At 39.3% G+C, this 144179-nt stretch overlaps 2 protein-coding genes across 3 annotated transcripts; one reads left to right on the forward strand and one right to left on the reverse strand.

Moving 5' to 3' along the window:
- Positions 1-2635: 2635 nt before the first annotated feature.
- Positions 2636-119523, reverse strand: JMY (junction mediating and regulatory protein, p53 cofactor). Of its 2 annotated transcripts, none has more exons than XM_044266477.1 (11): positions 118017-119523; positions 80600-80773; positions 63343-63493; positions 53555-53724; positions 38465-38630; positions 37595-37782; positions 35398-35484; positions 26130-26225; positions 23811-24408; positions 22286-22596; positions 2636-4269 (listed from the first exon to the last, which is right to left on the reverse strand). In XM_044266477.1, exons 1-10 carry the CDS (start codon positions 119031-119033, stop codon positions 22289-22291), a joined length of 2955 nt encoding a protein of 984 aa, XP_044122412.1. In that variant the 5' UTR covers positions 119034-119523; the 3' UTR covers positions 2636-4269; positions 22286-22288. The 2 variants fall into 2 exon arrangements, with proteins under 2 accessions (XP_044122412.1, XP_044122404.1); XM_044266469.1 differs by lacking the exon at positions 2636-4269 and adding an exon at positions 12072-17530.
- LOC122918254 (small ubiquitin-related modifier 2-like) lies at positions 72039-72326 on the forward strand. Its single transcript, XM_044266489.1, has 2 exons — positions 72039-72192; positions 72250-72326. The coding sequence occupies exons 1-2, from the start codon at positions 72039-72041 to the stop codon at positions 72324-72326; spliced, it is 231 nt and encodes a 76-aa protein (XP_044122424.1).
- Positions 119524-144179: the final 24656 nt, after the last annotated feature.

Below are 144179 nucleotides of genomic sequence, written 5' to 3' on the forward strand. Positions count from 1 at the left end.
CTTCCAAGTTCTCTTGGCGGCTCATGACTCGCTGAGAAAGTGCAGCTCGAGATCTCTGGCAGTCAAAAGCGAGGTCCTAAACCCAAGCACGTAGCTTGCTGCACTGTTTTAAAAAATGAAAGCTGCGGGGCGCCTGGATGGCTCAGTGGTTTAAGCCGCTGCCTTCGGCTCAGATCATGATCTCAGGGTCCTGGGATCGAGTTCCGCATCGGGCTCTCTGCTCAGCAGGGAGCCTGCTTCCTCCTCTCTCTCTGCCTGCCTCTCTGCCTACTTGTGATCTCTCTCTGTCAAATAAATAAATAAAATCTTTAAAAAAAAAAAAAGAAAGCTGTAAAATGGTTGGATTGTAGCTGAAAGAAAGGCGGCAGAATCTTGATTCTGACCTAATGTGAGGAAATGTGAGGCTCAGACCTCAGCTTGGGAATGAATGAGAGGCATTTATGATTATTGCAGAACTTGGCAGCAATGACAAAAGCCTGTTCCATGGTGGAAATGACCGTGTTAAATTTCCATTCTTATTTGCATTTATAAAAGTAAAATAGTTACTTGGGTAGGAACATTGTCTGTGACTAGGAAATGAGTCTTGGTCATTATTGCCCTTTTATTCTTCATATATTTTCCCTTGACAGCTATTGAAATAGCAGATATTTTATACAGAGAGAACATTCATCACAACAGCAGATTTTTTTTTTGGAAGGTAATTAAATTTATTTTAATTAATTTTTAGATTCTTTTTAGTTAACATATAAAATATTATTTGTTTCAGGGGTACAGGTCTGTGATTCGTCAGCCTTCTATAACACCGAGTGCTCACTACAACACATGCCCTCCCCAGTGCGCGCTTCGCCCAGTCACCCCATCCCCCCACACCCTCCCCTCCAGCAGCCCTCAGTATGTTTCCTAAGATTAAGAGACTTTTAAGGCTTGCCCCTCTCTGGTTTCATCTTGTTTCCTTTTTTCCTCTAAAGATCCTTGAAGTTGAATCAGATTCTTCCACTGAAGCAGTCTGGGTGGGAGGGAGTCCATTAGACCTTTCTGGAAGCTCCACGAGCAGTCCGGCACGGCTCTAGTTGGATACTCCAGTTTGGCAGGCCCAGGCCTGAGCGTCCCCAGCCTTCTCCTCTTGCATCCTACGCGCCAGTGCCTGGACAGCAGCGGGGAACGGGCGGCTGAGAGTCCCGGTGGGATCCTGGCAGTGCCCTTGTCCTTTGGGTCGCTTGCTGTGCTGGGGACATGTTTTGTTCTTCACACAGATTCCCCAGAATAGAAGTGGCAGAATGGCTAGGATGGAAACTGCAGGAAGAAGACTTCAGGTCGCTAGAGAGAATGCCCTTAAGTGGGAGCTGCTGCACCGGCATTCCCGGCCTCCTTGAGGGGCCTCCAGATGACCACACTGTACACTTCCCAGGGCTGTCGACGGCCATGAGGCCTGCCCTGCCCAACGGTATTTGCCGGGCCACCCTGTCTTGCCGGGCAGTCGTGCTGTGTTGTGACTGCAGCAAAAACCTGGTGTGTCTCAGACGTGGTGGGCAGCGTGGATGAGCCACGCCAGGGTCCCACACCTCCCACCGCTGAGCACTGCCCCGGCAGAGACTTGATCTTCGCCAGCTCACGTTGCAGACACCTGCACGTCCACACGGGCCTATCGTCCGCACGAGTAAATCCTGCTAGATGACAAAACAACTTGTTGAGCAGGTGGATAATGAAAGTAACTGACCTTAAATGTGTCCTATGCACATCGCTGTAATAGTGACGCAAGAAATCACTGAAAACACTGTGGGAGAATGGAAGCATTTTCTAGAAAACCCAGTAATGACCAGAATAGATCTATTGCATTTTTTGCATGCATTAAGTAACTATGCAGAATTGAGGTGAGTCCTTGAAGGAATATTCTCTAACTCACTTCCTCTAATCCTTTGATTTGAAATCATTCCCATCATTGAGGCCAAAGGTATTTGGGGCATCTGAACTGGATAATTTACTTTCTCCTCCATTTTCTCTTTACTTATTAGTTAGAAAGGTAGTCTTTTGCTTACCTAAGGGCAGGGGTAGGACTGCTTGTTCAAGTCACTTTTATTTTTTATTTACTATTTTTTAACCTCTTTTTTTTTTTCCTTAAAGTCATCTCCACACCCAGCATAAGGCCCAACACAGGGCTTTAACTCAGGACCCTGAGATCACAACTTGAGCTATGATCGAGAGATACTTAACCAACTGAGCCACCGGGGAGCCCCATTTATTCACTGTTTTTTAAATTAGCGTACCAGCATGCTCTAGTATATCTGTACTTTTCTCTTTTTCTTTTCTTTTTTATAAAGATTTTTATTTGTTTATTTCATAGACAGATCACAAGTAGGCAGAGGCAGGCAGAGAGAGAGAAAGAGGAGGGGGCAGGCTCCCTGCTGAGCAGAGAGCCCGACACGGAACTCGATCCCAGGACCCTGGGATCATAACCTGAGCCGAAGGCAGAGGCTTTAACCCACTGAGCCACCCAGGCACGCCCCGCCTTTCTTTTACTCTCTCTTTCTGACAGGGGGAGGGGTAGAGGGGGAGAGAGAGAGAGAGTCTCAAGCATGCTTCACACCGGGGCTCAAACTCACAACCCTGAGATCATGACCTGAATCAAAACCAAGAGTCAGAAGCCCAACTGACTGAGCCTCCCAGGCACCCCCAGGGTCTCTTACCTTTAAAGATGTTCACCTTTAATCCTCAGAGCTATTGATTTCTTCTTTTCCACTGAGATACTGAAAAAATTGTGTACTCATGAATTAGCTCCACTTCCTAACTTTCCGTTTGCCCTTCAGACTTCTCCACTCCAGCTTCAGCCCCACGGGCTCCACCAGAATTGCTCTCTCTGCGCTCACCAGTACCCTCCACGTCACCCATGCCAGGAGTATTTCGGAGTCCTCATCTGGGATGGCACACTCCTCAGGGGACCATCTGAGAATCCTCTTGTACATGAAAGAAAACCCAGCTCAAATTGTAGTAAACGAAGGAGTAAGTTTCTTGAATTGTTTTTTAAATAATTTGCTCCTCTCTACTTTTCTTCTCCCAGCATCAATCAGATATTAGATTAGCCGAATTAATCCTCTAATTATATTTTCTATTACTCGTCTCCTTAGCCTTTTCTTTGACTCAAAGTGTTCCTAGCCTCTACCGTGTAAACCTTGTATTGGATTTGCAATGTCAGCTGTCATGCTTTTTGTTTCTAAGTGTCATTCGCTGCTCTCAATATTTTTATTGTGATACATTCTTGTTTTATAGATGCAGTACTTCACTTTCTTTTTTCCCATTAGAAGTAAATTTTCTTCCTAATCTCTTGTCTGTTTTCCAAGAATTATCTTCTTTAGTTTTTTGGGTTTGTTTTTTGGTCTTCATTGTGTAGAGACTTCATTGTGATTCTAAGCAGCCTGTTCACATCTTATAGTGAAACCCTGGGGACTCTGGGGACTATGGATGGAAAGAGGCTGGCTGGCTGGTCGCTTTGGGATGCATTGATTGGGTTGGGAGGCCAGCTTTGTCATTTGGTAACTCTCCACTCTTCCCTACATGTGGTACCAACATGGCATGGTCTTTTCTCTACAGCCATTTAGTTTCTCCAGAGAGGGATCTTTCAGAGTCCTCTGAGAGGTGTAGATGCCAGCCCAGGCCCATCTCTGAATCAGGCAGGAAAAAGCAGCCCGGGGTCTTGGGGCTGTGAAGACAGATTGTAACTTAACCCTACAGTGTTCACCATTCCCCTTGGCCTCCTCTTGTACCTGCTCTTAGAGTCCCGTATCTTCTCTGGCTTGTTTATTCCAGAGAATGAATGTCTTGTGTCTTGGAGTGGGAAAGGGTGGGCCAGGGGATCTGTTGTTTCTGTTGGGAGACTTCTCACCACTCTCCTTTGCACCCTTATACCTCATCCCCTCTTTGCAGGGAACACAGTGCCTCCAGAGGCCAGGCCCCTCAGCACTTGGCACACTTGTCAGTACTCGCCGCAGACTCGCAGGTCAGCTCCCCCCACTGTTAAATCATTACTTCCTGTGCATCTTGCAGACACTGACATTTCTTGTCCATAACTTTTTCCTCTTTTGCTCTTTATTCCTTTACCGCCATGATGGGGATTTAGGAGGGAGTAGCAATAAAAGCACGTTTCAATCCATCATATTTAACTGAAAGTTCTTTGTTGGATTCTTTCTATTTTTGGATATTTTGTCTCTTCAGGATTGCATTTCTGCAGAACATCAGAAAATAGAAATCCTGTTTTTCACTTGTGCCCAATTCTTTCTACAAAAAAGTAAACATGAAGGTAAGGTATTTTTTCATTGTTAATATAAATGTTGCCTATTGCATCTTCATTTTGATGTGTGAATGAAATTATGTTCTAATTAATGAAGGAAATACATATGATCATCACTGCCTTTCAGGTTGTCCAGGAGCAATCTATTCTAATCTCTGATGTTCTTGCTTCTAAATTACTCTTGATCTTTGTGGTTCTTTCTGAGAAATTTTAGCATCATCTTTCAGGAGAATAATAATAGCTCACATTTACATATGTGCCAGGCAGTCTTCTATTTCATCCATGTAACAACCATATAAGTAGACATTGTCTCCATTTTACAGATGAACAAATTGAAGCACAGAGAAGTAATTTGTCCAAATTCACACAGCTCTATCAGATATCTCGTCCTTGCTGTTAAACACTATGCCATGCTATGCTGCAACATCTTTTTATTTAATGAACATTTTAAAACTCTTCCCATCAAATTCCTCAAGAAGGAAACTCACAATATTAAAACACCAAGGAGAGTTTCACACATACACAGACACAAAGACATACAGACACACAAAGCAAATTAAAAGGAGCAGAGAACAGTGTAGACCAGAAGTTCGAGATGAGTTGTTTTTTCCACTGGAGCACTAAATTTGCTCTGATTTCCTGGCAACTAATGAAATAAAGTGAAATGTTAGATTATATGGTTCTCATTGTTTTGTAGAGCAAGCATGCAAATTATTTTGCAGAGAAAAGTTTTTGGAACTGAATTCTAAAAGCAATTTCTAGAATTCTAATAAAAGAACTCTACATTAGCGGTTTTATTTTTTAAAGATTTTATTTATCTATTTGAGAGAGAGAAAGTACAAGTGGGAGGCAGAGGCAAAGGGACTTGGAGAGGGACAAGCGGACTCCCTGCTGAACAGAGAGCCCCACGTTGGGCTTGATCCCAGGACCCTGAGATCATGACCTGAGCGTAAGGCAGAGGCTTACCCCACTGAGCCACCCAGGCGTCCCCTATTTTGGCATTAAAAAAAAAAAAACTTTATTGTGAAATTTAACACTCAGAAAAATACATAAATATAAGCCCCACCTAACCACACCCTAGTCAGGAAATAGAAGTTTCAGAGCCTCAGAGAACACAAACATGACCATTAACATCAATTTTATGGCAATCATCACTTGGGTTTTTTTTTTGTTTTTATTTTTGTTTTTTAGTTTTATTACCTAAATACCCTGAACACTATAGTTTAGTTTTGCCCATTTTTAAACTTAATATGACTGGAATCATATATTATTCTTTTTGTCTTTTGTGGCTCAACTTTGTCCCTGAGATTCATGCAAACTGATTTGCATAGCTGTATTCATTTTTCTGTTCTCCAGTACCACATTTGAGGAATATACCACAGTTTGTACATTCATCTGTAGAGAGACATTTGGGTTATTCTGGTTGTTGGTTATGACAGAGAATGTTGCTCTAAGTATCCGTGTGTAGGTCTCCTGACTGAACAGTGCATATTCTAGCCACGTGTCACAGAGTGAGCACAGATCCAACTTTTGTAAATGATGCCTGGCAAGCTTCCAAGAGATTTGTACAACTGGTATACTACCACTAGTACTGTCTGGAAGTTCTTTTCTAAATTCTTGAGAACATGGGAAACGGTCAGTCTTTCAAATGGCTAACCATTCTTGAGCATGCATTGGTATCTTACTTTGGTGTAGTGTTCTCCTTATTGCTATTGAGGTAGACCATCTTTTGTGTGCAGGATCAGCCATTTGAATCTCTTCTATGAACCAACCGCCTACTCAAGGCTCACGCCCAGTTTTCTACTGCATGCTTTTCCTTGACTTCTCAGTTCTTAAACAATGATAGCTTTTATAAATTTAATTTTTACCTATTTGATACTAGTATAGAGAAATTCTGTTGATACTAAAGTACTGGATATTATCAAGCAATTCTTACTAAAGCTCTCTTCGTTCAATAGATATTTTTGGATTTTCTACATACATAACCATAATACCTGCCAAACATGTCATTTTTTCTTTCTTTCCATCCTTCACCTTTTCTTTTTCCTGCCTAACTGCAGTGTTAGTACCTCTGATACAGTGGTGAAAGGAAGTGGTGACAGAGGGAATCCTTGTCTTCACAGTCTCAAGAGGCGGCTCCATTGCCTTGTAGTGTATGAGACTTCTTTGTTTGCCACTAGGCAAGAGAACTATTGGAGGAATTTTTATGAACTTTTCACTGCATCAGGCTGAAAGTGATGCTTGTTACTGCTTCTTCCATTTCATTGGTCAGAACTGGTTATGGAGCTCTTCTAACTACAAGACTGCTCGCAGATTCAGGGGGAAAGCGCTGAATTATCTGATCAGCACGACTCTGATGGAGGATAAGGTGGAAGCTACTCAAGAAAGGGGGAGAAGTCCTCATGAGGAGATAACACCCCAGTGCAAACCTGAAGGACGATGTATTCGTTTCCTAGAACTGCTGTAACAAAGTACTACTGACAAGGGGGCTTCACCAAAAGAAATTTATTGTCTCACAGTCTCTGGATGCTAGAAGTCCAAAATCAAGGTATCAGCGGGATTGGTTCCTTCTGAGGACATTGAAGCATCTGTCCACGCCTCTCTCATCGCCTTGCCGATGACCATCTTTACTGTATGTCTTTCCACATTATCTTCCCTCTATGCACATTTGTGTCTAAATTATCCCACTTATAAAGATACTAGTCATAGTGGATTAGGGCCCACTCTAATGACCTTACTTCACTATTGCTGTCAAGACCCTATCTCCACATTCTGAGGGTTAGGACTTCAACATTAAGAACTTTGAGGACACAGATAAGTTGGTCATACTAAAAAAGAGAGGAAGAACAATTCTAGGAAGAGGACAGTTCACATAGGTCCTAAAAGATTATACATGTGCCTAGAGCTCAGTAAGCCATGGGCTGGTAGGAAGGGTCAAACCACATCCAGCTTTGTAGGCAGACCGTAAGATGACTTGAGATTTCATTCTAAGTGCAATGGAAAGCAACTGGAAGGTTCTGTACAGGAGAGAGATGTGATCTCATCACTTTGTGGGTAGGGAGTAAGTTGAAGAGACAAGTGTGTCATGGAAGGATCAGTTAGGAGGCCAGTACAGTAATCTAGGTGAGAGCTGAAGATTGTCTACTAAAGAGATAAGGGTAGTAAGGGACAGAGAAAGCAAAGGAAGGATCCAGATACAAAGTGGAGCTAGGCTTCATAGGACTTGTCAAAGAACTGGATGTAGATGGTGAAGGGGAGAAAGGCAGCAAGGAGAATCTGGAGGTTCCTAATTGCAGAACAGGATGATTGTGGAAGATGAGCAAATCTGGGTTTGATGGGCTGGGTCCAGGGCACCATTTTGGACATGTTATGTTTGAGATATGCATGCGGCATAGAAATGGAGAGACCATCAGGTAGTTGAATACATATAGCTCTAGAGTTCTGAAAAGAGGAACAGGCCAGAAAAAAAAAAACCCATCTGGGAATCATCGTAACACATCATTTAGAATCCATGGAAGAGTGAGACTAACCAGGAAGAGAGTTATGGAGAAAGTCTAGAAATTTTTAGAAATAGGTATTTATTTCTACATCCATGAAAGCCTAAGTATGAAGTCATCATAGCTTGTAGCAAAGGCATCGCTGGAGTTGGTGAGGTACTGTGTCTAGGTGTTGCCTTCTGATGATTCAACATAATGTCCTACCAGAGCTTAGAGAACATCACAAAAACTTATAGTTGACGTTAGAAAACTTTTCAGCAAGTGCTGGGACCCAGTGAACTTCTGGTTGTACTTTATGATGATCCTTGGAAGTTCTGACAGAAGAGGCAATAGAGTTAACAGTTTCAAAAACTGTGCAATTGACCTGTATACTTGCCAGGTAGGCCACCCTATTTCTGAAAAGAGGTAGGTCACAAATTAGCCTACATGGAAGACCAAATAATTTTAAGCAGATCTGAACTACTAGACACTTGCAATTTTACTTCAAAATCCTACAGGTTTTGGTCTTGAAGCATGAAAAACACGATTCTGGCCGACAACATGTTTAGACGTTGTCGCCAACTGGACTACTTCCACCATGGAAACATAGTATGGCTTTTTTTTTTAAAAATAAAGATTTTTATTTATTTACTTGACAGAGAGAGATCACAAGCAGGCAGAGAGGCAGGCAGAGAGAGAGAGGAGGAAGCAGGCTCCCTGCTGAGCAGAGAGCCAGACTTGGGGCTCGATCCCAGGACCCTGAGATCATGAACCGAGCCGAAGGCAGAGGCTTTAACCCACTGAGCCACTCAGGCGCCCCTCATAGTATGGCTTTTTTAAAATGTAATTTTGTATAAGATGATTTAACAATATGCCCACGTTCGCTACAGTAAGTTTCTTCTTGTCATCTTACTCTTCTCCCAAGTCACTTAATGGTGCTTATTTATTCTTCTGGCTTAAGTGTGCCACATACACAAAATTAAAAAAATTCAGAGTTAAGTTTTATTATTCTAAGTCTTTCCTAAGAAGTTTTAGGAGTAACTATATGATTGATTCCTGCCAGACTCCATCCTTTCCATTAAAAAAGGGTTACAAAAACATAAGGTTTCTTAGTTTGCCAGTCTTTCATCATTGATTACATACACAAAATGTCTATTGATGGAAGGTATTCAAGCACCCTTGAGGATGACTGTTTCTGTCATGACTGTTCCAACAGAAATTGGCCAGTGGGCTTAATTGCTGCTAAGGCTTTTCTTCAAAATCCATATTCATAGACTTGCAATGACTTGATTAAAGCATTTATTTATATATTTACTTATTTTTTATTAAAGCGTTATTTAGTATTACTCTTACATAAAGGGCCTCCAGATCAGGGGGAATTGGCCCATTACTGGGAATGTTGTTGCTCTAGAAGCATCTAAATAGAAATAAGTTGCTGATGGGGTGCCTGGATGGCTCAGTCAGTTGAATGTCTGTCTCTTGATTTCAGCTCAGGTCATGATCTCGGGGTCCTGGGATCAAGCCCTGTGTTGAGCGCTGTGCTCAGTGGGAAGTCGGCTTGAGGATTCTTTCTCCCTCTGCTTCTCCCCCAACTTGTGCAGCTTAGAGACATCACTGGAAGTGAAACAGGTAACTGTAGGCATATTGTGTGGGTATAGATGTTCCTATGACTCCTCTTGCAAAAACTGCGTAGTAGGGAACAAATTTCCTCCATCGACACTGCCTGTGAGCCCTGTGACTAACCATAATTACAGTCTGTAACTGACTTTATTTGAATTTACATCTTGCTGTCTTGGATACTTTGTTTTTAAACTTCTTGAAATTTTTTACTGAGTTTCTCTACCACATCTCAACACAGGAGACTCGGGTCTAGTTATAGCCTAGAACGAGCTCTTTTCAAGACAGTTTAATATTAAAGCTGAGCACTTGGACCTTACAGGGTTAAGAGTGAAGTTGAAGTTGCTGTGGGGAATGATGGAGGGGTTAAGCCAAAGCTGCAAACATGGTAGATGCCGTGGACAATTTAATACCTAAACCCTTTATTTTTTTCTGTGCCTCAAATGATTAGTAACATTTGTAGAATCGTGAAGGTTCCATCAGATTCTATAAATCCTCTTATAACTTTATTCCCCTATTTGCAGTGTTCTAAGGATGTTGACACACAGGGAGGGTCGTGTTTGCCCATATGCTTTCCAAATTAACACTCACTGGATGGAATTTAGATGGTGTTGACAGAAGAGAAGCATTTTAGGCAGATACCTGTGCAGGTGGAAAGGCATGAGATAAGCATATAAAATGGAGATACCAGAGCTAACAGCTTAGAATGGAGACCAGAGCCTGCTCAAAGAAAGCCTTGTATATTGGTGCATGGTGTCCCTAGCCAGTGTGGAGGCAGGAAGTCTAGCAGCATATTGACTGTATTGGAAGCCTGGCCACTGGAATTAGTGACAGGGATGAACATGAGACCAGAAAGATGCTTAATGGCCTGGCGCTATGGAGCCATTCTCAGCAACAGCCAAGAGTGGTTGGAGGGAGGCAAGGAGGGAAAGAAGTAGGAGGGAGCTGTGATTAGAGGACAGAACTTAGGGAGAACGAATGGGTCATCACCCTGTTAGACGTTAAGAAGTTGACAGACTGCCAACTTCAGAGAAATAAGAGAGCACACAATTGATTAACAAGAGGATCTTGTGAATGGGCATGATTACTAGTGGAGAGAGATCTGGAGAAAATGCTAACAGTAAGGAACAAAGTTTCTGATGAGCAACTAAGTTGTAGGGTCTCTGCAGAAAGGGTACGAATATAGTAACTTGGCAGAGGGACAGTGTGTTTCGGAAAGAAGATCAAACTTCACTATCAATAGCTGTCAGAATGTGATGGAATGTTGGTATTTTTAAAAAAAAAATTTTTAAATTATTTATTTATTTGACAGAGATCACAAGTAGTCAGAGAGGCAAGCAGAGAGAGAGGAGGAAGCAGGCTCCCTGCCGAGCAGAGAGCCCGATGCGGGGCTCGATCCCAGGACCCCGGGATCATGACCTGAGCCAAAGGCAGAGGCTTTAACCCACTGAGCCACTCAGGTGCCCCGGAATGTTGGTATTTCTGCATCAAAGAATTCTAAATGTCTCCCAAACAGCTCCCTGTAGCAAATTCAGGTTGAATCCATCCTGGATGAGGTTTTGATCCAGTTTATGGAATTCAGCAAGGCCAGCATGAATGACAGATGGAAAGGACTGAGGAATTCTATCAGGCCTAGAGATCCAGGAGATATTTTTGTTTTTTACCTGACTTAGTAAAGATGGCTAGTCCAACAGAGAGATTATCCAGGGAGGCTATTCTAAGCCAACCACACCCAACTTCATAAGGGATGCACCAGGTACTAGGATTCTTCTCAAGTACTGTGTTGAGAGATGTATTAATGGACCTAAGTTTAATTCAGAGAAGATACTGTGCCAGTTTGGCTAGATCTCCTCTTATTAAATCCATTCTCTATATTCTCGTAGAAAAACTATCCAGTAATCAAAGCCTCTGGCTAGTTTCAGATTTATTTGCAGAGGGAATACATGGAATTAATTTCTCCCTTGGGAGAACTGTCTCACTTCTTAATACAGAATCCTGGAACTGGCAAAGAATCAAATCCCACTGTGTTCAGCCCATCATTTTATAAATTATGGCTTGGGGAAGGAAGGAGGAAGGGAAGGAAGGAAGGAAGGAAGGAATCATTTAATACCAGGCTGTGAACATTCTTACGTAAGAACTAGATAGCCCCAGTAATAAAAAATCAGAAACAAAAATTCTGTTCTCTCAGAGAGCAAAAGTGACTTGAACTGCACAAGGAGAGATGGAACTGGTGGTCCCCTTACTTGGGGACTGAGCCGCACCTGGGATCTGCCCTTAAATGTATGCCTCTTGCATGTTGGGAGCTGTATCAAGTAAGCACTGGATAAGGGTATCGCTGCGTTCCGGTTAAGCTAGTCCCATGCTTAAGTGTAGAGCCAATAATCTCAAATTTAAATAGTCACAGATGGCTTGCTAAAATGAAAGGCATTTAAAGACCTTCCAAATTTTGAAAGTCAACATTGCCAAACTATGTGGATAGCTACACAGACAACATGTATAAGGCTTTTATTAGCATAAATTCGGCAACCGTTAAACTACTTCATTATAAATAGCAGTCAGGCAGAGGCCGAAGTACAGGGGTAGAGAGTCTCTGAAGCCTGTTCATCATGTTAGAGCAAATTCACAACTTGCTGTGCTCCTTCTCTTTGAAATGAAGTGACAATATTTACCACGAGTGCTATTTTAAACAAACAAAATGAAGTTTAACTCAATAAATATCTTTTATTAAAGAAAAAAAGGAATATTGTTAAGCACCAAAACTGCATGTTGTTACATTGCATGTACAAGAAGAGAAGGTGATTGCAGTACTTGCTGTACAAGTACTTACCTCTGAAGTCATGAGTGTAAAAAACATGAAAATACAAAGCAATACAATAATTACAATGCAGAAAAGTTGCACTACAGAGCAAAAGGCAACAGTCAAAACAATTATTGGAGATTTCAGAGTATTGCTATAAATGCCTGCTTAGTTTTTTCTTTGTACTTTTAATACTTTAGAATATTAATGGAGCATATTTAAGTATTGTAAATTTGCAAGAGTTGGCATTTACAATACACTGTGCACACTTCCGTTTAATGTACAGTGGTAAAGCCATCTTTAAAAGCCAAGCACAATGTGCTAGTGTTTTGCTTCTACCATTATAATATTGCACAAAGCTAGTAAATGGTGAATTGGTTTGCCATTGTAGTTTTCATTTAACCAGAAAGGCTAAAAAACATGTCAGTTTCAGTAGCCCTAATGGGCTTTAATCATGCAAATTATCTGTAGCCTTCAATTTTTCACAAACTATATATTGTGGTTTCACACTTGGCAAGACATACAGTACGAGAAACTCAATGAGACAGTGGGGATTCTGTCCAAGTCAAAGAAGTTGAAGTCACTGTCTGGGTGGTATTGTCTATCCCTCTAGGTTCATAACTGAAGAGAAAATGCCATCTTGTGATCATGAAGACTTCTTAAAACCAATATAATTAGTACTGGGAAAAGCTAGAATAACTTGTTACACTCTTGGATCGTTAACCATAGAACATGCAAGTTTAAAAAAAAAAAAAACAAAAACCCAGAACTTCCCTTGTTAAAATTCACCTCTATAACCAACACCCATATCTTTGTGTATACATCTAAAAATCACTTCCCACTGTCTTTCTTTCCTCTCCACCCTTAATTCCCCCAAATTGAGCCACCCTTAGTTATAAATGATTTTTTAAAAAACTAACAAAAAACTTTTCCTTAACTCTCAAAACAAATGACTGCTTTGAGTTTCAATGTGAAATAGCCTTGATGAAGTATTTATTATATGTCAACCTCCGAGGTATTTTCTGTACATGCACCTTACAGTGGCATAATAAAAGTGGGGAAGGGGAGAAACACTTATAAATTTGAATTCAATCAATTAAACCCCTCAAATACCAAGCTGTACATTTATGCTTGTGGGCAAAACAGAACATTTTAGAACGAACATATCTTCCAAATAACCCAATGGGCAAACACACCACATGTGCGCGTGCACACGCACACACAGGACCCCGATTTCTTCTCACCCTTAAAAAAAAAAACCCTCTGTTTACATACATGATAGCTTAGGCAGCAATATAAACTCATTTTGTAGGAAAAACTTTTAAATTAGACTATTTATAGAATAAAAAACACCATTGCTTCAATTTACAAAGCAATTAGGCAGAGATCCCTCTCTATGTGCTTTAACTAAAGAGCACTTTGCAGCAAAGTTCAGAAGTAACTACTGAATTGTTCAGCAGCACTAACTAAACGCAACATGCTTCAACAGTAAGGTGCTTCTTACCTCTTCCATCTGGAATACATCTTGCCTGTCAGTCCTCTAACACTAAGCATAGCTTTTCTCATATGCTAAGTAGAAATGTGAAATAAAATCTGCTTAAAATGCACATTTAACTTTATATTATCATTTAAATTCAGTGCAAGAATTAGGTAAAACTTGTTAAGGTTTCTGCTCTTATTATCAAACGGCTGCAAATTAACAATGCATCTGCCACAGTTTTTAAATGTTTTTACAGCTGTTCAAATACTTTCTTACAAATAGCCTGGAAATAATGTTATGCAATCTGAACTCCCTGATAAGGCCTTTAAGGAACCTCTTACTATAGAACTTGACAGATTGGTATCTGGTATTATTATGTGCGTAATAATTAAATTATAAAGGTTATTAAAAAAAAAAACAGAAAACAAACACCGACCACCCCAAGATCTTATATTTAGTGGAAGAAAAAACTTTCCTTAGGCTAAGACTAAACTGACTTAGGCATTAACTTAAATTTATACACAAATTCAATGAATGCAATTAAAAAATGGAATCTTAAGGAATGTATAAAATTAACTTTTGTTAATTGTACACTGGTCCCATTCCAAACAGAGGATGCTGCCCGTTCATTTTTGTTCCACTGATAGGAGTTTTAATTCTTAGTGCCTTCTATGGCCGAAGTATGCCTCAGAATTTAACACATTTTATGGCAAAGTGGTCATGCCATATGTTACCAAAAACTGCTGTACAGTTCAGCTTTGTAGAAACAAGGATTTTTGCCCCATTTTTACAGAGTAAATCAAAGTGCTGAAAACTCCCTGTGGTTTCACACAATGAGGAAAATCTCATATTCCCACTGTGTTAACTACTACACCTGATCAACATCATTTATAATTGCATCTAAATTTGTTAAAATGAACAACTAGGACAACTAGGGAATGATTGTTCTTAGGCCGCTCATAAACTCAAAACCTATAGACATACATCAGGTAAGGAAGGTAACTGCTCATCTTTTAAAAATCTTCTTTAGCCAGGTGTTTCGTCACAAAGCTACATCATAATACCACCCAGGTCTGAGATTAGGAATAACTTTCCTCTAAGTACTACACTGGTTATATACACAGCACTGTGACTAAGTGGGAGAACAATTTGAAAATGGCATTCAAGTGAGCAGTAACCTTAACCTTAAAATATCCTCAAGTTATCTATTTGTTTTCCTATTTAAAATATATTACGTCGAGGACTAGATTAGTAAACGGACTTCTAAAGGGATTCGGCACAAGCAAGCAGCTGTTTGTGGATTCTTTTGACAGAAAGGATACATTGAGATAAAACTCAAATATTTTAAACCATAGAAATAGTATGTGGGCAAGTTTGGAACTTAAAACATGTGGTCATCTATAAATACCATCCTAATTAAATATATTAAAATTTAATATTAAGGGCAAAGACACTGCTTTTTTTAAGGGCGGGGTGGTGGTGGTGGTGGTAATTTATGCTTACAAAACTGTTGGGTTCCAAAACTGCTTTAAAATTAACATGAGGAAAAAAAAAATTAACTTGAGGATTCAACTGGTAATCTCATCTTGGACAACTGGACTGTAGTTATTTGAAATTTAAACATTGTGAGAACTCCCAAGGTGGATGATCTGCAGTTAACTTGTAATTCTGTGGAGGCAGGAATTTGAATCTTAAGGATGGAAAATAGGTGTAGTAGAGAAAGTTTATTTAGCAGAGAATAAGCAGAGCTGGTTGTTAATGAGGCTTTGCTTTAACATACTCATCATTTCCAAGAGAGACAATTTTCATGAAGTGCCACAGTGGGATGTACACAGAGTTTCTTTCAGATGCACCCCTAAAGGATTCACAAGGGTCTGTACCCACTCCAGAGTACTGGAGTTACCAGAACATGGTTCTGGAAGACAAATTACAGTATCCATTTATAAGTGAGCCTGTCTTCTGATGGAATCCCAGCTGTAACTGGGGAACAAATTCCTAACAGATAAAAGTTCTAGTGCTTTTGCTGTTAATTTAAAATGTTAAGTTCTGTATTTTTCTAAATATCAATGAATGAAAAAACTTATTCATATGCATCCAAAGGCTTAAAATTGATACATGATTTTTTTAAGGTTTGTAAATTTGCTTAAGCATTTTTCTTCACCAAATTATATTAATCAAACCAATCATTGTTTTGGTTGAAAAGCACTCTTCAATGTTTTACTGAAGGAAATGAGGAAAATTCCTCATCCACCTCTCCCACTGTGGGATAAAGACTGAGTCTCTATATTAGATATATATTTTAATCTTCCAAGATATAGGAATAACATAAGAAGAAAACTAATGTATTGTGGAAAAAACTGTGCAAAAGTTCCTACTCTCGTCAATAAACAGAAATTTTTCTCCATAATTATTCTAAAGGAAATACATCTTAAAGTGACAAAGGTGTAAGCATTTTTTTCTCTCTTCTAAAAAACCAATTCATATACATTGGAGGGCTTTTACTCTGGGACTGCTTTCTGGGTCGAGGACAGAGAAATGCCTCAGAAGAAATAAAAGTTCTTTTTGGTACATCAGTCCTTACTTAACTCCCTTCATATAAAGGCCAAAATCTGTCTGATGCAGAATTACACTCTACAGAATACTGTAGACTGGGTCCAACATATCTACCTTCATTCAAGCCCACAACACTCCTGCTGAGAATTCATAATGGCTCCATTCATATAAATGCGTCCTTCAGGACTCCTTATAGCAAAATCAGCACCTAGAACTACATACATAGGTTTTAAAAGGTCTACTGACAAAGGTCCTCTCCCCAAGTTCCACTCAAAACATGTGAAGATAGTGAAATGCCAGCCAAGGAGGCTTTTCTGCCTGTCTACTTTCTGCATATCTGTAGAGTGCACTTCACTGTGGAGCATAAAAAGAAAAACTTAAATGGTGCATGTTAAACAGACGAGATCTGCATCCCTATTACCGAATCCTCATTTCTGATTCTCAATAGGAAAGTCACGTTGAATTACACTAATCAAGCAATCGTTCAAACAAAAGGACTAAAAATAATCTGAATTATCAAGTTACAAAGTATTGCTTTTCATAAACAAAGCTGCACATGAAATTCAAACTATTATAAATTCACAATTATGAAGAGCTATTTAAAAGCATGGAAATTTTTACTTCAAAACCTTACAAAGTGAGTATGTGGTCTTTTAAAAATATGCATGTTTAATGTATCATGTTGTGGTAAACACATTAAGTGTATCTCCATGGTTATGTATCTTTTCAGATGTTGAACATCTTTATGAAAATTCCTTTGGAGATGAGTAATGTGGAAATTTTCAGTGCATTTCCATCTGATTCTTTCCAATTCCTGTCCTATAGCTATCATGATAAACTTCTTTTTCAGAGTGTCGCACTATTTATACAAGCTGATATAGAAGAAGCTCTGTGTTTTCAAGCAGAGGACTATTCAGTGCACTTAAAGATGGATTTCAAAGCAGTCCCAACACAGCTCACAGTAGATCTCTGTCAACCCAGTGTTTTTCCAACTCAGAGCGACCCCTAGCTTGACTGGCCACTACAAGGATGAACATGGGTGGACAGGAGGGGAAGGTGCTTAAAAAACCAGGCATCTCTGGAAGGCCTTTTCTTCATTGCATTGGGAGCACTGCACATCTAAACCTCATGTTACCCACCAAATACTGGACTGACTGCAAAAGTGGTAACTTGCCAATTGTGCTTCCATTTTTTTCATACCACTGAGCCAACACACTTTGCATCTTGTGGAATCCAGTTGGGGAAATCACACATTAAACTTTTGTTTTCCAAAAACAAATCTTTGATCTTTAACTGCAGGTGTTTTTTTCTTTCTGTTGAGTCACCTGTTCACAAATAAAGAAAAATAGTGTATTAAAAAAATATTGACTTATTAAAGACAGTGTGGTCTTTTATTTATTTATTTATTTTTAAAGATTTTATTTATTTATTTGACAGACAGAGATCATAAGCAGGCAGAGAGAGAGGAAGGGAAGCAGGTTCCCTGCTGAGCAGAGAGCCCAATGCGGGGCTCGATAGATCTCAGAGCCCTGGGATCATGACCTGAGCTGAAGGCAGAGGCTTTAACCCACTGAACCAGCCAGGCGCCCCCAGTGTCATCTTTTAAAAATATGCCATGTTAAATGTAACATGTTGTAAACACGTATGTGTTCCTGCACAACATTTGCTGTACCTGACACGATTTTTCTTACATTTGTAAAGGTAGTATATAAGAAACATGTTTTTTTAAAAAATGCATTTGTAAAAGCAATAAAAATAAAAACAAAATAATTAGAATACAACTTTGAACACTTTAAAGGTTGTTAGATTCACTTTTATTCCTTTCACTCTAACACTTTGTCAGAACTATACAATAAAAAGGACCAAATACAGTCTAAAATATCAGCCTCATAAACTGCCAGTATATTAAGCATTAAATGACACTTCAAAAATTCACTAGAAAGTGAGTTTTTGTTATAATGACATTTGGAGGACAGGTTTAGTACCGATCTTCAAAGAGATGTTTTAGCTAAGTTTCAGCATAGTTGTGCTCGAGATCTATGGCTTACACACAGCACAGGAGCACTTACATGAAAAAGTTCCTTGTTAGATAAAAAAGAACACGCACATAAGTCAAGTCCTAGCTTATTTTATTAGAGTTCTGCATTATCTAACACTATAGCTACATGTGGCTTTGGAGCATTTGAAATGTGGTACTATGAGAAAATGAATTTTTAATTTGATTTAAATTAAAATCTGAAGCTGTATAAAATATGTCTCCATTAAATACCATTTTACTGTTCTGCTAGGACATTTCAACTTGAACCACTGAATACTTAGCATCCAATTGAGGTGTGCTACTAGTATAAAGTGTAAAATACAAACTGGATTTTGAAGACTCGTTAAAAAAAAGTAAACTGCACCATTAATTTTTTTATATTGATAGCATGTTGAAATATACTATTTTTGGATCCATTATATAAAATAAAGCATTACTGAAATCAATTTCATGTTTCCTTTTACCTTTTCAATGTGACTATGAGAACTGTTTACATTGTATCTGTGGATTGTATTGTAGTTCTATCAGACAGTGTTATAGTTACTTCTTAAAGGAGGAACCTGCAGAAAACTAATTAGAAACTCAATATAAAGCCTATATAATTGTATTTCCTTATATAGAAATTTCCTTCAAGGACACTATTACCTACAGCTATTGCTGAGATGAATTTTATTTTATTTTTTTGAAAGATTTTATTTATTTGAGAGAGGGAGAGTATGCACAAGCAGGGTAAAGGAGCAGAGGGAAAGGGAGAAGCAGGCTCCCCACCAAGCCCTGGGAGCCTGACGCAGGGCTCAATCCTCAGACCCCAACCTGAGATCATGACCTGGGCCAAAGGCAGAGGCTTCACTAACTGAGCCACCGGGGTGCCCTACTGAGAAGAGTTTTAAAGCAAGCTGTACAAGGCAGAACAGGAGATATTCACTTTTTATTTCAAGAAGTTTTGAGAAATTTTTTTCCCGAAGAGCTAATTAATGATTTAAAAACTTCAAGAAACTGATTTTTAACAGGAAATACGAATTACAGACTTTTAGCCATCTGTAGACGAGCATCGAAAAGTTTAGTCTTTATAAACAATTTGCCAAGACCCCATACAAGGCAGTGAAAATAGCTCCTTTATCATTGCCTGCTCAAATTGGTAGGGACTGCAACTAGAATATGGTTTGCTTCTGGTATAGGATACACAGTTTTTTCCTAAGTAATTTTGCAGATATCTGAGCTCATGTGTTTTCTGAGAGTATTTCACTGTTTCTCTCAACATTATAATACATAAACCAGCCATAAGTAATAATCAATCAGCCAAAAAAAAATATTTGGGGCAATTTTCAAAATGGCATTCATTATGGATATATTCTTAACACTGACTCTAAGGGTAAATTAGTAGCCAAAAGCTAAAAATAACCACCCAAGCACTTGAACATATGAAATGCTGCTGCCATATCTACATGCTGGGCAGGATGAAAACAAATGGAGATGATGGGCTGGTATGAGCAACTGCTGATGGGCCATGTACCCCACCTGGGCTACTGTGGGCAGCAGCTGTAATCCAAAGATGAAAAACTTTTTTTTTTTTTTTCAAAAAAAAATTTTTTTTTAAAAATTTGACTGAGATCACAAATAGGCAGAGAGGCAGGCAGAGAGAGAGAGAGAGAGAGAGAGAAAGGGAAGCAGGCTCCCTGCAGGACACCCTGGGATCATGACCTAAGCCAAAGGCAGAGGCTTTAACCCACTGAGCCAGCCAGGCGCCCCAAAAACACTCATTTCTTAAAGGCCCAACTGTGCAGTTAACTAATCAGTGCCTATAATGGTAGTTTTAGGCATAGGAGCAGCTCACTGAGAAGCTCCAAGCAAGAGATAAGGGGATAGGTAGCACTGTGAAGTGGTAGAAAATCTACAAATACCCAGTTAGACACCCCGAATTCCTAGACATAGTCACACATTGAGTAGATGTGTGACTTCTACAAAGCACAGTGTAGATACTTAGGGCCTCTATAAATAGGGGACAGAGGGATACTAACAGCCCAATACCCACGGCAGGATAGTGGTGCTACTATTGAATGCTGGCTGGAGCACACTAAAAAAGGTAATATACAACCACTTATCGAGGGGAATGCGATTTTTCACGACCTTCTTTGTTAAGTCTACTGATCAGTGCAGACACTGATGGGGAGAGGTAGGGATGGGAGCATAGCAGAAGAACATCTACATTTTCCTAATGGAGCCATGCCCAGAAGGTGCAGGTAAAATTGCTTTTGGTAGTATTTTACTCGACATATCCCAAACAGTATCTTTCAATATGTTAGTAATATTAAAAAACTAATGACATAATTTACCTTTTTTTGTATTAAGTCTTCAAAATCCAGATGTATGCCTGCATGTACATCAGATCTATTCAGTCAGAGTCCATGGGAGTGAAAGCCAAGAATGTGCACTTTTAATAAGCTCCCAGGTAGTTCTTATGATCAGGCATATTTCAGAATCACTTCGATAACAAGTTAAGTTTATTATTCCTTCACCTACTTCCTTTCCAGGACTATGAATCCCCACCCCCCATGGTGAATGTTGTAAAGCCCACAAAAACACAGTCAGTCAAGAGAGCATAAGATACTTAAAAGAATATATGTGCATATTTGCATTACAGTTTGCAGAAGTTACATTTCAGTTAGGACTACTGTTAGGTTCTATCTTTACTGACTCTATATTTAGCATAATTTGTGCCACAGAACTATATAATTAGCTTACTAAAATGTGTTCAAGTCAAAACTCTATTACTTTAAGAGGACCCCAAATGTGTTACCAGTACCACAGGGGTACTCAATAAGACACGCATACACTTACTAGGTATTTACTGTATTAGCTCCAATTTTATCTGCATCATGCAGTAACCAGGATAGGTCTTAAAATGATAAGTCTTCATTTTATACGCTTAGAAAGCTAAATAATCAGACAGTGCAATAATTTTTCTAAACTGATCTTAGAAAATTCCTTTGTAGGCAGCTAAGAAGACATCAAAATTCAATATACATAATTTGTACCTGAAATACTTTAGTCAGAAAAGGCCTTTTATGTATGTATGTACGTATGTATTCATTCATTCATTCATTTTAAAGACTTTTTTATTTATTTGTCAGAGAAAGAGAGAAAGCACGGGCTGGAGAGCGGCAGGCACAGGGAGAAGCAGGCGCTCTGCTGAGCAGGGAGCCTGATGCAGGGCTCAATCCCAGGACGCTGGGATCATGACCTGAGGCGAAGGCAGATGCATAACCGACTGAGCCATCCAGGCATCCTGCCTTCTCTGTTTTTTTTTTTTTTAAGATTTTATTTATTTGTCAGAGAGAGCGAGCAAGCACAGGCAGACAGAGTGGCAGGCAGAGGCAGAGGGAGAAGCAGGCTCCCTGCTGAGCAAGGAGCCTGATGTGGGACTCGATCCCAGGACGCTGGGATCATGACCTGAGCCAAAGGCAGCGGCCCAACCAACTGAGTCACCCAGGTGTCCCACCTGCCTTCTCTGTTTTTAAAACAAGAAGTAAGACTGTCACTTTACTGGAATAAGACTGTCCTCTTTATTTGGGCTATAGCTATACTGTAGAAATTTTAATTTCTTTCTATTTTTAAAGATTTTATTTATTTATCTGAGAGAGTGTGTGAATGAACAAGAGAGCACAAGCAGGGTAAAGAACAGAGGGAGAAGCAGGCTTCCCGCTGAGCAGAGGACCCTCCCTCCTCATCCCCACCAAAAATGTCCTGGGATCATGAACTGGGCCAAAGGCAGACATTTAACTGAGTAAGCCACCCAGGCACCCCTACTTAGAAATTTTTAACAAGCAGGATATAAACACAGCATTTATGTAACAGTATCTTTGAAAAGCATTTTACTGTAGGTTCCCAGAAACTACACAAAACCTGAAGTTCATATATCTATGGTCCATGCTATAACTGAGCTGTATAATAATAAACCTCATGAATAAAATAGAACAGACTTCACCATTTAATATAAAAGCTGTATCACTGAATGCTACAAAAAGAAAATAAGACCATTTACCTGTTAATTTTCCCAATCTGTGCAAGGCAAAGCTTCCTCTTCATCCTCTGACTCAGGGGACGCTTCTTTGATTCTTCTAAGAGCTTCATGGATGCTCCGTGTTAGAGGGTCTGTGTCAGGCAGAAGTGTGAAGGATTCTCTCAGCACTTCCTTCTGTACCTTCTTCAATTTTACCCCTTTCCTGATTTGTGCCAAGATATTATTACTATCATCTTCATCAGGAAAAGGAGGCAGAGTTCGCTGTTCAACCTTTTTCAGATGAAAACTACCACGCTTCAAGGAAGCTAGCACCTCATCCATGGGTGAGCTCACTTAACAAATGAAAGAGAATAATTACAGTTAGGATCATAATTACAGTGCAACTAGAAACCTCTAGACTTTAGGACTGTGCTAGCCAAGGACACTGAAAACAACACAGACCACGAAATGTGGACTAAAGGTTTCCCAGAAACAGATGGGATCCCAACTGTGCTTGTTTAAACAAACAAAGCCACAACACCCAGATTCCAATTCCAAGTTATTATCTCTATTATTCCCATGTAAGAGAAGCAAGCAGATTGGGAGCTGGAAGGTGGCCTTTGGAAATATAATGGGTGAGACTCCCAAAGGATTTCCATAATGCAACAGCTCAATCTAAATTCAGACAACAACTGAGTTACAAATATATTTTTAAAGAACTAAGTTTTGATTCACTACGGTGATTTTTAAATTTTTTTCAAGAGATTTTTAAATTATTATTATTAAATAAACTCTATCCCCCATGTGGGGCTCGAACTCATGCCCCTGAGGATCAAGAGTTGGATGCTTTACTGACTGAGCCAACCAGGTGCCCTGAGTACAGTGACTTCTGTTTTTTCCACTTAGCTGTTTTACATATAAAATTCTACTCCAGTTATGGTAAAAATATTTTAATGTATGATCTCTCAGATTAAAATTTAATATACAAATTATTTTATATAATGTTCTCCCAATGAAAGCCATGGACCAGGATTATAACAGTTTTATTAAGGCATATATGGCATGCAATAAATTATGTATGCTACTCCCCATCCTTCCTTGCTTTTTTATACAAAGAGTATACCAAGGCCCTCAATAAATTTGTAACCAAATGTTACATGGTCCTGCCAACATCATCCTAGTGTGACAGTCCTGCCCAGATAGCTTACATTTTCTGGTGTGAATACCTTACTTGCTATTTCCTAGGTTTAAAATCAGATTTTCTTTCTAACACAGAAGGAGCCACTTACTATGTATTACTAGATAGACCAAATATCACTTCAAAATACATAGGTTTTAGAACATCCCTAAGACCTCAAGAAGGCACACATTTCCATGTCTGTACACATTTGCTGATGCAGACTGGGAGAATTTGTGCCAAGCTGTGACTCTGCAAACCTCTTTAACTATCAAATAATGTCCAAAAAGAAAATGTTTTAAGCTCTGTAGGGTGCTATGAAATATAATGTCCTTTGATTATGTCTTAACTTATTCAACACATGAATATGAACATGTCTGTTTAACTTACCTCTTCTCCTCTGTAAACCTTCAGCAGTCTTTTTCAGCTTCTTCCTGGCACTGACCAGCTGGCTGCTGTCAAAGAGATGTGCTGAGGGTGCACTCGCAGACTTTGGGATCCTCTTCTCATTCCCCTCGGTTCTGGGCAGACCTTTCTCCAGTATCTCTAGGGAGCTGTCCTTAGCAACAGGCAAAGGGGGTGGTGGAGGGGGAGGGGGAGGCGGGGGAGGGGGAGGGGGTGTTGGGGGAAGAGGTGGGGGGAGTGGAGCTGTGGTAATAGAACCTGGTTCGAGGTCAATATTATTCAAAGCTGGAAGAGATACAGTGGGCGGCAGTTCAGAGGTAACACCACTGAGAGGTAATGAAGTGGCTTCAAGTTGTGCTAATGAAGTATCTTCAAGTTGTGAGAGACTTTGGGCTTCTGTTTTCTGTGATGACCCAAGCCTCCCTCTTCCTTCCTCCACCTTTTCACTTTTCTCTTCTGGCTGGAGCGCTCCTGGCAGAGGGTCACACTGGTCTTCACAGGGCACAGGACTGGCTGTGCTTCTTCTTCTGGCATGAGCCAGTCGCAATCTGGTTGATTTAAGTATGACTTGGCCAGGGTACCTCTAAAAAATCAGTAAGTTATAATCAGAAGTTATTATATCAAATTACAGTAAAACAATTTATGAACAAATGGCTATTTTCTCCTGATGCAAAATGTTATTTTGGAGTTTTTGTGATTTTTCAGGGAAAGTGCTTTTAAACAGTTAAACAGAAGACTAGAATACCAAAGCATAATACCTTTCAACAATTATCACTGAGCCCTATTTGCTTAGCAACTCCTTTATCAAGGCCCTATCCCCTCTTACCCACTTAAGAAGCCAACTGTTCAGAATTATTAGAGGATTTGAAGATTTTTAATGACTGAAACTAGTAATTTAAATGGCAAAATAGCAAGATAAAAATATGAAACACAAATGATATTGGTATATAGAAAGCTATGAAACTATTAGCTTCTTACATGTATTTTCACAAGCTTACAGTTCAAAACGTTAATTTTTCATTTTTTAAAAACATTTCCTGGTATTCAAAAAACTCTCAAAACAGTATGAACATTTTTATGATGGAAGAAGAGGGAATACAGTTTTAAGTACTAACATACAGAACTCTTATTCTTTTACTGTAGTAAAACCTAGCATTAATGGATTTGGTGAACAACCTTTACTTAACACAAGGTTTATCCTTGTCAGCACAGATAGGAAGTTAGACTCCTGAGCACTTACATAACTAGAACCATTCAGCTTCAACACAGCTCCAAGGAAATGTTTGGCCGCTGTGTACTAGCATCCAGCATCCTGGGTTAGCCTGGCAAGAGAACTGCCAAACCACATCTCATGTAAGCTGATCCACTCTCTAATTCTGCCAGGGTCATTTCCAGAGATTGTTACCATAGGTTACTGTATGTGCTATTAATAACAAGTTGATGCCTGAAATGGATAGTCAGTTGTAAACTAATTAATTTTATAAAACAACAACAAAAATCCAGGTTTGCCAAAGGCTGTGATGATCCTTTCATACTACTGAAATGATAGGCCAACACCACGAGGTTGCTGTTGCTGTACACAAATGGAAGAAAGGTATGGGGTGCTTGGGTGGCACAGTCACTTAGATGACTGACTCTTGGTTTCAGTTCAGGTCATGATCTCAGGGTTGTGAAATCGAGCCCTGTGTTAGGCTCCACGCTCACTGCTGAACTCTCTCTCCTTCTCCTTCTGCCCCTGCCCCCACTCATTCTCCCTCTCAAATGATAAATCTTTAATACCTACACAAATGAATGGGAGAAAGGTAGTCCTGTAATCACACATCAATTTTAAAAAAATATTTTAATATTTTATTTGTTATTTTGTTTATTTGAGAGAAGAGAGGGGGCGGAGAATCTGGAGTACACTCTGCCAAGCACAGAGATGGACGTGGAGCTCGATCTTTCAGTCCTGAAATCATGACCTGAGAGAAAATCAAGAGTCAGACACTTAACCAACCTACTCACCCAGGAACCCCTGAAGTAATTGTCTTTTTTTGGTTTTGTTCAAATTCAAGTTTGTTAACAAATAGTGTATTATCATTTTTAGGGTAGAATTGTGATTCATCAGTTGCATATAATACTCAGTGCTCATAACAACAAGTGTCCTCCTTATTGTCCATCACCCCATTAATCCATCCCCCAATAATTATATTTTCTAAATTATAAAGGAAAAATTAAGGTTTTTTCTCATTATCTTCCAATAGGAGTATATATATAGCTGTTTAAAAAAAGTGAAAAACAATCAATTGATCATACTTTTATTACCTGTTTAAAAGTTCGAAGTCTATCCAGTGTTCTCTGTCTCTCCTGGCTAACCCAAGCACTTTTTCTTTCTTCTTCATCATGTAATTTTTCTCTTTTCTGATAAAAAATTAATAGTAATTTCATTATGACATGTCCTGTTCATTTTTATTATTAACAGGGAGGGGAGATACCTCTCAATGAATAAAAAAAGTAAAATGGATAACTCAAAGAATGATTCATTAAACAAAGTGTTTCATGGAATGAAACTACCAATTTTTAACAGAAATCATAGTTTTAAAATTCACAGTGATATGCTGACAAAACAATACCATTTCTTTTTTTGCATTTACCCACAATTAAAGATGTTTACTCTGAAAGGTAAAATCAAATCTTCTCTAGACCAAAAAATGTTCCATTTTGAGTTTCTGGCTTAGATAATTTAAGTATAAAATACTTGTAGCTGCTCTATTCTGCAAAATCAAATAGTTACCTTAAAAATAAAACTAAATAAGATCAGCAACCACTGGCCAATAACTTAGATACCAATATAACCAGCAGTTAGGAAAAAAAGTATTTCTTGAATTATACACGAACCATTTGGTTTAATATCACACCTTGAAGCTGGGAGTTATCTGCAGAGAAATTTAGAAGTTTCCCTGTTAATGCTAACTGGTAGTAACTGTGGAAAACAGTTTGTATGTCTGGTATATGGAGACTCCTCAAAAAATTAAAAACAGAATTACCTTATGATCCAGTAATTTCACTACTAGGTGTTTACCTAAAGATTATGGAAACACTAATTGGGAAATATATATGCACCCCTATTTTTATTGCAGCATTATTTACCACAGCCAAATTACGGAAGCAGCCCAAGTGCCCATCCATGGAGAAATGAATAAAGAAGCTTTGGCATATATAAAACAGAATATTGCTCAGCCATAAAAATAATGAAAACTTGCCATGTGCAACAACATGGATGGACCTAGGGAGTATAATGCTAAGTTAAGTAAGCCAGAGAAAAACAGATACTGTATGATTTCACTCACACGTGGAAATTAAGAAACAAATGAGCAAAGGAAAAAAGAGAGAGAGACAAACCAAGGAACAGATTCATAACTATAGAGAACAAACAGATTGTTGCCAGAGTGGATGTGGGTGGGAGGAATGGGTAAAAGAAGTGATGGGAATCAACAATACACTTATCATGATATGTACTGAGTAATGTAAAGAATTGTTAAACGATCACACTGTACACCTCAAACAAACAGAATACTGTTGTTAATGATACTGAAATTAAAAAAAAAATTCCTTATGTTGCTGAATCACCTAAAGGTTATCTAATTAAATCTGATTTTCAAAGAACAAGTATTAAATGAAAAGGCATTTTACGCTTTGCAAATAGGCTATGACTTTATTTCCTGCTTTGTTTTAAAAACTTGGAGGTACCTCCTATAAGATCAGTTAATTCCATGTGAAGAGGACAGTGGTCTCTAGTGTGTCACTAACTTGTCTTACTGCCATTTGTCCTTTTCAAAGTCAATCTTCAATTATTCCCTTACTCTATTATGTCTTTTCTTTCCCACCACCAGCTTTTTCCTGAACCATTTCTACTGACAGTTACTGCTTCATTTGTCTTGGATGATTACACTGAAATCCAAAGGGTGACTTGAATCTTCAGGCTGAAAGTGAAAGGGTTTCAGAAATCATCACCTACAGTCATCACCTGGTAGTTACTAGACTTCCACAACCAACAAGAACTCATAATACTTATGAGTATCTGAACAGAAAACAAGTCTCATGGAGGATGGGTGGAAGAAGGGGAGACCTCAGGCCTCACACTGCAACATTCAAAGCTACAAGAAAGTGTAACAGTCTCTATACAATTTTAATAGAGAGAAAATATGACAGCATAACCTAGACAAATTGTCCCTTAGGAAACAAGCACCCCAAAAACATGCCAGAACACAGAATATATGGTAACCATGAAACCTTCCTGAAATGGCACCTCAATGAAATCTAACTCTAAGATGAAATAAACTCAGGAAGAGGAGTTGTGATAATCTATTTTAGTGGTTTTTTCTTCATAATTTTTTTCTGTATTGCTTTAATCTTTCATAAAATCACATGTCTTTTTATAAACACAGTAAGGTTTTTAAGAATGTAAGAATGGTTGAGAAGCATCTTTGCAAGCCACTAATTTAAAAATTGCTTATAATAAGAATTTTTTTTTAAAGATTTTATTTGTTTATTTGACAGACAGAGATTACAAGTAGACAGAGAGGCAGGCAGAGAGAGAGAGAGAGAGAGAGAGAGAGAGAGAAGCAGGCTCCCTGCTGAGCAGAGAGCCCGATGCGGGACTCGATCCCAGGACCCTGAGATCATGACCTGAGCTGAAGGCAGCGGCCTAACCCACTGAGCCACCCGGGGAGCTTGCTCCCCTCCAACCCCACCGCCTGCCTCTCTGACTACTTGTGATCTCTGTCAAATAAATGAATAAAATCTTTAAAAAAAAATCAAAATTCATACACATATCAAGATACTCAATTATTCAGGAAGAAACTCACCTTGCTTATAGATAAGACAAAATTAGAAAATATTAAGACAAGGAAACTTTTTAAGATCAGAAAATAAAGAAGGATAGCATATTAAAATACCATCTAAGAGAGTAATATGTTAGGGGGAAAGCAGCTGAAGATAAAGAAATTCTATTCTTCCATCAGATGCTTGTCAATTACCTGTCAGCCAGGCCCTATATTAAGCCCTAGAAAAGCAGCAGGGATGTATAAGTGGTGGTGACAAAGAACAGGCATGTTAAATAGACCCAGAGGTTTAGTTGTCAAGTACCAAGGGAGAAATGGACCCTGCTGGAGGTAGAGGTGGTAAAAAAGAGGAAAACTCCCAGAAGAGAGCATAGGCAGCTCTTGGACAACAGCCTTAGCAACGTTTTTTTTAGATAGGTCTCCTCAGGCAAAGGAAACAAAAGCAAAAATCAAATACTGGGACTATACCAATATAAAAAACTTTGGCACAGTGAAGGAAACCATCAATAGAATGAAAAGGCAACCTACTGAATGGAAGATACCTGCAAATGATATGTCCGGTAAGGAGTTAAAATCCAAAACATATAAAGAACTTCTACAACTCAATACCAAAGAAAATAATAATAATAATAATCTGTTTTTAAGTAATAATAATAATCTGCTAAAAATGGGATTTTTTCCAAAGATATGCAAATGGCCAAAAGACTCATGAAAAAACACTCAACATCACTACTCATTGGGGAAATGCAAATCAAAACTACAATGACATATCACCTTACACCTGTCAGAACGGCTAGAACAAAAAAGACAAGAAATAACAATTGTTGGACGCCTGGGTGGCTCAGCTGGTTAAGGGGCTGCCTTCAGCTCAGGTCATAATCCCAGGGTCCTGTGATCGAGTCCCACATCGGGCTCCTTGCTCGGCAGGGAGCCTGCTTCTCCCTCTGCCTGCCTCTCTGTCTGCCTGTGCTCACTCGTTCTCTCTCCCTCTGTCTCTGACAAATAAATAAATAAAATCTTTAAAAAAAAAAAAAAGAAATAACAAGTGTTGGCGAGGATATGGACAAAAGGAAGCCTTGTGCACCGTTGGTGGGAGGGTAAAGTAGTGCAGCCACTGTAGACAACAGTATGGAGGTTCCTCAAAGAAACTAAAAATATAAATATCCTGAGGCACCTGGGTGACTCAGATGGTTAAGCATCAGCCTTGGGCTCAGGTCATGATGTCCAGGTCCTGGGATCGAGCCCCATGTTGGACTCCAGCCCCATGCTGGACTCCCTATTCAGCAGGAAGCCCTCTTTCTCCCTCTCCCCCTGCCTGCTTCTCTGCCTGCTGTGCTCTGTCTCTCATATAATGAAAAAAAATTAAAATATATATATATATCTCCTATGATACAGTAATTCCACTTATGGGTATTTATCCAAAGACTATGATAACAGTAATTTAAAAAGATATATGCACCCCCATGTTTGTTACAGCATTATTCACAATAGCCAAAATATGTAAGTGACCAAAGTGTCCATCGAAAGATAAGTAGATGAAGATGGATATGTACAACTGAATATTACTCAGCCATAAAAAGAATGATTATTTTGCCATCTGCAACAACATGGATGGACCTAGGGGTTATTATGCTAAATGAAGTAAGTCAGACAAATACTGTATGACTTCACTTATATGTGGCATTTAAAAAAAACAAAATGAACGAGCAAACAAAAAAGGCAGAAACAGAGCCATCAGCAACAAAGAACAAACTTGTGGTTTCCAGAGGGGAGGGAGGTGGGCAGGTGGGAAAAGGGCGTGGAGGGCAATGGAAGGTACTGGCTTCCAGTTACAGAATGACTAACTCATGGGGATAAAAGGTACAGCACAGGGAATATAGTCAGTGGTACCGTGACAGTGCTGTGTGGTGACGGGGGTAACTGTACTTGTAGAAAGGACAGCATGATATATGGAACTGTCATATCAGTATGTTGTACACCCAAAACTAACGTTAACTACACTTCAATTTTAAAATATCCTCTGTTAGGGAAAAAAAACCTATTATGAACACCAAACTAGCTAAGAGACTACACCTTAACTGTTCAACACAACAAGGGACTGTAATTATGTGATGCCACAGAGATTTCGGCAATGGCAATCATACAGCAAAAGGAATGTTATCAACTCAATATGCTACATCTTAAATTTACACAATGTTACATCGCAATTTAAAAAAAAAGTGCCGGGGCGCCTGGGGGCTCAGTGGGTTAAGCCTCTGCCTTCGGCTCAGGTCATGATCTCAGGGTCCTGGGATCGAGCCCCACGTTGCGTTCTCTACTCAGTGGGGAGCCTGCTTCCCCCCTCTCTCTCTGCCTGCCTCTCTGCTTACTTGTGATCTCTCTCTGTCAAATAAATAAATAAAATCTTAAAAAAAAAAAACTGCCAAGAAATGATTTTTAAAAAATCATTGTAACCAAAATAATCTTAAAACTTCCAATCAGTTTTCATAAACTACAGCTTAAATTATTCTGCATGTACTTTCTTGAAGTGAAACCCGTCAATTAAGAGAGTGTGGTTAATAAAACAAGAATGCACTTTTTAATGGGAAAACTGACTTGTTTCCCCACCACCATTTCCTTCTCTTACTCAATCTGTCTCTCAGCTTTAAAGAAGAGTAAGTAGCTTTACACTTTCTTTATTCTGTTTCAGAGAGTTTACTATCAAATATTAAAATAAACTTCCGGGGCGCCTGGGTGGTTCAGTTGGTTAAGCGACTGCCTTCAGCTCAGGTCATGATCCCGAGTCCAAGGACGGAGTCCCTCATCAGGCTCCCAGCTCCATGGGGAGTCTGCTTCTCTGACTTTCTCCCTTCTTATGTTCTCTCTCACTCTCTCTCCCTCAAATAAATAAATAAAATAAAATAAACTTCCTTAGTCTTAAATATTTAATTTGCAAGGATTTCCAGAAGAAATTTTTGAGACACTAACGTTAACATCTAGGAATGTGCATTTTAAACCACCCAAGTGGTTTAAATAAAGGTGGCTTAAAACCAACTTTGAAAAACAATGATTTATTTTAATGTAAGCCAACTTGCCATTTACTACAGTTATGCATGTTAAAGATAAGGAGATGGCTAGTGGGCTCATTCTCCCACACTTAGCATTCCACCCAAAGCTCATATTAGACAGAAATTATAAAGCAGATGACATCTATTTTGAGATCCCCTCAAGTATCAGTTTTCTCATTTTTACTCTTCTTTGCCCTAAGAAACTCTTGAAGAAAGGATTTAATACTCATTCTAAAAAAATAATTAGGGGCACTTGAGTGGCTCTGTTAACAGTGTCTGCCAGGATTACTGGGCTTCCTGCTCTATGGTAAACCTGCTTCTCCCATTTCCTCTGCCTGCTGCTCCCCTTGACTATGCTGTCAAACAAAAATCTTAAAAAAAATTAGTTACTACATCTACCAAAGTAGTGGCATTTCACCAAAGCCAAAATCTTCATAAAATAAGTAACAATGTCTAAGCAAGGATCTCAACAGCAATCTGAGAGCACAGGTGTAGATGCTGATAGAAGGAATTCTTCTTCTTTTTTTTTTAACGATTTTATTCATTTATTTGACAGAGAGAGAGAGAGAGAGAGTGAGAGAGGGAACACAAGCAGGGGGAGTTGGAGAGGGAGAAGCAGGATCCCCGTTGAGCAGGGAGCCCAATGCAGATGCTGAAGGACTGTGCCATCCATGCGCCCCTGATAAGAGGAATTTTATTTGCCTGTTCCGCTGGCCCATTATCTACCCTTTACAAGGCAGCTTCTGATCTATGAAAAGCACAATGCAAAATAAAAATGCAAGAATTAATTTTGCTATTTCTAGCTTCATGGAGAATGATGAATCTTACAGTTCAGTTTGGCTACTTTTACATGTTTAAAATCAAGAGTAAGGGGCAACTTTAATATATGCCAAAATGAGCTTAAGAGATTAATGCAGACAAATTTGAGCCATCTGGCCTTTAGGGTGACAAAAATTACATGAGCATATACAGTGACATGGTCCTGTCAGCATTTCTACTATTTAATGAAATTTAGAATCAGTGGTTGAGAAATCTAAGACATGTATGTCTGAAAAGACTGAGAGGATAATACAATGCAGACATGATGAGGTATAGCAATGCTGGGAGTGGATTTCTAAAGCAATTTTTAAAAAGTGACCTAATGAGCTCAGTAAATGATAAAAAGAGAGTAAGTTCCTCAACTACATAAGGAACATCTACCGAAATCCTATAGCTAAGCATGGTAGTTAATGGCTAAGAAACTAGAAGCTCTCTTGTTAAGATCAGGAAAAGACAGAATGTCCCCTCTCACCATTTCTTCTCAGTTCGCCTCATACTGGAAGCTGTAACTAATGGAAAAAGAGGAGTAAGTAAAATGTGTATAGATTGGGATATAAGAAATAAACCTGTCTTCATTTGCAGATGACAAGAGTGTTCTTGTAGAAAACCTGAAAGAACCAACAGAAAAAGAAAACTGGAACTAATGAATGGATTATAGCTTGGCTGCAAGGTTGACATATAAAAGTCAAATGTTTTCTAATGTACCAGCAATGAACATATCAAGTTTAATATTAAAAACTATTTACATTAACACCCCAGAAAAGAAAATTTAGGCACAAATCTAATAAAATATGTATAAGGTCTATATGAGGCCAACTATAAAATTAATAGATTAAATAAAAAGGATCGAAGTAAATATAGAGCTAATTCCCTGTTTATTTTTTATTTTATATATAATTTATTTATTTATTTGACAGAGAGAGATCACAAGTAGGCAGAGAGGCAGGCAGAGAGAGAGAGGAGGAAGCAGGCTCCCTGCTGAGCAGAGAGCCCGATGCGGGACTCAATCCCAGGACCCAGAGATCATGACCTGAGCAGAAGGCAGCGGCTCAGCCCACTGAGCCACCCAGGCGCCCCTAATTCCCTGTTTATAGATAGGAAAACACAATATCAAGGTGCTCCAAATGTGCTCCATTACTCCAAAATTTAACCTATAAACATGATGTAATCCTAGTCAAAATCTCATTTGCATACTTTGTGGTTACTGACTAGCTTTGGAGAGGCAAAAGACCTAGATAGATAAAAATAATAGAACACAGAGTACAAAATAGACCCAAATATATTTAATCAACTGATCTTTAACAAAAGAGCCAAGACAACCCAAAGGAGAAACGACAGGTTTTTTTTTTTCCTTAAAGAAATGGTATTGGAACAATTAGACATTCACATTTAAAAAGAAGTTTAGCTACAGACCCTAAACCCTTCACATACATTAACTCAACACAGATCACAAACTTAAATGTAAAATAAACTATAAAGCTCCCAAAATATAACACAGGAGAAAATATAGATGACCTTGGGTTTGAAGAAAACTTTTTAGAAACAGCACCAAAAGTACAACTCATGAAAGAAAGACGTGGTGAACTGGACTTCAGTAACATTGAAATTAAAAATACTCTGTTCTGCAAGAGATGCTGACAAGAGAATGAAAAGCCGCAAATTTGAAGATATTTGCAAAAACCCTATCTAATAAAGGACTGTTCTCCAGAATAAAGAATTCTTAAAACTCTATAAAAAGAAAACAAACAACCCAACTAAAAAACCAGCAAAAGACCTGTATATAACCTCAGCAAAGAAGGTATAAAGATGACAGGAAAGCATTATGAAAGGATGCTCATTATCATACACCACCAGGGAAATGCAAACTAAACACTCATCAGATACCACCACATTCCTAATTAGAATGGCTAAAATACCAATGCTGTTAGGAATGTGGAGCAATAGAAACCCTTATTCATTGCTTGTAGCAATGCAAAATGCTACAGCCACTCTGGTAAACAATTTCACAGTATCATACAAAATTAAGTCAGTTCTTACCTTATGATCCAGCAATCGTGCGCCTTGGTATTTACCCAAGATATGAAAACTTATGTGCACACAAAAACCTGTATGAATGTTTACAGCAACTTTATTCATAAGTGCCAAAATTTGGGCACAACCAACATGTCTCGTTAGGTAAATCAGAAAATAAACTGTGGTATATCCAGCACTTTTTAAAAAGAAATAAATTATCAAGCCATGAAAATGCATGGAGAGAAAAAAAGAAAGAAAATAACTGGAGGAATCTTAAATACATATTCCTAAGTTATGTCAATCTGAAAAGGCTACATATTGGATGAGTCCAATTGGATATTCTAGAAACGGCAAAGCTGTGGAGAGAGTAAAAAGATCAATGGTTGCCAGGAATGTAAGAGAGGTGGGGATGAATACATAGAACATAGGACATTCTCAGGGTGGTGAAAATGTTCTATATGACATTAAAATGGTGGATTCATGCCACTATGTATTTGTCAATACCAACAGAATACACAGCACCAAGAATGAACTTACACTATGTACTTTGGGTGATAACGATGTATCAGAGTTGATTCACTGAATGTAACAAAGGTACTACACTCTTTGGCTGGTAGGAGAAGCTCTGCATGTATGGAAATATATGGGAACTGTCTACATCATGTACTTAATTTGTCTAAAACTGTTCTAAGTAATAATATATGTATGTATATGCATACATATTAAACTACATACATTCCTATATACATATATATGTAATTAATGCTAACATCCAGTTACTCACATTTTCTTATTCTCTATAAATCTTATTCACTTTGAGACATGTAAATATCAAAGTTTTCTTCTAAGTCTCCACAAGTTCAAACTTACTAGTTGTATTGTGTGATGGGTTCTATATTCATCTTCACTCCGAAGGCGCTGTTGGAACTTTTCATTGTGTTTTGCAATACAAATTTCCTATAAATACATAAAATATGTTTTAATATAAGTGAAACCTGGAAGACTTGGAACACCACACCAGAGTTTATTTTATTGGGTTTAATTTTTAATCTTAACATGCACCTACATGGCAAAGCAAGTAGGCCATGTCTTTTCTCATCTGGAGTACTGAAGCAGCAGAAACCAAATCAGTAGGAACTGAAAAAACTACTAACTTCTCTAAAGATTCTAAGTCTTATTATACTCTTCAAACTAGTCTGAGTTTACAGACTCTTGGCTGAAAGTACATACAACTCGTGGCTGAAAGCCTGTATTCTAAACTCTTATGGGTTAAAGAACATGATTTTGCCTGGAGTATTTAAATAGTATTATGAAGTCTGTATCTTATGGTCAGAGACTGAGTGAAAAGACCTTAAAGATAAAAAGTCAGAATGACAAAGAAAATATAGGAATGCTTATTCTAATCACATGAAAATAAAAACATAAGCGTAAACTAGGAAACACGTGCCTCTTTACAAAATAATGCACTACCATCTGGCAACATTTAATGATACCATGCTATGTCTTCATTTTCCCTCAGTATTCCTACAGAAGACCTCCAGGTAAAAAGATGGCCATTGGTTTCCAACACTCTCAAAACTATACCAAAAGACCACTCTTCTAACCAGATAAAGTGATACAATAAATGGCCTTTTAAGCCAGTAAACTACATTGTAAAGCAACTGTACTGTCTTTTCCATTAACACTGGGTTGACTCTACTACCTAACAAGTACAGATCCTGAAATTAAATTCAGGGCAGTCTCCAGAGGAATAACAAAGGTAGTATTATGTAAGTAACATGCTACAGTGATACAACGACTCAGGTTTCGAAACCACACAGACCTAAGACAGAATCCTACCTTTGTACCATAACTAGCTGCTTTTCCCTGGGTGATTTATTTAACTACCAGGAGCCTTAGTTCCCTTGATTACAAAATGAGAATATAGGTCCCAAGTCCCTTATTTTTCAGATTTAGAAAGGTGGGATGTTGTATACACACTACCCAGTAACTCCAGCAGGATCTGAAATAGCACCTTATAAGAAATACTAACATTGCGTAGTGAAATATATGAACAGTCAAAGTAAGTGGAGATGGACAACCTCCTCTCAGCACAGCTCTGGGTTTGTCAACAACTATGAGAATGCTTTTGATTTCTAGAGCTTTCTTGACTTAGGCAAAAGATTATTCTCATTTGACTAGGCATATCATTAAAGAAGATAAAAAAGCATAAAGAAAAATGTTGTTTCTATTCTTCTTAAAAAGCACAATCACAAAGCATAGACTTCAAGTCCTCATGACCTAGCCAGACACCCAGTCTTTGTTTTTTCAAGAGGAGAGGCAGGACATGATTTACATACAGTCAGAACTACCCTTGGGTATGGAATTCTATTGAGGATACTGGATAAACCAAGCACCCTGTGACTGTGGGCATGCTGACACAGAGAAAAGGATCACAACAATGTTACATGGAGAGGTGTGTTTTTATCTTTTGTATCATACAGTTGATGTCATTATCTTTTTTTTTTTTAGGATATAGTGTTTCTAGTTTCCTCTCTTTCCAGCCATCTTTTGTCATTACTTCTTCCCCCTGCAGACCTACCACTCCAGGTGACAGGCTTGGTAGGATGGGGTTAAGGATGGTAGGGACAAGACCACCGAGGGCCCCTGACTCCATGTGATGTGATGGGTTGCAGCAGAGATGAGGCTGCAGGTTCTTGGGGGATAATCTCCCCTACCTCAGATTTAGATTAATATATATAATTCCTTCAAGACTAAGGTCAGAACCAAGATTTCACTAAAGAACAGCACTGGCCTCCTTAATAATGAGCCAGGAATTGCATTACATGGGCTCCTACAGTCATGCCATTCAGCAGAGTCATGTTCAGGGTGCCACAGGTAAACAGGACATCATCACTGGCTGTTCTAATGTGATTAACAGGGCTGCTCACGGAAAACAACAAAATGTTAATATAATGGCCTGAGTGTTGTGAAGAGGTAACTCTCACTTAGTTTTAAAACATGCAACTATTAGTGACAAACCAGGTTAGAATTATCAGATATGGGTCAAGGATTAAGTAATGCCTACCTTTTTATTTCTGAGGTAGGCTTTCTTGGCTGACACCCGACCACGTCTTGCTTCCAGCTGGCGTGCTTTCTGCTGAAGTTTCTGTAGCTCTTCTCTCTGTAAGTGCATAGACGCTGCCATCTCTTCCTTCTCCAGCATGGCCTCCATGCTTTCATAAGTGTCATAGTAAACCACTTCATCTCTCTTTTCTGTAACAAAACAGCAACAAGGGGTAGTGGCTAAGAGCATAGGCTATGGAGCCAGAGAGAACAATGTTCTAATCCACTTATTGGCTCTGTAACCTCAAGCAATCCTTTTTTGTTGTTGTTGTTGTTCATTAAGACTCAGTTTGATCCTAGTATATCTTTTTTTTTTTCTTTTAGTAAACTCTATACCCAGCAAAAGGCTTGAAGTCATGATCTCTTCAACTTCTTTGTAGAATAGTGATTATTGGGAAATATTACCTTCTAGGGTATGTGTGTGTGTGTGTGTGTGTGTGCAGTGTGCAGGAAGTGCTTAACAGTGTCTGACATGCAGTTAGATGCTCAATAAATCTTAAGTATCATCCCCAGAACTCAAAACTTTTCTGGCTAAAACAACCTAACAAAAGTGAGCATTTTGCATAGGAATAACATAACTACATGGCTAAGTATAAAGACTTGAGTTTAGAAGTTCCTCTAAAAGGTTTTATGTTAGGATTTTTTTAGTCTCAACAGTTTCAAGGACCACAGCTGACATATATATATATATATATATATATATATATATATACATACATGTGTGTGTGTATGTATGTATGTGTGTATATATATATATATATATATATATGTATTTTTTTTCCTCTATGTATTCCATTTTTTTTTTATTTATGTGGTTGAATGCATACCATACCCGATATAAGTCTTTTGATGCTTTCTAGTTGGGCTGTCAATAATAACTCTTCACACTTCAGGATTTCAAACTGTACTTCATACAACTGAAGTTGCAGATCATAATAATCAGCTTCTAACTGATCCAATCGTGCTATGGCTTCTGTACCACCTTGCAAACTCTGCATCTGTGTGAAAATAAAATAAAAATATTTCTAGCTGGTGGGGACAAGAAAAAAAAAATCAAGCTATGATTAGAAATGAATATTAGTAATACGGCATAAATCCATGAATCAACTGTTCCAAGAAAAAAACTTGAAGGCAAGAACTAAGATTTTTTAAAAGATAGAAAGATAGTTAATAATCAAAACATAATACAGTTTTGGAAATAACTAGGCAAGTATAGTAAATTAATTCGTATTACAGCTCATGTTTAGAATCTATTATTCTAATTATTATGATATAAATATTAAAAGTGTCCTTTCCTTTCAAAAGTGGATGTGCTGGGATATTCAGTTTTCTCTTCCAAATACGAATGAGATTATGTATGAATGAATAAGATTAAGCCATACTGGCATAGTTACAACCACAGGATAAAAGTCTGGTTTCCCTACACACTGGAACTATATTGTGCTCCATGGCCACAACCTGGCTAGCCTCTGAAATCTGGTGAGTGGGGAGCAAGGTGAGTGGGTGTGAGGAAAACAGTATGACAGAACTGATTTTCTAGAAATCCCTGCAATCTACTAATAATGGTAACTATTAATATCTTTAAGTAAATGCACTCAGGATCCTATATCCAACTCAGATTTCTAAGCATGTCTTATGAAGTGGTGGTTGGTCTTACATGAGGTTTGCTTGGTTGGTTGATTGGGTTTTGGTCCTGAAAAGACAGGGAGGAAGAGACTTTGCCAGGCATCAGAAGGAAATTACTCTCAGTAAAGTATGCTTCAGATGCTAGTCCCTAACCCCATTATTTCCATGGATTCCTTCTTGGCTCTATGGAGAAAGGTGGCAGTAAGAAGGAGTTGACAGAATGGCTTTTTGGGATTCTGTGAAGTACAAGCATGTGAGAGAGTAAAGCATTCCTCCCAGAACATTTCTTCTAAGAATACAGTTCTACCACTTTGGCAGTTGAAAGGTTCATGCTTAGAAACTCCAGGATATCACTGGCACATGTACCAGTGTGCCCTGGGTGAACTAGCAGCATTGGTGAGGAGGCCCTGGCCTCAACTGGAACCCCAGTAAGTGACCACCAAAGGGGTAGAGGAGGAACAGAGAAAAATGAGAGAAATGTTTTGTGACCTCATGTGAGGGGTCATCTGCGACTTCCCGAATACTGAGGAGATACTTGGCTGGTACTCTTAGGACAGCTGTGGCAGCAAAGATGTTCTTATTGCTGTAAAATATTCCTTTCAGTCTGGTGAGGTTGGTGAAACATGTTAGAACATAGAGTACATTTTAAACAAGAGTCCAGCCTTTCTTGGGGCACCTGTGTGGTTCAGTTGGTTAAACTGCTACCTTCAGTCTTGGGATCAAGCCCTGCATTGGGCTCCTTGCTTAGCGGAGAGCCTGCTTTAATCCTCTCCTCCCCGATCGTGCTCTCTCTCGCAAATAAACCAATAAAATCTTTCAAAAAAAAAAAAAGAATCCAGTCTTTCCTTTACATTCTAGATACAGTCTTACCGAACACAGTCTTACCGAAGAACAGAGTATTTTTTTAAGCACGTAATTTAAAGTTCCTTTTAAAATGCAAAGCAACATAGGGTGCCTGGGTGGCTTGGGGTCCTAAGAGTAAGCCCCAAGGCAGGCTCTCCACTCAGCAGAGATCTGTTTCTCTCTCTCCCCCAAAGTCGTGAGCATGCATATGCGCTCTTTCTCTCTCAAATAAAATCTTTTTAAAAATCCCTGCAAAGCATGGAAAGAACCTAGATGTCCATCAACAGATGAATGGATAAAGAAGATGTGGTATATATACACAATGGAATACTATGCAGCCATCAAAAGAAATGAAATCTTGCCATTTGCGACGACGTGGATGGAACTAGAGGGTATCATGCTTAGTGAAATAATCAGAGAAAGACAACTATCATATGATCTCCCTGATATGAAGAAGTGGAGATGCAATGTGGGGGGGTCTGGGGGGTAGGAAAAGAAAAAACAAAAGAAGGTGGGACTGGGAGGGAGACAAAACATAAAAGACTCAATCTCAAAAAAACAGACCGAGGGTTGCTGGGGGAAGGGGGGACGGGAAAGGGCGGTGGGGATATGGACATTGGGGAAGGTATGTGCTATGAGGAGTGTTGTGAAATGTTTGAACCTGGCGATTCACAGACCTGTACCCCTGGGGATAAAAATACATATGTTTATTTAAAAAAAAAAAATTAAAAAAAAAATTAATTAAAAAAAATCCCTGCAAAGCAACAGTTGGGCTATGATCTAAATGTCCAATGGTATACATTTAAAAGATAATCTGGTTAATTAAATACAATGTTATTTAATAAATGTTATAAAAATATTATAAATATTTAATGAATTTATAAGCCAGAGATTCTATTGCATTAGGAAGTATTTTATGATTAACGAACAATAAATATAGAACCACAAAAGGGTTTCATTATAGTGGCTTATAGAGAAAGCTGACAAAATGAAATCCTGCTATTTTTGTCCTAAGTCATAAAATAGGAATCTACATGTGATTTCTTTCCTCAAACTCCCAGTCTCACTTTAAATTATAAACATCCCTTTGCATAATGTCTTGGGTCTCTTACCCAGCTGTGGAGACTATAATTCCAGAATCCATAATCCTCTGTTATCAGCACCAAACTTTCTGTGAGCACAGCATACAAACAAGTGAAATATGTAATGTTAGAAGCTTTATTCCCTAGGGAACTATAATTAGTTAAGATAAAACCTCAGTATAATTAGTTAAGATAAAAACCTCCTCGTGAGATCAGTTCCAGTGACAATGTTTGGACAGAAACCTGGGCTGTTAGTACCACCTTCACTATCTTTAGCTCTCTCCAGCTGGAAAGAACCATGTATGTGCCATGTTTGTAACACTGTAATAAGGCTTCCCCTTGCACACTCTTAAGTCTGACTCTCTTGTCTACTACTTTGGGTAAGGAAAAAAGTTGGGAGCCCCCTGCTGACATACCTTTACATTGTCGGCCGATATCAAATACCAAACTGAGAAAGGACCGGTTGTTTCCTTACCAGAAGTGACCTCACCCCCAACTTTCTGGTTTACTGAGTTCTATTCAAAACAAGGGAGTCCAGAGGTGGATCTGCCATGGTGAGGTTCAAAAAGGACAAAACCTCATCAAAGGCAGAAGTGCAGACTAAGGATCTGATGAATCCCAACCTCTGAGAAAACAAACAATAGGGCAGCAGTGGGCATCAGGGCAAGTAAAAGGCTTGTAAGGACTTCAGGAGAGAGAACTTTTACAGGATAAGATAAGGAGAAAGGGAGAAGATACAAATCAGGGAAACCTGGAAAAGCAAAACTATCCTCTGAGGTTTATTTAAACTTTAACAGTGATGCAAAATCCTCAGTGAAAGACATGCAGAGATGTGGGAAGGCTATGCTGCACCAAATCTCGTCCCTATATTATCTGTAATTTCCAGACCGATTTTTCTCCTGGTACCTACTTCAGGTGACAGCCACAGAACTAAGGGAATAGGAATCCAGAGTGAAAGGAGTACTATTTCTGGACAATGGAGCAAGTAGGTGCCACAGTTAGGGTACCTTTTTTTATGCCTGAGGACACTGTTTCCCTGGCAAGAAGGAAGCCTAGAAAGTAGGTTAAGCACTCAAAGGAGACAATCGAATGCCAATGAAAACTTTGTTACCTTGAAATTTTACTTAGCTCAACATTTACCTTCTAACAAAACAAACTTTTTTAAGAAAAAGATCTATTTATGATTTGAGAGAGTACACCTGTGCATGCAAGAGGGCAAGAGCACATGCACCAGGGGAGGAGCTGAGGGGAAGAGGGGGGGGTGGGAATGAATCCCAGGCTAACTCCCCATTGAGTGTGAGACTGACTATCGGCTTGGTCCCAAAAACTAAAGATCACAACCCATGCCAAAAACAAAAGTTAGATGCTCAACTGACTCAGTTACCCAGGCGCCCCCTGAAAAAACAAAACTTCTGATATCAAGATATCAAGACCCCAAAACAAACTGCCTTCCCACTGTGACCCAAGTAATACTAGCAACATTGGAGCCTGACCCAATTCCTACAAGAAAGGCCTTTCCACTAGACAAAAGTAGGGAGTAGCATTCTAATAAGTATGGAAAAGGAAACAAAGCACAATGTTTTACAGTAAATCTGGCAAGAAAACTTAAGTACCAATGAATATCCATACATCCACATAAGTATATCATGTACAACTGAACCCACTGATCATTCCCACCAGGCACATTAACAAAAATGGTTTTCTTGTGTACCTATTTTGACTATAGAAAATCATGAAACCAGACATAAAGCAATTTATACAAACTAATGCTCCTGTGCTGCCTTTCACCTTGCTGTGCTAGAAAAACTTTATGACATGTGAGGGGCTATGAAAATAAAGGTTTCAGCATATCTGTGGGCGGAGTCATTCATTCAAGAAATATTCACTGGGCACCTGGTGCTGTCTGAGTTACAGAGTATGGCAGTTAGCAATAAATGAAGTGAAGGGTCAAAGAGTTGTCATGAAAACCATACATAGCACAATAAAAATAACATTAAAGACAAGTTCAGCAAGCTCTTAATCAAGCCTAGTTCTTTTATTATGTGGCAAAGACAGTTCAGAAGAAATGCTATCAGATGAACCTGAGTATACAGTTTGCACCAATAACAGCTACACAAATATGGAGAATACATATAAACAGAAGGAATTATCTGGAATTCCACATTTCAGATCTTAAAAAACTGAAACTAGCCATAATTTCTTTAATGTCAAAACCTAATCTCACAATCCATTTGTAGGAAGGTACGATCTGACCTGTGAATCCCTATTTATTCCATTTAATATAAGAATGTTTCATAATTGGAATATTAACACTTGTCTGAAAGTTATATATCCTAACTTAACTGTCTAAAAAATCTGAAAAAGCTAGAATTCTAAAACAGCTCTGGGGGCACCTGTATGGTTCAGTTGGTTAAACAACTGCCTTTGGCTCAGGTCATGTTCCCAGGGTCCTGCCAACATTCAGAAAGCCTACTTCTCCCTAACACGTGCCCCACTCATGCTTTATCACTATGTCTCTCTCAAATATAGAAAAATCTTTCAAATAAATAAATAAATAAATAGATTTGGCCTCAGGGGTTTCAGATAGTGGCTTACAGGCTTGGAGTATAAAGGATTATGCTTGAAAGTTAAATGAGATAATACATAAATCACTAAATATAGGCCTAAAACATTTAAAACTTTCTGTTTACTTTTTTATAACCAATATCAAAATATATTTAGATGCCTAAAACAGAATTTGATAAGTAATATAAATTAAAACTTTTAGAGTGGATCCCAGCTTTTTGTACTTAGGAGACTCTGAAATTTCTAGCATGCAGATATGGAACAGACCTTAAACATTTTATTAATATATAATTTATTATTTGTTTCAGGGATATAGGTCTGTGATTCATCAGTCTTACACAATTCACAGCACTCACCACAGCACATACCCTCCCCAATGTCCATCACCCAGTTACCCCACCCCTCCCACCCCTTCTCCCCTCCAGCAACCTTTAGTTTGTTTCCTGAGATTAATAGTCTCTTATGGTTTGTCTCCCTCTCTGGTTTCATTTTCTTAAAAAAAAATTTATTTATTTATTTGACAGAGATCACAAGTAGGCAGAGAGGCAGGCAGAGAGAGAGGGGGTAGCAGGCTCCTGGCTAAGCAGAGAGCCCGATGTGGGGCTCGATTCCAGGACCCTGGGACCATGACCTGAGACCAAGGCAGAGGCTTAACCCACTGAGCCACCCAGGCACCCCTCTGGTTTCGTTTTGTTTCATTTCCACCCCTCTTCCCCTATAATCCTCTGTCTTATTTCTCAAATTCCTCATATCAGTGAGATCATAGGATAATTGTCTCTGATTGACTTATTTCACTTACCATAACACCCTCTAGTAGAACACTTTATTAATAAACTAAAAATAAAAGAGCAGCCTGTCTGCCTGGACAAGAACCCCAGCTGCCCTCTGTTCAGACTGTGTCTACCACATCAAAGCTCCTTATGCTGAAACTTTTTGGCAAGGCCCATCTGAGATGCAACTATCTTATGCATGGGAATTAAATTTTCCCATCTTTGTATTCCCTTCCTTGATACTTGCCTAATAATGTCTAGTATTTATTGCGCTCTTACTCTGCACACCAGGCATTATGCTAAATGCTTTATATACATTAGCCAGTGGAAACACAAGTTTCCTAAAAGGCATACACTCATCATATTTTATAGAGAGGTTATCTAATTTACCCAAGGTTACATAAGTTAATGTTTGCAGAATCATGATCTATATTATTCGTTCTAATATAGTAGCCATAAGCTGCACTTGGCTATTTTTTACAGATTAAATTAAGATTCTGTTCCTCCTGTCACATAAATCAAGAGCTCAACAGATACCTGGTTAGTAGGTATACTACAAAAAAGTGCAAATATAAAACATTTCCATTGTCATAGGAACTTCTATTCAATAGCACCATCTAGAGCCTAAGCTTATGTCCCCTAGGGTATACTATAAATGTTCAATATATCCTTGATGACTTATGTAAAACTGACATGGGGTAATATAACCTTAATCATACTTTAACTATATGCTTTCAGAAGAAAGACAAGAAGGGACACCTGGGTGGCTCAGTCAGTTAGGTGTCTGGGATGGAGTTCGGCATCAGACTCCTTGCTCAGTGGGAAGCCTCCTTCTCCTCTTGCCTCTGCCTGCCTCCCACACTGCTTGTGCTCTCTCTCTTTCTCAAATAAATGCAAAAATCAAAAATAAAAAAAAAGGAGAAAGACAAAAATATGGATTGTAAGTAAGTATCCTCAAGATTGTTATATATTCAGCTCAATATTCTAGCTATTTATGTATGTTCATAAAGATGACCTCAAGGAATGAAAGTTTTTTAAAAAGGTGGGGAGTGCCTGGGCAAATCGACTGGTTAAATGTCTGACTCTTGATCTCAGTTCACGGGTCGTGAGTTCAAGCCCGAAGTTGGGCTACACGCTAGGTATGAAGAGTACTTAAAAAAAAAAAAAAAAGGATGGGTAATGGTTAAAATTCTCTGCCAAGACAAGAAAGGACACAGATATATTTTTAGAACCTTCAAGAAGGACTGTCATCCAAAGAGTTACCTGGTTAATTCCCAGTTAACCAGAGAACATGGTTAATCAGAAGATAAGAGCAAACATTAAATGAGACGTGATTATATTTTCTAATTTGTTTCATTCTAGCATCTTAATTTGTTATCTCCTATTTCAATTAATAACTACAAACAAAATCCTCTTACTCCATTAATAATCCTTATTTTAATAACACTTCTAACATATATGCTACTCTAACCATGTGTGATTTTACATATTCTCATCTTGCTCCATGTTTTAAGATTTTTTTTTTTAATTTGACAGAGGGAGAGAGAGATAACAAGCAGGCAGAGCAGCAGGCAAAGAGAAAGAGGGGGAAGCAGGTTCCCTGCCGAGCAGAGAGCCCGATGCGGGGCTTGATCCCAGGACCCTGGGATCATGACCTGAGCCGAAGGCAGAGGTCTAACCCACTGAGCCACCCAGGTGCCCCATCTTGTTCAATGTTTTAAAATATATGACATAATCTGTAAATAATACAGATCTGAAAGTCCAACTGTACTTGCAGAATCAGACTGTGCTATTATTTTTGAATATGGATTGGAGGGGAGGGAGTATACTATTCAAAAAATGGAGTGAAGGAGCTATAACTAGCTAAGCTTACCCTGGGTTCTTTCTAAGGTATTGAGTCAAAAAGACACTGATATTTTCAGGAGTTTGATGGGAAAATTTCAACACCAGTGGCAATCTGGGATCAGCGGTTCAGGTATAAATGATGTGGGAACCTACAAAATTTGTGTGCAGAGCTGTGTGTACATGCATATTTATCTTAGTACAGGGCTTCTACCTTTCAAATTCTTAATGGGGCAGGAGTCTGTGACTTAAAAAGGGTAAAAGACCCAGGAACATTTAAGAAGAAAACATATTAAAAGGAATGGTACATACTCTTAAAGAAATTTAAAGAATTTTTTTTTTAAGCTTTATTTACTTGAGAAAGAGAGTGCATGCGTTCATGTGTGTGTAGTTTGGGAGGGGCAGAGGAAAGGGAGAAAGAATCTTAAGCAGGCAGACTCTGCACTGAGTATGGAGCCTCATGGAGGGCTCAATCTCACGACCCTGAAACCACGACCTGAGCTGAAACCAAGAGTCAGACATTTAACCGACTGTGCTACCCAAGTGCCCCACAGAAGTTAAGAAATTTAAAGGACAAAGAGAATTTAGCTTAGGTAGGTGAAATTTGTCAGAATTCATCTGAAAGTTGTGTTTCAAGTTCATCACTACACTCATGGCAAATATTACTAAATATTTAAAAATTTAAAGTATTTTATATTATCACATCAGAAAGAAGTTTTCTATTAAAAAAAAAAAAACACCTCAAGACATAACATGCTGACTTTTTTAAAGAACAAAGTTTTCCCATAATTTAAATCACAGAGTAGTACTGTGTTATAAAGCCTTCACTGGGAAATCATTTGTTTGGGATGGGCTTAATAATGCATATTTGCTGTTTCTCATGAGTAATGTGGTCACCTTAAATTAATGCTAATAAAACTGGTACAGTACATCACAGATATACATAAAACACAATACGTACATTATATACACTCAAGCATTAACCTGGTAAGAATGACTGACAGGTTTACCAAACCCTTGAATTCAAACACAGCCCACAACGTTAAGCAGCAGACTATTAAGGTAATGGGGTGGTCCCAGGTAAAATGACCCCACAGATTGTCATCCCATACTCTTGGGGCCCATTTTAGCCCAGCCCTTCTTCTACCACCCTAGACCAACTCCAGTAAGAACAATGCTCTTACATTCACAAATAATCAGAATTCTTACCCTCAAGCAGTTCTTTTAGGTACCCTGTAACTCAGTGTCAGCTGGCTAGAACAACAAAGCTAATACATGTGAGGAAGATGAAAATGCTACTCTATTCCACAGGCAATAAAATGCTAGGATTTAAAAACAAAAACCTAACAAGAATGCTAGGATTTTAAGTTCTAAAACTTCTGGAACTTGAGATTCACATACCTAGTCATATAAGGGAGAAAGCTAATCAGGAACACAAGTGGGAACACAAGTGGGACTGAAATCCTTGCCAAGAGATGCCGTATATAGTGTGAAAAAGTTCTAGGACATGACAAGTTACAATTTTACCTTTAACACTAGTAGCAAATGAAACCTAAGGGTAAAATCACAATTTAAATCATCAACAAAAGACTTCTTTCTAGGACTAATTATACCCATAATTGTAAGTTACCTCATACTGTTTTTAACACAAGAGTTGATAAGCATATGCACTTTTAAAATGTCAATAAGGACTAAAAAAATCTTCACATAGTGAAGAAGAGGAGGCAATTTGTTTCCCCTACAGACTGCAGTACACTACTCTCAGATGTAGCCAGTGTTCTAAAAACCAATATGATCAATCCACAGAATGGCAGCAAATACTTTCAAAGCATGTATCCCACACAAGAGTTCTACCTAGTATTTATAAAGAACTCTTTCAACTTAGCAATAATAATAATAAAAAAAAAACACCCAATTTTAAAGTGGGTACAAGATCTGAGTATACATTTCTCCAAAGAAGAGGCCAGTAAGCACAAGGAAAGATACTTAATACCATGAAGGAAATGCAAATCAAAAACCCCAATGAGATAACCACTTCAAACTCACCAGCACGCCATAATTTAAAAGAGACAAATTTTAAGTATTAATGATGAGATGAACGATGTGGAGAAATTTTAACTGCTATACACGGCTTGTGGGAATGTAAATGTACAGCTGCTCAGGAAAGCAGTCTGGTAGTTCCTCAAAAAGTTAAATAGCAGTTTGGCTCTTACATATATACCAAGATAAATGAAAACCCTGGGCATGAATGTTTACAGAAGCATTGTTCATTATACCTCCCAAAGCAGAAGGAGCCCAAATGTTCATCAACTGATGGAGCATGCACAAAATGTGGTATTAATCATAGAATACAGTATCATTCTACAAAAAAACTAACCGAAACACTCATGCATGTTAGGGTCCGTGATCAAAGGAACGAGACTGATACAAAGCGAAGGTCAAGCAAAACTTTATTTCGTGCCAAGCATCAGGAATCAAACTACCGGTCAGAGCTACCTCTTACGAAAAGGCGGTGACGATGAACCCAACAAGGTCACTTCCAAGAAGGCCACTCTGGACGAGGCCGCTCTAGATGACGTTGCTGCTCCGCAGATGAGGCCGCTCCATGATTGGAGCCGTTCCCAAGAAGAGGCCACTCCCAAGACAAGGCCACTGCTCAATGAAGTTGCTCCCCGGACAAGGCCGCTCCCAAGAAGAGGCTGTTCTGGACAAGACCATTTCCTGGATGAGGCCACTCCCAATGACGAAGAAGCAACAATGACAAGGAGGACAACCCAGATGACACAGACTCTGCTCCCCACGATGCTACTCTGACCAGGCTTCCACCCGGAGGAAGCCACCACTGCGGACAAGGCCACTTGTGGTTCAGGGTGGCGAGGCATTTTGCAGCGAGGCTGCTGGTGTCTAGGGGCCGTTGGCATCTCAGGGCTGCTCACGCCTCCAGACCGCTGGCATCTAGGGGCTGCAGGTGTCAGGACCGACTGCTGGCATCTAGGGTCTGTAGGCATCAGGACCACAGGCATCGAGGGACCGCTGACAACTGGACCGCAGATGTCTCAGGACCGCAGGCGTCGAGGGACCGCTGACAACTGGACCGCAGATGTCTCAGGACCACAGGCGTCGAGGGACCGCTGACAACTGGACTGCTGGGCCGCCGCTGGAGGCTGGAGGCTGGAGGCTGGAGGCTGCAGGCGGCGGCTTGGGGCCGGCGGGAGGCTGGAGACTGCAAACACGGTTGTAGCTCTTACAAGAGCTGTTACAGCTCTTCTATTCACCGTTGACTCCCCTGCTCTCCGCCGACTTCACCGCTCTCTGCCGACTTCACCGCTCTCTGCCGACTTCACCGCTCTCCGCAGACTCCATCCCTCCTGCAGCAGCCGCTGCTCTTCTGCAGCAGCCCCCCCCCTTGACAGCCTGGCAGAGTAACCTTTATGGGGGTGGTTAAGCCCCGCCCCTACACAGGTGGCCAATTGAATTCCAATTTTCCCAGTGGATATACATACGGCTTACTGATTGGATGTCTCCACGCAGTCTGCCCCATCCTTACATTCAGGGTCCACAAGCAAGTTCCTCTGGGAGGGGCAGACCCTTACAATGCATGCTATAGCAGGGATGAACTGTGAAAGCACTGTGCTGAGTATAAATGTTAAAAAAACAACAACCATGTATTTTATGATTCTGTTTATATGAAATATCTCCATTTATATGAAATATAGCAGATTTATAAAAGATTAATGGTCAGGTAAGAAAGTTTAGAGAGGAGATGGGGAATCACTGTTAATGGGGTCAGGTTTATTTCCAGGGTGATGAAAATGTTCTGAAGTTGCTTGTGGCGACACGCATAATTGTTAGTATACTGAACAGCACTGAACCTATATACTTTAAATGAGTGAACGGTATGACATTTTAATTGAAGCAGAGTTTAGTGAATTTTTAAAATTGTATAGCTTAAGTATAGTTGGCAATGTTACATAAGTTTCAGGTGTACACAAGTCATGTCTTAATGCGGTTTTAAAAAACCACTCTGGTCTACAAAGTACAATACGGGCTACATTCCAAGACCCCCAGTGGATGCCTAACACCACAGATAGTACTGAAACCTATATATACTGTTTCTCCTATACATACACACCTACGATGAAGTATAATTTACAAATGAGCACAGTATGAGATTAATAGCAACAAAATAAAACAATTACAGCAGTATATTGTAATAAAAGTTATGTGAATGTGGTCTCTCTCTCAAAATATCTTCTTGTACTGTGCTCACTCTTCACCATTCAACTGTGAGGCAAATGGAGGCATTGTGATGCACCATTGGCTACTACTGATCTTCTGGCAATGTATCAGAAGGAGGATCATTTACTTCAGGACTATGGTTGACTGTGGAAAGCAAAACCATGGATAAAAAGGAAGTGTATAATAAATCTAACCAATCAAATTATTTTATTCCAATCTTTCTGAGGTATAACTGCTTTTTAAAAATAACACAAAGTCAGATGCCTCACCAGTTCATTCTCCTTTGTCCAATAAAAAGCCACACTTCTTGCCTCCTCTAACCAGCTGTTTCAAGATGACTGGAGTACTATTTGAACAAAGGCACAACCCATGCATGTACCCTCAGGAGCCCAGGCGTGTGCAGTCTGGATCTGACCATCACCAACTTGCCTTTACTCCGTTCTTAACTACCCAGGAATGCTGTGCAAACCTGAGTAGGTTTTAAAGGAACAATTTCAGATTTCCAAAACATAAATACAGATTAAGCTTTCCCCAACTCCCTACTGCCTTCAATTTAAACCTCTTTTGTTACTGAGTGAAGGGTCTACATTCCTGGTATTTACAGTCATTTTGGAGAAATGCCTTGCTTTCTACTATCAGCAATGAAACAATTAGAAAAGCATGTGAGGAAACTGACTAGATTTAAGAATGACTCTCCAGTCAATTCTCTATGAACTGGTCAGAGTCATTATTTCATAAAAATAAATGTGGTTGTGCTGCTCCTTGATGAAAACATTATAGTAACTCCATACTGCTTTTAGGGTGAAATTCAAACTCCTTGGTAGGAGGTAGAAGGACAGCCCCAAATTTTGCTTAATTTTTCAACTTATCTCTCATGACTCCTGGTCCAGGTAAAAAGGCTGACTCTTCCTCCCTGCCCGCTAGGGCTCCTGGAACATACTGTTCTCTTCACCTAGGACCCTCTGGTCACAGCTGAGTGCTCCTGCATTGGTCCCCTTTATATATAATGATACCTGCTTATCTCACAGCTTATTTCCACACTGTACATGTCTTGCCCCCCCACAAAGAACTCTAAACATTATAGCTACCTCTTATTTAGGCTTCAAAAAGTGTTGGAGGGAAGATGGGGAGACAAGGGGTATTAATCATGTCTTTATCCCCATCACCCATTAAAATTGTTGGCCAAAAAAACCCCCAAAATAAAAAACACTCCACTTAATAAATGTTTGTTGCATAAATAACTGAGTAGGGACATTTGAGTTGGGGAGAATTCCAAAAGGCAAAAAGATACAAATGAAAGGGAAGAGTTGAAGTTTTGAGCCTGGAGTATCTTGAGGAACTGTGGCTTTAACAGAAAGGAAGATTTAAGAAGATCTAGTAAGAGGAAATGAAGTGGTTTGGTTTTAGAAATACTTCACGCATACTGTATCAGCCAAAGAAAATGACTTCATATTGTTTCAAAACTTCCTTAATAAAATAAGGCAATAAACTGCCTTATAATAAATTATCAATTATCTCAAATAAAAATAATGGGAAATAATTCAAAATTTATATAATGATTAAAATATTTTTCATCTCTGAAAAAAAAATTTTTTTTTGGATAGAGAGAGCAGGAGCAAGGGGAGATGAGAAGCAGGCTTCCTGCCAGGCAGGGAGCCCGATGCAGTACTCTATCCCAGGACCCTGGGAATATGACCCAAGCCAAAGGCAGATGCCCAACCAACTGAGCCACCCAGGCACCCTGAAATATGTTTTAATTCTTGGTACAAAACTTAATAGTCATGCCTAAACCATAAAGGGTTACTACATACTATATACAATCTAGAACACCCTCTTAGATTCATCCTTAACACCAGCTTTAATCTTTAGTCACTTTTAAAACTACAGTTGACCCTTGAACAAGATGGGAGATTTGTTGCTTCCCATACTTAGAAAACCATCAGCAAAAGACCAATGTAGATATTTGAGTACTCTTTCGTAAAAAGCAATCTGTTCTGGCCCAACTTAATAATAAAACATAACATGTTTAATAGCATTTAAAAATAATGGCCTGGAGGTAATGCAAACTAGTATCTAATGGTTTTAATATTTTCACCAAGAGCTGGGCATCAATGGTATATTCCATGTTGCACTGGACAGTATGAGTAAGAATACTAAAACCACTGGTGAACAGGATGACCATGAAAAAAAGTAATTAGGTTTTTTTTTTTTTTTAAAGATTTTATTTATTTGAGAGAGAGAGAGACAGTGGGGGGAGGGTGAGGGAGGATCCCATGCAGACTTTATGCTGAACTCAATGTGGGGCTCGATCCCATGACCACGAGACCACCAGTCAAAATCAAGAGCCTGATGATCAACTCACTGAGCTATCCAGACACCCCAAAAGCGATTAATTTTTAAAAAATCATTTTAGATACATTTTAAATATGAGCAATCTTCTCAAGGACTTCTAAAACTATTCCTTTCTGCAGGGGTATTCATGAAGAGGTTTTAGTAGTCAAGAAAACTGGACCTCTGCTGCAAACCTTTCCTGTTTTTTTGTTCCAGCAAGAATAAAATGGGAAGCTCCAAAAGGTAATGGTTTGAATATAATATAATCAATTCTAACAAAATTCTACTGCCTTAAAATTTTTCTATATTTCTCTGGGTGCTGAAATTTTCTTAATAAAGCACTGAACCTTTCAGTACAAAAAAATTTAAAAACAACAAGAAAATTCTAATGTCAACCACCTTTTTGTTTTAATAGTGCACTGCAGCCTACAACCACACTGTGATGCTGTTAAGAGTACCTCATATGTCTAACTCCTCTATTAGGAGGATAACTCCTCTTATCATTTCATGGAGACAATGCAAAATTAACAACTGCCTGCAGTGTCAGAAAAACGCCACTCTTGTACAAAGATAAAAAACAAATCACAAATCTTTTTAAATTTTATGTGTATTTTTTTTTTTTACCTCTTCTTTTAGTGCATGTTTCCTCTGTTCCAAACAGATCTCCTTCGCTCTCATCATCTGCAGAGTCTCCTTAGAAACCGCGTATTGGAGTTTTTCCATACGTTCTGCAGCTGCTGCCCATGATGCTTTACCAAATTTCTTCTGATCTGCTCGCATTCGATCGTACACAGCTATTAATAATAATTTTTAGAGACATTAAGACACAAGACAACTTGATATTAAAAATTTCAAAGTTTTAGATCTCACTGACTGTACACATAAACATATAAATCCTACTCCCTTAAGTTACCTGTTAGCAGTTCTAAAGTATAACTCAACGTATCTTAGAGTCTATTATCTTCAATAAGAATCCTAAATAATTGGGGTGCTTGGGTGGCTCAGTGGGTTAAGCCTCTGCCTTCGGCTCAGGTCATGATCTCAGGGTCCTGGGATGGGGCCCTACATCAGGCTCTCTGCTCAGTAGGGAGCCTGCTTCCTCCTCTCTCTCTGCCTGCCTCTCTGCCTACTTGTGATCTGCCAAATAAATAAATAAAATCTTAAAAAAACAAAAGAATCCTAAATAATCATCCTCAGAAATAACTTGTGAAGATAAGGAACTGAGTTGTCAGATTTTAAAACTTTCCTTTTTATTTATTTATTTTTTGAAGATGTTATTTATTTGACAGAGCACAAGCAGGTAGAGCAGCAAACAGAGGGAGAGGGAGCAGACTTCCCAACAAGCAGAACCCAACGTGGGGCTTAATCCTAAAATCCGGGGATCATGATGGAGGCAAAGGAGGATACTTAACAGACTGAGTCACTCAGACACCCCAGATTCTAAAAACTTTAAAAATGTTCTTACACATGTTTAGTGTTATTAAATTTCAAAGGTTGTTTTTTTTTACTTTTTTAGATTTTATTCGTTCATTTGTCAGAGAGAAAGTGAGAGAGAGAGAGAGATAGCACGCATACATGTGAAAACAAGACAGAGGAATGGCAGGCAGAGGGAGAACACGCTCCCCTGCCTGATGCAGGGCTCCATCCCAGGACTCTGGGATCATGACTGGAGCTGAAGGCAGATGCTTAATCAAATGAGCCACCCAGGCGTCCCTCAAAGGTTTTATACATACTTTATAAAGGTTTATATTTTTTCTGGGTACATTAACTAAAATGAGAATCTTAACTATTCAAGATTATTTGAAATTATTTAAATTCACATGTTAATCTTATTCTGAGTTCCTCCAAAAATACTATAATGATCTGATGAAGGAAAAAATAAATCCTAGGTGTTAGCATGGAGCTTATTCTGAGGTTAGAGTTGGAACAGTATAACCAACACCCAACTTCCTCTCCCACAGCCCCCAAAAAGGAAAAGAAAAAAGTAACTTTTTATTTGCCACAACAGAGCCGTATCTCAAGAGATACTTTTTGAGAATCAAAAAAAATAGTATTTTCTCCAGTTAAAGATTTATCACTGATAGTACAGTCGTGGCTTATCCTGGGTCCTATACAACCACCCTTATGCCTAACCACTTTAACAGGTCAGAGACACATTTATTACAAAAGAGGTAGCGGTCTGTTTAGCACTGAACTAGTCTGGCTCTTTAAGTTACTACACATTCACTAGTAGTATCTTTTATATGTAAGTGGTAATTCTGTACTGCTACTAAGTCCTAACCATCTTTTGCAAGGAAGTATATCTCATTAAATCTCCGTCTCTGAGTTTTATGAAATGTTAATTTTTTTACAGTAATACACTTACATACATAAAAATTAAAACTGTATAGGCAGTCTTTTAAAGAAAAAGAGCAGTTTCTCAGGCTCAGCTCTCTCTAACCCCTTAGTCTCAATGACCGGATATAAACAACTTTTAATTATTTCTGGTGGTTACTTCCATATAGAAATAGGTTTTATAAACCAGTATTTTTCCCTAAAAATTGACTGCTTCTCAATTTAGTCTTTAAAAACTACCTGTTGAGTTCCTATTATAACAGATGAGGAACTGTGCTTAGATTCTCATTCTCCTCTCAATATAGTTAAATCGGTTCTTTTGGTTTCAGATTTTCTGTAGCCTTCAAGTGCTGACATCAAAGGGATTTTTCCAATGCATAGTCTTGCTCTGAATCTCAATTTTAGGCTTTCTAACAAAATCTACTCATTGGCTAAATATCAAATGATTTTGCCATTTTAAATTTCTACCTATCTTTTAAAACTGTATTATACTATTTTTGCAACCATAAGATCAATATAGTAGTATAATGTAGGAAAACAAAAATCGTAGGATTTGGAGTGAAATAATAAATTTCCAAATTCACTTGTAATTGACATGTAACTTTTGGCAAGAAACTTCATTGTTCTGGGGCTCAATTCCCCTGCTTATGAAAAAAGAAAATATAGTATCTAGTCCAGAAGTTTTTGTGGAAAGTACATGAGATAATGACAGTTATTCAAACATTTCTTTCACTTCACATGACACCATCACTCTCTTATTCTCCATTTTAGTGTCAGGAGCAGCTTCCTATCCTAATTCAGTCTCATGTTGTTACCACAGGAGCTAATCGAGATACTTTGTCCTCTAATACCTTGGCTAGAACATATTCTTACATCTCACTGTTATTCTCTTCACTTGAAATTATTTTCCCCAAAAGTTCAGAAATACTAAGAGTAACAGAGAAAACTGTTTGTGAATGTAAAATGCTTGGAATACTCCTAGAACACTATTGGGATATCTCTAAAACAGATTCTTCTCTCCCTCTGCTGGCAGTCATAAAGATTTTTGCTAAGTGGATCTTTCACATTTTCAGAGAAACAACTCTCTAATAATAGTGTATGATAATCTGTATGTGTAAAAAGAAAGCTCTGAAGGCAATGCAGTTCTGGTGTTCACAAAATAAGTTATGTTTATTTTTAAAAAGTTTAACATGATAACATGTATATCTGTCAGAAATGAGCCCATTTAAGGTAGTTTTAAAAGCTAAGGATTAGGGGCGCCTGGGTGGCTCAGTTGTTAAGCCCCTGCCTTCAGCTCGGGTCATTATCCCAGGGTCCTAGGATAGAGCCCCACATCGGGCTCCCTACTCAGTGGGGAGTCTGCTTCTCCTCCTCCCACTCCCCCTGCTTCCGTTCCCTTTCTGTGTCTTTCTCTGCCAAATAAGTAAATAAAATCTTAAAAAAAAAAAAAAAAAAAGCTAAGCAATAATAGGGGCACCTGGGTGGCACAATTAAGCGTCTGCCTCTTGATTTCAGCTCAGGTCGTAATCCCAGGATCTTGACATTGGGCCCCACCTCCAGCTCTGTGCTCAACACAAGGTCTGCTGAATATTCTCTTTCCTTTTCCCCTTGCCCTTCCTACTCACACACTCACTCCCTCCCTCTCTCTCTCAATCCCCCTCTAAAATAAATAAATCTTCAGAATAAAAGCTAACAATAATACATGAAATTAGGTGGACATCTGCCTCTGCAAATGAAAAAAAGTAAAATAAAAGGGCATGTTTTACTCTTCCTCTAAAATGAGAAATTAGAAAGTTACCTTCTGATTGGAAATATAAAGGACAGCTATTACTATCAGCAGCATAAAGCCACAGAGAGTTCATTCTGTTTCCCTGACATGTGAAGAAGGAAACACACTCAGAAAAGGAAAATAAAGGAAAATTAAATGGCCAAGCAAATATATCTCTGTTTGGGTTCAAAAGCTTCCTGCCAGGATAAAGTCAACAGAATTGAGACATAAAGAAGTTTACAGTGACTCTAATGAAGAATTTGGAACCCTATAATGATGCCTGTCATAGACAAAAATGTTTTGCTTAAAATTGGAGAAGTATAAAATAAGAGCAATCATCAAAATTGTATAGAGCCAGAAATACAAATCATATATAAAAAATACATATGGAATCACTGCAATTCTGTAATAAGTCATATATAGGAAAAAAACACGACAGAACCACAAAGCGGTTGCACAGGCAGAAGGATTACAAATTACTAATTACTAATATTCTAAATTTTCTATAGTGCTTACATATTTTCTATAATGCTTACATATTTTAAATTTTATTTATTTGAGAAAGAGAGAAGGGAAGGGGCAGAGAGAGAGGGAATTTTTTTTTTCACTTTAAAAAAATTAACATATAATTTATTATTTGTTTCAGGGATATAGGTCTGTGATTCTTCAGTCTTACACAATTCACAGCACTCACCATTTAGCACATACCCTCCCCAATCACCCAGCCACCCCATCCCTCCCACCCCCTTCACTCCAAGAACCCTCAGTTTGTTTCCTGAGATTAAGAGTCTCTTCTGGTTTGTCTCCCTCTCTGGTTTCATCTTGTTTCATTTTTCTCTCCCTTCCCCTATGATCCTCTGTCTTGTTTCTCAAATTCCTCAGATCAGTGAGATGATATGGTAATTACTTTCTCTGACTGACCTATTTCACTTAGCATAATATCCTCTAGTTTCATCCAGGTCATTGCAAATGCCAAGATTTCAATTTTTGATGGCTGCATAATATTCCACTACATATATATATATACACACACACACACATACATACTACCTCTTCTTTTTTTTTTTTTTAAGATTTTATTTATTTATTTGACAGAGAGAAATCACAAGTAGATGGAGAGGCAGGCAGAGAGAGAGAGAGAGAGGGAAGCAGGCTCCCTGCTGAGCAGAGAGCCCGATGCGGGACTCGATCCCAGGACCCTGAGATCATGACCTGAGCCGAAGGCAGCGGCTTAACCCACTGAGCCACCCAGGCTCTTCTTTATCCATTCATCTGTTGATGGACATCTAGGCTCTTTCCATAGTTTGGCTATTTTGGACACTGCTGCTTTAAAGATTGGGGTGCACATGCCCTTTCAGATCACTGCATTTGTACTGTTAGGGTAAATACCCAGTTGCAATTGCTGGGTCGTAGGGTAGCTGTTTTCAGTTTTCTGAGGGAACTCCATACTGTTTTCTAGAGTGGCTACACCAGGCTGTATTCCCACCAACAGTGTAGGAGGGTTCCCCTTTCTCTGCATTCTTTTTTTTTTTTAAAGATTTTATTTATTTATTTTGACAAAGAGAGAGAGATCACAAACAGGCAGAGAGGCAGGCAGAGGGATTGGGGGGAAGGAGGTCCCCTGCCGAGCAGAGAGCCCAATACGGGTCTTGATCCCGGGACTGTAAGAGCATGACCTGAGCCGAAGGTAGAGGCTCAACCCACTGAGCCACCCAGGAGTACCCCCCCACCACCACGCTTCTCTGCATTCTTGCCAACACCTGTCATTTCCTGACTTGTTAATTTTAGCCATTCTGACTGAGGTGAGGTGGTATCTCACTGTGTATTTCCCCGATGTCAAGTGATGTTGAACACTTTTTCATGTGTCTCTTGGCCGTTTGGATGTCTTCTTTGCAGAAATGTCTGTTCATGTCTTCTGCCCAGGTTGTGATCTTGATTGGAGTCTTTGTTCTTCCAATGTTGAGTTTGTTAAGTTCTTTATAGATTCTGGATACTAGCCCTTTATCTGATATGTCATTTGCAAATATCTTCTCCCAATCTGCCTGTTGCCTTTTGGTTTTGTTGACTGTTCCTTTGCTGTGCAAAAGCTTTTTATCTTGATGAAGTCTATCAGTTCATTTTTGCCCTTGCTTCCCTTGCCTTTTGCGATGCATCTAGGAAGAAGTTGCTGCGGCTGAGGTCAAAGAGATTGCTGCCTGTGTTCTCCTCTAGGATTTTGATGGATTCCTGTCTCACATTGAGGTCTTTCATCCATTTTGAGTCTATTTTTGTGTTTGGTGTAAGGAAATTGTCCAATTTCATTCTTCTGCATGTGGCTGTCCAATCTTCCCAATGCCATCTGTTGAAGAGATTGTCTTTTTTTCCACTGGACATTCTTTCCTGCTTTGTCAAAGATTCATTGACCATAGAGTTGAGGGTCCACTTCTGGGTTCTCTATTCTGTTCCATTATCTATGTGTCTGTTTTTGTGCCAGTACCATACTGTCTTGATGATGACAGCTTTGTAATAGAGTTTGAAGTCTGGAATTGTGATGCTGCCAGTTTTGGTTTTCTTTTTCAACACTCCTCTGGTTATTTGGGGTCTTTTCTAGTTCCACATACATTTTAGGACTATTTGTTCCATTTCTTTGAAAAAAGTTGATAGTATTTTGAAAGGGATTGCATTAAATGTGTAGACTGCTCTAAGTAGCATAGACATTTTCATAATATTTGTTCTTCCAATCCATGAGCATGAAACGTTTTTCCATTTCTTTGTGCCTTCCTCAGTTTCTTTCATGAGTATTCCATAGTTCTCTAAGTACAGATTCTTTGGAGAGCGAGAGAATTTTAATCAGACTCCCCACTGAGCAAGGAGCCCAACATGGGGCTGGATCCCAGGAGCCTGAGATCCTGATCTGAGCCGAAATTAAGAGTCAGAAGCTTAACCAACTGAACAACCCAGGTGCCCCTATAATGGTTATATATTTTTAACCATAATGCAAACTTTCTCTTTTAAACAATAATGTACCTAAAAACACAGAAGGCAGACTCTAAACCAAATTTATGTAAATTATTTCATAAATTTGGTTTACAGTAAGAAAAGACATCTTTAAACTTTAAAATGAACTATTACTAACATTTTTTTTTAAGATTTTATTTATTTATTTGACAGACAGAGATCACAAGTAGACAGAGAGGCAGGCAGAGAGAGGGGAAGGGAAGCAGACCCCCTGCCGAGCAGAGAGCCTGACACGGGGCTGGATCCCAGGACCCTGGGATCATGACCTGAGCTGAAGGCAGAGGCTTTAACCTACTGAGCCACCCAGGTGCCCCTACTACTAACATTTTAATGTACTGTAGTTATCATTTATTTTTAAAATTGTCATTATGCTCTAAGGCGAATACCCGCAAATGCGATTCTTAGTTCATACAGTAAGCACATCTTTAACTTACTAAGAAATTGCACCGCACCTGGGTGGCTCAGTTAGTTAAGCATCTACCTTAGGCTTGGGTCATGATCCCACAGTCCTGGTATTAAGCCCCACGTCAGGGAGTCTGCTTTTCTCTCTCCCTCTGCATGTGCTCTCTTTCACTCTATCTACCTCAAATAAATAAATATTTTAAATATTGCATTCATTTTCCAGAGACTGTACAATTTTACATTACAGCCAGCAATAGAGGAAGGGTTCTTTAGTTATTCTACATCCTTGTCTACCCTTGATATTGTTAGTATTTTTTTTTATTTTAGCCATTCTACCAGGCATGTGTCGCTATCTCATTGTGATTTTAATTTGCATACTAATGACTAATGGCCTTGAACATCTTTTCTGGCGCTAATTTGCAGAGTAAATGGCCATGTGTTGTGAGTTTATTTATTATTCTCTATTCTATCCCATTGATTCACAGTCTATCCCTTCCATTATACCATGTCACAGTGGCTCTATAATTTATAAAGTCAGGTAACATGTCTCTGGTTTTCTATTTTTCTAAACTGTTTTAGGTATTTTAGTTTCTTTGCTTTTCCATGTAAATTGGAATCAGCCTGTTTATGTTTATAGGAAAAAGTCCTGCTTTTTGGCAGGTACTGTGTTGAGTCTATAGATTGCTTTGGAGAGAACAGACATCATTACTGGATGTTGGATGTTCCAATACATGAACACAATATGTCTATCCATTTACTTAGATCTGTGATTTCTTCCTCATGTTATCTAATTGCAAGCACTATGAATCCTGTACATGTTCTGTCAGACTTTTATAAATGGAATTTTTAAAAAAATTTCTATTTCCAACTATTCATTGCCTATATAAATAGGATGCATTTCTGTGTGCTGACCATATTTTCTGTTACCCTGAGAAAGTCACTTGGTAGTCTGAAGTTTTTAAAAATAGATTCCAGGGGCACCTGGGTGGCTCAGTGGTCAAGCGTCTGCCTTCGGCTCAGGTCACGATCCCAGGGTCCTGAGATCGAGCCCTGAGCATCGGGCTCTCCGCTCAGCGGGAAGCCTGCTTCTCCCTCTCCCACTCCCCCTGCTTGTATTCTTTCTCTCACTGTGCTTCTCTCCATCAAATAAATAAACAAAATCTTTTAATAAATAAATAAATAAATACATATTCCATACAATTTTCAACATGAACAGTATTATCTAAAATAGGAACCACTTTATTTCTTCCTTTCCAACTGGAAGCTGATTTCTCTTTCTTGCCTTATTATAACTAAGATTTATTATATTACGCTGAATAAGAAAGAGGGGTCAAGAGTAAACATCCTAGACTTTGTGCCTATTTTGGGGCGAAGCATTCAGTCTTCCACATTAAATGCAATGTTGGCTATAGGGTTTTTGCAGATGTAGTTTATCACACTTAAAGAAGTTCTTTTCTATTCCTAGTTTGCTGGGTGTTTTCATCACACACAGCATGCTGTATTTCGTCAAATGATTTTTCAGCATTTACTGATATGATTAACCATACTTTTTTTTTTTTTAAGAAGACTAAAGCTTCTCAAACTCAGCACTTTAGACCTTCTGAGCCAGAAAATTCTTTGTCATAGACTGGGCTGTCCTATGTAACATAAGATGTTTCACATAATCCATGGCTCTACTAAATGCTAATAACACTCTTAGTAGTTATGACAACCAAAATGTCAGAGACTGACCAGAGACTTTAACCCAGAGACTGTTAAATGTCCTTTTGCATGGCGCAATCATCTTTAGTTAAAAACCACTGCAGTGGGGCGCTCGGGTGGCTTAGTTATTTGAGTGTCTGCCTTCAGCTCAGGTCACAATCACGGGGTCCTGGGACCCCTGCAATGGGTCCCCTGCTCAGCAGGGAGTCTGCTTCTCCTTCTCCCTCTGCACTTCCCCTGCTTGTGCTTTCTTTCTCTCTCAAAATAAATAAAATCTTTAAAAATAAAAAAAGAAAATAAAGCATTTACTACTCCCATGAATATGAAAATCCTCTTGTCAAAGTCTACAATATTGCAGTTCTGATAAGAATTACATTAGTTTGGGAAGAAATGATTTTTCAAAAAGGATGGTAGTACTATCTTAGAGAAGAGTAACTGACTATACACCCAAAAGATTTCTGAATAATAATGAGGGTTAATTAATAAATGTAGGTAATAAATTTTATTATGAAGCTATTATCATTAATCAGAGCATAAGAAAAGGCTTATCATTGGAAAAGAGTCCAGAAAGAAATCCAAGTACATAAAAGAATTTTACTAGGTTTTGACTATTTGGAAGAGTACAGAAACTAACTTCAGGAAATATAAATAACAATTCAAAGATTAAACTGCTATTGAAGGATTTTCATGGCCACCCATGGAAGGAAGTTGAAAGGAATGGACCTTCAAAGACCTCGCCCTATGACTCTCTTCATTTGGCTTGTCGTGATTTTTATCATTTATAAACTGTAATTCAAAGCATGTACTTTCCTGAGTTCAGGAAAGTCACTGTAGCAAATGATCAAACCTAAAAAGGCCATGCAAACCCCCAAGTTTGTCATCAGTTGGTGAGAAGTGCAGAAGGCCCAGGGACCCTCTAAGGTTCCAAGTAGTGTCTTAAATGTGGGCAGTTTCATTGCATAAGCTGTGGGGTAACAGGTTAGTGTCAGAATTGACTTACGCTACACTAATACGCAATAACTAATTTTTAAAGGTGGAGTATGTGTAAACACATGCCCAGAAAAGACTGAAAGGATCTACCATAATTTACTAATAGTGATCTTTTTTATCTACTAGGACTATACATTTTTCTATAGAACTCCTGCAAACATGAAATATTTCAGTCATTTTCAAAAATATCTAACAAGAATAACTTTACTAGGAAACTCACCTTTTTGTGCTTTCGCTGTGATTTCAAAATACTTGACAGTAAGATCTTGAATAGACAGCACAGCCATGTGAGCTTTTCGCTGCCAATCAGCATCTTCTTTTTGTAGACTTTCAATTCTTCGGGGACCCAGATAATCATTCTCCATGGAAATCTTTAGAAGAAAAAAGGAAAATTAAGAGGGCCATTTCTTTCTTTTCTTCTTCCTCTCTTTTTGAAAGATTTTATTTGACAGAAACAACAAGAGAGGGAACACAAGCAGGGGGAGTGGAAGAGGGAGAAGCAGGCTTCCCACTGAACAGGGAGCCCAATGCAGGGCTCAATCCCAGGACCCTGGGACTATGACCTGAGCCTAAGGCAGATGCTTAAGGGCTGAGCCACCCAGGAGCCCCTTTCTTTTTTTTCTTCATTCCTTAAACATTTACTGAATGTTCACAATCAGGCAGGCATTGTGTCTCATGCTAAAACAAACAATACTTGTTTTCTCTTGCCCTAGAGTACAAGCCATTAACTTATAAAAAAAAAATAATAATAATGTTAAAGACCTCTGACACAGAAATTTGTTCCCCATTCCTTTCTCTATCTTCTTTTTCACCCTTCCCTTCCTCCATATATAAATAAAGTACATACAGCAAAATATAAAGATGTTATTTTGGGGTGCTGAGATAACAAGAAATATATTTCCTACTTTATGATAATTATATTTTCAGGCTAAAAATTATTTGTATCACTAAATACTTATTTTATAACTGACATAAATAATTGAAAACTCAGATTTTTAAGACTGATAATTTATAAAAATCAGCCCATCTATGCACTAAAGATCTCTGGACAAAAGTAACAGACAAAATTAATGATTACTTGCAAGAGTTACAAATAAAACAAAAGAACAAAACAGAGCTAAAAATCGAATGATGGACAGGGAGGTACTAGATGAATCCTAAAGTAAAATTCACAGACGTGACAGTATTAATATAAAAGCATATAAAAACACTACACAGCTATGTTTAACATGGAAGAAAGGTGAAATCCAGGAAGACTAGGAATGGATCCTCTGTGCACTCCATCCTGCTTTATCATATAGTGTGAAAAGACTGCTTAATAAATTAAATGAGAACATCTTATTAGGATGATTAAAAAACACAGAGAAAGGTATTAATCCACCCTGGCATATTTCTAAAAAACTAATCAACTATCATGAGCCACCAAAAAAGTTGTAAAAAAAATTTTAAGAAGTAGAAATAATACAGGCCATATTCTCTAAATGGTGCAATTAACAAATTAAAAGAACAGTCTGAACCCAAAATAAAATTTTAATCACCAGGAAATATAACCTAGAGGAAGATAACATTTGGTTTTGATCTTGAAAACAATATACAAAAATATACAAATATACAAAAATATACAAAAAACAGTATACTGCTCCTTAAGCAAATGAAGAGGTTTCCAGATAGAGGGGGAAATATACCAGGTGCAAGCACACCTAGTTCAGAAGCCAGCACAGAATGAGCAGTTTCTAATAAGCAGTGTTATGAACGGACAATAGCAAGGCACAAGAAGGGATCAAGAATGACTAGAGGGGCATCTGGGTTGCTCAATTAGATTAAGCTTCTGACTTTGGTTCAGGTCATGATCTGGGACAGAGCCCCATGGGGGCTCTGCTTCTCCCTCTACCACTCCACCTGCTTGTGTGTGCTCGGTAAGTGCATGCTCTCTTTCTCTCTCCCAAATAAAAATCTTTAAAAAAGAAAGAAAAAAAAAAGACTAGAAAAAAATTGGGGGGGTGCCTGGCTGGCTCAGTTGGTGGAGCATGAGACCTCATCTCGGGTTGGAAGATGGAGTCCTACACTGGGAGGAGAGATTAATTAAAAAAATAAAAACAATCTTAAAGAAATATCTGTATATAGAACAGCCATTTCCTCAAGAATTAAACAATGAAGGAGTAGTTGGTTTCATTAAGTTTGATTCTGCAAAAGCCATGGCTAGAGATATAAATTTAGGTGGCTTGCCATATAGATGACATTTACAGCCATCAGAGTGAATGAGGTTATCTAAGGAAGTCATGAGAAAAAGGGTCATGATTGAACCCTAAGGAATACTGACTGTAAAGCTGGGTCAACAGCCCACAGAAATAAAGCCAGAGGAAGTGGGTACACCAGGCAAGTGTGGAATCACAAAAGGAGCAAGAGTCAAAGGAGGAGAAATTGAACCTGTTCAACACTGCTTAGGGGTCAAGCAGGATGACAACCAGCACCAAGATATAACAGCAATAAGATCACTGAACTTAGCAACAACTTAGTTCTAAAGTATAAGCAAATTTTCTTTGCCTATTAACACCCATGACGTCTTCAGATCTCAGTTCAATTACTAGTTCATGGAAGTCTTCCCAGACTTCCTGTTACAATCTCTTCAGTGCAACACATACCACTTTCCTGCATAGCGCTTATAAGATTTTGTGAATTTTAACTATTAACTGTTTGCCCCTTTTAAAGTTCTATGAGGACAAAGACATTTTTTGAGTGTGTGGTTTGGTTTTTTTTTTTTTTTTGATATTTATTTATTTATTTATTTATTTATTTGCTTCTCACTAGCATACTGACTGGCATGAAATATGCAATCTAAAATATTTCCTAAATGAGTAATTAAAATTCACTCTGCACCTGTTTTTAATGAGAGGTGAGAGATGTAGACATGTGTATAAATAAATATTCTTTTGAGGGATCTGAATAGAGAAAAAAGGGTGGTGGTAGGAGAGGACAAACCTTAATGGGTTTTAAATTTTATATTTTATTTCAATGGGAGATCATAGAACAGTCTGAGAAGTGGTAAGAAGTATTTAGCAAAAGGAAAACAGAAAGATGCCAGGGGAAAATAGGGCGAATTATAGTAGAAAGGTCCTTAAGAAGAACATGGGAAGGAACTGGAGTACTGGTGTAGGGAATTTGCTCTTGGAAAATGTAGGGAAAGTTCTTCCGTGGGCATAAAGAAAGTCAAGTTTTGGATCTGGTAGGATGAGGGGAATTTCTTTTTGATAATCTCCATTTTCCCCTGTGAAGAAAAGCGTCCAGATAAGAAAATGTAGGACAGGAGAATGGAGGAAAGAAGACACAAAATAGCTGTTTCTACATAGTAGGATAAGAAACCATTTAGAAAAACTCATTAAGTATTTTTTTAAAAAAGTAACCAGAGTTACTGTGGTCATGGTGAAACGGGCACAAACTCATACACTGCTGGGAGAACTATAAATTGATGAAAAACTTCTCATAAAGAGTATGATACCATACTTTTTAAAGGCATTTTCTTATATACATATCTTTTTTTTTAAGATTTTATTTTTTTTATTATTATTTTTTAAAGATTTTATTTATTTATTTGTTAGAGAGAGAGGGAGAGAGAGAACGTGAGCACAGGCAGATAGAATAGTAGGCAGAGGCAGAGGGAAAAGCAGGCTCCCCACCGAGCAAGGAGCCCGATGTGGGACTCAATCCCAGGACGCTGGGATCACCAGCTGCTTAACCAACTGAGCCACCCAGGTGTCCCTATACATATCTTCTTCCCTTAAGAAAATACCTTCAAAGAATAATAACCAAGGATGTTCACTACAATGCTGCTCAAAATAGAAGAAAAAAACTTATCACAAATATCTAGTAATAGAGCATGACAATACTTATATAATTCTGTGCAAAAATAATGCTTATGAAGTTTCTAACAAAGGACAATAACTTTTATAAGATTAAGTAAAGACACATCAAATCCTAGACATAATTTCAACTATATAATGTCCAGAAAAAAGGAGAAAATATATAGAATATATTACTGAGGTCATCTTTTGTTAGATTGTGAGTGATTATTTTTCTTCCTGTTTGAAATCTGTACTTTCCAAATCTTCTTTAGTGTGTGTGTGTGTGTGTGTGTGTGTATACATACCTACTGCTTTTATAATCATGAACCAAAAAAATCCTTTATCTCTTCATTTCACAAACCATACCAACCAGACAAGATGAGGACACATTACCCCAGAGGCTTCCTGTTTCTAGTCAAGCAAACAATGAACTCCTGTTTCCATATAGGAGGAACAGCAAGAGGCAAAATTATGAGACTTACTTTTTTTTCCAGTGTGTGTGGGAGGGAGGGGAAATGGAGATATGATCAAAACCAAAATGTCTTCCTTAACAGCTGGAAAACAGAATTATGTTGAGCTCCATTTCTGGGACCATAAAAATAGTGCCAAGTAAGGACAATTAAATCAGTAGGAGAAGTTTAGATGCTTGATACCAGATTCTGATACCAGATTCAGATACCAAGACTGGAATTTCTTAATTCTCAGAAGACAATTACTGTATCTCCAGTCACATACTGCAGGCGTTAAACTTACATGATGCTACTGGATATGGTTGCTTTTTTCTCCCTTTTAGACTTTACCATGGCTAATATCTGTAATCATTCAATTATGTAACTTGAATAAAGATCCCATTGTACTGAGTACTTCAGGGGATGTAACGTAAGACACACATTCTCCACCTAAGAAATTTACGATCTAATTGGAGGGTGGGGTAAGCAAAGATAAAAGTGCTGCAGAAATGTCTTCAAATTAGGAGAACTGGCTGTGCTACTATTAAGTGTGAGAGCTTTGACACAATCATTTAACATTCAATTATTCACTCAAAATGATGATGTATTATAGTATTTTCTCACCATCACTATTGTACTAGGCAGCAGGCACAGAAAGATACTCAGTCTAATGGAAGACACAGACACTAAAATAAAGAATTACAATAGAGTAGAAAAATCTATCAAGATAGAGGATGCCTAGGATACTCGGGTAAGCACCAGACATAGAGGTTGCAGTACTGAGTCTGGAAAGAAAATTTCTAATGGGAATGATGAGTAACTAAATTCTTAAGGAATTTAAACTGGTGACCCCACCAGTTTAGTGTCTGCCTTTGGCTCAGGTCATTATCTCAGGGATCTGGTATGAGCTTGTGTTGGGTTCTCTGCTCAGTGGGGAGTCTCTTTTCCCTCAGGTGGTCCCTGTCAACCCCTCTCCACCATGCGTGAGCCTCTCTCTCTCTCCCTCAAATAAAACTTTCAGGGGAAAAAAACAGAGAAAGAACAAGTAGAATTCTATCCAGGTATTAAAAATGGTGAAGGGTGTGGTGTCTCTGTGTAAAAAGAATAAAGGTATTTTAAGGCCCTTAAGGTAAATGAAACATTTGGCAAGAAGAGAACTCATTTAGCTGTTCAGATCAGGATTTACTTTACTGAGGCTGAAAACTGCAGAGGATCTAAAGGAGGGGTATGATTTTGACAGATACATGGTATATGGGGAAAGAGAACCACCCAAAAGGTCTGCTGGAGACAAGAATTAACCTGAGCAAAAGGCTAGCCTAGAGGCAGTTACGTTCAGTGTCTTAGAAGACAGAATAGTCCAGCATGGCTGGAGTTTAGGTAAAACAGATAAAGGCACTGTGAGATAAGACTAGAAAAGGAGGCTGTGGTCACTATTAGGAGGATTTAAAACATCAGGCTGAAATTATACTTAGTTTGAGAGGCACCAGGAAGCCACTGTGGGACTCTTAGCAGTAAGTGGCATATTTAGACTTCAGCTCAGATAGAAGGACTCAGAAGACTCGATTGTATCTAACAAAACCATCATAGTTTGTGCTTTGTTGTGATTACCTCTGATTTTTAAACACTCAAAAAGTATAAGATTAATATTCACAAATGTGGACCAAAGATTTAGAAAATTTAACACTGCAGCCAAATTTTAAACTCTTAGCACGTTATGAGAACATCTTTTCAATGACATGATTAAACTTTATACCCTTTCAAGGACTTGGTATATTGTACCCAAAACCATAAGCTAGGTTTCTAGGGGTTTTTTCCCCCAATTTGAAATTTTAAAGATATATGTAAATTCTTGTCCATCAGTTTCCAAGTTCACCTTATGCCTTGTGATGCTAGAGTTGGAGCTTGTGAACCACGTTTAGCCTTTGCCAACAGAAAGGTCTGGGGGAGGGAGAAGAGATTTGCTTCTTTCTATGTGTATCACTGGACTTTCTTGTTTGCTGTTCCTATGAGCATCACCAGAGACTCACTTCATCCCAGCATCTGCAGTTCCTTCCTGAAGCAGTTCACAGAATCCAGTTTGCAGTTTGTCAGCCTTAGCAGAACTAGCCTCACTTGCTGCCCACCCTCTCGGCAAGAGGAACCAACACTGGGCTGCTCTATTCCCAGTAATCTGAGTCTCTCCTTCCAGCTGAGACATACCAGCCCTGATTACCTATGCTGCCTTCCCCAGACTTCAGCTCCACACACAGTCCACCCTCCACACTAATATTAATAACTGCCATCTCTTGCCTGTGTGCCACCAATCCCAGGGGTGGTGGCTGTTTTTACAATTGTTAGCTCTGATATCTTAGTTGCCTTTTTAACCATCTGGTTAACAACTTTATGCCAAGTTAACAATTCTTTGTATTAAATTCCCCCCAGTTGAAATAACTGGTTTACTTTTCCGATCAAACTCCTATAGACACAACTATGGAACAGAAATCCAATAAACAGAACAAGCAATGTTCAAAATTAAAAAATCTTAACTCAGATCATTAAACAAATCCTTTTCATTTGGAAGCCTAAACACTATACAGAAGTAAGAAACTTACATTATGGCTTATTCAAAAGAGAAAACTTTTAAAAATCTGCTGGTAATTATTTGAAGATAACTTGTCCTTTGTTGGATTATTTTTACCTTCACTGTACATGTATATTCAAATATACGCAACACAAACATGTTATGCATGTTTTCTAAGTGCTGTTTAAATGGTTTCTAAAACTCAGTAGTTAACACTGCAGCCACCTTTTAAAAAAATGTTATTATAGTTTACTGTACCTAAGACATTAAGTCAGGATACTAAGTTCTTTTCCTATCTCGGCAAGTCTGAAAATGTACAGCACTGGTCAGCTGGATCATGAGCTTAAAAACAATGACATCTCTGTTTTCAATTTCAGGGCTAGAAGGAAAACAGTGCCTGCTTTTGAAATGGAAAAAAGTATTTGTCAGTTTAGGTGGCTATAGTGAGACTAATTTATAAATACAAATTTCTTGGCATCAATTACTTATTATGAAGTACATCACTTCCTTGGATACTGGGTTTTATATAAGAAACCTTAAGTGTTACTTCTGTCTACTGCTGGGTTAGCGGGTGAAGAAGAGAAAAATAAAACAAAACCAAACCTCCAATTCTCATGTGAAAGAGATACCAAGATAAATCTGTATATATACTGACGTTGTAGTACCTTTAATACAAATTTTCTGGGCCCAGGAGTCACCTAAAGGTGACTAAGATTAACAAAATGAGATGATCATATTTGGAAGTATTTAGTCATGCATTTTTCTGGATTCAAAGTAAATCAATATTCTCAAGAAGCGTGATCTGATAATTGTTTTTTATTTTTTTTAAAAGATTTTATTTATTTATTTGACAGAGAGAGATCACAAGTAGGCAGAGAGGCAGGCAGAGAGAGAGAGGAGGAAGCAGGCTCCCTGCTGAGCAGAGAGCTCGATGCAGGACTCGATCCCAGGACCCTGAGATCATGACCTGAGCCGAAGGCAGCAGCTTAACCCACTGAGCCACCCAGGCGCCCTGATAATTGTTTTTTAAAGATGAGAGAAATCTGGGGCACCCTGGTGGCTCAGTGGGTTGGGCATCTGACTCTTAATATCAGCTCTGGTCATGAAATCAAGCCCAGTGTCAGGCTCCATACTCAGCAGGGAGTCTGCTTGAAATTCTCTCCTTTTGCCAGTCCCCACCACTCTCCTGCATGTTCTCACTCTAAAAATAAATAAATGTTAAAAAAAAAAAAAAAAAGGCGGCGAGAGAAATCTAAAAGGCAAGGAAACCAAAGAAAAAATAGCTCAGGTAAGAGGTAAGTGATGGCACTATACAGTTCACAGTTGATATGTGATAGTATATAGTGATCCAACAGTGTAAAAACCACCCTGCACAAAGTGGGCAGAGTGGAGACCGAAAACCAGCCCATCTTTTGCCAAGCTATGTATTCTGCTGCATCTGCCCAGATGAAAACCCTCTTCTAATTTGTCCACTGGAACAGGGGCTAGGGAGTGTGTATCTTTCTATCTCACACAATGATACTTACAGATTTGCTTGGTCCTGGGGAACAGGAAGGGTGGAAGAGCACATTTAAGATGCAATGGGACGATAATTGGCAAAATGAGGTGCCTGGCTACGAAGGGGAGAAAAGAGCTGAGGTTGCCTTCTAGATCCTTGCTTATTTCTTTCAGCAAGTATAAAAAGTCAGCCAATGCGTTTGAAGTGCTTTTAGCTACGCAAAGACAAATCAGTAGGCCAACTCAGTAACTAACCCTGACTCGTTAATATGCTGGATTTAAAAATCTAGACAGAGGGGGCACCTGGCTGGCTCAGTGGGTTAAAGCCTCTGCCTTTGGCTTGGGTCATGATTCCAGGATCCTGGGATAGAGCCCCACATCAGGCTCTCTGCTCAGCAGGGAGCCTGCTTCCCTTCCTCTATCTCTGCCTGCCTCTCTGCCTACTTGTGCTTTCTGTCAAATAAATAAATAAATAACATCTTTAAAAAAATCTAGATAGAGGTATGCTCGTTCGGTGCGGACCTAGTACCTCTTTTGTGAAGGGGAAGCTGAGGATACTCTGGTGCTCGCCATGGCCGACAAAAAGCCCAAGGAAGGAGTCAAGACTGAGAACAACGATCATATTAATTTGAAAGTGGCAGGATGGGATGGTTCTGTGGTGCAGTTTAAGATTAAGAGGCACACATCACTTAGTAAACTAATGAAAGCCTACTGTGAACGACAGGGTTTGTCAATGAGGAAGATCAGATTCCAATTTGATGGGCAGCCAATTAATGAAACAGACACACCTGCACAGGCGGAAATGGAGAATGAAGATACAATTCATGTGTTCCAGCAGCAGACAGGTGTCGTCTACTAAAAAGGGAACCTGCTACTTTACTCCAGAACTCTGTTCCTCCAGACCAAGAAGACATTCTCAACTAGAAAGCCGCAATTTGGTTCCACATCCTGACTACTACAGTATAGTTTTCTCTATTCTTTCATTTTCCCCTTCCCCATTCCTTTATTGTACATAAAGTAACTGTGTATGTGCACAAGCATACTGCATTTTTTTTTAACTAAATGGCCAGTGGTATGTTTTGATCGACAACAAATGGAGATGGGATAGGGGAAAATACTACTTCTGTGAAAATACACCCTCTCTCCATTAGTGGCATTCTCAGTCAGCTCTTAACCTTTATATTCCAATAAGTTATTTTGCTCTGTTTAACAAAAAAATGAACAACATAAAAATCCTTGCATACCTTGTTCAATTGGAGAATTTTAATGTTTTTCATTTATCATTGTAAAACCAAGGACAATTTTATAACTTTTTTGTATGTAGTGTTACATGTACAGCAATCTGTATTTAAGTAGAGATAAATTACTCAAAAAGAAATGAATCCTAGATAGTTTTCCCTTCAAGTCAAGCATCTTGTTGTTTAAATAAACTTGTTTAAAAAATAATAATAATCTACATAGAATCATCTAGTTTGAATCTCACCCTGTGGATGCCAAAACTGAGTCCCAGAGAGACTGTAACTTTGGAGTTCAGTGTGTTCCACCCATGAGTGGTTTCAAGTTCTTCTGAACTTGGGGTTCTTAAACTTAAGTATCATAATCACCTGGGAAGGTTGTTTCAATGAAGACTGCAGAGCCCCTCCCCCTAGTTTCAGTAGATATCTGAGGTATGGACCAGGAATCTGTATTGGTAACAAGGTCCCAGATGATACTGAGGCTACCAGTATCATGAGGTTACTTTTTTTTTTTTTTTAAAGAATTTATTTATTTGACAGAGAGAGAGATCACAAGTAGGCAGAAGAGGCAGGCAGAGAGAGAGGGAACCAGGCTTCCCGCCGACCAGAGAGCCCGACATGGCACTCGATCCTAGGACCCCAAGATCATGGCCCAAGCTGAAGGCAGAGGCTTAAACCACTGAGCCACCCAGGTACCCCTGGGGGTTACATTTTTGAGTGCCAATATATTAGACACAGAGTCTGGTAACTCTGTCAAGGGGTGTGGGTCTTAGAACAACCTTTAGGCCAAAAATTCTGGGTAGGGAGAAATTGCTTAATGCTTATAGATGAGACAGAGGATTAGTGAAAAATCTTTATTAATTACCATTTACAGGGATGCCTGGTTGGCTCGTTGGCTAAGTATCTGTCTGTGGCTCAGGTGGTGATTCTAGGGTTGAGCCCCACATCAGACTTCCTGCTCAACAGGAAGTCTGCTTCTCCCTCTCCCCCTCTCTCTGCTCATGCTCCCTCAAATACATAAATAAAATTTAAAAAATCAGATACCTGTATGAGGCATTAAAACTAGGAGACAGAGCAATATTACTTTCTGCCTTGAGACAAAGCTGGATCTGAACAATGAGTAAAGCTGTATGGTTGAAAGATCAAAGGCTTTCCATAAGTAATAAAGGATGCTTTTAAGAATACCAAATTTAAAAAGTTTTTAATTACCATTTATATAAATATAATTAAGACTAAAGTATATCTAATATAAAATACAAAAATATATAGTAACTCTATTATAATAAAATGCTAATATATAAATATTTAAGAAAATATCAAGGTATATTAAATATGTATCTTATACATGTTATATAATACAAATATAAATTTACATTCAGGGTACCAAGTTAACTTATTTTCTTTTTTTCTATCATGTTTTAGTATCTAGTTTAAAAGCACTGGAAATTAAGTTCTTTCTAAAGAATCCAGAATACAGGTCAAACTCCACAGGATGCGACAGTGTTCTAGCCCTGGACCACCTTTCCTCTCATTTCCTACAAATCCTTAAACGGGAGATATACCAACAATTTACACCATGTGGTTTAATTACAACAGCAAGCTTTGCAGTCAAACAGATATGTGTTTTAATCCCAGCCATGCTATACTGGCATCAACAATGGTGCCAGGTAGGAGCGAAGATTTTATAATTTATTCAATATTTTGACGAAAAGCATAAGCACATGCCTATTCACAGTACCATTCCGGATTTTATCTGTATCTGGGGTACTGTCTATTCCAATCTCCAGTGCAGACATATGTACCCACTTTCTATTGAATTGGTATTGATTTCCCTATTTTGCCATCTATCCTTAGGCAGTGTTGATCACTCCAGTTTGTGTGCCTCTACATCAACTTTTACATAATACTTTTTAAAAAATCACCTTAAGTTATAATTTACATACAGCAGAATATTCCTGACATAAGTGTAAATTTTGATGAATTCTGACAAGTTTACATATCTATGTAAAAACCACTACAACCAAAATTTAGAGTGTATCCATCACCCAAAGGATTCTGTTACACCTGTTCCCTCTCAGTCTCCATTGGCCAACCCGAGGCAAGGAGTGCTAAGCTTTGTCAATATAGATCAAAACCATCAACTCCAAAATTTCACATTAATGGATTCATATAGTTTACACTGTGTCTGCTGCCTTTTGTTCAGCATACTTTTAGTAAACTATTAATAAAAGTTTAATTTACATAAAAATTAATCCATTTAAAGTCAATTTTTTATGAGTTTTAATAGCTATATACACCTAAGCAACAACCACTACAATCAAGACATAAAACATTTCTATCACCTCCAAGAAGATTCCTCCTGCCATCCATCCCTTCACACATATATATATGCTTTTGTACTTGGTTTCTTTGACTTAGCAAGATTTCAGATTTATCCATGTTGTTGTGACTATCAAAGGTAAATTCCTTTGCATAGCTGACTATTCTGTAACATGGAAATACCCCATTTTGCCTATCCATTCACCCGCTGATAGTTATCTGGGCTATTCCAGTTAGGCGCTACTGTGAAGAAAAGTGGCATGAGTATTCCTGTACCTGTCGTACGAGCAGATGTTTTCATTTCTCTTTTATAACTAGGATTTGAATAGCTGAGTACTGAAGTATGTATATATCTAACTCCTCAAGTAACAGCCAAACTATTTACCAAAATGGGTTACACCACTACAAAATATGCTAGGAATATTTGAGAATTATAGTTACTCTATAACCTCAACAACCCTTGAAAATGCCACAGCTTTATTTTTTAAGATTTTATTTATTCATTTGACGAACAGAGAGACTAGGTGGGGGTGGGGAGAAGCAGATTCCTCACTAAGCAGAGAACCTGATGTGGGGCGGGATCCCAAGACCACAGGATCACACCCTGAGCCAAAGGCAGATGCATAAGCAACTGAGCCACCCAGGCATCCTAGTGCCAGAATTTTAAATGATACTCACTCTAATGGGTGTGTATCTTATTATGGTTTTTTTTTTTTTAAAGATTTTTTATTTATTTATTTGATAGACAGAGATCACAAGTAGGCAGAAGGCAGGCAGAGAGAGAGGGGGAGAAGCAGGGGGTCCCCGCTGAGCAGAGAGCCCGATGTGGGGCTCGATCCCAGGATCCTGAGATCATGACCTGAGCCGAAGGCAGAGGCTTAAACCACTGAGCCACCCAGGCACCCCACCTCTTATTACGGTTTTAATCTGAATTTCCGTGATGACAATTTTAAGCTTCTCTGTATGTGCTCATTAGCCATTTCTTTAAGGTCTTTTAAGAATTTAGCCAATTTTTAAATTTTTTGGTTGTCATTGAGCTGTATAATTTCTTTTTCAGATGTATTACAAGTATTTTCTCCCATTCTGTGAGCTTGCCTTCTTTTTCTTAACGATCTTTCCAAAAGTAAGTGTTTAACTTTGGTGAAGTCCAATTTATCAAAAATTTTTTTTAAGTTTATGGTTCATGGGAACGTCTGCGTAGCTCAGTTGGTTAAGTGGATGCCTTCGGCTCAGGTCATGCTCAGCCAGGAGCCTGCTTCCCTCTCTCTCTCTGCCTGCTGCTCCCCCTGCTTGTGCTCTCTCTCTCTGCGTGTCAAATAAATAAATAAAATCTTCTAAAAAAATTTAAGAAAAAATAAAGTTCATGGCTCAACTTTTCTGCATCCTAAAAAGTCTTTACCTTTTCTTTCCCAAAACTGTCAAAATTTCTACATTTTCTTACATTAAATTTTTTTTTTTTTTTTTAAAGAGAGAAGTAGGGGAGTGTGGCAGGGAGAGGAAGAGAGGTAAAGATCTTAAACAGGCTCTACATCTAGCACTGAGCCAACACAGGGCTTGACCTCATGACCTTGAGATCATGACCTGAGTCAAAATAAAGAGTTGACACTTACTGAGCCACCCCGGCACCCCTCTTATACACATTTTAGAACATGAGAGTCTGTTTAGTTCTAAAATGGATTTGAAGTTAATTTTTCCATATGGTATAAGAACTGAGATCAATTTTTTTAAATGTGGGTATGCAGTTGTTCTGGTACCATTTCGTGGAAAGATTATTCCTTCCCCCACTTAACTGCTCTGTCACCTTCGTGAAAAACTTACTATATAACCATGTATCTGTTTCTGGATTTGAAAACTTTCCAGAAGTTTTCAAGTCAGGTAATAAGCCCTCCAATTTTATCTTTTTCAAAATTGTTAAAGCCATACTCTGCCTTTCCATAAAAATTTGTAATTCGTTTGTCAGTTTCTGGGGGTACAAACTTACTAGAATTTTAATTTGAATCTAGATCAACTGAAAACTGACATCTAAACATTACTGAGTCTTCCAAACTATTAACATGATCTTCCCATTTGTTAAGGTACACTTAATGTCCCTCAGCAAAGCTCTACAATTTTTAATAGATAGAACTTTCATATATTTTGTAAAATACATTCCTGAAGAGTTCATGTCCAGAGATGCTTATAATGGTATTTTAAAGTTTGTGTAATTTTCATTTCTAAAGACTTTTATTTGACAGAGATCACAAGTAAGCAGAGAGGCAGGCAGAGAGAGAGGATGAAGCAGGCTCCCTGCCGAGCAGAGAGCCCAATGCGGGGCTCGATCCCAGGACCCTGGGATCCTGACCTGAGCAGAAGGTAGAGGCTTTAACCCACTGAGCCACCCAGGCACCCCTGTAATTTTCACTTCTAAAAGATTAGAAAATGCAATTGAATTTTTAACATTAACCTTGTAACTAAATTTACATATTATTTCAACAGGTTTTTTTTGTTAAAGATCCCTTAGGAGAGGGACAGCTGGGTGGCTCCCCATGCTTGTGTTCTCTCTCTCTTTCCCTGTCAAACAGAGAAATGGAATCTTTTTTTTTTTTTTTTTGAAGATTTTATTTATTTATTTGAGACAGAACAAGAAAGAGAGCACAAGCATGAGGCGGGGTGGTGGGCAGGGGTAGAGGGAGAGGGAGAAGCAGGCTCTCAGCTGAGCAGGGAGCTTGATGTGTGGCTTGATTCTGGGACCATAGGATTATGACCTGAGCCAAAAGTAGACACTTAACTGACTGAGCCACCCAAGCGCCCCATAAATGGAATCTTAAAAAAAAAACAAAAAACCCTTAGTACATTTTATATACATGATTACATTATCTGTAAGTACAGATAGCTTTATTTTGTTCTTCTAATTTATATGCCTTTTACTTTTTCTGGCTATGAACTCCAGAAAAATACTGAATTAAAGTGGTGAGAGTAAACAATCTTGACTTGTTCTCAATCACAGGGCTAAGAATTTAATCATTCACCATCCTATATGATGTTAGGTAGGCTTTTCATACACACCCTATCAGGTCAAGGAAATCCCTTTTCTTCCTAGTGTGCTGGGTTTTTACCATGAATGGATACTGAATTTTGTTAATTGCTTTTCTGCACCCATAGAAATATACTGTTTTTTTCCCTTTAGTCTAATATGGTAAATTATACTGGTTTATTTCTGAATGTTAAAACAACCTTGCATTTGAGATAAACCCTACTCATACATACTGCATTATTTTTATAGATTACTAGATATTATTTTTTAAAAGATTTTATTTATTTATTTCAGAGAGAGTGAGGTAGGGAGGGGCAGAGCAAGGAGAAGCAGACTCCCTGCTAAGCAGGGAGCCCTACGCAGGGCTCGATCCTCAGGACCCTGGGATCATGACCTAAACTGAAGGCACATGCTCAATGACTGAGTACCCAGATGTCCCTATTAGACCCTATTTTTTAAGATCATGTTAAGAATTACTGCATCTATATTCATGAGGGTCATCTATCTCTAGTTCTCTTTTTTCTGTAACATCATTTGATTTTGGTATCAGGATAATGCTGGCCTAAAAAAATTAGTTGGGAAGTATTCCCTCCTTGTTTTCTGAGTTTGTGCAGATTTTGCATTATTTCTTCTTTACATGTTTCATAAATTCTCCAATGTGTTCTGGACCTGTTGATTTCTTTATAGGAAGGTTCTGAATTATGAACTCAACTCTGTTAATACAGTGCTCCCTATATTCTTCTATTTCTCCTTGAAATTATTTTGATAACTTTCATTTTTTCTAAGAAATGTATCCATTTCATCTAAATCAGACCATGTACTGGTACCAATTTGTTCATATTTCTTTATTAACTTTAACATTCATAGAATCTGTAATTATATCTGTACTTTCAGTCCTAACAGATAATGTGGGGCTTTAAAAAAAAAAAATCAATTCAGCTAGGTTTATAAAATATAGAGTTCCCCACCCCCCGCCCCAGACAACCAGGTTTTGGTTTCAGTGATCTTTTCTTCAATCTATCATTTCTTTTTTTTATGGACCCCACTCTTAATTTTTTGGGTTTAACTTGCTCTCTTTTTCTAGCTTCTTAGGGTGAAAGTTTGGATGACTGATTTTAGAACTTTCTTCTCTAATAACTATAAATTTCTCTATAAATACAGGTTAAGCTTCATCCCTTGGTATCTTGCCGAAGGTTCAGGATAAAATTTTACAGAGCTAAGGCTGTATCTCTGTAATTTCAACAAAAACATAGATTTAAAAAAAGAGTAGCTAAAAGAACACCATGCAAAGAAAAACATCAGAACACCTGCCTCAAAAATGTAAAGCACACTTTACCCATGAAAACTAAATCTCATAGATTATTTTTTTAAAAAGATTTTATTTATTTGACAGAGAGAGACACCAAGAGAGGGAACACAAGCAGGGACAGTGGGAGAAGGAAAAGCAGGCCTCACAAGAGTAGGGAGCCCGATGTGGGGCTTGATCCCAGGACCAACCTGAGCTGAAGAAAGATGCTTAACAACTGAGCCATCCAGGTGCCTCTTGAGTATCATAGGTTTTAAAGCTCTAATGGGTTGCCCTGGTAGCTAAGTGGGTTTAGCAGCCCAGTCTTGGTTTTGGCTCATGATCTCAGAGTCCTGGGATGGAGCCTTGCGTCAGGTTCCACCCTTAGCACAGGGTATGCTTAAGATTCTGTCTCCCTCTTCCTTTGCCCCTTCCCCACTTTAAAATAAATAAAACTTATAAAAACATTTTTGGGGGGCACCTCGGTGGCTCAGTGGGTTAAAGCCTCTGCTTTCGGCTCAGGTCATGGTCCCGGGGTTCTGGGATCGAGCCCTGCATCGGGTTCTCTGCTCAGCAGGGAGCCTGCTTCCCTTCCTCTCTCTGCCTGCCTCTCTGCCTACTTGTGATCTATCTGTCAAATAAATAAATAAAATATTAAAAAAAACCATTTTTTGAAGCTCTGACATTAAATTATAACTTTTTTTTTTCTTTAAGATTTTATTTATTTATTTGACACAGAGAACACAAGAAGGGGGAATGTCAAGCAGAGGAAGAGAGAGAAGCAGGCTTTCTGCTGGGCAGGGAGCCCAATGTGGGGCTCAATCCCAGGACCCGGGGATCATGACCTGAGCCAAAGTCAGATGTTTAACTGACTGAGCCACCTAGGCACCCCTCTTGTAACTTTCAAAATAAGGCCTTCCCAGAAGAAATGTTCCCAAAACTTCTGGTAAAGAAATATAAGGCCACACAGTCCCCAAAACATTGTATGGGAGGAACAGAGAAGAAAAGTACAGGATAAAGGGGGAAGATGGGGATTTCTCAATACATCCACAACTTCACTTTCTAGGCTCTTCTCATTCCTGGTTACTCAACAGAATCACCTTTGAGATACTCTAAAATGAGGGGCGCAGGTTCTATATAATTTGAATCGACCAAAATAGAATCTTTGGGGACAAAGGACCAGCTATCTGCATTTTTAAAAAGCTCCTCTATGGCCAGCCAGTCTGAGAACTATGAAACAGGCAGGGAATCATGTAGGTCTAAAAAAAAAAAAAAAATACCTTGATCTGTTGTCTCCGTAGCATGGCAAGCTCTCTCATGTCTCGGAATGGCTGTAGTAAATACTGATATAATTCAGTTGTGGCTTCTGCAAGGCTGCTATAGGCTTCATCCTCCATCTGATACAAGTCCAGAAGCTCCACCATGCTTTCTGTATTCTTGTGCTTATCCAAGAGCTGTGGAACGAGAAGGTTTTATTATAAAGAATCTGATTATAATAGCCTATAAATACTTCTTTGCAACTCCCTCCTTTATTTTGGGATGTTGGAATACTGAAACACAGAAGAAATGAAAAGCACTGGATGCTTTTCATCACTCGTCTCCATGTGGAGACATCTTACTACTCAAGACTGCCTGAATCATCCTTTTCAAACTGCTCCCATCAAATATGATACTCTGTTCAAATATCCTGTTCTGTGTATTTTCTGGGTCTCCATACTATCTAACTGCCTAGACTTAAGTCTTTAAAAATATATTTCCACATAGCCTATAGCCCTTTCTGTATTTATAAAAAATTTTTTTCATTGCTAATATACAAAGTAGTTATCAACTCTTACCAGTATTATTCTACTAATTTTCCCAAATCTTCTTGCCACTCCACTCCTCCTCCCAGTTTGGAACTGTCCTACATTAACTTTCAACTCACACCTATGACATCCCTCAAAATCTAGGTTAATAAAAACCTCAACTGTACTAAAGAGTTTTAGACTGACTATAACAGATTTTTGTAACTCTTACTTGTACTCCTTGGTACTGTGTGCGTGTGTGTGTGTGTGTGTGTGTGTGTGCGCACGCGCATATGTGCATACATGCATGTACTTGTTTTCATTCATTCCTCAATAAATATGGACATCTAACACGTGTCAGGCACTGGGCCAAGAGCTGGGTGTACAAAAACATGGTATCTCTCTTCGTGAAACTTACAGTGTAGTAAATAAACAGAAACTAAGTTTTTAAAAATTACAAACTGTGATGATATGAAAATTATTTTTTAAAGCTTTAAAAAAGTGAAGAATAAAAATAATACAACGAAACAAGCAGATGTTGACACTGTGTGACCTAATTTATAAAAAGAGAGAGTAGACAATCTTTTTCCAAGGACCCAAGGAAGCTTATACTAAATTTAGGGGCACCTGGGTGGCTCAGTGGGTTAAAGCCTCTGCCTTTGGTCAGGGCATGATCTCAGGGTCCTGGGATCGAATCCCACATGGGCTCTCTGCTCAGCAGGGAGCCTGCTTCCTCCCTTCTTTCTCTGCCTGCCTCTGTGCCTACTTGTTATCTCTGTCTGTCAAATAAATAAATAAAATCTTAAAAAAAAAAAAAAAAGGTAGAGAGAGAAGGCAATCCTTTTCCAAGGATCCAAGGAAGCTTACACTAAAATTTAAAGAAACATATAGACAAGACAGTTTATGTATTTATTCTTGGTGCCCATTTACCTGCTGACAGTCTCATCTCAAAGGCACAAAATTCTGCTTTTCATTCCATATCTCAAGTTTTCACTACTGCCTTCCTCCCCAATTTTTTGCTTTAGTTACCATATCCGACTACACATCTTATATTCAATTTAGAGTCCAAATTCACTTCCTGCCCAGATTCTTAGCACTAAATGTAGTAGCACATACGCATTGGTCTTTTGCCTACTATATTATTAACAATCATGATGGATCAGATAATCTACTTTAAACTCTTTTTATGACAAGGAAGTACTATATAAATACTAGTTATTTTAAGGCTACTGTAATTCCAACTTCCACTGCTACCATGGAGAACTTCCACTATCCAGTATCAGCTGAATAGTTCCTCCTAGATAATTCCTCACACTGATGGAACTATAAATCCTGGGCAAAATATTACAACACTACTACCCGAAGACACTGTAAAGTGACTACAAGTAACTAAAAACTGGAGAGAACATCGATACTTAGAAGACAGGAAGACCCTAAGTAACTTTTTATTTACAGCACTTGGCCTGCAGGGAGGCCCCAGTGGCTGCCAGAGGAGAGAAGTTTGGCTAAACAGAGAACTACAGTCTTGGTGCTTGAAGAATCAGAGGACAGAGTTAAGACAACCACAGCATATAGAAAAGGGGAGAAGTGCAGAAAAGGAGAAAGCCAAAGGAGGAAATCTCAGACTGGTATATACACTCTACTCTCCTCAAGGGGCACCTAGGTGGCTCAGTTGGTTAAGTGTCTGCCTTTGGCTCAGGGCATGATTCCAGAGTCCTGGGATAGAGCCCCACATCAGGTTTCCTGCTCAGCAGGGAGACTGCTTCTCCCTCTCTCCCTCTGCCTGCTGCTCCACCTACTTGTGCTGTCAAATTAAAAAAAAAAAAAAAAATCTTAAAAAAAAATAAACAATCTCTGGAGGAACATAACACAGAGAGGCTCTGTTAGGTACCACTTATAGGGTCCAGAATATAATCCAAATTTCACAGACCTGTAAAGAAATAGGAAAGCAAAACAATGCTCAAAAGGGAACCAAATGTAGGCAACTTTAAGATAAATACTTTTGATGTAGCACAGATTTTAATTTTTTTTTTTTAAGATTTTATTTATTCGAGAAAGAGAGAGTACGCACACAAGCAAGGGTAGGAGCAGAGGGAGAGAGAGAATCAGGCTGTCCTCTGAGCAGGGAGCCCAAAGCAGGGCTCAATCCCAGAACCCTGGGATCATAACCTGAGCTGAAGGCAGCCACTCAACTGGCTAAACCCCCCAGGTGCCTCTCAATTTAGCACAGATTTTAAAGCAATTATTTTAAATGCTAATGGACACAATTTGCTCATGAAGAATAAACAAAAACTCAAAGAATAAATAGTATTTTAAAGATTTTACTTATTTATTTGAGAGCGAGCAAATGAGTAAGCATGGGGGAGGTAGGCGTGGGTACTAAAGGGACAAGCCAAATCCCCACTGAATGAGGGCAGTGGGGGGGGCGTGGGGGTGCCTTGATCCCAGGGCTCCAAGATAACCTGAGCCAAAGTCAGATGATTAACCGAGAGAACCACCCAGGCACCCCTAAAGGACATTCTAGAACAAAAAATATAGTGTCTACAATAGTCTGGGGCACAGACACAGTAAGAGGTTAAAAGGTTAAAAAGCAATCATCTATGATTAGCACTTCCTATTCCCCTAATTCCTTACTGTTGCATCAGTAGAGCTCTTATGAAACTGAAAAAAAACTTCATTTTTTAAAAGATTTTAAGTAGTAAGTAGGGAAACTCAAAACACCACAGGCGACAAAACCGAAGACACCAGAGTAAATCTTAGCCTCTGACACCTACAGCAACTGCCTAGAATAACACAGTCGAGCCTTTTCTAGGTGGATAAACAAAATCTCACTCTAAAGGCATACTTATCTCAGCTCCTTCTGCCTAGTACCATGATGTCCAGCTTTCAAAAAAAAAAAAAAAATTACAGGGCATATTAAAAGCACAGTCTGAAGAGACAGAGCAAGCATGAGAACCATACTCAGGGATAGCAAGGATACAGAATCATCAGACTAGGAATTTAAACTATGATTAAAATGCTAAGTAATCATGGAGTGCCTTGGTGCCTCAGTAGGTTGAGCAGCCAACTTGGGTTTTGGCTCAGGTCGCGGTCTCATGGGTCACAGTATAAAGCTCCTTACTCAATGGGGGAGTCAGCTTGAAGGTTCTCACCCTCTGCTCTTTTCCCACTCCTGCATGTGCACTCTCTGTCACACACACTCTCTCAAATACACAAATCTTTTTAAAAATATGCTAAGGAGGGTGCCTGGGTGGCTCCGTTGGTTAAGTGGCTGACTTCAGCTCTGGTCATGATCTTGGGAGTCCCGGGATGGAGTCCCGCACTGGGCTCCCTGCTCAGCAGGGAGTCTGCTTCTCCCTCAGACCCTCTCCCTTCTCATGCTCTCTCTCTCACTCTGAAGTAAATAAAATAAGTAAATCTTTAAAAAATATATGCTAAGGAATCTAATGGAAAAAGCAGACAACATCCAAGAACTTATGTATATAACATAAACAGGGTTGGAAATACTAGGAATCAAAAGGAAATGCTATAAATCAAAACCGCTAAAATGCAAAAATGCCTTCAATGGGCTTATTTTTAGACTGGACGCAACAACAACAACAAAACAAACTAACAAATGAGCTTGAAGAAATGTTAGTAGAAACTTCCAAAACTGAAATGCAAAAACAAAACCAAAAAAATTTCAAAGAACAAAATATCCAAGAAGCATGGGACAATTACCTATAAAAGAGTAAGGAAAAATTCTATCAGAATTCTCTTCAGAAACTATGCAAACAAGAGAAGTAGAGTGAAATAATTAAGAGTTGGCTGGCTGGCTGGCTGGCTGAATCAGAAGAGCATACCACTCTTGATCTTGGAGTTGTGAGTTCAAGTCCCACACTGTGTAGAGATTAGTTAAAGAAAAAAAAGAAGAAAGAAAAAGTAAACCTTAAAAGAAGTTAAAAATCCATATACTTAGAATTCTGTATTCAGTGAAATTACCTTCAAAACTGAACGAGAAATAGGAGATCCTCAGGCAAACATAAACTGAGGAAACCTGTCTTGCAAGAAATACTAAAAGATTATTTGTCAAAAAGGAGGAAATTTATATAGGTCAGAAACTTGGATCTAGATAAAGAAAGGAAGAATATTAGACAAGAAATTAATAAAAGTTAAATAACATCTTTCCCTATTATTCCTTTTAAAAAAAAAGATTGATTGATTGATTTGACAGAGATCACAAGTAGGCAGAGAGACACTAGGGAAGCAGGCTCCCCACTGAGCAGAGAGCTTGATCCCAAGACCCTGAGATCATGACCTGAGCTGAAGGCAGAGGCTTAACCCACTGAGCCAACCAGGCACACCTCCCTATTACTATTCTTAACAGATCTAACATAATAGTTTCCTCAAAATAGGTGCCACAATATATCCAGTGATTACACCTTGCAGATTAATAAAATAATTAACAGGTCAAAAGGGACAGGACTAAAGAACTGGAAATACCTTGTTATAAGGTACTTATACTATATGTAAAGTACAACAATATTTGAAAGAAAGCTTGGTTAGTATTGCAAACATTATTATTGCAAACTTGAATGTAACCACTAAAGAAAGTTTTTAAAAGTATCACAGACATGCTAATTGAGGATATACTAACTGAGGAAAAAAAAAAACCTAACAGAATATAATACCAGAAGTCCAAAAGAGTGGAAAACAAAAAAAGGACAAAAACTGGACAATAAACAGAATACAGTAACAGATATGGTAGATATTACTCCAACTGTTTCAATCATCACTTTAAACATCAATGGCTGAAACACACCTATTAAGAGAGACTGTGAGGGTGAACGTAAAACCAAGATCCAACTATACGTTGTCTCAAAGAAACTCACTTTAAATACAGACACAGGTTAAAGTGGTAAAAACATACCATGTAACATTAATGGAAAGAAAGCTATAGTAGCTATACTACTTTCAAATAAAGCAGATTTCAAAACAAGGACAATCATTAAAGAAAATTATAAAAATAGTTAATTCTCCAAGACATGATAATCCTTAATGTGTATATGCCCAAAAGCAGAACACTAAAATACCCAAGTTAAAAAAAAATACAACTACAAGGAGAAAAGTATTAGTCCACTAGGACAGTTGGAGACATCAAGATCCCTTATCAGTAATGGACAGATCCAACAGGCAGAAAATCAGTAAGGACAGTTGAACTCAACAGCACCATCAACTGGACATATTTGACACCTATCGACTATTTCATCCAATTGTAGCAAAATATATAGTCTTTTTGAGCCAACATGGAACATTCACCAAGACAGATCATGTTCTGGACCCAAAAGACATCATGATAAATTTAAAAGAACAGAAATCACCCAAAGTATGCTCTTAGACTACAATGAAATTAAACTAAAAATCAGTAAAGGAAATACTGCTGGAAACCCCCCAAATCCTTGGGAGATTAAACAACACAATTTTAAGTAGTGCATGGGTCAAAGAAAAAAATTTAAATATTTTCAACTAAGTGAAAACACAACTTGGCAAAATTTTTTTGGGTCACAGTAAAAGTGCTTAGAGGAGAATCTGGAGCACTGAATGCATATATCACAAAAGTGTAAAATCAGTAATCTAAATCTTTACCTTAGAGAAGAGCAAATTAAATTCAAAGACTACAGGGAAAAAAAAGAGAATTTAGAGTATAAATCAATGAAACTGAAAAAGAGAAATTAATAAAAAAAATCAATGAAACAAAAACTCTGGTTCTTTGAAAACAATCAATAAAATTGATAAACGTCTATCAAGGTTAACAAAGAAAAAGAGAAGACACAAATTACTAGTATCAGAAATGAAAAGGGACATCATTACTGATCCCCCAGACATTAAGAAGAGTATTAAGAACATCTCTATGCCCACAAATTCAAAAAACTAGGTGAAATGGATGAATTCCTCAAAAGACACACTCTAATAAAACACAAGAACAGATGATCTGAAAAGGCCTTTATTCAAGAAATTGAATTCATAATTAATAACCTTGCAAAACAGAAAACACCAAGCCCAGATGGGCTCACTGGTGAAGTCTACCAACAATTTAAGGAAGAAATCTCTCCAATTTTCTACAATCTCTCAAGAAAACAAAACAGAGGGAAAACTTCCTTACTCTAAACAGGTCAGCATGTGCCTAATACCAGAAACAATGACATTACAAAAAACTACAGACCAACATCTCTCATGAATGTGGATGCAAAAATCCTCAACAAAATATTAGGAAGTACATCCAAAACTGTATAAAAATAACTACTGTATTAACACCAAATGTGACTTATTCAAGGTATGCAAGACTGATTCAATGTTTAAAAAAAAATCGACATAATCTATCACATCACAGTCTAAAGAAAAACCATATGATATTAATAAATGCAGGAAAAACATCTGACAAAACCCAATACCATTCATGAGAAAGAATTACCATTATACTAGGAATATAGGGAAATCTTCTAAACTTGATAAAGAACAAAAAACCCATTCCTAACATATTTAATTGTGATAAACTAGATGCTAAACACGGCAAGGAGGTCCCCTCTCACCATTCCTATTAAACATCATGCTGGAAGTCCTAGCTAATGCAACAAGAAATAAAAGGTATACAGACTGGGAAGAAACAGAATTGTCCTTACACAGATGACATCACTCTGTAAAAAAATCCAAAGGAAGAGACAAAAAAGAAAAGAAAAAAAGAAGCCTTCCAAAAATAACTTATGTTAGTACACAAAAATTGAAATACTTTGGTATAAATCAATGCACAAGATCTAAATGAAGAAAACTACACAACTCTGATGAAAGACATCAAAGATCTAAACAAATGGAGAAATATTCCATATACATTGGTTGGAAGACTTAACTACTGTCAAGATGTCAGTTCTTTCCATCTTGATCTATAGACTCAACACAATGCCAATCAAAGTATCAGCAAGTTATTTTGAGGCCATCAACAAACCACTTCTAAAGTTTACATGGAAAGGTAAAAGTCTCAGAATGGCCAACACAATATTGAAAAACAAAATCAGAGTACTGACACTATCCAACTTCATTAGTCACTAGAAAGCTACATTAGTCAAGACAGAGGGGTTACTGATAAAAGAACAGATCAACAGAATAGAGTCCAAAACAAACCCACACAAATACAGCCCAGTGATCTTTTGACAAAGGAGCAAAGGCAATTCAATTAACAGTCTTTTTTTTTTTTTTCCTGAGATTTAATTTTATTTACTTGACAGAGAGAGACAGTGAGAGAGGGCACAGAAGCAGGGGGAGTGGGAGAGGGAGAAGCAGGCCCCTGACTGAGCAGGAAGTCTGATGTGGGGCTCGATCCCAGGATGCAGGGATCATGACCTGAGCCAATCACAACTGAGCCACCCAGACGCCCATGAATACTCTTTTCGATAAATGGGCATCCATATGAAGGAAGGAAAGGAGGAATGGAGAGAGGGATATCCAGACCTTACAAAAAGATTAACTCAAAATTGATCATGGACCCACATGTAAAAATACAAAACTATAAAACTCCCAGAAAATAACTAAGAGAAAATCTTAGTGACCATGGGTTTGATAGATGTTTTAGACACAACACCCCGAACACAATCCATGAAGAAAAAAATGGGTAAGCTGGACTTTGTTATAATACTTACCGGAAGACACTCAAGGAGCGCCTGGGTAGCTCAGTCAGTTAAGTGTCTGCCTTTGGCTCAGGTCATGATCCCAGGGTTCTGGGACTGAGCCTGGCATCAGGCTCTGTTCTCACTTGGAGGCCTGCTTCTCCCTCTCCTACTCCCCTTGCTTGTGTTCCCTCTCTCACTCTCTCTCTCTCTCTGTGTCAAGTAAATAAATAAAGTCTTTAAAAAGAAGAAAGAGATAAAAGACACTCAAAAGAATAAAAAGACAAGCTATAGAGCGCCTGGGTGGCTCAGTCAGTTAAGTGTCTGCCTTTAGTTCAGCTCCTGATCCCAGCGTCCTGGGACAGTGCCTGACATTGGGCTCCCTGCTCAGTGGGGAGTCTGCTTCTCTCCCCCTTGCTTAAGCTTTCTCAAAAAAATAAAATCTTTAAAAAAAAAATGAAAAAAGAGAAATTACAGAGAAAACACTTGAAAAATACATTTCTGACAAACGACTGTTATGCAAAATATACAAAAAACTCCCAAAACTCAACATTAAGGAAACAACCCAATTTAAAAATGGGCAAAAGATCTGAAGAGACCTCACCAAATAAGCGATACAGATGCCAAGTAAGCATATAAGGAGATGATCAACATGACACCAACATCTGGGAACTGCAGATTAAAACAATGAGATGCCATTACACACCTGACAATACCAAATGCTGGCAAGGATATGGCACAACCAGAATTCCCATTTATTGTTGGTGGCAATGTATTCTTATGATCTGTTGTTGGGCACATGCACATCAATGATTATTAGGTCTTCTTAGAGAATTAACCCTTCTATTATATAATTATCCTCTTTACCCTTAATAATTTCCCTTGGTCCAAAGTCTGCTTTATCTCAAATTAATATAAGCTACTCCAACTTTCTTTTGATTAGTGTTAGCATGGTGTCTCTTTCTTACAAAACTAAATATTCTCACCATAAAATCCAGCAATCATGTTCCTTGATATTTACCTAAATGAGGTGAAAATCTAATCCAAACAAAACTTGCACATAAAGGTTATAGGAGCTTTATTCATAAATGCCAAGACTTAGAAGCAACAGAGATGTCCTCCAATAAGTAAATGAATAAACAAACTGTGTATATTCACACAATGGAATATTCATTAAGCACTAAAAAAAAGAAAGAGCTGTCAATCCACCAAAAAAAGGCGGGGGAGGGGGGACCTTAGATGCATATTCAAAGGTGAAAAGCAGCCAATCTGAAAAGGTTACATATTTTAGGATACCAATTCCATAACATTCTGGAAAAAACAAAATATAGAGAAAGGCCAGAAAAAAAAAAATCACTAGTTGCCAGAGGCTAGAGAGATGTGGCACACTTAGTGAATGAAAAAGGGAACCACGAGATTTTTAGAGCAGTGTTAACTGCTATGTATGATACTGTAATGATGGATACAGACATTCTCCTTTCGTCAGAGAATCGCACAACCTAAAGAATGACCACTTATATAAAGTATGCTCTTTAATATTAGGGGAGACTGTGGGCAGGAGGGGAATAAATGGGAACTCTATGTATTTTCTGCTCAGTTTTTCTGTAAACCTAAAATTCATATAAAACCAAAACTACCGGGATGCCTGGGTAGCTCAGTTGGTTGGACGACTGCCTTCGGCTCAGGTCATGATCCTGGAGTCCGGAGATCGAGTCCTGCATCGGGCTCCCAGCTCCACGGGGAGTCTGCTTCTCTCTCTGATCTTCTCCTCACTCATGCTCTCTCTCACTGTCTCTCTCCCAATAAATAAATAAAATCTTTAAAAAAAAAAACAAAACAAACCAAAACTACCGGGTGTCTGAGTGGCTCAGTCAGTTAAGCATATGACTCTTGACCTCAGTTCAGGTCTTGATCTTGAGTTCAAGCCCCACCCCAGGCTCCTCACTAGAAATGAAATCTACTGAATGAATGAATAAATGAATAACTAAAACAAAGTCAATTAATTTTTATATAATACAAACCGACTTAAAGACAACATTGTATTTCACAGTACATGCGCTTCTTTTCTTTTTTTTTTTTTTTAAAGATTTGGTTTGTTTGTTAGAAATCAGGAAGAGTGGCAAGCAGAGGGAGAAGCAAGCTCCCCACTGAGCAAGCAGTCAGAAGGAGAAGCAGGCTGCCAGCTGAGCAAGAAGCCCAATGCAGGACTCAATCCCAGGACCCTGAGCCAAAGGCAGATGCTTAACCATCTGAGCCCACCCAGGCATCCCTGTATGCCTATTTTTAAAGTAAAACAAAAAAAAGATTAAAACATAATAACCAATTAATATCAATTATTGTCTCTGCTAAGCCCTTATTATTTTATAGGGTGATCAGATTAATGTCTTTCAGCTTTGTTAACAAGTGGTTTTTGTTTAGTTTTTAAAAAATTATTTATTTATTTATTTGACAGGGCACAAGCATGGGGAGCAGCAGGCAGAAAGACAATTCTGGAGACTTACTAAGAGACCCTGCTGGCTCTGAATTATATACTACAGTGGTGAGAAAAGCTTGGAAGGGTATCAGAGTGCATGCAGAGAGGTCAGTTCACAGGCTACCAGGTGTGTCTATAGAACTTGGTGGAAGTTCACACTGGGGGACAGAACAAAGATTCAAGAAATGTTCTGGAGATAAAAATCAGTGGTACTTAGTGAAAGACCAGATTTTAAGACAGAATTAAGGATGACTACTAGGGTTCTGGCATTAACTGAGACAAAAAACAAAGGAACAGAGACAGGTTTTTAGTGGCAAAGATTAACAGACTCGGAGACACCATCCAAATTGCTTTTTAGATACCCAACAGGAGAGTCATGTAGGGAATACAAAATGTCCAATGTTCTTATCCTTAAGAATTCTAAATTCTAACTAGGGAAGCAAACTAACAGACATAAAAATAAAACACTGATTATAAAAGAAGTAAAATGTTACCGAAAAGGTGGATCAGAGTAGGCTAATGCAGTTGGAAAAGGGGTTCTAAAGCCAGGATTTGAACTGGGTTTTGAAGGATGAGAAGTGCTGCATAGGTGAAGGAGGGTAAGCCAGACGAGAAATCACACGAATAGAAGCATCCTGGATAAGGAATCTGGGTGGGATGAGGGGTAGCAAAGTTATCATGTTCCCTGAAGTCTGGAGCGTACACGCTAGGGAACAGGGCATCACACTGAGTCTGTAAATGCAGCACATTCTCATAAGCAGTGAAAATACCTATGGAGAAGGAAAAAAGAACGACATATGTGGCCAACCTGCCATCTTTAATTTAGTTGGCTATGTTCAACTAACTAAATAACCAAATCAAATAGATGGTCATTTAGTGTCTGGTTACTCAAAACATGGTCTGTGACCATGCATCATGTTCGGAACCTGTTATAAATATGGAACCTGAAGGCCCACTCCAGAAGCACAAAATCAGAATCTGAATTTTAGTAAGACTGCCATGTAAAAAGCACACACGCCAAAGTTTGAGACACTCTATTTCAGGAACACCTTAATATACCCTTATTAACAATGAAGTGAGGCAAAAGGCTCTCTAAAGTTATAGAAATTATGGCAGGTGACTTTTCCTTAATCAGAAACAATATTTCCCTCTCACTCTCTCACTACATTTACTATCAGATCAATTAGCACTACAGGTACACCCCGTTTTATTGTGCTTCACTTTACTGCACTTCAGATACTTTTTTTTTAACAAACTGAAGGTTCGTGGCAATCCTGTCTGTGTCAAGCAAGTCTATCAGTGCCATTCTTACAACAGCATTTGCTCTGTCTTATCTGTGTCACGTTTTGGTAATTTTCACAGTATCTCAAGCTTTTTCATTAGTATCTTTGTTAGGTGATCTGTGATCAGTACTCTAAGATGTTGCTATTCTAATAATTTTGGGGACCATGGACCATGCCTATATAACACGGTGAGCTCAACTGATCAATGTTGTATGTTCTGAGGGCTCAACTATCCAATCCCCCATCTCTCTGCCTCTCCTGTGGCCTTCCTACTCCCTGAAATACATTAACATGAAGATTAGCCTTACTGATAACCTTACAATGGCTTCAAAGCGTTTAGGTTAAAGTGAACTTTAAATCAAACACTAGAAATGATTACGCTTGGTGAAGTCATATCAAAAACTGAGAGTGGCTTCTTGCACCAGGTAGCCAAGTTGTAAATGTAAAGGAAGACTTCATAAAGGTAATTAAAAGTGCTACTCCAATGAACACACAAATGATAAAGAAAGTGACAGAGCCTTATTGTTGATAAACAAAGCTTCCAGTGGCCTGAATAGTTCAAACCAGCCACAATATTCCCTTAAGCCACAGCCTAAATCCAGAGAAAGACCTAACTCTTTTCAATTCTATGAATGCTGAAAGAGGTGAAGAAGCTTCAGAAGACAAGTCTGAAGCTAGCAGAGGGTGGTTCAAGAGGTTTACGGGGAGATGTCTCCATAAGGTAAAAGTGCAAGGTGAAGCAGAAAGTGCTGATATAGAAACTACAGTCAGTTACCCAAGAAAGATCCAGCTCAAGCAATTCATGAAGGTGGCTACATTAAATACCAGATTTTCAATGCAAATGAAAGTCTTACATCATTACAGTGGAAGAAGATGCATCTACAACTTTCACAGCTAGACAGAATTCAGTGTCAAGCTTCAAAGCTTCAAAGGATAGAGACTAACTCCCTTGTTAGGGGCTAATGCAGTTGGTGACTCTAAACTGAAGCCAATGCTCATTTACCATTCCCCAAATCCCAAAATCCTAGGACCCTTAAGAATTATGCTAAATCAAAAAAAAAAAAAAAAAAAGAATTATGCTAAATCTACTCTGTCTATGCTCTACAAATGCCAAATGCCTGGATGACCTCACATCTATTCACAATATGGTTTACTGAATATTTTAATCTCACTGCTTAAAGTATCTACTGCTCAGAAAAAAAAATTCCCTTCAAAATCTTACTGTACACTGACAATACGCCTAATCACCCAAGAGCTCTCACAGAGATGAACAGTGAGCGTGGTTTTCATGCCTGGTACCCTATAACTATTCCGCAGCCCATGGATCAAGGAGTAATTTTGACTCTCAAGTCTTATTCTTTAGGAAATATATTTCATAAGGTTTTATCTGCCATAGTGATTCCTCTGATAGATCTGGACAAAGTTAACTGAAAACCTCTGGAAAGGATTCACCATTCTAAACACCATTAAAAATACTCAGGATTCATGGAAAAGGTCCAAGTATCAACAGGAGCAGGAGTTTCAAAGCAGTTGAGTCCAACCTTCATTAATGATTTTGAAGGGTTCAAGACTTTAATGGAGGAAGGAACTGCGGATGTGGTGGAGCAAATAAAGTGGTTTCTTGAGACAAAATATACTCTTGGTGAAGATGCTGTGATGACTGCTGAAATGACAACAGAAAATTCATAATATCACATAAACTTAGTTGATAAAGTAGAGCAGGGTCTGAAAGGACAGACTCCCAATTATGCTAGAAGTTCTATTGTGGGTAAAATGCTGTCAATCAGCATCACATGCTATAGAGATATTGTTCATAAAAGGAAGAGTCAATCAATGCAGCAAACTTCACTGTTGTCTCATTTTAAAAAATTACCACAGCTACCTCAACCTTCAACAACCATTACCTTGATCAGTCTGTAGCCATCAGCATTGAGCAAGACCCTTCATCTCCAAGAAGATCACAACTCACAGAAAGCTCAGAAGATTACCATTTTTCAGCAGTAAGGTATTTTTTTTTAAAGATTTATTTATTTATTGGGGGAGGGGGAGCAGAGGGAGAACAAGAGAGAATCTTTTTTTTTTTTTTAAGATTTTATTTATTTATTTATTTGACAGAGGGAGATCACAAATAGGCAGAGAGGCAGGCAGAGAGAGAGAGGAGGAAGCAGGCTCCCCGCTGAGCAGAGAGCCCAATGCGGGACTCGATCCCAGGACCCTGAGATCATGACCGGAGCCGAAGGCAGCGGCTTAACCCACTGAGCCACCCAGGTGCCCCAAGAGAGAATCTTAAGTAGACTCCACACTGAGTGCAGAGCCTGACATAGGGGTTGATGTCACAACTCTGAGATCATGACCTGAGCTGAAACCAATAGTAAGGCATTAACTGACTGCGCCACCCAGTGCCCCGAAGTTATTTGTAAATTAAGGTATGTACATTGTTTTCTGTTTTTGATTTTTAGATTAAAAAAAAAACACTATTACACACTCAACAGACTACAGTATAGTGGAAACATTTATATGCACTTGAAAACCAAAATATTCATTTCATTTAACTTCTTTTATTGTGACATCTGCTTTATTGTGGTGGTCTGAAACCAAACCCGCAATATCTCTAAAGTATGCCCATGTTTAAACTAAAACTGAGCCAAACCCCTCATTTCTCATGGTTCAGTTTTCTATTAAAGCACTTTTAGTGGATGGAGGCCGGGGGAGGGGGAGGGCTTTTAACTATTCTAAGGGGAAAAAAACACAAAGTTATGACTGAAGTCAATCACAGGATGATCTTTATTAAGACCGGTACAGAATAACAAAAATCAGCCTGGTCTTATCTCCAGCACCAGCAGGGATGATATCTCCAGTACGTAAGCCATTCCATGAAAGTGGATGTTGAAAGGCAATGGCCACTGAGGCGCCTGGGTGACTCAGTTGGTTAAGCACCTGACTTGGTTTTGGCTTAGGTCACGATCTCAAGGGTCGTGAGATTGAGCTGTGCTCAGCTCCCCCACTCAGAAGGGAGTATGCTTGAAGATTTCTTTCTCTGCCCTCCCCTGACTCACACAGGAGTGTGCACATGGGCACGCTCTCAAATAAATAAATCTTTAAAATATAAGTAAATTAAAATAAAGGCAATGACCACTGGTTTGAAATCATCCAATTAACTCTTTTCATTCTGATGAAATGCTTACTTTTAAAAAAATAATAATTTGGCTTTTTCATTCTTACAAAGACACAATAAAATGATGATAAAGATATTCTGGTTCTGGGGTGCCTGGGTGCCTCAGTCAGTTAAACACATGCCTTTGGCTAAGGTCATGATACCGGAGTCCTGGGATCAAGCCCCACATCCGGATCCCTGTTCAGCAGAGAGCCTGCTTCTCCCTCTTCCTCTGCTGCTTACCCTGCTTGTGCTTCCTTTCTCTCTCTGTAAAAAAAATAAATAAAATCTTTAAAAAAAAAGATATTCTGGTTCTGTTGACAGATATCTGCCTATTAATTATGAAAATGGTCATTTAAGAATCCAATTTAGAATAAACTGAACAACTGCAATAGAAAAAGAATTCAATAAGCTTAGTTATAATTTATATGCAGAAACCAACAGCCCTGTTATAGTAAAAACAACGCAAGGATTCCATTTACAATAGAAACAAAAACAACAAAATACTTAGTACTAAACTTATGTCTATTAACAGCCACGTAAATAAAATGTTTAAAAGTACCAAAAGAGGGCGCCTGGGTGGCTCAGTCTGTTAAACCTCTGCCTTCAGCTCAAGTCATAACCCCAAGGGTCTGGGATTGAGTCCTGCCTTAGCCTGCTTCTCCCTCTCCCTCTGCCATTCCCCCCTGCTTGTGCTCTGTCAAATAAATAGATGAAATCTTTAAAAAAAAAAAAAAAGTACCAAAAGATGATGTAAATAAACGGAAGACTAATAATAAAAATATCAATTCTTACTAAATTAATCTATAAATTTCACATGGTAATAGCTTCTTTATATATTTATGGCATAAGAAAAAGACGATTTTAAAGTTCACATGGGAAAATAAGAGGACAAAGTATCAATAAAAAAAATTTATAAAGAGTAATTGTGGGGCGCCTCTCTGCAGGGAGCCTGCTTCTTCCTCTCTCTCTCTCTCTCTGTCTGCCTCTCTGCCAGCTTGTGATCACTCTCTGTCAAATAAATAAATAAAATCTTAAAAAAAAAAAAAAAAAAGAGTAATTGTGGAGAGGGGCAAAGGCTTTACTATGTATTATAAGTATCTGATAAAAGCATCAACTACAATGTAGTATTACTAAAGAGTTTAGATACACAGACATTTACTGCAGAGTAAGTATCACTCAAGAAATCATGTCATAACTGTCATTTAATCAGGAAATAAAACAGGTTGGATCCCTACACCAAAATAAATCACAGGGGCATCAAGAAACTTAAAATGGGAATAATAATACCATAAAAGTAGATATGTGAGGGGGGTTTTGTTTGTTTTGCTCTAAATAATCTCATCATGGGGTACTTTTTAAAGCATGACTCAAAATCCAAAACTATCAAAACAGACTAATAACTTGTGTGCAAAGTTTTAAACTGGCTACAAAGGCAGAAAAAATAATATCAAGAAGCAAATTATAAAGGGAAAAATACTTTCAACACAGATAATTTCCACAAATACAGTAAAAATATAGGGGAAGAAAGTAAGGGGTTCAAAGAAATGACTCCTGAACAAATGAAGATTCACTCATAAAAATAAATTAAACTGAAACTTTTCACAGGTAAGACAAAAAGGTTTTGAAAATACAGTCTTGTGGGGGAGCCTGGGTGGCAGACAGATGGCTAACAGACACATAAAAAGACACTCAACATCATTTATCATCAGGAAAATACAGATCAAAACCATGATGAGATATCACCTCACTCCCATCTGTCAGAATGGCTAAAATAACATGGGAAACAGAGGTTGGCAAGGATATGGACATAGGGGAACCCTCTTTTACACTGTTGGTGGGAATGCAAACTGCCGCAGACACTCTGGAAGTATGGAGGTTCCTCAAAAAGTTAAAAATAGAACTACCCTATGATTCAGCAATTGTACTACTAGGTATTTGACGAAAGGATACAAAAATACTAATTTGAAAGAGTACATGCACCCTGACTTTCAGAGAGCAGCATTATCAACAATAGCCAAATTAAGGAAAACAATCCAGATGTCCATCGACAGATGAGTGGATAATAAAGATGTGGTGTGTGTGTATACACACACACACACACAATCGAATATTACTCAGCCATAAAAAAGAATGAAATCTTGCCATTTGCAGCAATGTGGATGGAGCTGGAGTATATTATGCTAAGCAAAGTAAGTTTGTCAGAGAAAGACAAATACTATGTAAGAAAGACAAATACTATGTAATTTTTTTACTCACATAAGGAATTTAGGAAACAAAACAGATGAACATAAAGGGAGAAAAAAGTGAGAGAGACGACTAATTATAGCAACTCTTGACTACAGAGAACAAAGGGGGTTGATGGAGGGAGATGGGTGGGCCATGGGCTGAATGGGTGACTTGTATTAGGAAGGGCACTTGTGATGAGCACTGAGGGTTAAGTGATGGGTCACTAAATTATACACCTGAAACCCATTTTACCATATGTGTTAACTAAATAGAATTTAAATTTTAAAAATGGAAATTAAAAAAAGGAAAAAGAACAAGATATAGAACAGAGTATGTATATGCTACCATTTGAGTTGTTAAAAAAGTAGAGAATATCTATGTCCTATGTTTCTTTTATATGTACTGAACCTGAAAGTCACACAAGAAACTCAGGAGTGGTTGCCTCGGAGAAGGACAACCATAGATCAGGAAACAGATGTAAGTAAGGAGTAGATGTACATTCCGCTTACATTTTTTTTTAAAGATTTTACTTATTTATCTGACAGAAACAGAGAAGAGAGAGATCACAAGCAGGCAGACAGAGAGAGAGGGGAAGCTGACTCCCTGCTGAGCAGAGAACCTGATATGGGGCTTGATTCCAAGACCCTGAGATCATGACCTGAGCCGAAGGTAGAGACTTAGCCCACTGAGCCACCCAAGCACCTCAACTTACACTTTTTTTTTCAATCATGATCTATCAAATAAATACATACACTTTGTTTTTAAAGATTTTTATTTATTTGAGACAGAGAGTGAGTAAGAGAGCGAGCGAGCGCATGAGTAGGGGGGAGAAGTAGAAGGAGAGGGAGAAGCACATTTCCCACTGAGCTGGGAGCCCCATGTGGGACTTGATCCCAGGACCTTGTGATCATGACCTGAGTGGAAGGCAGACACTTAATCAAATGAGCCACCCAAGTGCCCCATATACTTGTTTTTTTTAAAGGAAGGTTTTATATTCATTCCTTCTCTATTTCCACCTCTAAGGTATTCTGGCTTACACATCAAAAAGGAAAATTAAATTATCCCCTTTGGCAAAATATCCAAAATATATGTGTACATGTAATTTTTCAAAGGATGAGGCATGAGAAATATGAAAATGGGGTGCCTGGATGGCTCAGTCAGTTAAGTGGTTGCCTTCAGCTCAGGTCATGATCCCAGGGTTCTGGGATGAGTCCTGCATCGGGCTCCTTGCTCGGCAGGGAGCCTGCTTCTCCCCTGCCTGTACTTGCTCTCTCTCATTCTCTCTGTGTCAAATAAATAAATAAAATCTCTAAAAAAAAAAAAAGGACGTATGATAATGATACATGCTTCTCTTCTTGTGTCTACCTTCCTATTATTCAGAAGTAGCTAAACCCTATGTTGAGCCATCTATTTTAAGCTATATCTACTTTAAGTAGAATTATGAAAGTGGCAGGAGCTGATCAATTTCTTTTTTTTTTTTTTAAAGATTTTATTTATTTGAGAGAGACAGTGAGAGAGAACATGAGCGAGGAGAAGGTCAGAGGGAGAAGCAGACTCCCCATGGAGCTGGGAGCCCAATGTGGGACTCGATCCTGGGACTCCAGGATCATGACCTGAACCGAAAGCAGTAGTCCAACTAACTGAGCCACCCAGGCACCCCGAGCTGATCAATTTCTAGTAACAGCACTGAAGTCCAAGAATTCAGTTCTAACTGGTGGCAAAGGTGCTCACCTCCATCACAGCTTACCACCTCAAAGCTGCAGGCATATTAGTAATAACCAGTGTAAGGAAGGATAGATAAGATAACTAGGGGAAAAAAGTAAATGTATAATAGCAACAAAACAGTGAACTAAAATGAGTTTTTAAAATGAATTATAAACTACCTTTATAATTTTAAAGGCAGTCATTCTCTCCTTGCCAGAAAATGTATATTTAAAGCCCTTTATCTTTTATTTCACTTGAAAATGGGAGATTTTTCAGGGTGCCTTAGTGGCTCAGTTTGTTAAACATCTGACTTTTGATTTTGGCTCAAGTCATGATCTCAAGGCCCTGAGCTGGGCTCCACGCTGGCCATGGAGCTTGCTTAAGATTCTCTGTCTCTCTTCCTCTCCCTCTGTCCCTATCCTGCAGCTTGCACATGCATGCGCATGTTCTTCCTGTCTCTTAAAAAAAAAAAAAAAAAAAAGGAAAAATTTTCAAGATAATGATTTTCTATCGAGTTTTAGGAATGTGAAACTACTAAAAGAATAAGAAAACAAAAGTGCAGAACATCTCTCAATAACAAAGTTCCTGGAGTCATTTACCAGTGATCAAATGCCACCATTCAACAGTAAGACAATACTCAGATGCTAGGCTTCTTTGAGCTCTCCTTACAGAGACACTAAAGTAAATGTAATACACCAAACAGATACTATTTTCTGCCAACACAAAAATATCAGGTCATGATATACTTATTAATTAAATCACAATACCACTCTACACAGATATGTGCAAGTGACAAGACAAAATAAGTCATTCTGTTCACGTTAATATATTTATATATTATTTCCCACATGCTTTTTATCCTCAAACAGAACAGTATGTTACAAAGGTATTGTGCAGGCAACTAAACTTAATACTCTTGCAGAGAAGCCCAAGACATCTCACCTAACACTGCTAATTTATTAATCTATCCTCTTTGCTATAAAGTTTCATGTTTTTCCAACATTAGATTACCTTAAAACCAATTATAACTTCAGCTGGCAATCTATTTTATAATCTGTGTATATGAAAATAATCTTAAAGCAAATGCATTTTAAACCTTCAAAAGATGCAATTTACTATAAGCATTAGACTTTTTAGTCTAAACCATTTCCTATAATCTATGCTAAAAGAATTTAACTAATAAAAGAATATAATCACAGGGGCACTTGGGTGGCTCATTGGGTTAAACCGTCTGCCTTCAGCTCAGGTCATGATCCCAGGGTCCTGAGAACGAGCCCCATATTTGGCTCTCTGCTCAGCAGACAGCGTGCTTCCCCCCTCTCTCTCTCTGCCTGCCTCTCTGCCTACTTGTGACCTCTGTCTGTCAAATAAATAAAATCTTTGAAAATATATATATAATCACTAACCTATTATGAACAACATCCAAGTTTCTATCTTGCTAACCAAAACTGATGAAACCCAGGGAATAAATAACCTGAGCTGCAGACATCTGCAGGTTATCAACTGCAAAATGTGCAAGGTGCTCTGAATAATATACACACAAAAAGAGTACAAAGAAATTGGAAAGAGCTGGATTATTTAGGATTAAAGACGTTTGGCATGTTTAAAATATGGAAAAATGCAGGTTTACTAAACTTGAAAAGAGTCGCTGATGGACACAAACTGAGACAGAATGTAGATGGATCTGAATGAGAATTATAATACTCCTGACAAAGGATGGAAAGGCTCAAGTGCAGCCAACACAATACAGAGATGCTCATAGCAGAGGAAAAAAGGATGAGGCAGGGAACAGGGGCCTAGAAATAGCAAGTTCAGTTGAATTATTTCTGCTTCAAGGCCTGAAACATCTCGTGCAATTTTAGAAAGTTATTTTGCTCTACTGATTCACTTAAAAGAAATGGAAGCACAACTGCATAAAGAATCAATTAAACATATTAGCCTATTAAGAACCCTTCTCTTTCCCTTCTTTCTAGCTTCCCTAATGGACTTTTTTTTTTTTTCCTCCCTTGATATAATCGTGATTAAGAAATAGGCTATTAACCTCTGAGGTCTCACTTATCTGAAACAAAACTCTGCTTTTTGCAAAATTTTTCTAGGGCAAGGACTGACAGACTTTCTATCTTTTTTTTTTCTTTTTAAAATATTTTATTTATTTATTTGACAGAGATCAAAAGTAGGCAGAGAGGCAGACAGAGAGAGAGAGGTGGAAGCAGGCTCCCGCCCAGCAGAAAACCCGATGCGGGGCTTGATCCCAGGACCCTGAGATCATGACAGGAGCCGAAGGCAGAGACTTTTAACCCACTGATCCACCCAGGTGCCCCCAGATTTTCTTAGAGGAGTCAGTGACAACAGTTAAAAAAAAAAAAAATTTTTTTAAATACTCCCTATTATTGGTTGCAGCAGAGAAAACCTCGAAACGACAAGCCTGCACCACACTTCTCTCCCCAAACCTATTCCACTTGGTTTCTATGCCAATGATCATTCCAGTGGAGGAGAAAGGTAGAAGACACCTTATGTGCTTCATTATGGAGTTCCACCCTATAAGTTTCCAATCAGAGGTAGTTCAAGTTAGTTTAGGCTCAATCCTAACTTCAGGATTATAAAACTGCTATTATCCTTGGAGATCATGGAATAATTTTTAAAGCCGCATATATAAAATTTAGAGGCTAAACTCTCCTGTGTACAGTTTCATAATTTTCTTCCCTACTCTAATCTGTCAAACACAAGACAGAGTGCCTTATATTTATTTAATTAGAAAGATGTTAAAGAAACAATTTAACAAAATCTACAAATATCTTCACTATTAAATTATTAAGACATTCAAATAATTACCTGCTTATGAAAAAGGAGTGACTCAGGACTAGCACTAGGGAGGTCTGCAATCTGTTTCTCCAACTAAAAGTAAGGACTAAAGCCAAACATATCTTCCAGATTCACAAAGCACACTGCTCGGAGCACCTGGGTGACTCAGTTGGTTAAATATCTGCCTTCGGCTCGGGTGGTGATCCCAGGGTCCTGGGATTGAGTCCCACATTGAGCCTGCTCACTGGGACGCCCTTTTCTCCCTCTACCTCTGCCTGCTGCTCTACTTACTTGTGTTGTGCTCTCTCTGGCAAGTAAATAAATAAACCTTTAAAAAAAAAAAAAGCACACTGCTCAATTCTCTTCTTGTTATAATAAAACTGAATTGTTTCTATATTATTTTGTTAAGTTAATCACTAATTATCTGTTAATAATAGTTAATGCTAAAACCCAGTTTTAGCTAAATGCTAGAACACATTAGCACTTAGCATTTACCCTTATACAAAGTGTAAGGGCTACTGACAGTAATAACTCATTCTGAAATTTTAAACATTGATTTCTAGATTCTTTACTCCACAGAGAAGTGGTACATTTTATTTCATTTTACTCCTGGGGAAACACGTACCTTTAGTCAAATGTTAGCTACATGCATATATGTCATGTAAAGAAGACAATTTTTTTGAAGATTGAAGAACATCTATCTACTGAGCACCAACAGTATACAGAGGCATGGGGGAATATGAAGCATTAGAACAGTAGCCAGAAAATCTGTCTTTGTCTCCTAGGAACTATAATGCATTTCAAAGGGCAGGAGTTGTTCAAAAACAGAAAAACACACGGCAGCAGTTATAGATGATATGAGTCATACATAACATAAGGCCTCCCTGATCTATGGATTTCTGAGAGAAATTACTCTGACAGTGGTCAGAAATGACTTAATCTGGCCCTGGAAAGAAGGGTAGTTAAACAAAAAAAGGAAGACATTAGAGAGCGGTCTACTGTATAGTGGAACATGGTATTGTGAATTCAGCAAATAATGGGTAAAAGACCTTGGCTAGAATAATGAAAGGTTAATGTAGAGAAGAAAGAGTTAAGACTGGCAGGCTAACCAAAATATGGATGGCTCTGAATGCCAGGAATTTGGGCTCTGTCTATAGGACAACGGTAAGCAATGGAAGAGTACAGTTTGTTCTCTGTATATGTTTAGTTCTTTAGTTCTAAAATCAATATTTAATATTTCTGAATCAGTATGCATTTACAAATCAATGTGTACATATAACAGCGTTTCTTCTTCCACACTGAACAAAACCTGTCTTAAAATCAAACATGTGTCATAATCAATAGCTTCTTAAGACCAACAAACACCAGATTGGGAAGAAATGAGTAACAGTTTTGGGAACTGAGGGAAGTGAGACATTTTCAGGGATATAGCAAAGACTCAGATTAAAGGCACTGCTTCACAGAGATCCACACACCAAGTCAGGGATGGCAGGTGGGAGGATACACTCTGGATAAACGCAATGAAGAGAAATCTGCAGAGCATCCAGATGCAAGTGAAAGTTGGAAATGCTAGACTTAGAACTCTAGGATGAGAGATGACCACAGGGCAGAAGGAGAATAAAACGCCACTTAATAGCTTAGGACCTAGGCACACACACCCACACCCAAACACGCAAAGACATCAAAATAAGTTTTAAAAACAAATTATTCACACAGTACAGGAGAAGCTGACAAAAATCAATGATTTATGAATACTCAAACTCTGTTATCTATAAAAACTCTGATCTGTGACTCAACAGTGATTTGCTATAATCCTCCCTTTACCAATTTATTACACTGCACTTATCAAAATGGCTACTTGATTCTAACAGTATTGCAGTGTATCCGCCCTGCTGTACTTTTCAAGTCATTAAGCTAGAAAAGAGGTTTAGGAGTATCTCCAGAAAAAAAAAAAAAACAAAAACATTTGCAGGGGTGCCTGGGTGCCTCAGTTAAACAATTGCCGTTGGCTCAGGGCATGACCTTGGGTCCTGGGATCAAGTAGGGAGCCTGCTTCTCCCTCTCACTCTGACCCTCCCCCTTGCTCATATGCTCTTCCTGTGTCTCAAATGGACAAATAAAATCCTTTAAAAAAATAAGTATTTTTAAAAATCGGGGGGCACCTGGGTGGATCAGGTGGTTGAGCACCCAACTCTTGATCTCAGCTCAGGTGTTCATCTCAGGTTCATGAGTTCAAGCCCCATGTTGGGCTCCATGCTGTACAGGGTACAGGGCCTATTTAAGGAAAAAAAAATCAATATACAAAAATACTGAGATCATCCTTGTAAGAAATAATTCTGGATCCTTTGAAAATATACTAAATAAGTAAAGGGGGAGAGAAAAGTCAACTAGGTAGTTCTTTATTAATAAACCTATTGTACCTTAAAGGCCCCTTTTTTTCCCATGAAGACATTATTTTAAGTGGTGGTTGGACTTCTAACCACACAACCCACTATAAAATGACTACCCAAAACAGAGGTAAATTTGTACAAGTGTAATGAAAAATATGACAATATTTTACAAGAACAAGCTATTAAAATACTCATCAGAAATGCCTGCACTTAAAAAATAGAGACAATTTGGGGCGCCTGGGTGGCTCATGTGGTTAAGCATCACCTTCGGCTCAGGTTGTGATCCCAGGACTTTCATCAGGCTCCTTGCTCAGTGGGGAGTTTGCTTCTCTCTCTCTTTCTGCCCTTCCCCCTACTTGTGCTCTGTCATATAAATAAAATCTATAACATAACACTAACATAACATAACATAACATAAAATAAAGACAGTTCAATTAGAATAAGCAGAATTTTTAGTGAACCTTAAGGAAAGGGGCTGTTTCGTTTTCTATAGTATGCCTTGCAGTAGCACCTGGCACAAAAATATGCTGAATAAGTGACTTATGAGGAGCCTGAAAGGCTGTAAGGACTTTCAGAAGTTAATCCTTACAATTTTCTTAAATAATTACTTCAGCAGGAATAGCCACAAATGTACTGTGATCAGGGTTGTCTGGGATGCTTACAAACATAAGGGAAGACGAGCTACAGAAAAAAATGGAAGAGTTACAGAAAAAGCTGTCTTTAAAAAGAACCATCCTGTCCTGTGAAGTCAGCCAAAATAATACTACTCACATGAAACAGCAACAAGTGCGCTTGGGAACCACGGATTAGGAGTTTCTTTTTTCTTTTTTTAAGATTTTATTTATTTATTTGACAGACAGAGATCACAAATAGGCAGAGAGGCAGACAGAGAGAGAGGGGGAAGCAGGCTCCCCGCTGAGCAGAGAGCCCGATGTGGGGCTCGATCCCAGGACCCTGAGATCATGACCTGAGCCCAAGGCAGAGGCTTTAACCCACTGAGCCACCCAGGCACCCGGATTAGAGTTTCTACTGCAGACCATTAAGAGGCTTAACAAACACACTTTCATTGCTGTTTTGACATTGTTTTTAGTTTGGAAATCTTTTACCTATATGGCATCAGCCTCCCTTAAAACCAACCTGGTTTGCAATAGAAACAAATTTGGATCTAGGAGGAATCTAGCAATCAGTATCCGTTTGCTTCAGGAAAAATTCAAGAAAATCATAATAGCTGGTATTTACTGAGGTCTTCTAGTACCAGGTATTCTGCTAGACTCTTTACACACATTCTCTGTTACTCTTCTTGTATGATATAGGCATAACTATTACGCCAGTAACTTGCCTAAAGTTAGGTGGAGGACGAAAGGAAGAAAGTATAAATCCTCAACAGCCTAACTCAGGCTCCTAACCACTGTCCTTTATGTCCCTATTCACAACCCGTCTATTTTTCCCTTACAGGAAACATGCCAATCTGTTGAGTGTAGGAAGACAAAGTACGATGAAATATTTCATGGGAAGAGGGTAAACTGAAAAAAATTAAGTGGGGAGTCATGCAGTCAGACAAGATGAAAAGAGAATGAAATTGTTACTTAATTTTAGAATTCTTTCCAAAACTCAATCTGTAAAATAAAACCTCAAAAGCCAACTCCATGGCCCTCCAAGGAGCCAGAGACTTTTTAACACATGATTTACAAAAGCAAGCACCTACACAGTCTTCATTGTGGGCTGGCACATAATTTACTTTTACTTAAATAAGGTTATCCAAAAGAAGATGTGGTGTATATATATACAATGGAATACTATGCAGCCATCAAAAGAAATAAAATCTTGCCATTTGTGACGATGTGGATGGAACTAGAGGGTATTATACTTAGCAAAGTAAGTCAATCAGAGAAAGACAACTATCATATGGGCTCCCTGATATAAGGAAGGGGAGATGCAACATGGAGGGTTTGGGTGTAGGAAAAGAATAAATCAAACAAGATGGGATCGTGAGGAAGACAAACCATAAAGACTCTTAATCTCACAAAACAAACAGGGTTGCTGGGGAGAGGGGGTAGGGAGAGGGTGGTGGGGTTATGGACATTGGGGAAGGTATGTGCTATGGTGAGTGTGTGAGGTGTGTAAACTTGGAGATTCACAGACATGTATGCCTGGGGCTAATAATACATAATATGTTAATAAAAAAAAGGTTATCCATTTCCACTAATTTTTCAAGTTTAAATATTGTTTAAGTTAATTCTCACTCCCTTTCTTTCTTTTTAAAAAATTTCATTATTTTTAGGGGCGCCAGGGTGGCTCAGTGGGTTAAAGCCTCTGCCTTGGGCTCAGGTCATGATCTCAGGGTCCGGGGATCGAGCCCCGCATTGGGCTCTCTGCTCAGCAGGGAGCCTGCTTCTCCCCCACCCCCGCCTGCCTTTGCCTACTTGTGGTCTCTCTCTCTCTGTCAAATAAATAAATAAAATCTTTTTAAAAAAGTAAATAAAATAAAATTTCTTTATTTTTAAGTAATCTCTACACCCAATGTGGGGCTCAAACTCATAACCCCTAGATCAAGAGTTACATGCTTCATGACCAAGCCAACCAGGCGCCTCTCATCTCCTTTCCCTCTTAATTCTTCATTTCATTAAACCAACTCGTCCTAACTTTTTCAGTTTCATTTAGGAACTCCAATACCCAAATTCAAATTATCTAATATAGAAGAAAAAAAAGGGGGCAGGATTTCCAACAAAAAATAAAAAGAAGGTTACACACTTAACTGCCCTCCTCCCTTGTCTAACCAGAAAAATCTAGCCAATGAGATACGTATTTAGTACTATTAAGGGGAAAGGGAGTGTAATAGTCACTATTCGGTGTCATGGATGAATTATTTAAATGGGAGTAAATAGTGAAGGAAGGAGGTAAGATTTCAGGTCTCAGTTTAGACTATACCAAATTCTATAGCTCTCCCATGAAGCGGGGCAAAAGAGCACTGGAAAATAATTTGGGGGTGCCTGGGTGGCTCAGCTGGTTAAGCGTCTGCTTTGGCTCAGGTCATGATCCCAGGAATCTGGGATTGAGCCCCACGTCTGGCTCTCTGCTTAGCGGGGAGCCTGCTTCTCCCCTCCCTCTGCCTGCTGGTGCTGTCAAATAAATGAATAAAATCTTAAAAAAAAAAAAAAAAAAAGAAGGGGGGGAAGAAAATAAAATACACATGTGAAAACTTAGGGAAAATTATAATGTCTAAACCCTTAGCTTATATAGATTTTACAAGAGAATATTTAGGCTATCAGTTGTTCTTCCTGTGGTTTAAAAAAATTATTTTTATAAATGAATTTTTTTTTTAAGATTTTATTTATTTATTTGAGAGAGAGACAGTGAGAGAGAGCATGAGTGAGGAGAAGGTCAGAGAGAGAAGCAGACTCCCCATGGAGCTGGGAGCCCGATGTGAGACTTGATCCTGGGACTCCGGGATCATGACCTGAGCCGAAGGCAGTCGTCCAACCAACTGAGCCACCTAGGCGTCCCTATAAATGAATTTTTTTAAGAGAAATAGCAAGTTCGAGGAGGGATGTGGGAAGACGCAGGGGACAGGGACGGAGAGAATCTCAAGCATGCTCTACATCCAGTATGGAGTCCAAGATGAGGCTGGATCTCACCCTGAGATCTGACCCAAGACAAAAATCAAGAGTCGGATGCTTAACCCACTGAGCCACCCAGGTACCCCTATAAATGATTCTTTTAAGAATGACATGCATTGGGACACCGGGGTGGCTCAACTGGTTAAGCATCTGCCTTAGGCTCAGGTCATGATCTCAGGTTCCTGGATCAAGCCCCATGTCAGGCTCTCTGCTCAGCAGGCATTCTGCTTCTCCCTGTCCCACTGCCTCTCCCCTTATTCTTTCTCTCTCTCTCACATACTCTCTCTCAAATAAATAAAATCTTAAAAAAAAAAAAAAAAAAAAAAAAAGAGGGGCGCAGTTGGCTCAGTTGGTTAAGTGTCTGCCTTCAGTTTAGGCCCTGATAAGGGATCAAGCCCTGCATGGGGGAGCCTGTTTCTCCTCTCCCTCTGACTGCTGCTCCACCTTTTATTCTCTATCAAAAGAAAAAAAAAAAAAAAACCAGACAGACAGACATGCATTCTGTCTCACATTAGAACCTCATGTATCATATATGCACAAATTTAAATTAGCTTCCTTTAGGATTACCATGTTCTCTAATTACAGACAACATTATTACAGTATTATGGACATAATCAAGGTTTTCCAAAAACAATCAGCAGCCAGACACTGTTAATGTTTTTGTCTGGTTATGAGAAACTGACCAAGTATTTCAGTTTGCCGAAGTTTATCAGTTAGCTTCTCTCCCTGTTTGTGGTCCAACAATTAAGAAAGCAGGGTAGAATTGGACTTGGGATTGAATCCGGTTTGCTTACACGCCCGATATTTTATCTTCACAAATTTATCTGATCTCTTTGAACCTATATCCGCTACTGTAAAATCCCTACCTCTTAGTTTGATATGCAGATTAACATTAAGAGTTCACATTTACCAAGTGTTTGCTGGGTACACAGCACTGTTCTAAGTACTAACATAAAACCCATTTTTAAAGGCAGCAGTGTTCTCTCACTTTACAGAAGCAGCAGCTAAGGAAATAAGACAATTAGGTAGGCCCATGTTCACAAAGCTATCAGGTAGAGGAGCCAAGACTCAAAAGTCAAAACACTACCTCTTAACTCCTATCTACACGCTAACTGAGGTAATTTAGACCTCAGCATAGTGCTTGAGCCACAGGAAGCATTCAATAAAGGTTATTTCGATGACTGAAAATTTAAAGCCTCACATATTTCACTACACACATGTCCCTCTCAACATGGCCCCACTGGTGTCAGTGAAGAGGAGATAAACTCACCTAGACAGGAAGGTGAAGATGAAGAAATTTTAAAGAAATAATTTTAGGGGTGCCTGGGTGGCTCAGTCAGTTAGGCATCTGACTTTGGCTCGGGTCATGATCCCAGGGTCCTGGGATCGAGCCCCACGCTGTGCTCCCAGCTCAGCAGAGAGCCTGCTCCTCCCTCTCTCTCTGCTTGCCTGTACTCTCTCTCTCTTTCTGTTGCTCTGCCTACTGGTGCTCTCTGTCAAATAAATAAAACATTAAAAAAAGACAGAGAGGGGCACCTGGGTGGCTCAGTGGGTTAAGCTGCTGCCTTCAGCTCAGGTCATGATTTCAGGGTCCTGGGATCGAGCCCCACATCGGGCTCTTTGCTCAGCAGCCTGCTTCCCTCTACCTCTCTCTCTGCCTGCCTCTCTGTCTACTGGTGATCTCTCTCTGTCAAATAAATTAAAAAAATCTTTAAAAAAAAAAAAAGAGAAATAATTTTAGTAGCTAAATATTTGCTTTGTAAATGTAACTTCAAGTTTTCAAATGGAAAAACAGTTTTAATACTAGAAACCACAGGGAAATGTAAAGAAACTTTGGGGAAAATGGAGAACACCTTGAGAACAAGTAATGAACAAAGTGAGGCCAAGAAAACAAATATAAGAACAGGAAGAAACACTTCTGCCCTCTTCTAATGCCCCATGCAGTCAAAAATGAATTTAGGGCTTTTTTAAAGCCTTAAAAAAAACTCTAGCAAAATTGGAAGTGCTGTGACTTGAACAGTCTGAATAGTCAGTTTATAGCAAGGAGACCCTAAACCTGGATACAAACACATAAAACAAGTGGCTCAAGTTCCAACACTTGCCATACTATACCTGTTAACCACCCTGGGGATCCTTAACTTCTAACCTTGCTCTTACCTGGGACACAGAGACCAAGGACCTTAAGTGACAGTCTTTAACGTCAAGCTACTAGTATCAGAATTAGCACAAAAACAGATTTTATTGAGTCGCATTCAATAAATTTTCTTTCCCCTATGCACTTACCATAGTGTAGTTAGAGCTTCTTAAAAATACCATGCCTCAACAAACGAACAAAAACCCTGCCTCAACTAATTCCTAGCAGCAGGCCAATTTGATAACCAACTTTATTTAAAATCTCTTGTAAAGAAAAACACCATTTTTGTTTATCACTCTAGTCTCCCTATGCTTATGTTACCTGAATGTATTACTATTTGTTAAAGCAACTAAGCCCCTAGCCATCACCCTCAAATGTTAACGTTAAAAATAAAACCACACATCATTAAGTGAATTTCATATACTTATCCTTAAAACCATTCTCCTCTAGCCCATCAGGTCTATTTTTATTTCATAGCCTATACCACAAAACCTTTACTAGAGTACAAAAAGTATCTATCATATGCAATTATAACCATATAAAATTTAAATTCAGGGGCAAGCATAGGGGCACCTAGGTGGCTCAGTCAGTTGGGTGTCAGACTTGATTTTGGCTCGGGTTCTGGTATGGGGTCAAGGGATGGGGCCCCAAAGCCAGCTTGGTGCTCAGCAGGGAGTCTGCTTAGGATTCTCTTCCTCTTCCCTTACCCCTCCCTTACGTGCTCTCTCTTTCTAAAATAAATATAATCTTTAAAAAAATAAAGACCAAAAAAAAAAAAAAATCCAAGGAAAAGCATAAAAGGGGATTTTTCCACATTGAAGAAAACTCATGAAATCTTCCAGCTTTCTGCTGAATGAATCCTACTCTGCCTTTCTGGAGCTTTAATAACTTACTCTCTGTTAAGGCTACTTAGTATTAACAATCCACTACAAATAGCTTGAAAGTCCAAAGGAACTTCACTCCTATCAAAAAACAAATAGCACCAAGAACTATTAGTCTTCATTACATTCTCTCAGCCTTGCAACTTAAATTTTTTCCCATCAACAACTGAGGGAACTGGGCAGATTAAAAGGGGAACAGATCTGGCCTATTAAAGAGTGAAAAGAGCCATAGGAAACTTCCCATTACAAAAAAGTAAGCACAAAGGCATTTAACCATCAATGGAAGGCCAACTTTTGCTTTCAATTCTCACTTCCAGCAATATTCCACAGTCAATGAAAGGTCAAATAAAGCAGCAATGGAGAACAGTGAGAGACTGATTAAAGTTACATGTGAAGATTTGGGGAGTGAAGATTGCTAACTCAAACATAACAATTGTTATGTTTAACAAACCAAACCGCCCACTCACCTTCTCCCCTTCTTCCCTGTACTACCTCCCACCTAGCCCCACCCCCACACTCCTGAACTCACATTGGCTGAGTGTTTGTCCAAGCTGGCCTGGTTTTAGCAGGGAGGAAACATGCCTGATTTCAAGGCTGTGAAATACCTGGTGGATGGGGCATCATGTAACGTTAAACAGCAAGCAGAGAAAGCATCACATCAATCAGTTATCATGAAGGCTGCTGCCCTCCTGCCACCAACACCCATGCCTCTGCATTATAGATGCACTAACATAAAAGGATATATTCATCTTTTTTCTATACTTCTCTCTTTTCAGTGATGTGAAAAATGGCTAAGTTTATTTGGGCACAGAAATGAAGAAAAAGTTAGTATCTAAATCATTGTTTTCACGGCCTCTACCTTTCAAGTCTTTCATAACTTTCAAGAATCCTCCAAAATTCACTTAGCTTCATTATTCCTTAACTGTGTGTGCCCTATTTTTATGGGAAAATACAGCCATACAGCTCTCTCAGCTGCAACTACATTCAATCCCTCCTGAGTCTACTTCTACTATTTATACCTAATCATGGGTAAAGGCACACTGTCCCAGCGAAAGGCCAGCATCCTCAGGCTCTAAAAAGACTGATTTCTCTAATACATATAGTTGGGATATCAGTGTGGCTCCAGAGTTTTATAACTAATCCTAGTTTTTCAGAAAAATTACAAAAGTCGTAATTGGTTGGAGAGATGGTAAGCATTCTTTCTAGAGCTCCCTGTCCCTTACGTTAGTTATTTACATCTGAGTCATTTTAAGTTACAAAGGAAAACAACAATCGGGCACTCTTGTCTACCATAAACCCACCCTTGCACTCCTAGGCAACCCCTTTCTTCTGTAACACAACCGGAGACTCTGCCCCAAAGCATGCCTATCATAGTTCATTTGAAATTAAAAAAATGAGTTATCTCAATTTAAAAAGCCATTATTGAATTGACTAGAAGTTTTAAATATAGCCACTCTCCCATTCTCAGGAGTAGAGACTGACATCTCTTCTATTGTCTTCAAAGAAACAAGGCATGGCAGAAAATGCACATGTTTGGATTCAAAAAATCTACACTTGAATCTCAGTTTGGTCACAACTTAGCTATTTAAGGTTGGCCAAATCCAACATCTTTAAGTTTCAACTTCTGCTTCAATAAAACAGGTATAAAACACGATTTACTTGAAAAAGAGTGGGAAGGATGAAAGGAGAGAGTAAACATGAAACACCAATACCTAAGTAGTGCCAATAAATATTAGTTACACTCCCTTAAAGAAATGCTGAGGTGAAAAAACTCTGGAGAATCCTCATTACAGGAAAGAAGAGAACACTTCCTGGAAGCCTCCTTTATACGTGCCACTTTGTTAAGCACTTTTTCATAATATCTTACTTAAATCTTAGATATCTTTTAAATATCTTCCCCATTTCCCTGTTTTAAGAAGGTTAACTAAGTAGGTCACGTTAGTGTTGACTTCTATTTGGAAGCCAGGTCTTTCTGACTCCAAACATTAGGTAGGCTCTCTCTGCAGCATCCCTTACATGGTTACTAACAAAACGCATACTGCTCTCAGTGCTTTTTTGTTTGTTTGTTTTACTAGCAATAAGTTAAAATCAACTGGGAAGAAGTTAGCTGAGCAACTGTATAAACATAATCTCTTCTCCAAAGAGAAGACTATTTTAGATCTTAACCAAACCTACCATCATAGTTAAGGTTCACTATCTAAAGGACCACAACTATTTCAACAATAGTTGTCCTTATACGGAAACCACTATTTACAAAATCGAGGTCATCAGAGGTAAGTAAGCCATAGTACTGGTCACCCATGCATATACACTATGATATGATCCCCAACTCTAACCAACAACTAAGACTACTGCTCAAAACTATCCCCAGCGGCCTTGGTGGCACCTGATTCATTCAAATAGGGTGCTATACAAATAGCACTCCTTACAGCAAACCCTTGTAAAAGTCTAAAACAAACCTACCATTTAATAAATTACTAACTTCATTTAAGATTAAGGCCCTAAGTAGCACAGAACCCTACAATACCTATGTTATCTAAAAATTTCTCATTAGTGGGGCACCTGGGTGGCTCAGTCAGTTAAGCATCTGACTCCTGTTTTCAGCTCAGGTAACGATCTCATGGATTATAGGATCCAGTCCCATGTCAGGCTCCTTGCTCAGCAGGAAGTCTGCATGCAAGATTCTCTCCTTCTGCCCCTCCCTCCTCCTCCTCTCAAAATAAATAAATAAACCTTTAAAACTAAATAAAAATTTATTATTAGTATCACATAAATTATAGCTTCTCACAAGCTGTAATTCCTAGTCAACTGACCAAATCTGTGAATCATTAAAATGTGTAGTAGAAAACTTAGTATTTTATTCTTCAATATTTCACAGAACTGATATAGAAGTACTTCTTATAACCCCATATTAAATTTTAAGGATATTCTAAAACTTAAACTCCAATAGAGGTACGCCCAAAGCTTACAAAGCAAATGACTTACAACTATGGTTTTAAAGCTCTTTCTGAAGAACACCTTAAAGAATTTGATAAAAGCCTCTCTGCAGAAAAGCAAATGTCTATGCATATAAAACTTAGTATGCTACTTTATGGCACCCCATTAAAGTCCATCTATAGTTCCCCTCAATTTATAGGGAATTCACCAGCCCCAGATAAAGACCCCATATTTAGAAAGCTATTTACAGTTTTATAAGGTTCAACTCTCAGGTTTTTTTTTTAAGGTTTTTTTTAATTTATTTGACAGACAGAGAACACAAGTAGGCAGAGAGGCAGGCAGAGAGAGAGAGAGAGAGGAAGGAAGCAGGCTCCCTGCTGAACAGAGAGCCCAGCACGGGCTTGATCCCAGAACCCTGGAATCATGACCTGAGCCGAAGGCAGAGGCTTTAACCCACTGAGCCACCCAGGCACCCCTAACTCTCAGTTTCTAAATAGCATGGTCCCTTATGTGGAATTTACATTTAGCAATTTATAATAAAATTTTATTTACCCACATTTTAAAATTTCTTCTAAATCCTCTGAATTCTTGTAATACTAAAAAGTAACAACAACAACAAAAACACCTCTGGTGTCCTTGCTCCACAAATATTAAGAATGCTCAAGATGTGTGGCCCTGAACTAGGGATGGCAGCGAGAATTCCAAGATACTGTCCAAGGCCAGTGACCTTGAGAAGTTTACAATCTAGTTGTACAGTCTGTTCTACTAAAACAAAACAAAAAATCACCTCCTTTACACAATTTATGGACCACTTTGAACAAAAACAGGTGTGGTCTTTAGGCTAAAGCCTTTAAATAGATAGGAAAAGGGATACTGGAGGGAAAAAAAAAAGCAGAAAATAAATCCAGAGAAAATAAAGAAGGAAAAACACAACCAAAAGTTTAAATCTTCTAAGTAATATATACCTAAGAATGTGTTTGATTTACCAGATATACCTGGCTTGAACACCTTTATAACCACTTCCACAAGTCAACTGCAGAATTGGGAACAAAAAAACTATTATACTAAATTTAATAAAATCAATAGCACAAAAATTACGCATTTCTATAAATATTCTACCTAAAAAAGTTACTGCAAACTATTAAAATAGTAAAACATTTTAAGCAGCTAAGAAAAAACAAAAAAAAATGGCTGCCATGCTCTTATACTCCCATTATCATGCCTATAACAGAAGTCGCTAATTAAACCCACCACCCTTTCTCCCTATTGAGCTTCATTTCTTTCAATATAAACTTCCAGTAGATACCAGGGTGAGCACTAAACTGCATCCATTTCTTGTCTTGATAATTACTTTTCAAATACTGTTCAAATCTTCTAATCGAAGCACCAAAAATTTATATATTTAATGTCAAATGAATTCATAATAAACTTCTTTTGACTTGTTTTCCAGAACACAAAATACTCTATAAAACATCAAATTCTGTTTGTTAAAGAGAATGCAACACCATGGTCAACATAACATCAGGAAAAGATATTTTTAAAAAATGTAACCCTCCACCCCCATGGAAAAGTTCCAGAAAGCTGTATCTATTTTTTGGCAGCTCTCATTTTTGACCCTATTTGAATGAAACCAGACAAAATTACTCTTTCAAAAATCAGTAAAATTAAAACTAAACAAGTCTACATCATTTAGAGATATAAAGTTTAGGCGTTGCCTGGGTGGCTCAGTCAGTTAAGCATCTGACTTTGGCTAAGGGTTCTAGGATTGAGCCTCTTCAGGCTCCCTGCTCAGCAGCGCCTGCTTCTGTCTCTGCCCACAGGGGCCTGCCACCCACCAGCTCATGCGCACGCTCTCTTGCTAATAAATAAAAAACTTAAACAATCAAGTTCAACAAAAAATTATGAGAAAGAAATATTAATATTGTCCACATAGTTTAAAAGAAATACAATATTAATCAAATCAATATTAACAAAACTTTAAAGAGAATATATGTGACCATTTAAAATTTACCACTTCATTCCAAAAAGAATTATGGTAGAACACAGATTCCAGATGTAGATGATAAAGAGGGAAAACAGGGGCACCTGGGTGGCTCACTAGTTGCCTGTCTGCCTTCCATTCAGGTCATGATCCCAGGATTCTGAGATCAAGTTGGCAAGTGGGGCTCCCTGCTCAGTGGGGAGTCTGCTTCTCCCTCTCCCATCCCCCCACTCATGCACGCACACGCTCACTTTCTCTCTCAAATAAATAAAAAATCTTATTAAAAAAAAAAAGAAGAAGAAGGGAATAAAAGCATCCCCATAATTCTAGGGATCGCATTACAGGTGGGTGATGCTTAGGACAAAGTAAACTAATAGGAAGGAGCAAAAATCTGGATTCAGGAAGTTGTATGAAAGCACTGTGAGTTAAGCAAGAAAAACGCCCCAATCTAGCAATGAAAAATACATAGGATTCCATGGATAAACCATGAGGTACCAGCTTCCTAGCCTTAATAGCAGGATTCGAGTCTTTTATAAACACAGGCAAGGTTAACAGATGACAACACAATGTCAGGAATATAAACATCATAAAAAGGGGCATTTCCCGACGCCACCTCTAACCTCAATAGGTACTAATACTAAAAATAATAGCTTTCAGGAAGTATCTGTTAGTGCCCATTAGGAAAACTAAAATGTATCTTTTTTTAAAATATTCATTTTTAAGTAATTTCCACACGCAACAGAGGACTCAAATTCACAACCCCAAGATCAAGAGCTGCATGGTTTATTGACTGAGCCAGCCAAGGTGACCCAAAAACAAAAGTACATTTTAAAATACTTTTTTTCCTACTGTTCTTCGAGCAGAAACTCTACGGTAGGCATGACCGCAAATTATGTATATCCTACAAATCACAGACCTCCTCATATATACCCATGCAGTCCTTGTACATTATTTCCTGTAATTTTAAGTGTAAGATGGTTTGAAAAAGCTTTGTACTACTTTTACAAGTACGAAAGCATAATAAACATTCCTGCTCAAGACCTTTTTTCTCCCTAAAACAGGAGTTAAACATCAGCCAGCTATAAGGACTCCAGACTAGTCATTGGCCCTTAAAAATACATTCTCATGGTGCTTTTTCATTTGGATAGGCCACTCATTTGAAGGAAAACGAATTTACAATTTGCCTAAGTTGCCAAACTACAAACGGAGACTTAAAAAAAAAAAAAAAAAGACAACTGTATTCCCTAAGACAAACTATTTTGAATAAACGAACTGGACATCAGAAAAGTAAGATTAATATCTGAGCAGTTATTGGTGGAAAGAGAGGCAAAAGAGATAGGGATGCTCAGTGTATATTTATGGGTCGCCTCTTTTCTTAGTGGCTTTATTACCTGCGGCACTGAGTAGAAAACACACCACTTATTATATACAGCCTACTTGATAAATGCTATGAAGAAGTCTAAAGACAATCAAAGTTCCTTCAGAGGGCCAATTAAGAAAAGTCACGGTTTTCCCACCACTGAGAGAAATTAAGGAGTTGATTGGTAAGGAACCCATCTTCTTCCTCTTCTCCTGTCCAGAAGAAAAAGTCTCCCATATGGTCATGGTCATGGTCACAGCCCAGACAGAGGCTCCAGCCTCTGGCAGTGAGTAGCTAAAACCAATGAGTGCAGCCCAGAGTAGGTTCTTACCTCCTGGATGCGCTTCCTGGCCCGCTGAAGCACTTCTTCATAGCCCTTCTGCCGCAGCTCGCTAAGGCTTTCGTAATACTCCTCGGGATCATCGGTCTCAGTGAAAAGTACCTGGGAGAGGATCTTCCAGCCGCAGGTGTCCAGGCCATGGCCCAGGTAGACCTGGAGCTGGTAACACAGAGTGTCGATCTCCTGCTCGGTCATCTCTGGGGCGCCCCCGAACAACACGGTCCACATGCCCGAGGGCTCCTCGGGGAATACGGGCAGGCACGGCTCCAGCTGCGAGTTCACAGAACACAGCTGCTGGTGCACAGCACGGAGATCCTGGAAGGAGAAGAGCCCGGCCCAGCTACACTCCTCGGCCGGGGACTCCAGCTCGACGGTGGAAGGCGGCTGCTCCGCGTCCGACAGTGCCAGGGCCGCCGGGGCCACCTCGTCCTCCCTCACCATTTCCAGCACCTCTATCTCCTCGGAGACCGCCCCGCAAGCGCTCACTACTCGCACGGAGGACAACGGGGCCTCCCTGGGCGCCGGCGGGGCCGCTGCTGCAGCGGCTCCCGCCACATCTTTGCCTTCAGATCCCCTTCGGACCGGGCTGGTCTTGGCCCGCACTGGGCTCCTGAGGGGGCTCTCCGCCCCTTTGCCGGCGGGACACCGCAGCAGCGGGTCCCCACGAAGGCTGCGCGCGCTCCGCGGAGAGCCGCCCTCCGCCCAGGCCGCGCTCCTCCGGGGCCCCGGGCTTCTACCCAGAGTCGCAGAGGCCGTGGCCTCGGGCCGGCCCTTGCCCGCTGGGCTGCCTGGCGCGCGGGTCCCATCGGACGCGGGTGTCCCCGCCTGCTCCCGGGAGCCGCTCCTCTGCCTCTGGGCCGTCCGGTTGTGGCAGGTTATGGCAAACTTGCCCTCAATCTCGTTCCAGGCCACAATGAACACGAACTTATGCTTCTCGCGCTCGTCGAACACATGGGGCCTCACGGCCACCCAGTCCGACTCGAGCGTCTCCTCCAGCGCGAACGACATGGTGGCTCCGGTGCCAGGCCGCGGGGGAGGCGCCGCTGGCCCTGCCCGCTCGAAGACTCACCGGCTGGCTGCACCGCGCCCCCCGCTCACCCTCGCTGGGCGCCTTCGGCCATCTTAGCGCGCCAGCCGGCTCTCCCCGCTTGCTCGCCGGGCCCTCCTCACTTGAACCCGCTGCGCTCCTTTGTGGCGCGGCTCGCAGGAAAGACAATACGCGTCCCCGGAGCAGGTAGTTCACATGGTCACGTGCGGCTGGATCTGTTTACAAGCCCGGTGCTGCAGCAGCGCCTCGCGCCGTCCCGGCCGCCCCCAGCGCGAGGCCGCGGTGCTGCGTCTGCGGCTCTCTGAAGGTGAGGAGCGGGTCCCGCGGGGCTGGGCAGGCCGGTAGGCGGTAGGAGCCGGCGACGTATACGTCTCCGCCGCTAGCCCAGGCCGATCTCCCCGCCCCTCCTCCTCCTCCTCCTCTTCCCGACCGCCCGGAGCCGGCCTGACGGATAGAAGCGTCTCCTAAACTCTGAGCCTCAGTATCGCCACAATGTTGCCATTTGGCTGCTGACGTAGGCTGCTCCACGAGGGACGTAAACACGGGCACGTGCCGCACGCTGGTGACGCGGCGGCGGCGGCGCGCACACCCCGCCCGCGCGCGCCGGCACCGCCCCTCCCCGTCCCCCGCCCCCGCCCCCGCCCGCGAGCGGCCGTGCGCGCGACTCCTGCCTTCTGCGCTGCCTCTTTCCCCAGCGGCTGGAGCAGGCTCTCCATAGACGGCAGGTTGGGCAGACGGTGAGCCTGGTACGTGTGTCTTGCGGGACAAGTGGCTTCTGAGCCCCGGGGGGAGTCGGTATATGTAACCCCTCTATTCAGAAAGTGCTCTGTAGCATCACATGAACTATGTGCTAAACTTTATTGGGATGCCCCAGACTGTTGAATTCTCCTCTAACACCCTTGAGACACAATTTAAGATGTGAAAGGGAGGTGTCTAAAGACAGCCAATAGAACTCCAAAACCAAATTAAGTAAGTGAAAATTCAGCCATGTCCTAATAGGATGAGTGTTTACGTTTCAGTTCATCGGCGCTTTATTGCTTCAGGTTTCGTCATTGTGTACTGTTCTGGGAACCTCGTTTTGAGGTCATTGGCTTAAGTCCTTTTGAAGTTGGATTCAATTATCTAGAGACTATCAGAATGCACATAGAAAAAAATCATGGAAATCTGAAGGATTTTGCTATTGATATATATTTTTCATTAAAAAAATGAAACACATTTTTAAAATTGCTAGGTGGATCTTATAATCTAGTTTATATTATAGTCATTCTCTTTACTGTTAGCTCCTGATTCATAGCACAGGTATTCTGCATCCACAGTAAAATACAATGGGAATTATTCTTTTACTTTTATAAGTGTTTCTCAAATTTGCAAAACCATTTGGATTAAAGATGCATTGTTAGCTACACTTACTTCAATACACTGGCATCCGAATAAACAATCTAAATTTTTAGCCCTGTCGCTCAGGTAGTCCTTGTGGACCTATAGATCTGCTTGGACCAGAAAAAATATATATATTACTTTGGGCAGGAAGAGCAAAAAGGGAAAAGGACAGGTTTTTAAAATGTTCTTTTACAATTCTTTATGTAGAACCGCAAATTTGCAAAGCCTGTAACTGAACATGTTCCAACTCTCAAATGCAAATCAGAGATTAAACTTTCGAAATCTGAATCACCAGCTAAGCAAAAGATAGCATATCAAGAAAACTTACCTGTCTTTTCTGCTAAAAAGGTACCACTAAAAGTTTTCCATAAAAACTGAAAACATGATCACTAGCTCTCTTCTTGTAATACATTATAGATTACTTTGAATACCAATAATGAGCCCTAAAAGAATGATTATAGGAAATATTTTTATTTACGTATAAATTAAAACTGCAATATCTATCCACAGATACTAAATTATGTCTTCTCACAATAGTGCTAGAAAAAAACTGTTTCATGGCCACACAGGTTTTAAATATTTTTTTCCAAAGACTCTGACCTCTGTGTTTTGTCAAAGGGGTTATTCAGTGTATCTCATTTCCTCTATCTTAGTAATTGTTATCCTAGAAATGAAAAGAAACAAACCAAAATTCCCATGGCAGTTTACTGTAGTACTCTACAATTCTTTATCTAGCTGTATATTTGATTGCCAAGCTCACCTCTGAGTGTAAAAATTATTCCCTAGGAATAAGTAACACCACAGAAAGCCACATACACCTTACCAGCTTTGAAAAGGCTTGAAAATAATTTTCTGTGTGAATTTTTTTTTTTTTAAGCTATTGAGGATTGCGAGGTAATCTGGGAAGTGCTTGAACTCGTTAGGCTTTTTTTTTTTTAAGATTTTATTTATTTATTTGACAGAGAGAGATCACAAGTAGGCAGAGAGGCAGGCAGAGAGAGAGGAAGGGAAGCAGGCCCCCCACTGAGCAGAGAGCCCGACGCGGGACTCGATCCCAGGACCCTGAGATCATGACCTGAGCCGAAGGCAGCGGCTTAACCCACTGAGCCACCCAGGCGCCCCCCCCTTTTTTTTTAAGATTTATTTATTTATTTGACAGACAGAGATCACAGATAGGCAGAGAGGCAGGCAGAGAGAGAGGAAGGGAAGCAGGCTCCCTGCTGAGCAGAGAGCCCGATGTGGGGCTCGATCCCAGGACCCTGAGATCATGACCTGAGCTGAAGGCAGAGGCTTTAACCCACTGAGCCACTCAGGCGCCCCACTCTTTAGGCTTTTTAATAAAAACTGTGATCATTTACATAGCAGCTTTCAAAGTACATAGGATTTTCCTGCACATTTTTATTTTATCCTCACAACAATCATATAAAGTACTTAGGAAAGGGATAAGTCTTTAATTTTACATGTGAGAAAACAGCAGTTCTGATTACTTAGTCACACATTCCAGGACTGAGAACAGGGAATGAATGAATGAATGAATGAATGAATGGAGTTCAGGGGCCTAATGGATGCATCTGTCCCAATTAGAGTCTCCCAGAAGGAGACACTAAAAAGAAGTTCAAAATGCAAAAGTTTATGAGAGTTAACACTTGTAAAAGAAAGGGGCCAGAAGCAGAATTGTGCAGACTACCCCAACAGGGAGCTCCAGAGCAAAGATTATTCCTTAAAGAAGTTCCCCCATTGAGTAAAAATGACAGGGCCTTGCCCAGTCATTGACTTGGGACCACCTTGAGAAAAGCATCCAATCATAACCATAAGCTGACTCTGAAGACACAAACAGCTGGACACTCAGCCAACCACATGCCTTGCAGATGTGGAGTGAATTTTTTTTTTTAAGATTTTTATTTATTCTTTTGACAGGCAGAGATCACAAGTAGGCAGAGAGGCAGACAGAGAGCAAGGAGGAAGCAGGCTTCCCGCTGAGAAGGGAGCCCGATGTGGGGCTCGATCCCAGGACCCTAGGATCATGACCTGAGCCGAAGGCAGAGGATTTAACCCACTGAGCCACCCAGGCGCCCCCCCCCTTTTTTTTTTTAAAGATTTATTTGTTTATTTTGGAGCGAGAGCAAGAGTGGAAGGGATAGAGGAGTGGGAGAGAGAATCTCAAGCAGACTCCCTACTGAGCACAGAGCCTGATGTGGGGCTCCCTCTCATGACCCCGAGATCACAACCTGAGCCAAAACCAAGAGTTAGATGCTTAACCGACTGTATACCCAGGCATGCCAGAGCAAGTCTTTTCTTAAAGGATGATGTGATTGCCACATCTCTACATCTGGTACAGTTTACCTTGTGTGCTCCATGGATCCACTTCATAACATATTTGGGGAGCAGCTCTGCTCTGGTCAGCCCCTCTTCCTGAGGGCAAATTTAGAAGAGGCAAACTGTAGCCTCCCCTGCTATGGTCGGTCTCATGGCCAAAACTGGTACTCATCGTCTCTCTCCTCCACTCTCTGTTCTAAAGTCCCTCACTCTGCAACTTTAGTGGCTCACATGGTGGTGTTTCCTAAACTCTCATTCCTGAGGAGTCTGAACTCCTGGTGACCTTACCCATGTATAGCCTCCATTACTACATCATTACATTTGTCACAATTAGGCAAGAGCATACCAAGAGGCATCTAGGGGGCCAATGGAATTCAATGCACATTTCTCCCTGCTCCCATCATGTAACACAGCCCTGCTTCCTCTCACTGATCAGTGTTAACTACCCCTTACAAGGTGGTGATTTCTCTTCTTGCCTGCTACTTTCTGACCACAAAGAGCCCAAAATGTTGAAGTGGTAGCTGTAGCTTCTGGGTCAATGAGATCTTTACTATCTCATGACAAGAACATACCCACTTTAAGATCAGGACCTCTCACCTTAACAGAATTCAGCTGGTTACTCAAAATTATGCTGAGGCCACTCCTGCTTTCACTCTTTGGTTCCTGCACCCGTGTATTCTTCCCTTTGGGGACATAGTGCTACATGAAGTTCTGAAATTAGGTGTTTATACATGTTTTGGAGAATGGTATCCCCATCCTTGTAGGGCGTTGCTTCTGGGCTGATGCTGCAGCTGTGCCTTCATCATGCCATGAACACTCTATTTAGCCAGCCAGCCTCTGGATGTCACAGTATGTGACATGATTAGTGGATCTGTAAAATGAGTTCTCTGATTAGATACTATATTGTTTTGTGTCTGTAAATCAGGCATTCTGTTAAATGGCTTGATCATGCAGACAGGAAAGGCAAACCCATACCCAGATTAAGTTTCTATTCCTTTGAGAAAAACCGCTGCCTCTTCCGGGATGAAAATGGTCCCAAGTAGTCCATTTGCTGCCAAGTGACAGTTAGCCTCCTTAAGGAAGAGTGCCATACTGGTGGCTCAGTGTTGGTGTCTGTTGCTGGTATGTTGATCACTCAAAGCGGGCAGTCACTAGATTGGCCTTCATAAGTGGAAGTCATGTTTTTTGACCCTTGCAAAGCCTCCATCTCTTTCACTGTGGTCATGTCATCTGTTTGCCTATCATGCCAGTGAATGTCAACTAGTCAAGTTACTTTGTCTACTTGGTCATTTGGTTCCCAGACCACGTCGACACTTTCTGATGGGTATTAAAATACAGTATAATAATCTTCACACCTTGTTCCCACTCTCATATGTCTGTCTACAGGTCTTTTTTCCAGACTTCCTCTTCTATAATATTTGAATTTTTCTCCTTCCAGGACCCAGACCATTCCCCATTGGTGAGAGCTCATATGTGTTTTGACTTTAGGCCACTTTCCCTTTCATATGAAGTGGATGACCAGATGCATCTCCTGAAGCTGTGCACATAGGGAAGATTTATCTTTCACAAATTGTCTCATCACAGGGCACTTGGGTAGCTCAGTCGGTTAAGCATCTGACTCTTGATTTCCACTTAGGTCACAATCTCAGAGTCGTGTGATGGACAGCCCCAACGGGCTCCATGCTGGGCGTGGGACCTGCTTAAGATGCTCTCTCCCTCTCTCTGCCCCTCTTGCCCCACCCTCTTGCCCTCTCTTAAAACAAACAAACAAAACCCAAATTGTCTCATCACTATTTTTCACAGCCACGCTAAATAAATTATATAATGCAGACAGCATCCACTTTTGATTTTCACCTAAGTTGTATAATGCAGGCAGCATCCACTTTTGATTTTCACCTAAGTTATATAATGCAGGCAGCATCCACTTTTGATTTTCACCTAATACCAAATCAACCCATCCATAAACCAAACTGTTGGGGGGAGGGGGCGGTTCCGCCTTCTTCAGCTGATTGAGTGGGAGGTCCCTACGGTCACTAGTATGAGCTCAGAAGGGACATTCCTACATAGTGGATGCCGTGATAGGACACAGTAGATGCCATGAGGTTCTAGACCCACTCTTCATGGCCCTTGCAGTATCACCTCTTCTTGCTCATGCTCAGTCTCATATGTACCATTTCCATCTTATGATCAGTTGCTCCTGGGCCTATCTTACTTTACGACTTATTCGCAACACACGACAGACAGTTCCAGACTTGTGGCTGCTTGCTGTCCCAAGTCAAGCATTCCAGCTCTCTCAGAGCATCTTAGCATGTTAGGAGCTGTTTCACAAAAGGTGCATAACTCTTTGCTGCAGACAGTATAACCTTGCTCCGTAATCCCAGGATCCAGAGTTGTGATTCTTCCCCTGGGACATGTCATAAACTTCATACCATCTCCTTTTCTACCATTAACATCTCAAATACCATGGAGTGTGCTGAGATCATTTGTTCTAAATAGGAGTTCTACTTGCTCTACAGCTAGAACTGTTGTCTCCAAAGCCCAAGAAGGCTTAACAGTTGGGGCACCTGGCAGGCTCAGTTGGTTAAGTGTCTGCCTTCAGTTCAAGTCATGATCTTAGAGTCCCAGAATCAAGCCCCACATCAGGCTCCCTGCTCAGCGGGTAGTCTACTTCTCCCTCTGACCCTCCCCCATCTCGTGCTCTCTCTCTCACTCGAATAAATAAAATCTAGAAGAAAAAAAAGAAAGCCTAATAGTCATTGTACTTCATTCATTGTAATAGTGGATACATGATGCAGCAATTTGCCCTTTACTTTGAAGGGAATGCCCTGGCATTCACCTGATTATGGGATGTGCAGAACTTTACTAAGCTGGCAAGTACCTGAATTTTTGTAGAGTCTCTCTCCTTCCCTTTGTAGTACATGTGTCTTATCAATTCTCCAGCATACTAGTACCCTCTTACTTATTCATCTGCTAGATCATCATGATGTCGTCAATGTAATGAATCGGTAGGAAGTTCTGTAATATGTCCAGATGGTCCAGATGTCTTCAGGCTACATTATGACAGATGGTGGGAAAGTTAACACAGCCCTGCAAAGTGTTTCTGATCTTTCCTGATCAAGATAGAAGAATATACATTCACCAAGCCAGTGGCTGCATACTACATACAAGAGACCATATTATTTGTCCTTACAAACTACATCTGGCTGGACAGCTGTGATCAGGGCTATTTCTTGGTTGAGCTAGCAATAGTCTCCAGGATCCATCTGGTTTCTGCAAGGACCAGACCAGCAAATTAAACAGAGATATGCTAGGGACCCACCAGGCCTGCATCTTTAAGAGTAGCACTAATTTCTGCCATCTCTCTCAAGGGTTACACCATTTTTTATTTACTATCTTCATGGAACGGGGGCAATTCTGGGGGTTCCTGCTTGGACTTCCACACATTGATAGCTCTTACCAACAGGTCCAATGTGTAGTTTACTTCAATCACCACATATGCCAATCCCAATTATATATTGGAGGACTAGGAAAATGAGTACCAGATGAGTTCCCAGACCAAGTGGACCCAGACTTTTGCTAAGACTCTTTTTGTCACCTGGCTCTTGTATGTATATCCTCACTGTAACACAGAGCCTGTGATAAGTTTTGGGTCAGTGATATCTGTGCCAGCTTGGACCCTGATCTCCAACAGTACTTGAAATGTCTGAATGTTTTCCTTTCCCCAGTGAGCAGACACCCAAGTACATGGTCTAGATCCCATTGGGGAAGCACTGGGGAAATCATTATGTATTACAGCGCCCTTCTCCCTCAGATCCAATTACCTCATCAATGAGTGCCAGGTTTGAAAACTGAAAAATATTTCAGGTTCAGAAACTGGGCAAGAGACTTTTGGGGTAACTTCCTTCAACCTCCCCCTTATCCACTCTTGCTCTGTGTGGATTATGTATATTAAGCAGTGTATTTTGGCTGCTCAGCAATTTTTGCCCTCAAGACACTGTGTTCTATTAACTCCCATAACTGTGGACACTGTGGCCCTCTAGCTTCTGATGGTGAAATGCTACCACCAGGGCCCTCTCATCCTCACTGCTATCAGTGAGCCAAATTCTACAACCGATTCTCTTGCCATTGACTCTGGCCTACAGAGGAGAGTCGCACTACATTTCATAGTGATGCTGGGGCCCCACGCTTCAGATCATTTCTAACACCCTCAGTGAATGATGAATCCTTTGGGCCTTCCCGGGGAACATATTTCTTCTCCTAGCCTCATGTAACATTTAAGTCGTCATCACTTATATCCTTGAGCTAAATTCTAATCCTAAATATTTATATCCTAAATCTTTGGACACAATTATCTCTCTTTTCATTCTTAATGACCTATCTAGAGAATCCTTGGAACCCATACACTTAATCACTGTGCTCCTTAGGATCTTCCAAGCAGATTCCAAGATGAGAGTAGATAAGCTAAAGATTTTGGGAGTGGGGTGAATATCTGTGAGGGAAAATGGAGAGGAAACCAGAGCTAGGGGGAGAAGGGGTAAATAGTGATGGAGAGAGAGGAAAAAGGAAGTTTCAACAGAAAGCGTCTTAGAGCACGGGGTAGTCTAAGAAAGTTTTCACTAGGCCAGTGGGGAGTCCTCAAGCCCCGTCCCCTATCAGAAGAGTTTCCTGTCTCCCTGCCTCACTCAGTCATTGGCTAGGAGCAGCCTGTGGGAAGTGTGGTGGATTCATAACACAGCAGCATGGCCCGTGAGTATTATGCTTGGAGATCTGAGAGGCATATTCTCATGGCTGCTGCAAACACCATCTGTGCTTTTAAAAAAACTTGGTACTATTTATTCATTGATTCATGACACATCGAGGACACAAATATGAATACGATGGAGTGCTCACACTCTAGCAATTGGCATCAGTTTGACTGGATTATGAATAATTTTCAGAAATTAGGAATAAGGCATAGACAGATTGTCAGAATCTCTGAGGCAGTTCTTCAGGCTAAAGCTTCATTATTTTGTTTGAAACAATTTGAAATTCCTGAGTACGTTCTAAGCTTAACCAGTAAGTGAGGTTTTGATTCTTCCCCACTTGCCCAGGAAGCTACAACTGTCCCTGAAAATTCTGTGGCTTTGGAAAAGATCTGAATTAGTGTGGGATTATGGCACAATGCTAATATATGGTGAAATTTGGTGTTGAATACATAAATGCTTATTACATTATTTTTTCTGTATTTATTTATTTGAGAGAGAGAGAGTGCATGAGCCTAAGCAGGGGGAAGGGCCAGAGGGAGAGAAAGAAGTAAACTCCCTGCTGCTCTGTGCAGAGAGCCCCATGGGGGCTAGATCCCAGGACCCCAGGATTATGACCTGAGCTGAAGGCAGACACTTAACTGACTGAGCCACGAAGGCACCCATTTTTTCAGTATTTCAAAAATAGTTCCTAATAAAATTAATAATTTAAAAAATACCATTCAGTCATTAAAATTAATCACAGCTACACATATTAACATGGATATATTTCAAAAACAATGTTGAAGGAAAAAATAAGAACTTGTAGTTGGGTATATATGTTATGAGGCCATTTCAATATATCTTTTTTAATGCTACTTATTTATATGAGAGAGAGAGAGAGGCCAAACAGGGGAGAGGAAGAAGCAGTCTCCCTGCTAGCAGGGAGCTGGATGCAGGGCCCAACAGGATCCCAGGACCACCACCTGAGCCAAAGGCAGATACCCAACCAACTTAGCCACCCTGGCGCCCCACCATTTCAATTTTTTTAAATAAGCAAAGTGACATTCTATATTATTTACAGATATATACTTATGTGGTAAATATATATATATATATATATATATATATATATATATATATTTTTTTTTTTTTTTTTTTTTTTAAATGCGAGGGCAGGACACATACCAAGATCCAGATAGTTTTCCTTGGAGGAGAGAAGGAGATGAATAGGACTGGGGAGGGATACAAAGAGGATTTCCAAATATTCACATAGGCTAAATCTGGGCATTGAGTGCATAGGTGTTTGTTATAACACACTTGGTACTTCTTGGTATACTTACAATAGTTCATATTTTGAAAGGAATTAAACATTGCATTCAGTTGCTCTTTTCTTTGGTTATAACAAAAGTAGCCATGGAAGAATATGCCACTGTTTGATTGGCATGAAAAGGAAAAGAAAAGAAAGTCTTCTGTAAATCTGCACTTGCCATTTTTTCCCAAAATATCCTTTGCTGCACCCATTTTTCAGAACACTGGCTTGATGTCACTGATTAAAACTGCTCCCCTAGGTGTGCCTGTGTGGCTCAGTGGGTTAAGCCTCTGCCTTCAGCTCAGGTCATGATCCCAGGGTCCCTTCCAGTCTCTCTGCCTGCCTCTCTGCCTACTTTTGATCTCTGTTTGTCAAATAAATAAATAAATAATCTTAAAAAAAAAAAAAAAAACGAAACAGAACTGCTCCCCCAGTGCGTATGTGCCCACTTACTTCTGTGGGTGCTAAATCTGCATTGCCGTGGTGGTGTAGTCAATCACAGAAAGTTAAAGAATAATCATGGTTGTAGTTAATTCTCCTACAGGCAAATCCTAGATTCTGCCTCCCTCCCCACTGATTAAAATTCCAGGTGTTAAAAAAAAAAAAAATTCCAGGTGTTAAATTTATGGAGAAAGAATATTAAGTCATAACTATTTACATCCCTTTATATTACCTGCTCTCTGATCTTTATTAATTCCCATATTTCTGATTTGCACAGCTGCCATCCCTTCATAGGAATTTTGTTGTTGTCTTTTTATTCAACTTCAGTTAATATTTTTGTGTACCTGCCTAGTGTTGTATAGTTTTCCAGCTTGGTGATATACTTCAGTTTATTCAGCCTTAATGCTATTATTGAATTTTTGAGATTTTTCCAACTTCCCAGTATTATAAATATTATTTCTATGACCATCTTTGTACAAACTACTTTTTTTTCTTTCTGGTCATTTCCTTGAGGTATAATCTGAAAGTGGAATTAGGCCAAAGGGTATGAATAGAGTATGAATACGACCCTAAGTTCCTATTTCATTATAATATCAATTCACTGTAAGCCCAACAATACTGGATTTACACATTTTAATACATCCTAAAACTTTAAGTAGGTATATAAGGGATGTTAAGAGTTACCTAATTAAAAATCCTTTCGGATGCTTTTTAATTTTTTTTTTTTTATCTAATCATTGTGGAAAAATAAAATCAAGCAAGTGAAAGTGCCCTCTAAACCTCCACCCCTCATGGACTACAAGTGCCAGTTTGGTTTCTATTCTTTCATGTTATTTTAAATGCATGGCGATAGTTTCATTCTTGAGACTCCAGGCAACATTTGTTAATTCTTTAGGGACCCACCCAACTAGTACATCCTATGCGTTTGGTACTTTTCCCCCTTGACTTTGCTGTTTTTTTGATGATTTCCTTTCTCTTCAAATTTACAGCACTATTCTTTTCACCAGCTCTTTCCTCTCAAACTTACAATATAAGCCAATCTCCCAAAACCTTCATTTCCTGCCCTTGGACCTTTCAGCTACGGCTTATTTTTAAGCTTCACAATCTGTGACTCTAATCCTTAGCAGTATCTCAAAACACTATTCTTTTTTTTTTTTTTAAGATTTTATTTATTTATTTGACAGAGAGGCAGCGAGAGAGGGAACACAAGCAGGAGGAACAGGAGAGGGAGAAGCTGGCAGGCCTCCTGCTGAGCAGGGAGCCTGATGCCTAATGCCCTGCTTGATCCTAGGACCCTGGGATCATGACCTGAGCCAAAGACAGACGCTTAACAACTGAGCCGCCCAGGCACTCCTCAAAACACTATCTTGACCTCACCCCAGATTATTTATATTAAGATCTTAGAGGGTGGGACCCAAGGATCTGTATTTTCAAAATGCCCCAGGTGATTCTAAAATAGATGTAGTGTTGAAAACCACTGTGTGGCTCTGGTTTCTGGAATGATTGCTCTATACTTGCATGTTTTTACTTTTTCACTGATTACATTCTCCTGAATTCTCTATAAACTCATCTCTGAGTCTTCTGCTTTCCTGAAACTAGCATCCTTTTGATCAATTTCAACACCATTCAGTCATGAAAATAGGTGTTAGGTCTAGAAATTGGCTCACTGCCCCTGGTGTAATTTCCCTGTTATTTTAGAAGTTTCATATTTGTTTATTTCAAAGTTTCATGTTTGTTAATATATGTTATCTCTTGCTGCACTGAAAATTGCCCTAAAGTTCACTGGCTTGCAACCACAAAAATCATGTCTTTGTTCTGATTCTGCAGTGTGGGAAAGGCTGGGTAGGGACTGTTGGTCTCTGCTCCATGTGATGTTGGCTGGAGAGCTTAACTGGGGTTTGAGAATCCAAGGAGTCTGAGTCACATGTCTGGTGCCTCAGCTGCCTCTTGTTCTCCAACAAAGAGGTTGTACTTTTTTATACAGTGGCTTGGGACCCTCAAGAGAACAAAAGCTGAAGTCTGCCAGATTTTGTAAAGCCCAGGACTGGGAGCAGGTCACGTTTTGTTGATCAGAGCAAGCCACAGGCCAGCCAGATTTGAAGACAGAGGAAATTGATTCTACTCTGGATGGAAAGGAGTAGCATGTGTGGAGCTGTGGGAGGTTTCAAGCAGGAGAAATATGCCAATCATGGGGAAGGCAAGTAATCTCACTTGGAATCATTGAGGGAACAAAGGAATAAATGAAAGAATAAAATAATAAAAAGCATAGGACAGAATATTTTAAAATTTATGGATAGCATGTAAATAATTAAGTCTTTCATATAAAGGAATATATTCAATAGTAGAGACTGATTACATTCAGTTTTGCATCAGAAGAGAGGCTGAGGAAAGTGATGGATATTCTACATCAAGACAGATTGTGTCAGGCCAGAGTACATTAGGCAAGAATGAGAGACACAGAAGGGACCCAGGCCAACAGGAGACAAGATTCTTGGCATAAGCATTAAGCATGGTGCTCAGCCTAGCCAGTCTGGAGTGGAGTGTAGGTCAATAGGGGTCGGCCTGGTGCTGGGCTGGTCAAGTTCTCTTTTCTGTTTCCTTACCGGGTCATCTGTTCTCCCTACCCTAATCTGCAGAAGAAGCAGCTCTTAGTATTGAGGAAGGGTAATTGGAAGGCAGGCAGACAGGGACAAACCTACCACCTGCTGTCCTAAGAGGAAACCATCTTTAAAAGGATTTTACACCCCCCTTGAAGGGGCCCTCTACCCTTTCACGGGTGATAGGTAACAAAAACCCAATTAGATGACAGGCACAGAGAGGGTTAATCAGATTAAAACAGCCCTCCAACAGCCCATAAAAAGCCCTAGAATTAGAAATTCCAGGTCCTCTCCCTCCTCAGGAGCTTTGTACTATCCCTTTGCTGTCGCTCAATAAACCTTGCTTTGCTGCCTGCCACTCTGTCTGGTCTACCTCTTCATTTTCCAAAGTGGCGTGACCAAGAACCATGGGCACTGATGGAGAAAAAAATCCTGTAACAATATGAGTTGATATTAATCATTTTTGCCAAGATTACTGAAAATATACTGTGGTAGCCAGCATCCAAGATGGCTCCCAAGGACCCACACTTCCTGGTATCACACCCTTGTCTAGTTGTATCCCACATTGTATGAGGATTGTTCTGTGTGACCCATAGAATATGGTAAAAGTAATGGTATGCCACTTCCAAGATTAGGTTCTTAAAGACTGGGGGCTCCATCTTGAACACTCTCTCCCCCTCCCTATCTCTCTATTTCTGGCCACTCACTCTTGAGGGGGAGTGTGTCATCACATTGTGAGCAGCCCTGTGGAGAGACTCACGTGGCAGGGAACTAAAGCCTAGGCCAACAACCTTAAGAGTGAACTTAGAAAACCTATTGTCCAACCTAGCAGTTATCTGCTAACAGCTCAACTACAGCCTCTTGAGACTCTGAGGCGCTTGTATCCACCTAAGTCACTCCAGAATTCCTGACCTTTAGAAACGGAGAGATAATCAGGGGGTGTATGTATGTATGCATGCATGCATTGAGAGTGAGCAATTGTACAGGTACTTTCACAAAAGTAGGTGCTATGGGACTAGGAGGGAGAGGGAGAGAGAATCTTAAGCAGGCACCACACACAGTGCTTAGAGCAGAGCTTGATCTGATGACCCTGAGATCGTAATCTGAGCCAAAATTAAGAGGCAGATGTTTGAGGATCTGAGCCAACCAGGCATCCCAATGGGTATGGTTTTAAATTGCTAGGTTTGGGTTTTACAGCAATGAATGCTTAATACATGTGGTCTCTGTCAGGACTATCTGGAGAGCTTATTTAACGTGCAATTCCTAGGTCACATCTGAATGAAAAATTCTTTTGGACTAGGGGCCAGCGTTGCATGTTTTTCACGAACTTCTGAGGCAATTCTTATGTACTCTTAAATTTGAGAACTACTGCCTTATGCATTTAATTGATTAGTATTCCTTCTTCCAAATGAATTTGCATTTTAACCTAATTTCTATGACTTTAAGCAATAGGTATTAATCAAGATTTAAACACTAAGCCTAGAGATTCTTGATGTTTTTGAGTTTAAGGCACTATTTCATAAATATTATAACCTTTAGTGGTATGTTTGAAGTAGTTAAAACACTGAATGAACACTAAGCAAGTCAGCATTGATTATAACCAGTCACTGCTGTGGTATAGCTTTGTCGGTGAAAGTATCCACACTAACTCTGTCATTGAGCTGCTGTTTGAGCAGCACAATTTATTGCTCTGATTTTGCTCACTCATAAACTCAAGAGGCTAAATTTTCCCATAGTCCAACAAACATGGCATGTTTTGTGCTAGGTGTGTGTTAGACCTCACCATTATTTTTGCATTATCTCTTATGCCCTATCATATGTTCAACTCAACTCAATGTCCCACCGGTGAAAGATTCAAACTGGCTCAGAACCATTGTCCAAACTCTTGATAATACTCAGCGATAGAGACAGTTGTTCTGTTAGTTAGGGTTCTACCATGAAAAAGACTGAACATTCAAACTGTGATAATTCAAGGAAAGGTTAATGAGTAGAGTAGGAGCAAAGTGGGCAGGGTGTAGGGAATCCACAAGGCATAGCACCCAGACGCTGGTAGCAGAGCCATCCCAAGAACAAGAGGGCAAGGGGAAGGATTGATGACTAGAACTGGAGACACAGAGAGGGCTGTGTGGGGAGAACTACCTTACAGGAGCTGAGATCTTTGGTGGAGGGAGGAATCCATCCCCTCACCACCTTTATATGGAGGAAACAGGAGAATATTCTCTAACCACATTTCCCTTCATCTTACCTTTACCAGTGCTCTCCAGGGGCCAGTACTCACTTTGATGAACACTGCTCTAGATACATTTTTCTTCCTTATTATTGTTTTGAAAATGCAGTATACCGAACTGAGCATGTTATCTCTCATGTAACTAACCATTTTAAAAAATCCTGTTGTAAGATATAATTTCAGCTTTATTAAAACAAAGTCCTTCAACACACTGATAACTGAGATAAATCTTTACTTTTGGGGGCGTGGTACCAGGGACCTCTGTCTGTAGCCAACCTCTATTCTGATATTGGCGGGGGGAACCACACATGATGTAATAGGCACTAATATTTTTTGAGCCCCCAGATTTCTTAGGAAAATTTCCTGAATAAAAATAACATTCTTTTTTTAAAAAGCACACTTTATAGTTGATAGAAATAATAAGGATGTGGGGATTAATTTTAAAAATGCTGAATCAAGTGTTTGTATCATAATGCCAGGAAATTCTCTCTCCCTTTGTTTTAACTCTGAATAAAGTTGCAAGATTTTATCACTTAACTTCCCACTGATTTAAGCTCAATTTGTTTAGGTTTCATATAGGCCTGTCTTTGTGGTTAGATTTAATATAAATACTGAACCAAGAGCCCTGAATGTTAGACTATAGCTCTCAGCTTCCTGAAAACTATGTTCCTTTATTTACATGTTTCTTTTTTTTCTTTCTCCTTCCTTGCCTTGTATTTCTTAAAATGGTCAGAGAAGTCAAGTTTGAGATATTAAGTTAATAGCACAAAATGGAATCTTAGGAGTTCAAAATTGTTTAGTTTTAAACGTTTTTGAAGGAATAATGGGTTTTCATTTCCCAATTTGTTATGGTAGAGAATTGAGCTTAAACCCATAATTCACCTAATAATCACAAGCCCATTTCATAATAACAAGGACTCAATTCTTAGCAGAAAGGGTATGTTTTAATACTTTACATGCTTTTATCTTGTCGATTCCTCCTTTCCCACTTAGAAACTACACTGAAGTTGCTTGGTGTGAGATTATAGAAAATATATGTATTGTTGTCTACCCCTGGTTCCTGGCACAAGGCTTTAAAAAATTCCTGTAATTTCCTAATTGGTAAGAGTGCTATGAGCCTGTCTTGTTCTAATATTTGTCTTTCTCCCTGTCTGTGACAGAGAGCTTGAAAACTCTTATAAACTCCTAAGTGATAAGAGCACTAGGAGCATCTTTTGTTCTATTGAGGTGACTCTGGGTGGGCTCCTGGATGGGGACTGGTCACCAGAAAGACCAAGCCCTGATCAGAACCTTGGAATTTTAAGCCCCACCCCTCATCCTCCACCCCAGGAAGGGGGGCTGAAAATGGAGCTGATAATTGAACATGCCTACATGATGAAGCCTCCATAAAACCTGATAGTACAGGGTTCAGAGAGCTTTCAAGCAGGTAAGTATATCCACCAGAAGCGTGATGCCCCTAAACTCCATGGGGACAGAAACTCTGGCACTTGGGACCTTCTCAGACATCCCCCTATGTTTCTGGATAACAGCTTTCCATAGCTTTTATCATATCCTTTACTAAACTGGTAAGCAGAGGCACCTGGGGGGCTCAGTCGGTTAAGCATCTGCCCTTGGCATAGGGCATGAACCCAGGGTCCTGGAATCAACCCCCTCATTGGGGCTCCCTGCTGAGCAGGGAGCCTGCTTCTCCCTCTCCCTCTGCCTGATGCTCTGCCTACTTGTGATCTCTCTCTCTCTCTTTCTATGTCAAGTAAAATCTTTAAAAAATATTAAAAAATAAACTGGTAAACATAATTGTTTCTCTGGGTTCTGTGAGCCATTCTAGCAATGGAACTTGAGAAAGGAATCATGGGAACCCCCTGTTTGTAGCCAAATTGGATGGAAGTTGAGGGTAGCCTGGGGGCCTATTTCTTTGGATTGACACTTGAAGTGGGGTCAGAGTAGTCTTTGGGACTGAGCCCTTAACCTATGGGATTGGCATTATTTCCAGGTTGGTAGTGTTAGAATTGAGTTTAATTATAGGATGCTCAGCTGAGTGTCCCAGAGAATTGTTTGGCATGGGGAAATCCCCACAATGCATATTTGTTGGTTGTGTCAGATATGTCAGAAGTGAAGCTTCTGAGTAGTAAAGGAGATACACAGGAGAGAAAGCTAGGAGGGAAAACTGAGGTTTTTCCAAAAACTCTTGCCAGGAATCTTTTATTGGCAACATAGAAAAAAGGTGTCAAATTAAAGGTGAAAAATGAGGGGCGCCTGGATGGCTCAGTGGGTTAAGCATCTGCCTTCAGCTCAAGTCATGATCCCAGGGTCCTGGGATCCAACCCCACGTTGGGCTCCCTGCTCAGCAGGGCATTTGCTTCTCCTTCTCCCTCTCCCTCTCTTCCCCCTTATGGTCTCAACTCTCTCTCTGTCTCAAATAAATAAATAAAATCTTAAAAAAAAAGATTAAAAATGAGAGAAAATTTAAAGGAGTACTTTCTCATCTTTCATCAAAAAAGGACACTCAACAGAGATCCATGGAAAAGATGATTCGAGGTACTCTATGGCCCAGGCAGGGGTGGGGGGTGTGGGGTTTTGGTCCAATGGCATCACTTAAATAGCTCTGAGAATATACCGGTATGGTTTTTGGAGTGGTGTGTTGTTGGGGTCAAGAGCCAATGGCCAAGAAAGAATCTCGAGACATCTTTGGTGCAAAAAGGTGGTTTTATTAAAGCACAGGACAGGACCCCCGAAAGAGCTGCTATACTGGGGGTTTGAGGAATGGCTGATTATATAGTTGGGAGTAAGGTGGGGGCTTAGAGGTAAGGAAAAGGGGAGGTGTCCCAAAGGATTTTCATAAGCTGAAGAAGACTCTCAGGAAGCTAGAGGTCTTGCTATTGTCAAACTAAGGTGGTTTTTCTCTCAGGCAAGGCATTAACAGTAAGACAACTGGGAGTTTCCTGGAGGAACATTATACTCTGCCTGGCTCAAGTCCTTATCAATGGGCTGCAGGTTATGAGGATGTTTAATTTTATCCACATTTCCTTCTGCCTTTGTTTCCCATAGAAATACCACTGGATTGAGTCAGGATTTCTAGAACTTCAGTGGAGAAGCTGAAGGGTTCAAGAGATTGCTTACCCAAGATTGAGCAGAATAGAATTAATTATATAGGACTGACTGAACTGAGGAAGGATGATGGGTTTGTTTGTAATATGGTGGATGCTACTCTGTTTTTTGGATATAAGGAAGCCTTTTCTCTTTCACTATCTGTAACTTATAACAAATTCATAAATAATGCTTTTGTACACAAATGAAACATTTGTGTCTTTTTCCCCCTTGCTTGAGCCCTCCAGAATTTGGAGATTCTGATGAGTGTTCTTATTTTCATGGCAACATAATTATTTGCGTAGGTTAAGTAAGAATCTTTCCCCTTTGTTAACAGTACATAATTGGAAATATTGGCTATATATCCAAAGCTTTGACTGGAATGTCATATTTTGAGAATGGTAGTTACAGGATCAGAAATGACCCAGTACTTAAAGGAGCTAAGATTAGTTTTATGAACTAATGCCTACAAAGGTCTCTTGGGAAAACCCAGCCTGGTACCAGGCTTAAAGAGTTTCTAGCCTTACATGAGAGTAAGAAGGTCACATCTTAGCAGGCCCAGGAAACGGATGATATTTTGGGGATCTTGAAAAGAGAATGATTCATCCAAATCTAAAGGTAATACAGGTAAAATCTAGGGTTGGGTTCTTGGCTTGGCCTCCCAGTCTTGTGAGATATTTAAAAGTTCAATCTGAGATTCTTTATGAAAACTTCCAGCAAAACAAACTTTAAAAGGTCTATTAAAAAAAAAAGTCTATTTTGGTAAATTACCATTCTTGGTATACCTATGTACCTAATCAAGCCAAATCTACTGAGATCAGCCCTGTTGTATGATAAAAAATAATCCATCTTTGAGATTATCTTTGATCAAAGTGTGGGGGGATGGAAACTGTTGAAAGAAATTTTGTTTCGTTAGAAAACATATCATTCTTGTGTGTTATCAGATTCTAGTCCTATGATATAATGAACCTTTTTATTAACTGGAGGTAAGTGATGGCTATGAAAAAAATACGTCTAAAACATGTTATCTACCTGTAAATTGAACTAGATCATCTTTCATTCATTGCCAAGTTTTACCAAAGTTTTAATTCTTCCATTTTTCTTCAGTGCCTGGCCACAATTCTCCACACTAATGTTTCCAATTTTTCTCCCTCCTTTCTTGACTTAGTGTTGAGAATTAAAATCTGACTACTCAGGGGGCTCCTGGCTGGCTCAGTCAGTAGAGTATGTGAGTCTGGATCTTGGGACTATGTGTTCAAGGCCCACGTTGGGGCCTTGAAAAAAAAAGGGTGGGGCAACTTGGTGGCTCAGTTAAGTGTCTCACCTTGGTGTCGGCTCAGGTCATGGTCTCAGGGTTCTTGGATTGAGCCCCACGTTGGGCTTTGCAGTAGGCGAGAGGCCTCTTCAGATCAGCTCCCTCTACCCCTCCCCCCACTCGCATGAGGGTGGTGGTGGGTACGCGCTCTCTCTCTCTTTCTCTCAAATAAATAAATAAATCTCTAAAAAAATAATGGTAATGAACTAAAAAGAAAGATCTGATTGTTCAGGTCCTTATTAGAACTCTTATAGCTGGCCTTTTTCTTTAAGATCTGAAGAAGCATTGAGAATTAAAGCCCTGCTGTTTCATGTGTACCTGGAAGAACTTATCACAGTAATCTGTGCACGGGCTGGTTTTCTCTTTGGACAAGCCACTGTCTGGGCTACCGGGAAGCCTGGAAAAATGCTCTAGTCAGGGTCACCTGGGTGGCTCAGTGGGTTAAAGCCTCTGCCTTTGGCTCAGGTCATGATCCCAGGGTACTGGGATTGAGCCCTGCATCGGGCTTCCTGCTTGGTGGGGAGCCTGCTTCCTCCTCTCTCTCTCTACCTGCTTACTTATGGTCGCTGTCTGTCAAATAAATAAATAAAAATCTTAAAAAAAAATGCTCCAGTCATGCATGCCCTAAAATGAAAAGTAACCCCGACTGGGGACAGCACTGCTCAAATCATCTACTTCTTAGCTTCAGTGAACACTGCTATATAACTGAAAGATTTTCATCTACCAAACAGTCTGTAATACAATTTTTTAAAAGATTCTATTTATTTATTTATTTATTTATTCATTCATTCATTTATTTACTCGACAGAGAGATAAGAGAGGAGAGAGCACAAGTAAGCAGAGCAACAGGCAAAAGGAGAGGGAGAAGCAGGCTCCCCACTGAGCAGAGAGCCTGATGTGGGGCTTGATCCTAGCACCCTGGGATCATGACTTGAGCTGAAGGCAGACGCTTAACCAACTAAGCCACGCAGGTACCCCATAATACAATTTTTATATTAATGTTTATTTTTCATATTAGGCATCCTCCTTTTAAGATGACTGACCACCTCTTAATAGGTGGTTCGACTGATTTTGCAGGAACCACACCAACAAGAGATGATTTCTTAGGCACTACTTCACCCAGTAAGATTTATGATCCCCTTAAGTGGTTTTGTTGCAAATGATATGATTGTCCTGAACAAGACAGGGGACTGACAATGTTTAGTGACCTAAACCCAGTGTTAAAAAGAAAACCACAGGCACAAGATGGAGTCTCTTATGCTACTCCAAGTCATCACATGGGCTTAATACCTAACCTAATTGCAGTTTCAACCACCCGCAGAAATGTAGTCTTAACCGGTCAGTCAGGAATTTTCTAGTCAGTACCAGTGAGGTAATCTGTCACATGTGTCCTCCCCATCCCCCAAAGGAAGATGAGGCAATCTGCCAGGTAAAACCCCCTGCTCTTCCACCTTCCCCCTCCAAGGGAAAGTGGCTCTGCCTGAAACAATTCCTTGCCTGAAACAATTCCTAATCTGTTCCTTGCCCTGCCTCCTTCCTATAAACACTTTTCATTTTTAGACAACTCCTAGGAGCTCCCCCCTCCTTCCTGGGTGGAATGCTGCCCAATTATTGAACGGATTAATAAAGCAAATGAGATCTTCAGATTTACTCTAGTTGAATTTTTGTTCTTTAACACTAGTGATTCTGGAAAACAGATTGAAGTTAAGAAATCCCTGTACCTTTGGTGTTGTACAAATTTGCTTATTGCAAAGAACCAAGCTTCCACACATAACTTACTCACTGATGCCCCTAACAAGGCCCCCACAGACCCACTGAATTTCCTTATTGTCTCATAAATGACTAGCTAAACTGCTTATCCCATGAAATTAGAAAGAAAGTTTTTGTTAATTAAATTTAGGTTGTGTTTCCCTTTCCCCCAGGCTTCTAAACTTTCACCTACCCTCAGTCTGAGCCAGCAAAACCCTGCTTTAAGGATCCAGCTGAAGGGGCACCTGGGGGTCTGAGTTGGTCTGCCTTTGGCTCAGGTCATGATTGCAGGTCATGATCTCAGGTCATGATCTCGGGGTTCTGCTCAATGGGGAGTCTGCTTCTCCCTCTGTCCTGCCCCCTTACTCATGCTCTCTCTCTCTTTCTCTCAGATAAATAAATAAAGTTTAAAAAAATTAAAAAGGACCCAGCTGAAAATAGGCTGACCTCAGCATAAGACATTCTGTGATTTACTATCCAATCATACCAGCTCACCCTTTCATCCCATTCTTATTTACTCTTCCCTAAAAAAGAAAAATCCTTTCTAACCTTTGAGACACTTGCATACTGTCAGAAAGTTCTCCCTATTGCAATGGCTCCTTCCATCCTTCCCACCCTGCATTAATCTTTTTGAATAAAGTCTTTCCTTACCTAAGGTTTTTTTTTTTTTATTTGACACCACAAACTGTTTTATTCACTTGAAAAGAATGGCTTAGCTGGAAACAGGTATCACTATAGTGAAAATTTCTAAGTATGCAAGAGTGAAAAGTTTCAAAGATCTGCTTATGGTAGTGATGAAGGATAGTTGGAAGAGAGATAGGCAGGGACAAGGGCCCCTGCCTGAAAAGGACTCTACCCCTAAAATGATTATACACCCTCCACCCCTTCCCATGTTATAGGTAGATGATAAGAACCTGATGGGGTGACTGGCACAGGGAAGGTCCATCAGATTAAAACAGCCCTCCAACAAACCCACAAACACCCTAGATTTAGGAATTCTGGTAGCAATCCTCTTGGGTCCTTCACACTTCGGGAGCTTTGTACTCTTGGAAAACCTTGCTTTGCTGCCCACCATTCTTCGTCTGGTCTACCTCCTCATTCTTTGAAATAGCATGACCAAGAACTTTGGGCACTGAAGGAAAAGAAATCCTGAAACACAGTAACTGGGAGACTCGGAAAGGAAAAGGAGTGTGAGTATTGGCTTTGCTTGGGGGTCTGGAGTTTTTATTGAGGAAGATGGTCTGGCATGTATGAGTCCTCTCAGGCATCTAGGACCTGGTTGAGCAGGGATAAGTCCTCAGGTGTCCTCTATAAATCACTTATGCCATGGAACCAGGGGTCTTGGTGTCAAGGTGTTTGGAGTCCGTGGTCTTAGAAAAGGTTTATGATGACCTCACCTAGGCACTTCACCGATGTTATCTGTTGTGTTGGAAGTCTCCAAAGAAATCATTAACTCCTTGACCTTTATAAGGAGGACATAAATTAAGGCATGTGTTAAGAATGGGGTGCAAGTCCCAGCAAGAATAGAAGCAGGGAAAGGAACGAAGAAAAAAAACAGCTTTTTTTCATGGGGTTTCTTCAGTTTCTCAGTCTCAGTATTGCGCTAATGTAATGGTGAAGCAGCAGGGTGGTCTGCCCTGGGTGCAGGCAGTAACAGGGTGCATTGTTGGAAAGGATAAAAAAACTACAATAAAAACCTTCAATGCACTGGCAATTCTAAACAATGTCAGTGATAAAACACTTCTCCCCCAAAATTTTGTTTAGTTGTAAATAATTACTGGATATAGATGAATAATATGTAATTAAGCTTCAAATTAGCACTTTTTATTACCTATTTTTATTTTTTAATTAATTAATTAATGTTTTTTTTAATTTATTTTTTAAAAGATTTTTATTTAGGTGGCTCAGTGGTTTAAGCATCTGCCTTCAACTTCTCCCTCTTAAAAATGAATAAATAAATAAAAGATTTTTGTTTATTTGAGAGAGACAGAGAGCACAAATGAGGGGAGGGGCAGAGGGAGAAGGTGAGGTGAGGGACAGGCACAGGCAGACAGTACCCCCCCACCCCGTAACCCCCCCAACCCCCGGCCAAGCAAGGACAGGTTCCATCCCAGGACCCTGAGGTCATGACCTGAGCAGAAGGCAGACACTTAACTGACTGAGCCACCCAGGCGCCCCTTTTTGCTGCCACTTTTTTTTTTTTTAAGATTTTATTTATTTACTTGAGGAGGGAGAGGACACAAGAGGAGGGAGAGGGACAAAGCAGGGCTCTTCACTGAGCTAGGAGCCCAACCTGGGGCTTGGTCCCAGGACCCTGGGACCATGACCTGAGCCAAAAAGCAGATGCTTAACTGACTGAGCCACCCAGGGACCGCTTTACTACCTATTTTAAAATAAACATTTTAGTTAGAGAATTTCCAGTTACACTGGCCCCTGGCATTCCTAATGGTTTGGAATCATTGAGCTAGGTTGGGAGGTTTGGAGATGAGGGAAAAATAGCTTGTGTCAGAAGCCCCTGGGAGGTATTAATATTCTTGCATCTAAACAGATTTGAAATGAATGTTGGCGTAGTGAGTGTAAAGACAAAGAAAGAGAAGATGACTTCAATTCCGCTATTCTATGTGACCACTTGCAGTCATTATTTGGGTTTAAAATTTAAAACAGCAAGACAGAGTTCAAACTGCAAGGTGAAATATTTTTCTTTGGTAATTATACATTTTCTAGTAATGAAAGAGTTTTAGTCTTGTGGACAGAAATCAGATACGGGCCAGTCTTGATTTTATAAAGACTACATCTCGTAAATGGTTTATAGCAAACGTGGAAACGCATGACTTGGAGCAGACTGGAACTCTTGAGCAAAATGCTAATAAGTTTTAGTTCATACATAAAACACCTCAGTTAAGTTGAATAATATCTTTATTTTAGTTGGCATTTTTATTTAATTGCAATTAAACTCTAACATTATTATTCAATAACATACACAATAGACAGGTATAATTTTTTAACCTTACAAATTAAATTAATGTAATTCATAGAATTAATCCATTACATTTTTTCATTTTAATGCAATCTTTTTTTTTTTTTTAAATCTTACTGGCATGTTTTGTATACCAAAAGTTTAATAAAATAAAAATTCACTATTTTTCTGGCCATTATTATTATCAGTTTGATGACATGATTATTACTGAAAATAATTCAGTCATGTAGAGATTTAGGGTTTGAAAATGTTCAGCTTCAGATGTCAGATGAAATAGGTAGGCCATTGATCACGTGAAAAAATAAGCAATAATTCCCAATTGTTATCAATATCCAAAAAGTAGCAGTTTTTAGGCTCTAGATTTTGCAGAACTTGATCAGATTCAGGGAGAGGGTGAAGGAGATTGCATATTTCTACTATCTTATTCCCCCTCAAAAGTAAGGTAGAGCAAGAGAGAAGAAGCAAAATTACCAAAGTACTTGTAATATGATCATAATAGCAGTAACAATGGCCACAATAATAATGTATCTAGAAAGCTCTTGCTAGTTGATCTAGCAGAAAATAAATCACAGCAATTTTGCAGAATTTTACAGTCTTGTTTCATCTAGAAATAAAAGACTGCGCAGAATGGAATGGGCAATCTCTGGGGATTTTAATAGATTGAGACTGAGGTAGGGGCTCTTGGCTGCTGCCCCAGTACCAGCCCAGGGTAACCACATACTCTACTGGCAGCAAGAGGATAATTCTAGGAGGCAAGGATGTTCTTTCTGCTTCCGCTGCAAAAATCCCTCAAGTTAGTGAAGAATGAAAAAGTGATTCAGTTCCTTCCTTATTTTCCTGATTTGCAGGCATAACTCTGGGAAATCCATGTTGGCTTTGTTTAACATTTCTTCTACTTGGTCTCCCCCTCCCCCACCCCCCAACTTGGGGAGTGCAATAGAGAGAGAATTCTGGGTGGATTTGAATCTTCACTTACTGAATAAATTG

The sequence above is a fragment of the Neovison vison genome, chromosome 1, assembly GCF_020171115.1.
Source record: "Neovison vison isolate M4711 chromosome 1, ASM_NN_V1, whole genome shotgun sequence".
Taxonomy (NCBI): Eukaryota; Metazoa; Chordata; class Mammalia; order Carnivora; family Mustelidae; genus Neogale; species Neogale vison.

Coding starts and splice junctions, on each gene's coding strand:
- LOC122918254 (XM_044266489.1), top strand. CDS start 72,039: ATGGCCGACAAAAAGCCCAAGGAAGGAGTCAAGACTGAGAACAACGAT. Junction 72,193..72,249: donor AGCCTACTGTGAACGACAGG/GTTTGTCAATGA, acceptor TTAATGAAACAG/ACACACCTGCACAGGCGGAA.
- JMY (XM_044266477.1), bottom strand. CDS start 119,033: ATGTCGTTCGCGCTGGAGGAGACGCTCGAGTCGGACTGGGTGGCCGTG. Junction 24,409..26,129: donor GACTTCGAACTTTTAAACAG/GTAATAAAAGTA, acceptor CTGATTTTTTAG/AGGTACCCTGGCCAAGTCAT. Junction 22,597..23,810: donor AGGTTTACAGAGGAGAAGAG/GTAAGTTAAACA, acceptor TCATTTGTTAAG/TGAGCTCACCCATGGATGAG.